At 42.1% G+C, this 142,399-nt stretch overlaps 1 protein-coding gene across 5 annotated transcripts; it reads right to left on the reverse strand.

Moving 5' to 3' along the window:
- Positions 1 to 20,716: 20,716 nt before the first annotated feature.
- Positions 20,717 to 120,680, reverse strand: OLFM3 (olfactomedin 3). 5 transcript variants are annotated; one of them, XM_081120882.1, is made up of 8 exons: positions 120,258 to 120,343; positions 80,381 to 80,483; positions 42,640 to 43,018; positions 42,371 to 42,517; positions 36,485 to 36,640; positions 32,575 to 32,794; positions 24,764 to 24,870; positions 20,717 to 23,649 (listed from the first exon to the last, which is right to left on the reverse strand). In XM_081120882.1, the coding sequence occupies exons 5-8, from the start codon at positions 36,629 to 36,631 to the stop codon at positions 22,972 to 22,974; spliced, it is 1,152 nt and encodes a 383-aa protein (XP_080977008.1). In that variant the 5' UTR covers positions 36,632 to 36,640; positions 42,371 to 42,517; positions 42,640 to 43,018; positions 80,381 to 80,483; positions 120,258 to 120,343; the 3' UTR covers positions 20,717 to 22,971. The 5 variants fall into 5 exon arrangements, with proteins under 5 accessions (XP_080977008.1, XP_080977010.1, XP_080977009.1 ...); XM_081120884.1 differs by lacking the exon at positions 42,640 to 43,018 and having other exon boundaries at positions 120,258 to 120,345; XM_081120883.1 differs by lacking the exon at positions 80,381 to 80,483 and having other exon boundaries at positions 120,258 to 120,321.
- Positions 120,681 to 142,399: the final 21,719 nt, after the last annotated feature.

Here is a 142,399-nt window from a genome sequence, read left to right on the forward strand (position 1 = left end):
TTGGGACTTAGATTGGAAGGTCAAGGATTCTGTTTCCATGAGAGAGGATGTCTTGTTAAGACAGAACCAATTTCTGAGATGAAACTCCTTCGAAGTTTCCCCACCAGCTTGCCATTGCATCTCTCGTGATGGCTGCTCAACAATCTCTCTGCTTGGGTGTCTTGTACATGTTCACATTGCAAGGACATGCCTGGTTTCGATTCGTAGATTCGAGTGCAGTGGGCTATTCCCCGGCCTCTGGGGAGCCCCTGAGAAAGGCCTTCGGAACAGGGGCTTGTTTTCATGGTAGACACTGCTGAACTCAGCACCCAGTGCAGCGACTAGCTCAGAGGAGACAGCAGAATACTTTTCGGTGAGTGACCGAATGCATGAAGCAAGCACCTTTCCAACCTTTCCCCCCAGTTTCTGGAATAGCCTCAACTCCAGGACTCCAGAAGCACGTTAAAGAATGGAAGAGTCAGAAGAAGTGATAAGAGGAAAGCGTCCAGTGGGCTGGACGTTCAGTGATACAAATTCGGGCACTGACTCTGCAATTTAATGTCCATGCCTGCAGTTGCACAAGACCTGCCTCAGTGTCACCTTTAATGTGGAAATAACAGGAATAAGAATAGTGGCCACAGCAAGGTTCACCCATTTGAAGGGCTTGCTGTGTGTGCCAGGCACCTTCTCAGTTCACCTTCAGAGTTCCTGTGAGATACAGCAGCATGGAGGGACCTGGAGAGGGTTATGCAGAGCGAAACGAGCCAGTCAGAGAAAGACAAGTATCACAAGATCTCACTTACATGTGAGATCTAATGAACAAAATAAACTGATGACCAAAATAGGTCCAGAGATGTGGGTGCATGGAACAGACCTACAGATCTCAGAGGGAAGGGGGGCGGGGCAGGAAGGGATGAACCAAAGACATTATAAGCGTATGTGCATTGCCCATGGACACAGACAATAGACAGGTGAAAACCTGGGGTGGGGTGGGGCTGGGGGGGGGGGAGGACATCTAGACTACTGTCAACAACAAATTTTTAAAAATTAAGAAAAAATAAAATAAAAACTGTAGCCTTTTTGTGTTCAGCAGTCTTTTAAGCAGGTTACATATGTTATTTCACAGTCTTACTTAGCAGCATTAGCAGGATCAGATGAAATATTCATGAGAAACTGTATAATGTCTGTCAGAATACAGGTGTCAGATAAAGAGTTCTGTAAAATCTAATTAAAAAGTACACTATGATACAACATGGAGATTGGTTATGCCAATTGATGGCCAGAATTGTACTGTCTGCTGCTTTTGATTTAAGTTTACAGAATTTGTTCTGAATTCTCTAAAGTTTCTTGGCCACGCCCGGCCGGGCATGGCTCAGTGGTGGAGCGTCAACCTAGGATCCAGGTGATCTGGGTTCATGTCTGGATTGTGGGCTCGATCAATGACTCTCTCATCATTGATGTTTCTGTCTCTCTCTCTCCCTCTCCTTTCCTCTCTCTAAAATCAATAAAGATATATTAAAAATAAAATAAAGTTTCTTGGCCGGGACTGTCTTTCTCTCATGCCCTCTTTTACAATAACCCACAGCTACTCGATCTCCTCTGCTGCTTCAGAATGCCACTGTTTTAAGTTAATTTTCTCTTGGACCTTGCAAATATTGAGAATTAGAATTTTACACTTAGATGTGACTTGAAATTTGATTAGTTTTTTGCACCTAGATTCCATATAAAAGCTAAAATTTCCCTTTTCTCTCTCTTCTGCGGCAGTGTTTTCCCTCCTCACCTACAGTTTTACTAAGACCTCTGAGGCTTCCAACTTTATGTAAGGATCTCATTTTGAACAGTCCACCTTTTGCAAGACCCAGAGTGTTTTTATTTCTACCGTAAATGGCCTGAAAACCAAAGACTGTTTTGCTGATGCCATCTTTAGCCATTTTGCTTTAGAGTAACGTATGTTCTTGTTTCTAGTTCCTCCTTTATTTTGCCCCTGGATTTTCTCCTATTTTCTTAAGAATTCAGCTACGTTTTTAAAATGACATTTGTTCTACTTCACAGGTTATTTCTAAATTTTTTGTGTGGAGAATTTTTAAAGGAGTCTGTTTTATCGTGTATCTAAAGTAGAGGATTTCCTATTTTCTTTAGTACAGTCTGTTTTATTAGGTAGCTTCTTCAGTTTTGTACCTTATCTTTGTTTTTGATCAGTAAAATAGAGTTGGTAAAATTATTTAGTCCTTATGATGTTTTCAGGGTCAAATGGTATAATCTAAGTAAAGTGCTTGGAATCGTCCCAGGTAGATCCTAAGTTGTGAGTAATTAGGTATGACCACTGTCTCTACTGTTACTGACCCTTAGAGATTGATTTCCAGGTATCCATTTATTACACTGACAATAATAGTTGATCATCAGTTGATAAATACTGATGATCATTACTGATAGCTTTTCTGTGCGATACTTTTCATGAGCTCTTCAATCAAGGCTGCCAGCTTTTCCTTGATAGTGTTGTGTGTGTGTGTTTTTTTTATTAGAGTTTGAAGTAATCCAAAACGTTATTTATTCCGAAGTCCAACTCATTTATAATAACATCAAACAGATTGCCATCCAGTTTTTTTCGTGACACATCCGGGGATGTGGAACTCAAGAAACATGTGTGGTCTGTAGTCACCTCTTTCCTGTGATCTGCCTTTGCCTTTCCTCCTGGTCTGGCTGATGTACCTGATGGGAGTGATACACACACTGATGGGATGAGCCGCAGGTGAGGAAGAGGGTGCATTTTTTAGTATCGGCCACTGGAGCGTGAGCCGTGGCTTGGTGGCTGGGAGAAGGGAGAAGAGCGCTTGGTGGACAAAATGCGGTGAGCTGGTTTGAGCCACTTGGTTTCTCTCATTTGTCTTCCCAGCAGCAGCTTGGAATAGTTCCTAGATCTGGCGAGACTGTGCCTCTGCAGCTCTTGGGCTTATAAAAGGTCCAAGAGTGTTCCTGTGGATTCATTTATGGCTCTTTTGTTTTTTTTAAGTCAGTGCTGTGGAGACTAGGGTTAAATATCCTCTGGGCTTATGCTTATATAGACACGGTGTGTTTCATTGACTCACCCATCCCCGGCTGGCCCTGTGAACAGGTGTAGTGTTACGCCCGACACATTTAGGCCCATTACAAAACCTGAGTTTTTTGCTCCTTGTTGTGTTTCCCTTACAGTGACATTTTCACTGCCTTGTTTGAGAGAACTGGAAGGAGGAATACAGATTCTGTTTCATTTCCATGTGTCTGGCGTAGTTGGAAAAAACCTCATAAGATAATCAGGGAGATTGTCTCTGTGAACAATGATGAGAAAAGCTATTCAAGCTAAATGCCTCTAAAGTGATGCTTCGAGAATGATGGTACTTGTCAGATACATTTCTGCTGAGAGTTGCTATAAGGGAAGAGAGGAGGCCTGCCAGCACCTTAGAAGCCCCAAAGAGGTAGGGGTGCGGAACTTCAGTCCTCTCTCCCCTCCAGAGGGTGGATGGAAAGTCCATAAGGAGCCTCACCTTCCCTGGTTGCCTTTGAAATGGGTATTTTCATCTGAACCCTGATGCTCACTCTCACTGCCCGCCCTGCCTTTGGACAGCACCTGAGATGAGGTGGTCCCTTTCCTCCATTTTCAGCTCATGGAGAGAACCTAAGTTTTTCATATCAGCCCTTCAGACCTATTTCCTGGTATGATTTTCCCTAGTTTTTTAAGGACCAGCAGCACTATTGGGTGGTGTTGAAAAGTATGTATATTTTTTGACAAGTTGCAACCATTTTCTTCTTGAAAAGTCACATTTGTGTTGTGACCTTTTTGAGGTCATGGGCTGTGCCGGTTTTTGTAACTTTAGAGTTCAGCCTAATAATCAATACATATCATCGTGTATTCATTGTGAGGGAAGCTTTACTGAAAAGACGTAGCTCTCATGACCTGTGATTATAAAAACATTGCCTAGACAAGCATGAGTACTGCTTCCTTCCTTCTCAGATGAGCTCTAGTCGGCAGCTCACTGACAAGATTCAGATTCACATCAGATGCCAGAATCCCAGGTGCTTTCTGAGATGAGCATTTCTCAAATCCCAGTATAGATGTGCTTTTGAAATGCAAAGGTGCAGGTGCATCAAGGGAAAGATGAGTCCTGGGGAGGGACCTCTGTATGAGAGACTTGTCTCCTCCCACCCAAGGCCGCGGTCCTCCCTTCGCCTAGAGGATTCTGTTCTGTTGGTCAGAGACCCGAAGCCCTGCTTACAGTCCTGGCTCCTCTGGGCACTGGCTGTACTCTGTGTAGAATTTTCTTTTGAGGCTCAGTTTTATCATTCGCATGTGAGGATGAGAAGGTCCGCTGTGGTTATACCATGTAGATATGGTGAAGCCGATTCTGACAGCTGAGTAGTATAAACAATGGGTGATTCCCCTCATAAGGTGAAACGGCTGAAAATCATAAATAACTGTGCCCGGAGTTTCCCTGTTAACCTGTTTAAGGTCTGTCTGGAGGCAAGACTCCCACTTGGTTTGTTGCTGTGCTGTGTGACTAGCACACAGTGGGGGCACAATGACAGGTTGGTAACTGTGAACACGTGCAGTTTCTCCGTGAATCACTGAGAGCACTGGAATTCTACCTGGGATGATGCAGGCCTTCCTACATGGATGAATGAAGACTCCCTCGTTCATGTCTCCTAAATAGGCTGGCTGTGTTTCTGTTTTTTTATTATGTCACCCATGATACCTCATATATTTGTTGATTTGTATTATTTAATTCTAAAGAAAACAGTTTGAGCTGGTTGTTGTTATGATGTTTGCAAATGAGGAGACCAGGTATGGCAGGGACCTCCCTGTCCTTTTCCTCCTTCCATCAGAATAGAATTCATGAGCCCAGGGCTGGGCTCCACCTCTGACCCTTCCACAGTGTGGCTGGTGGCTCCTTCTCTCCAGGGTCTCTTGTAAGAGAAGCCTTGTGGCTGGAACTCTGCAGAGAATGGGCGTGCCTCTTGCATCCCGGCAAACAGAAAATAACCTTCCAAATGTCTGAGCCATTGCCCTTCGTGGTCCAGCTTTTCAGCAGTTTACTGTATAACCAAAGGAGACGCAGAAGTGTGAGTTACTCCCCAAGGCCACAAGGTGGCAACCAGTCTCGAGGCCACTTGGCTCCAAGACCATCCATCTCCAAGGCCCTGTCTGCCTTGGGCATAATTTGGAAATGTCTCTTTAATTGTGCACCTGTTTAACTCGGGTCACCTGTCCTACTTGTTGCATGGATTTTTCTCCCTGTTGTCCTTTTCAGGTGTTAGCTTGTTTCAATTATTCATTCAGTCATTCCTTCCACTGACTTTTCATGAATGGCTATAAACGTTCGGAGGTGCCACAGAGACTAGTTAAATGAAGCCCCTGCTCCCCAGGAGGGCACAGCCCGCTGGTGGCCAGGAGGCGAGGTAAGGGCTGTTAAATGGATAAGAGAACACAGTTTAAAATGTGTCGCATGTAGCAGGAACGTGAACTCGGGGTTTAAATGCTACAAGGAGGAAGTGCCTGTCACACTCCTGATAATACCAGCTGATGATTAATTAGCCCGTATCTTGCCTGATTTACTCCCGCCTTGCCATTCCGTGAGGTCGGAGCACTCTGACATCTCCGTCTGGAGCAGAGCTGACCTCAGCTCGACAGAGGAGCCTCTGATGAGGCCCTAGCCTTCTGTCTCCTGTAACAGCCTCCTGCACGGAGCTGTGCAGTCTCCTAATGAGAACCAAACGGTGTCACCAGGCAGGTAGCTTGGTTTCATTGTCGCCCATTTTTTCAGCTTCGCACTGCTAATTCTTCCAGTTTGCCAAGGAGAATCACTGCCAACTGGTCAGACAACTGGGCCAATGAAGCTGGTTGCTCAGAAACGATTTGTTTAAACCACAAGTTGGTTCAAAAAAGACTTCAGGGGAAATAACAGTTCCAAGGGACATGTGTGGACATGGACAGTTTTAAAAATAGCTCTGAATTCTTGGGTTCATCTGCCCTGAAAATTCACAAGATAAAACACCTTCAGGGGTTGATGAGTTACCTTATTGTTTAAAGGCCGCCATCTTTTCTCCGATTCCACCGGTCTTCCGTGCCATCGACTATTAGGCCCACACACCTTCACAGGATACTTTCCATTTCATGATGGCATCAGCATTATCCAGAGAGCATTAGTTCAGGCAAGCCATGTTGCAACACACTTGTTTTCTTTTATCGACATAAGATTTAAAATTATTTTTATATCATTAAAAAAATAGAAGCAAGCGTTTTGTATCAGTTGCCTGTGGTACAGTTCCCAGGTTCCCGTTGTTGTCACAGGAGAGCATGTCAGTTTTGAACCCAGAGACTTCTTTGCATGTCCTACTTGAAGGTAACTCCAGGTACAAATACAGACATGCTTTTTGATGCTTCAGGCTGCAGTGAGGCTGTAGAGCCTTCTGAGGATAATGGCTCATGGACCAGCTCTTACTTCATGGTCTGACCTGATAGCAGACCATGGACTAAACCGCATATGCAGACACACTGTTAAAATTATTTTCTCTAGAAAGAGACATTTTAGAGTAAGGTCTTCAATACCACCGTAGACTCATTTGTGACTAACTTTTTGAGACTCAACAAATTATTATTATTTTTGGAGCAGAATAAACCAAAGGGCATGGGTCACTTACCTTGTATTACTTAAATACAATACCTTCGTCTTATCTACCTGTTTACGCAGAGGTTCTCTGTGTCCTATATGTCTGTATAGAGTTAGAGATGACTTAGAGAAAACAGAATTTAATGGTGTTAAACGACAATTTCATTAAGAAGCTTGAAGTCAGACCAAGAGATCTGATGGGAATCCTTTCCGAGAGATATATTTAATTGGGACTTGAACATGTTTTAAAAGCTAAGATGAATAATTCTCCTAGGAAAAATGCGTCTAATAAATAAAATTGCTAATTGAACTGTAATGCTGACCTTTAAAATAACACACATGATTAAATGCCCATCGTCAGATGAGCCTTCCCGTCTAGATGTGAGGCTTTTAAGTGTTTCTTTCCTCTCTGCTTATTGACTTTGGTTAATGTAGTCTGAGGATTTACACTTGATGTAGTCAGGAAAGTAGAAAATAATTAACCACTACTTAGGTTATTGTCAAGAATGATGAAGTAAGAGATCCTCAGGTCTGCATGGACTGCTGGCCTCACAGCATTTTAAATCTGTGGGGTCTCCTCAGTAATACCTGCAGTGCAGCAACTTCGAGAATGAGTCTTTTGTCCACTTTGTGGAAGGGACACATGATGTCTTGAACATTTAACCTACTAGGAATAAATTTCAATAAAAGTAGGATTTGATTGACAGGTGCCAGCTAAGCACTCGAGAGATACCAGTGACTGAACCTGAAGTTGTGAATGGTTGGTAGGATGCTATAAGTTTGGGAAACCAGCTTTTGGAGAAAGAGGGTCTCATTACTCCCTTGTGGGAATCGAGCTGACAAATGATGTTTGTAAGGATGTGCTGTATACCAGGGAGGTGCATGGAGCAGATAGAATTTTCATAAGAACCCCACGAAGTGGCAATAATCAGTTTTTAAATATGATAGCTGTAGAAGCCTTGGCTTGCCGGGCGAGGTTAAAGAACTTCCCCCAAAGTCACAGTGCTGGGAATCAAATACAGGTCTGTGTAGCTCCAGATGAACACTCACTTCAAGGTTGTTTGGCATATTTCACTTAGCATAATAATCTCCACGTCCAGGGGGTAGAGGGGCTGGATGAAAGAAGGTGAAGGGATTAGCCAAGAAACATATATGCATAACCCATGGACACAGCAGTGTGGTGATGGCCAGAGGGAAGGGGGGTGGGGTAGGGTAGGTGGAGGTGGGCAAAAGGGGGGAAATGGGGACGGAAAGAGACTTTACTTGGAGTGATGGGCGCATGATGCTGTGTGCAGATGATGTTTTGTTGAGTTGTATGCTTGAAACCTGGATGGTTTTGCAAACCACTGTCACCCCAATAAATTCAGTTAAAAAATTGTTTGGCAAACTGGGCAGTAAATTTTAATGGATGAAGAACAGAGTTGTCACTTGAACAAGAAACATGGGAACTAAACAAATACTCTGAGATACTTTGAGGCTCAAATAGAGTGAGGGCTAGTTTGTGAAGAGCCAAAGACACACATTTCACGTTCTCAGTGATGCCCCATTTTAAAAATGCAAATAAAATTGGAATGACTGCTTTTGTTTTCTACTTAATGTTCTAAGAGGAGACATAGAGTCAAGGATCAAGTCAGATATGAATCAGCATCTGATTGTTTTGTATATTTTGCCTGGATAAAGTCCTTTAAGTCCTTTCCTACTCATTGCATGACTGAGCATTTCTTCTTTTTATATAATTAAAGTAGGATTCACTGTGGGGTCCATTCAACTGCCACCTTCAGCTGTAAATGAAGAAGTCATTCAAGTGGTAATGGGGGGATTTCGATGCTGAATCATTTCTCATTTTGTAAAGCCCATCAAAATGACCCATAAAGCAAGTCGTACCCTATTTCAAGTGGGTTCTGCAGCAAAATTATTTATAATACAGTGACAGGTGGTGTTCAGTTCAGACTGATCCCACACATGTCCTGAGAACTGGTTGGGTGTGATAGTATTTCACATGACACTTTCTGATGGCTTGGACAGCAGAAGGCTTTGTCACAAATCTGTATTTGTTTGCTCTGATGCTTACTGTTTTTTCTTTTTTAAAAAATATGTTCAGAGCTTCTTTCTTGTACCTACTATTTAAAAAAAATGTTTTTATTGAGTTTAGAGAGAAAGGAAGGGAGAGGGAGAGAGATAGAAATATCAGTGATGAGAGTGAGTCATTGATCGGTTGCCTCCTGCATTCCTCCTTCTGGGACTGAGCCTGAAAACTGGGCATGTGCCCTGACTGGGAATCAAACTGGTGACCTCTTGGTGCATGGGATGATGCCCAACCAACTGAGCCACACCGCTGGTCCCCATTCATTTTTAAATGAGAAAACTAAGACCTGCGAAGGAGGAATGAATTGCCTAGAGCAGCCAGGATACTCACTAAGTCACAAAAAGAGGTCACTGGTTCTGCATCACTCATGCCTGGTTGCCCAAACATCACGGAAAAATCCGACCTACCTGAGTGTGGAAGGACACCTTCAGTAGGCTGGCAGTGCACTTTTCTGTATGTCAACATATGCAAATATATGGTAATTTAAATGGGATATTTGGCAGGCCTCAGGGAACCCCATTTAGCTGCTACTAAGGAAGCTATCTCCAAAGAATACAAACTAGAATAAACTTGTTCCAAAGCCTGATTAATTTTTTGTGGTCTTCATAGAGCTGCCTGCTCATTTATTCAACTTCCTGAGCTGGGTCTCCTCTGTGATAGTCTCTTCATTTCTGCAGAGATCACAGGGCAAACATGCTTAGACTCATCCCATTTTCTCATGTATCAGCCACCACTGCTCACTCAGGCCAGAGGTCCCCGATGTGGAGGCCCATGCTGGAGCTCCTCTCAATCCAAAACGTTTTGTGTTTGGCCATAGATCTGAGTTCAGCGGTCTTTAACTCAGAATGAGTTCTGGGAATGAAAGCAGGGTGTCGACTTTGGAAACAGACTTATTCTAGAGTAGGAGACGAAGAGCGGGAGCAATTTTCTTGCAGCCTCTGTGCAGTGAAAACGCCTTGAAGATACAAAAGGCAAACTCAACGATTTGGTTGTTTGAATGTGAACATAAGTCAGTGCAGCATGAGGGAGAAATTCTTATAGATGGAGAAGTAAGCACGGCTCTGGTAAAGATGTCGATGATGGTGATTAATGATTATAGGGGGGTGATTCTGTGACAGATACAGTTCTGAGTGCTGCAATATGCATTAAATAATTTATATTGTTAACCAAAAAATAAAAAGCCGAAATGAGAGGCAGTGAGTGTTTATTTAGGATTAAGAAGAATTGCAGTTGTGGAAACAGATTCAGACAGAAACCCAGTAGTGTACCAGTACAAGGTGAGGGCAAGGAGTTTTCCTGAGGAAAGGAAGGGAATGATTACGTGGAGAAAAGAAAGTTCTGTTGGTGCTAACAAGCTGAGTTACTCTTTGGCTGTACATGCTGGTTACTGATTCTGTCTCTAGAAAGAGTCAGTAATCATCAGTCATGGGCTCAGGATGTCTGCTTTCCCGTTAGCTTTGCAAAGAGTTGTTCGTAAAACACTTTGCAAAATGTTGGTTTTGTTAATGGAGGGGAGAGGTCCTCATCTCCCCCCAGTTGCTGCTGGGGTGCAATTCTTGGGGTACCCCTGGAATAAGAATTTACGGAGGCGCCCCCCATGGGAGGATGAGATACAGTAGATGGAATTTTACCCCTGGGTTTCCAAAGTCCCATTTCCTTCAGTCCTTTCATAGCAGAAGTGTAGCTGGGGCTTCAGTAGAGCTCAAATCAGAGCCAGTGTCCAGAGTTTCCTTTCCATGTTGGAGCCGGTCCAGTCCAGCATCAGGCCAGCTTAGCTTGTGTGTTCCCGCTGCAGTCCATCAGTCCATTAGCACACGTGGGGCTCTCATAGCCATGGGCCATAGGGGCAAGTGCAAGGAGGCCGGAGCGAAAGAGCCCCACAAGTCAAGAGTCAAGCACAGCAAGAGCCCAAGAGCAACAAGAGCCAGAACCCCTTTGTTTAGGGGAATCCCAAATTTTCACAGGCTTACAGGGACCACACCCATCTGGTTACCATTTCTGTCCCCAGGTTTGATTGACAGCAACCTTCCCTAGCCCCTGCAGCTTTACTGGGCATGCCTCTGTCTTCCCTCTGTTCTCTGTTGGGCTTCTTCCCCCAGTGCTTTGCAGACACTAGGCTGGTGGTTCCCTGGGGAGTGCAGAGTTGCAGCTTCCCGGTGAAGCTGCCCAGATGACATGCCTATAATGTCTGGCCATCCCCCTCTGCTCCTTTCCTATTATTAATAACGAGCTAATTACAATGGTATCTGTTGGGCCCAGTCCAGGTCCAAAGATTGCTTTGCCCCATCCAGAGGTTCAAGGCACAGGTGTCCATGCCAGTGTTTCACATTTTGTTCTGCACAAAGCCCCCAGTGCTCCCCACTAAGTAGAGAATATTTTCCACAGTTCTGAGCATGTAGCTCAATACTCCCTCTCATACATTTAGTACTTTTATTTCCTCCTGCACACACCATATGCCCTCGTCATTTGGACCACTTGCTATTTTTATAAAGCTTTTTATTGTCTCCTCTGGGCCAGACACTGCTTTGGTGCTGTGAATGCAAAACCAGGAACTACCTTTACTTTGGAGGAGCTTACTGTCTAGCTGGGGAGCAGCTCTCAGCCAGTTCTAGGTCCCTTGAGCTCAACGGGAAGGAATGGAGGCAGATTAGGCCTGTGTTGTACCCTCAAAGGGTTAGCTAGTTCGTCAGAATAACTGAATGTGTTGCGTGTTCTGATCCTCCATCTAAATCTTAGATTCTGCTTATTATTTGAATCTCTCCAAGGTACCATTACATAAAAGAAACCATGTTAGAAAAATACTGGCTTTTATTAGTTTATCCATATTTGGGGAAAAGGCGGAATAAGCACAGGAGGAGAAGCTGTCCTAAGTGCAGGTGGAAGCCAGGATTGAGTCCTTGCATGAACTAGGGGAGGATCATCAGAGTAAAAATATAGTTGTAAAAACAGGACATTGAAAAGGGTCAAGAGGAGGAGAACAGAGGAAAGACCCTCAGGAAAGTGTTCTGAGTGGACTGGACATTATAGAAGACAGATGGCTTGTGGTTATAGAGGAAATGAGTGAGCACTGGTTGGGATGAGCCTGGCAGCCGCTCGGGGAGTGAGTGTCCAGACTCTCAGCATGTCCTTTGGTTCCTGAGTGATCCATGGAAGGATCAGTAGGCTCTGTTTATATCAGTGTTCCTATAGGAAACACTTGCACTCTTAAACTTTCTTATTTTTATATTGTGAAGACATGATGCTCCACAGTTAGAGTATATTTTTAAGGAAATGAACCCCACTGGACCTATTAAATCATTTAAAAATTTGGGTTGATGATCCAAAGCCAGCTGTCTTTGGGGATGTACAAGATCTTGAAACGGTCTACGGAAAACACAGAAGAAGTGGCAGGGTATTCTAGAGCTCCACTCTGGCTCCCTTTTCAAGGGTTACTATCCCAGTAAGTTCTTTGCACCAATTTTCAGTTACAAATATTTTTTAGTAAAAGGAAGTTCTTACTCCATTCTTTTTTTTAAAGATTTTTATTTTATTTTATTATTTTATTTTTTTTTTAGAGAGAGAGGAAGGGAGAGAAACATTGACATGAGAATGGAACATCGATGGGCTGCCTCCTGCATGCCCCACCCCAGGCATGTGCCCTGACCGGGAATCAAACCCGCAACCTTTCAGTGCATGGGAGGAACCACACCAGCCAGGGCTCCCACTCTATTCTTAAAGAGCATCAGAACTCTAATATCGTTTTTACTTACCAAGCACAGAGAACATGCAGGTTTCCAATAAGACCAGGTCTCTACCCAGAACATCTTTGCAGTATGATTTTGGAGCTGATGGCTGAGTGTATCTCTCTCCTTTATTCCCTCAATTTTGATCCGAGTAAATTGAAATTTAGCTCATAGGCAACAGTGTTTTTAATAACTGTGTTGCCTTTGTACTTCAGAATTTTGGAAGGAGGAGTTTAATGAATGTGCTTGGCTTTTAGTGATGAAAAGTTGGATTTGGAACTGTAAATAGCTGAGGAAAAAAGAGACAGTGTCACCCTATTTGCTACTTGGAATTCCAGAGATTCTTTTGTGACTACTTAGTAGGCCCAATGAAAGTTTACTCTTTAGAGAACATTAGTGTAGCAGTTTCTAGCTTGGGGATTTGAGGGTGCTCTAAGGTTTTTTAAAGAGTTGCGAAACTGATGTAACATTGTTCAGGCATAAAAGTCAAGACTAGTGGGTAGCTGATGTTTTTGCTTAACTCAAAATGATTCACTTTCTCTGTGTGAACAGCACCCGGATTTTTTAGGGGGTCGCCTCTTCCTTATGATGACTTCGTTTCGTTCATGAGAGTCTGACTCCACTTTGGGTTGTGGATGGACCGTTACACCATTGTATCCTCAGGCTCCAGCAACTGGCTCAGGGTTAGTCATGTGACTTAACCACACCCAGGAAGACTTTTCTGGACCTACTAAAAAGGGAAATTTTTCTCCCCACCGGTAGGGTTGGCAGTTAGGACCATGTAAACTTGAATCTCCCGAGGCCATCATGAAATCTGAGAAGGCCTTTGAAATATAAAGCAGATCCAAGAGATGGAGAGAGACCAAAGCTTGTACATGTGTGTGGAATCCTGGATTCAGCCACATCTGAACCACTGACCATGGACTTTTTTTTTTTTTAGTTCCATGTGCCAGTAAATTCTCTTTTTAGCTTAAACTATCTTGAGTTAGGTTTAGACATGTGCAGCGGAGGGCATTCAGACCAATGTACCAAGAAAGGCCATTTAGAAAGACAAACAGCTACCATTTTTATCACTGTCATTTAATTTTCAAAAAGAATGTTTTCACAAAAAGATAGGACAAATAAGAGGCAGTCCTTTAAAGTAGAAATAATTTACTTTTATAGAATTATTGCAGGTAATGTTCCCATTTCTTCTCCTGCAAGTGAAAGATCTTATCTCGGGGTGCCCAGGATGGCTGGCCCAGCAGGGTGGTAACGGAGCAGAGACTCGAGAGTGACCCAGCAGGGTGGTAACGGAGCAGAGACTTGAGAGTGAGTCGTGCTCACTTCTGCGAGTAAGTACTATAGGTGATCAGGGAGTCGCTCCAGTTGTGCATCTGTGGCCCCTTGTTTTTTACCAGAACAAAAGATTCCCGTACAGCCTACCCCATCAGCTAGTTTACAGAATCATGTGCCAGAGTTTCATTCCGTCATAATGCACATTTATTCCTTGCCTGTGATGATGACTTGAGAAGTCTTAATTTAATACCTGGTCACTTTGGCAGACTCAGTAGTGTCTCTATTGACGCACAATCTTCCAAGACGAAAACATTTGTAGCCATCACTACAATACACAGTTCCGATGTCTCACTAACATTTTGGGTGCATTTTTATGCCAATGTTATAAAATGCACCTCCATTGTGTGTGTTTGAGTTGAATGAAATAAAGTGATTTTTTTCCCCCAAGAATGCTCCCATTGTGTGAAGAAATGAACATCTGTTTTACGGGCTAATTATGTGATGTGTAGAAGCTTTTTGTTGTTGCTCATGGCTGTGTTTTGAAGGTTTGGTCAACGAGCCGTGGCATAAACACTGTTACAGTGGGATTTGGGTGCCTGAATAAATCAGGTTCTTTTCTGTACTCTCAGCAGATTTTCTTTTTCTTTTCTTTTTCTTTTTTTAAAAAAGAGGGAGACTGGTTTTTAAAATGAGTTTTATAACCAGAATAAAGCAGCTGACTTTCAGTGATTTCAGCCGGCAAGGAGTCTGATGCAGTGGCATTCAGTGGGGTTTTTTGTTTGTCTTTTAACCAGGAGACTATGCTCTTTGGTTTTATTTTCAAAGTTCTGGGCAGGAGACTGAGTTTCTGCGGATTTGGGACCACAGGGTGGACATGCAGGTGCGTGCCTGTGAACGGGAACCTGCATCACTGTGGAGGATTCACATCGTATCCCCTCCCATTTGGCAGGAGAAGGTGGAGGAACAGGGAGGCGGAGACAGCAGTGGCTCAGGCTGCTCTGCAGGCAGGGAGCCCCCTCCTCTCCCTTTACCCTGCTTGCTGTCAGCTTGCCGGTCACAGGAGTGTTTCCTGTCGCAGGGAACAGGGGTAATGGGCCATTTTGTACAATTTATAGGAACAAAGTGAAAGCAGCAATTTCTCCTTCAGAGAGCTCCTGACATGTCACCTGCAGTGAGGCTGGGTTTTGGCAGCAACGAGGGCACGGACTTGACCATATAAACAGTTCGATCGACACACTGCAGCCCTGTTTTTTGGGAGGGTTGCAGTGTCGGGGGGTGTCACGACTGAGTCCTTTCTTCAGACTGTAGCTGTCAATCAGCTGGGCGCTGTTTCACTGACATGTTTTCCCGAGTTGAGCTGAAGGTCTTCCACAGCTGTGGCTCTTCAGGTAACATGGGTTTAGCTGCTTCTAGGCTCCATGATAAACAGTGTGGTCACCAAGCACAGGGACTCTGGGGCCAGACTGTCCTGAGTTCGGATCCTACCAGTCACTCGTTAGCCCCCGACTCTTTTCCCCCAACTCTTGAAATGTTATATTTTGAAAGGGCTTATAGGCCTCTTGGTTAAAAAGTAAGAAAACAGTGGTAAGAAACTACCTTTGACAAAGACGGGCTGATTGTATGTAGTAATTTAATAAGAGGGTGGACTTTTTTGCCCTCGAAAATGTCTAAATATCCATCCCCCCGATAATGACTGCTTCCTGGTGTTTTTTAACTTCCTTTGCTCAATATACTTCTTAAGTCACTTGCTGCATGCACTGTGACTAACGCAAACAGAGTGGCATCAGACCCAGTTCATTAAGGGGAGATTAGATGACGATGCTGCAGAATTCCCCATGAAACTTTGATGCACAAATTCATTCCTTAATTAAAAACAAACAGCCTTGCTTTCTGGGATTAGGCCACCTAATTATGTAAAAAAGAGAGAGAGGACATGTTGACAAAGAGTGTTTGAAAATACCACTCTTCTTGGAAGAAAACACCACCAGCATTTGCCCCAAATGAATGCCATCCCAGAACGTGGGGTGCGAGAATGCACATCAGAAACATTTCTGAATAATATGTGCTTCACTTTCCCCCAGCTTTTGGGGAAACGAAGTCATCAGTGGTCCAACTACAGGCAGGAGGCAGGAGGGTGAGGCTTTGGGAGAATGTGCAGATGCTGAGAGATTATTGATCCGGACTGCAGAGAGCAGTTTGCTCCAGGTCTCAGATTTATTCTGACTTCCTACTAGCAACTCCCCGTGTCACCACAGGCAAGTGTGTTAATCTTTCTGCGACTTCATTTCTGCCTTTGTCCAATGGAAATAATCACAGCTACTTCGTGGGAGTATCTGAGGGTTTAATTAAATTAGTGCTTTGAGCTTCTCGGATGAACGTTTCTGTAGAAATGCAGAGTGCAGCAATTGAGGTCATTTTTCCTTCACCCGTGTGCACCATGATGACTGAGACACATTTGTTTTAATTGGAAAATTGACTAATTTCCTTCCTCGTGGCATGCAGTACCTGGGACAGTAGGCCAAACCTCTTTATTATAAATTGGATCATAGTCTAACACTTTATTTAACAACAAAAAATCTGATCTGTGGCAAAAATTTAATTGTTTCCGGAATCATTCAGTGTGTAAAAATTGTAACACCTTCAGATAGTAGCACTGGAACCTGATTCAGAAATGGGGCATCTCCTGTAGCCCATCTGCAGGGTTGGTTCAGTTCTCCAGGTCTTTTTCTGGTGAATTGGTTACTTTTTTGCCTTTTTTTCTGGGGGGGAGGGTGCTGTTGAAGTAAGAAGGATGGCAACTTTCTGAAGAGAAACACATTTTGTGTGTACACTTTTTTTTTTTTTTAAATCTTTATTGATTTCAGAGAGAGGGAGGGAGAGGGGGAGAGAGAGGAACATCAATGATGAGCGAGTCATTGACCGGCTGCCTCCTGCACGCCCTCTCCTGGGGACTGAGCCCACAACTCTGGCGTGCGCCCTGACTGGGAATCCAACGTTGACCTCCTGGATCCTGGGTTGACGCTCAGCTGCTGAGCCACGCTGGCTGGGCGAAGATGCTCCTGTGTGACCCCGTGAGCCAGTTGCTTAGGTTGAGGTCACGCAGAGAGGGGGTCAGAATCTGTGCTGCCGTCATACAGAGCCCCGAGCCATAGCCTTCCTCACTCAGCCTGTCCCGTGCCCTCACCGTGTCACTCACACAGTGACTGCTTTCTGGCCGGAGCGGTGGGTGCAGGCGCGGTTCTGCAGGATGTTTTGAGCAGCCTCGGAAGGCAAGTTACTTACGACTGCAACAGATGTTTCTGGTTTTTAGGGAAATGCTAACTTGATGTTGTGAGTCTCTGTCTCTTTCAGGGAAAAATAGGGAACTTCCAATTGCCTGCTGGCCAGAAGAACAGAAGGGCTAGACAGCCTGCTATCATAAAGAGTGGAAAAACACTAACACTCCGACAGGGAAAGAAGTAATGAGGACATTTCAGTTCTTGTTAGAAAGCAGGTTTTTCTCTCAGTACTTTATTATTTGGTTATGGCTCCGCAGATGTGTTTAAAGGGAGAGAGAAAAAATTTAACCCTAAATCCCCCAATACTGGCCTCTGTGCCCTTGTTAAAAGAAAAGCTGACCACAGAAGGGCAAGTAGACGCTATTGATTAATCTTGCCTACTGTTGCTAGTCGAGCACGACTATTAGTAGTAGTAATAGTCAGAGTAGTTATAGGAAGTCTTACAGTAGCATTCTCTTTGACTCTTACCTCTTGACAGGTAAAAGAAAAAAAGGTTTTTGGTTTGTGTTATTACAGACTCGAGAATCAGCATTTCTCTTAATTACTGTGTTTAAACAAATGACTATTTAATCCTATTATGAATATAAATGTAAAACTAAAGCAAATTAAAGGTAAGTGAGGAAATAAAGGACTAAGTAACATCGGAGGTTGAAATATACAGTTGGGAGTTCTGACTGAGGGAATTGTTGATTTCTTAACAATTGATTGCTCCATTCACTCATTCCCTCATTCAGCAGTTATTTATCGGGAAACTGCTGTATGTCAGGCCCTAATTCAGGCAGGGCGGGCGAAGACATGAGGGAGACAACCAGGATCCCTGCTAGGACAGGGCTTGGCAGTGTATGAAAGTAGAGAAACTGAGCGGATTCCAGGACACGAAGTTGAATTTTGCAGCCAAGTCCGATAAGAAGCATTTGACAAAGGGGTCAGTGTCTGCTTACTGCTCTCAACAAATTCACAGCACAGCTAGTCAGGTACCGGGGACCACGGAGTACACGGTAGTCCCTGGGCCTGCCTTTAATTAATCTGTGTCCACAGCAGCTAGCGAGTGTGTTTAATAGGCCGCGTGGTATTTCGTAGATACACTGTAAATATTTGCCAAAGGAAGGAACAGATCTTTTGCGCACCCCAAGCTTTCTGTGATCTTGCTGAAAGCTTTATTCCACCATCTCATGTTGCCTGGTTTCCTTCCTCCCTCCCTTCCTTCATTCCACATTCTGATTCGAACCGGCCTTCCTTGTTTCGGTGGAACTGAGATTCTAGGTTTTCAGGCAGCTTTCAGGGAACATGAGATGCTTTAAAATTGACCTCAGGAAAGCGAAAGACCTGGGGAGGTGAAGGGCCTCGAGGAGGAATTTCATTGTAGTCCGAACCTATTTCTACTAACAAATGCTCCAGTTTCCTTTGGGGATTCACTGAAGGGGAGGGGTCCCCTCTATTTCTCGGTACCACTAGAAATTGTATATTTCCTCTGGGGTAACTCACTTGATGGGAGCTGATGTGGTGAAATACTGGGTTCATTTGATGAGGTTTTAGCATCATTAGTTAGCTTCTGACAGAGGTTGGTCTAAGGAAACAGCTCCCACACGCTTGGAAATTAATTAATTGGACTGTAGGGTCCTGGGCAAGGTCTTAGGTCCCTTTTATCCACATGTGGACTAGTCTTTTCCTGAAACCATTTCTCCCAAAGCACTCTGTCCTCGGGCAGAGTCTAGCTCCTCACGCTCCCTTACAGGTGTCTCTGGCTCCCGTCCTTCCTCTCTTCTTAACGTGGATGTCCCTCGTGGAGTTACTTGGACAGAGTGGGCTTTACTTTGGACCAAGGAGCATAAATAAAGTTTTGGATAGCAAGAGAGGAAAGAGGACATTCGGAATGTAGGTACAAACTTAGAGGAAGAGGGACTGTGTTGTGTGCGAGAGAAGGAAGGGGACCTTGTGGCTGGACCAGGGAAGTCTGTTGGGTAATAAAGGAAAACAAAGCTGCAAATTCAGGTGGGCTCCGTTAGGGCAGCTGGAATCCATGTAACGGGAACAAGCTCTGTTTTCACCAGCCGAGTGTGTCACGTGCCCGTGCCTTATCTAGAACCCGGTGGGAGAGGGTAAAGGGGGGATAAATGGTGATGGAAGGAGACTTGCCCTGGGGTGGTGAATGCACAGTGTAGTGCGCAGATGATGTGCTATAGAGAGTGAGTTCTTAAAAGGAGTGTAGAGAGGAAAGGACCATGGATTTTGAACTGAGTAATGTGAGCGGGATATCCCTGGTGAGGTGTAGCAAGTTTCAGTCGAGTAACAGAGCACACTGAAGTGTTTGTCTTAGTTGGAGCTGACTGAGCGAACTTCCATTTCTCTCTCCTCTCCCCGTGGCGCCTCCCCCTTTATTCTGAGCTACACAGGCCTCTGAGTCCCCGAGCGTGCATGTCCTTTATTGATCTTCTAGAATCCAGATTAGGAGAAGGTAGAGCCGGAAGAAGCCTCGGGACCACCTAGCTAAGTGGTTTGTATACTTAAGCACACAAAATACACAACAAAAAGTGTTTTCTGACAATGAAAGCATAAAACACAGAAGCACTGTAGAAAGTAGATAAAGGGTTGTTCTTGTTGGAGGTGGTGAGCACAGTCGGTGGCCTGGTCCCACCTCCGTGGAGTTCCTCTGTCTCTTTGTGGCCGACTCTGAGGGGTCCCTAGAGTGACCCCAAGCTCTAACAGGAACCTTTGATAACTACTCATCCAGCCAGTGTTTCCACCTACAGAAACTGAGAAACAGGCTCAAAGACAGGCAGTTAGACCTAATTTTAGACACAATACGCTGCCTTCGGAAGAGTTGTTTGTACTACATGAAGTATGATCCTCACTAATGCTCCTTAGATGACGTTACAAGATGCATTTACCTAGAATCACTGACAGGTGGACGGACATCGGGTTGCTTATGGCTGCACCCCTTGCAAACCCAGGATGAGGAAGGAGGGGGGACACGCGAGACGCCAGGCACACATGCTCCTGGGACCAAACCCTGTCTAATCCACCAAAGAAGAGCATGTACCTAAGCGAAGTCTTCACTTACAGGGGTCAAAAGGCAAAATAAGGGACCAGGCATTGGGTGGGCAAAAATTTAGATGCTTTTTCCTTTTAAAAATGGGTGTTAAGGAGAAAAATACTGCAAGTAACGATGGTCACCTTTTTGAGGTACTTGCCCCTGAAGGAAAATGGACTGGGCACGGGAGGACAGGTCATCCCAGGGTGCAAGTGAAGCCTGCTTTAGAATTACGAAGCATAAATAGGGATTTAATGGAAGAGAGCAGGAGGTCAGTCTTGAATGCAAATGCTGAAGGAAGGTACAGACCCCACCCTTTAGTTGGATTTGGGAAGTGGGGAGCTTGCTTGGTCGGGGAGGGCTCTACAAAGCCATAGCTGGTGGAAGTCAACCTTGGCCAAAGCAAAAGGTGGAACTGATTATAGAGGAGAGGAACCAGGGGTCAGTGAACGAAGAAGGCCTGGGTGGGGTGGAGGGGACCCATGGGGGGAAGGGGACATCTACGGAGAGAGAACTCATGGACGTGTACAGCAGTGTGGTGATTGTGGGGTGGGGGTGGGGAGTGGTGGGGTGGAAGAGGGCACAGAGGGGATACATGGTGATTGGAAAAATAAAATAATTAAAAAAAAGACTTTGCAAGCTTGGATTTCTTGACTCGTTGAATCATGTGGATGATTTAAAAATACTCATTATTTCCCTCATAAAATTTATTTTATTTGAGATTTAAAAATAAAACAGTGATTAGAGTAAGTTCTGATTTATTTCAGGCACAAAACTGATAATTTATTAAGAAAAATGCTTTTGAACTGTAAATGTTTAATGCAGATCACATTTTCGACCTCAGTCACAGCATCTGTGCCACCCTCTGCCCCCCCCCCCCGGGTGGCACACACACGAATGGGAGATGGTGGCAAAACCCCACACGGCGGACAAGAGAGTGCTCTATAAGCTGCACTCTCACAGAGCTGTGGCAGTCCAGGCTGTGAATGTACGTGACACCATAGTACACCATTTAAAAAATAATGAAGATCCAGCTGTGCATTAGAGGCCCTCTACTTAAAAATGCATCCATTTCTGTAGGTGACTTTCTTTTCTTCATACGAACTCTTGATACACAAAGTATTGGCTGATTACTTTTGTGGCATGTGTATAGTGACAAGTGAATCCCCTGGACCTTTTAATGCTCAAAAGCAGAGGAGAACTTAGATAAATGTTTTCAAAGAGAAGAAAGAACATTGCAGAAGGACCTGGGAGATAGAGAGAGAGAGAGAAAGACAGACACATCTTTGCTAAACTTGGACACTTTCAAGATTGGGTTCTTTAACCCTACATTTTTGATAATGAGCTATTTGAGAATGATGTCTTACTGGTGACAATGGAAATGAATTACTCTTAAGCATTAGCATTTCCTTACACAATGCTTCATCTGAATGGTTACATCCTTACTTTACAAAGGAAATTACAATAGGATGTATGTGTGAAACTAAACATTTACAACCATTTAAGTTATATCTTATTTATTCTATACTTTTTAAATTACAAAAACCAACCCATACTAGTTTCTGTAAAACTGTGTTAAGTATTTTTAATACATGGAAAGTCCATCCAAACTCAGTGAGGTGTTTGCTATATATTGATTATATGTTTTTGGAGTTATTAACATAAAATACTATTAAAGCTGTCTTTTTTGGTTACATTGTTTCCGCACATACAGTGAACTGGTGTAACCAGGGGCTGCTTTCCAAATGGACTTCCATTTAAGTGACACAGACAACTCCCCAGTCTTCCCAGCATTCCTTTTTATACAAGTCTTGCCAATAATTCTCCCGAGTTTACAATGTAAATCTAGATGATATTACAGACATTTTTTAAAGAGTTTTTTATATGTGCTTCATGTACTTTTTGAGGGCTGACACGGGGGTTACATTATTGCAAGTTGTGTGTGAAGTATAAGTTAAATCACTGATATATTTAATTACAAAGAACAAAATTTGTTTGGTCGTATCAAACGAGCAGAGTCCACTCAGATCCAAGTTTTGTGACTAAGGGTTGCTTTCAGTAGTGTGAACAGAGCAGCTCATCCCTACTGAGTCTGTGGAGCATTCCGTGTCAGTGGTCCAGGAAACGGGGTGAAATAAAGACTCGGTGGAAGGGGCCTGGTCTGATTTTCTTTTTAATTTACATACGATGTAAAGGGGTAAGCCGAGGAGATACTTCCTTCTTGACCACACTTGACAAGGGGCCCATGATGATTACTGAGACTGAACTTCAGTGTGTTTTATAAAAAAATATCACTTACTCTCACAGAAGTGAAGAGATAGAATTGCACAATGGTGGTTACAATGGTAGAAAGACACATCGCCAGTAAAACGCTAGCAAGAGATTTAAAAATGGCTGCACAGCACCGGGTCGGAGGACTGAGGAGCAGCGAATGACTCTGGTCCTTCTCCGTGGAAATAAAACCCTCGCCTCTTCATTAGAAATGAATGGCGAGAAAGTGCTTTTTCTTTTTTTCTTTCTTTTTTTTTTCCTGATTCCTACCAGAATGTTTCCTGATGTGGAGCTACAGTCAAAAGTGGCAGAGTTTAAAAAAACCCCGACATTCGTGCATATAAGTGACCATTTGTCTCTGACTCTATCTAGTACAAGGCAGACCATCAATCTTTTGCAGAAGTATGACTTTGCCACTCAAGCTCTTTTTAGTGCTTTTCACGACAGGGACACGATAGGCCTTGTAAATTTAGGATTTCAGATGTGTCTCCCACAGGTTTAATATTTAGACAGGCTCCGCTGCTTTTTTTGTGTGTGTGGTTTTTTTTTGAAACACCAACATTATAACAGAATGCTTTGGAGAAATGGTGGAACATTCTAATAAAGAAAAAACAAAACAAAAGGGGTCCTATCGAGTTGATCGCCAATGACGCCATTTAGATCAGTGAAAAGAAATGATATCTGCTTATGTATCATCTTCGGTCTTGATGATGTGGAAGAGGGTGACATTGAACAGGACCTGGTGACCGTTGTTCCAGGCATAAAGAGCTCTATCCCTGGCGTTGTAGTCGAGCATAGATATGTGGAAGTACTGGTTGTGGAAGGGGATGTCTGTGTACTCGTAGGTGGAGGTCTTGGTGGAGTAGGAGTAGTATACCTTGGCTCCGGTTAGGTGGGAGTTGGTGACATAGAGCGTCCCGCAGATCATGAAGGACTCCCCGGCGCTCCTCTTGGGGTAGCCGGTGTTCCAGCTCTTCACTACCTCCAGCGTGTCCTGGTTCAGCTGGCTGATGACGATGTTGCCCGCGTTCTGGTTGGTGGCATACACGGCCCACAGGCCGATCTCGTCGGCCATGAGATCGATATCTGAGAACCCCCCCCAGGTGTAGGGGTAGACGTTCTGGAAGCCCGCGTACTCCAGGCTGCGCTGGGCCAGCACGCGGCCCAGGTCAAAGCTGTACTTGATGACGATGTTGCTCTGGTACTTGTTAAAGTAGAGGGAGCCATTATAGACCACGTGGTTGGTGCCAGCCCACTTGAAGGGGAGGTTGTATGTCCTCGACTCAGCCCCGCTGACAAAGTCTGCGATCGACTTGTACTCACGGACGATTTTGTTGTTAGTGTAACTGTCCATGTACCAGACCTGGGGAGATGGGAAAAAAATAAAATAAATGGAGTAAGTGAATTCTGTACTTTTCTGAGGATTCCAAAATAAAGACAGTGAGGGTCAACATGTATTGGAAGCACTGCTCTCAGGCTCTGGAGACCACAGTATCTATGACTGATGGTACAGCAGGCCTTTGCAGAAATGGTGGCATGGTCTGTGTGGAAAGGAGACAACTGAGTTGACTGCCTTGAAGTTGATTCACTTTTTGTCTTTTTTTTTTATCATTCAGTGCCTATGTACTGAGTGACCCAGACACGCGTTGGTACAAATCACATCACTTTGTTTAGGTGCCTGGTCAACCAGTTCAATCAGTAACTGCAAAAATACTATCATCAGCAAATTTATTTATTCTGTAACTTGCTGTGAAAAAATATGTAAGTTATAACTTAACACCATTTGACATATTTCCCCTTTATGAATAACACAGAACCTCCTGGTAACTAACCCTTACTCACTGGACCAGCTTAAAGGTATAACTACCTTTGAATGCAACCATTTTACTAACCTAGCTGCTAATCTCATTGGGATGTAAGTAACCCTTGAGAATTTGGATGTCTGGTGAGTTCTGCAGTAGAACATAAACAGAGCTATGGTAAGTTTCCAGCATAGTGATTTACATAATACAGGTGTTGCCAATTTATGAAAATACCTGCTCCCCCCCCACCCCCCCCAAGCTTCAGTGCTGTTTTCTCTAAAATTACCTCTAGATGCCAGGAATATTTCAGCTTGTTTTGTGAATTGGTTAGCTCTTGAGCTTTTTACTTATTTAGTACTTTTTTTTCATATTAAGGAACAGATTTTAGTAGAACTAGATAGAGAATTTTATATTCTTGTAGTTGGCCCTTTAAAGTGTAAAACTAGACTAAAACAAATAAAAATTAGACTCACTGTATTGGTGAATTCAGAATGGAACATTTGACATAAGTTGCTGTATATCTATAACTATGTTAATATTATCAAACTAAAAATATTTGCAGTGATGTAAAAGTTTTCAAGTTCAAACTATCCTCAAAGGAAATGAATAGTCCAGTAGACAAAAGACATAAATAAAACACACTTCTAAGCAAAGGTGTTGGTGGGAGCAACATACTCTGTTGTTTTTTTCGGATGCGAGAGGGTCGGTCATCCAGGCACCAAACCGGGTTCCCGATGTCTTGACTGTAACTGGGCCCGTGATCTTCATCAGTTTGCCGCATGCTGAAAGTAGAGAAACATAGACACGCCAGGTGACCATGGGCAATGCTTATTTGAACAAAGCAACAAAAGATACGCAGAATCTCAGAGGCCAGTGTAAGTTTGTCCTGGGACTAGATCAATATCATGTCCCGTAGAGGAAACATAAACATAATGAAATGTTTGTCCCCACGAAACTTCATGCCCAGACGAAATGACGAAATGGGCACATGACCAGGAAGAAATTACGGTGACTTCAGGTGGTCTTTATGCTGACAGTGAATAGAGATTTTGCCCTTTTTGGTGTTGGACTTAACATTTCAGATGGTGAAGCTGTATGATTAAACCTCAGAGTGAGGGTTTGAACCTGCCTTTCAGCAAAACTGGCCCCTTTGCTATCGATACATCTCCTGTATGAAGAATGAAGCATGGTTTGGGCAAAGCTGGAAGACACACAGCTCCTATTTTCCCTCATGTGGGTGCACATTTCAGATGTTGGTTCGTTTTCTGGGTTTAAATGGTCTTCTGGATTCATTTCATATAGACATAACTTGAACGGGAGTTGAGTTGCAGGGGTTAGTTAACATCTGCTTAAGAATTATCTTTGGCGGTTATCTTTGCCATGAGTCTCACGTAATCAACATTTCCAAAAAGTGACAACACATGGTGTAGTGTGGGTGTCCTGACTTCCGTGGTGTTTGGATGGAACCCAGTGTTATGTCCATATGGCAGAGTGGAGCTGTCAAGCCTCGGACTGTTTAGACCAGGAATTGAGACAGAAATTATCCCAGAGGTTGGTTAAAAGCTTCTGACACCTAAACTGAAAATGACTGCTTTCTTCTTGTAGCAATGGGCATTTTCTCTGAAATAGATTAGTGGGTGAAACCAGTTACTACTTAAATATAAAGTGATTTATTCATTGAACAATCACTTGCTGAGAAGCTTTCATGTACCAGGACTATGCTAGGTGCTGGGTGATATAGGAACAGGGAGGCAAAATAGGTGTATGTACTGTAGCTTCTCAATAGACGGTTGCTTATGCCCATCCTTAACCTCCCTCCCTCCCTCCTTCCCTCCCTCCCTCCCTGCCTTCTCCTTTCTGACTCAGCTGGCAGGGAAGTTAGGTGAAGAAGGTGTTTCAGAGAAGAAAAGGGTGTTGCATTGAGCGCAGCGAGTACCGGTGGGTGGTTAAAGAATTCGGAAGGCCAGCCCTGAGTCCTGTGATACTGAAGAGCATCTCTTTTCCCCTGAGACAGCCTCCTTGGATAACTTGAATTTTATTTCATTGTAAGCCGCCTTTACCCTGCTCATCTACAGAACATGCACATAAACTGTCAAACACGGAAAGAACAAGCAAGTTCCACGGATCTTGCATGTTCCGTTACCTAGAAAAAATAAACGTGAGGGTCAAGAGAGGACACGTTTAATGCACTTACATTTCTTACTAGGTCTCGCTGATCTGGTCCTTCATATGTATCTGAATGGCGCTTCTCTGTGTGAAGGAAGCTTAGCTCTATAATCTAGTGAATCAGTAAAATTGGCAAAATTTAACCGTTGTGCTGATCTCATTGTTTAAGAAAAGACTGTTTGCCTTTAGGGATAATCTAACAGAGGGAGAAACTGATGACGTAAAGGAGAAATTAAATAAGTAACTCCACAGTTTCCCAGGAAATTTCCCAGGAAGTATTTCCCTGTGGAGTGCATTCGGTCCAGATTAGAATGCTCAGGTGGGTGTTGGGAGGGCTGGTTTCGAGTCTAAGCCACCACATTAACTCATCATACAATATTGGATTGTGCAGTGATTCTCGGGGGTGGTTTCCTCATCTATTAAGACGGACAGTCTGAAGCTTGACATCTTGTTAATCTAAGAGAACATTGAATGGATAGGGGATCAACAAACTTTTATGTGCTGATGGGAAGAAGGTGGTATTTGTGGTTGTAGTTACACACACATGCACCACACACACCACATACACACACACCACACACACACACCAAGATCTCCGTCATTATTACCACCCACTCTTACTCTCAGGAAGCAGAAAACAGAAAGGCCTCTCGCTGCTGATTTCATCCCCAAAAGAAGTTTCTCGTACAAATAGTTACTGAATTTCAAAGCTAAAATTCATCTCGTCAAATGAAATTAGTAAAATTAAGGTTGTGGGAATTTATAAAAGCTGGCTGTTTTTGTAGTTATGATTTTGTGGATCTCTGTTACATAAACACTGTTATTCTCAGGTTCTGCTGCAATGCAGAAATTGTAAACATAAAGTCATTTCTGTGTCTTAGTGCCCCCACACTAGCTTTCTTTCCAAGAAATAATTATCCTTCTCACTTCACTCTCACTTTCCATGAGGACAAATGGAGCCAGACAGGAAGGATAATTTTCCCAAACGCCTGGGAGACAAATGTTCCCGCAGAAGTGGATGGCAGAGGAAGAGGCAGAGAGATTGGCCTCATTGGTTTCCTCCTGCTCTGCTCCGCTCCGCTCGGCAGCGAGACACGCGAACATGTTAGCATTTTATAATATATGCGTGTGTCTGGTTCTATATATTCAGAAAATATACTGAATAGGTAGCTGAAGTACGTGACCATGTTGTTTTCCTGATGCCTTCCAGACGTTGGACTTTGTAACATCAGTCAGAACCCATGGTTACCCATCCATAGCTCAGGAAGAGGTGTCATTTGGAATTCAGCAGGAAGGTCAGTTGTTTGAATCAACAAAGCATAAAAAACTCCCGTCTTCTCTTTTGTTTATTTCTTTAATAGATCATTGTACTTTGTAAGGTCCTGGGCTAACAGCTTCTGAATTTGAATCCTAGGCTATGCCTGTATAAGTAAATTAAATGGAATAGTGAATATTTTTATGACAGTGTCATTTCTTTTTACTTATGGCCATTGGAGAATCCATGTAGCAAGAAGTAGATATGATCTGATATTTAAAGTCTGTCTATTGAAGGTACTTAAAATAAGTTTACCTCCACCCTACATTTGATAGTAAAAGCTGTTTCTACTATTTAACCTTTTATTTTCATGTCTAATCCTACCCACTGGAGTGCCAAGGGAAGGGTGGCGAGAAGGGTAACATAATAGTTGCCATACTGGACAGGGCACTAGAATGAGTTTTCAGTGGGTGTGTGGCAAATGGGACCAAGAATAATGTGTGTCCAAATACATCTGTTTTCCACAATTAACACAACTTTACCCCCGTTTTATTTTAAAAACTGCCTCAACTTTTTCTGGGATCAAGTTTATACCATGAACATATTTTTAAGGCAAACCCTATTTAGTATCCAAACTGAATGGAGCAGAATTGTACTATGAAATCCCAAATAATTTGGTGATTTATGCTTGCCTCTGAAAACACAGGCTTTGTATCATTAAGAGGCTTGTAATTTAGTGGTAATCTAGGAAAATGTAGGGTATAAAGAAAGATCAACTATAAATAAATTTATAGTGAAATATGCCATAACCCCAAAATGTGCTGAAATGACTAGGCTTCCAGGGTGAGTGGGCACTGGAGAAACCGCATTCTGCTTTGCACTCTAGAATTTCAGGGAGAGTAGAACTGTCTTTGATAAACAGCTCATTTGCAGATCATTTTTAATTTTATTTTTAATTAAATGTATTGGGGTGGCATTGGCTAGTAAGATTATATAGGTTTTAAGCGTACAGTCCTACGACACCTGATCTGTATAGTGCATTGTGTGCTCACCACCCAAAGTCAGGTACTCTGAATTTAATTTGCAGGGGGTTGTTAGTTTTCCCTACTACATTTGCAAGTTAAATCTTACTTCGCTCCGCTCCAGGTGCACAGTCTGACTTTTCTGTTAATCTGGTTTTCACTGAGATTTTCGGTGTTTCTTGCGTCACGTGCTAAGGAGGGCCAGGTATCAGGTGTTGTGGAATGAAGTACTGTAGCACCGGCCCTGCCGAAAGCGCGGATAGCAACAAAAGCAAAGCCACGGAAAGGAGAAAAGAGGCGCTCCTTTTGTTATCTTCATCTCCCCCAATTTTTGGTTTTGTAAAAAATATAGAATTTTTATATTTGACATACACTGATTTATTTCTTGAAAGCAATATAAAGCTTTTTTAATTTAAAAATAGTACTTGAGACTATAGAGTCTCAAAGACTCTGTAGACATAGATTTTCACCTGTTATGTTTTGGATGTTTTATGACAATCTACAGAGATTTAGCTGGAGCCAGACACAGGTGATCCCTGACCTCTCAGAGCAAGGACAGTGTACTCATAATGGGGTACAGATTTTAAAAGAAAGCAAATTCTCATTTTCAGTTTTCAGGAGACCACGCAAGGGTATGTCCCTCCATGTTAGAGAGCAATCAGAGAAGGTCTGTAGAAAAGTTGGTCTCTGGTCTGTAACATGAAAACCCGTTAGAGTTTGGGTGGGTGAGATGGGGAGGAAGAGTGTCCATGAAGGAGGTGAGGGAGTTCCACGTCCAGGAGGTGACTAAAGAGTCTACACCTTGGAGGAACTGGGAGATGAGAGTGGCTGGAGCGAGAGGGAGTGTGTGGTGAGAAGTTGAGAGAAAAGGGCCGGAGAGTCAGGCAGAATCCACATCACCAAGACAAACCATGCAAACCTGCATGGATTGAATTTTAAAGGAAAATCACTTCAGTGCGGGTGAAATATGGTTAGGTTTGCATTTGGAATGATTAGTCTAAATACCCAGCGTGTGTGTGTGTGTGTGTGTGTGTGGGTGAGGTGACTTCAGGTAAGGGGAGTGCTCGGGAGGCCCTCCCAGCTGAGAGATGGTGAGGGATGCTGTGGATTCGGGCGGTGGAGGTGAGGATCCAAATGTACTCTGGCTTCTTTCTACAGCAGCTGGGTTCTGTTTACTGAATTAAACGTGTTGAGGTGTCCAGGGAGTTTCTCTGTTACTGTTTGTACCCAGGAAAAGACTTTGTGTGTGGGAAACACGTCTCTGTCTTTGAACGCAGAAGGACCTGGGTTTAGAGTTGTTGCCTCCAACACGCCCCTCTGGCAAATGAGTTTAAGCTGAGCAATCTGTCTCCAATCAATTGCATAATAAGGCCTAACCCAGCATTCTCAGTGCGATTAAAACGACCACATGGAAAAGAGCTGGCATGGTGCCTGCGAAGCAGCAGGCTGTCAACACTGCTACACTTCTCTGTTATGCGCTTGCTGTCCCCACCAACATGCTAACCCCTGACAGTGGAGGGACCCTGTCTGCTGCTCCACATGTCTCCCCAGTACATGGCCAAGTGCCAGCACACGCAGGGACTCATGAAATGTTTGTTGAATGTGCAAACAGAACTATTGCCACATAGACATTTTGTTTCCCCCTTTGAAACTAATTTGGCATGACCATGGTAAAGTCAACAATCCAAGTGTCATCACTTGGGACCTTGAGGGTTTTTTTTTTTTTAATTTTTGTTTTTTTTAATTTTTAGTGATTTTAGAGAGAGAGGAAGGAAGAGAGAGAGAGAAATAGAAACATTGGTTTGTTCTTCCACGTATTTGTCCATTCATTGGCTGGTTCTTGTATGTGTCCTGACCGGAGACTGAACCTGCAACCTTGGTGTATTGGGGCGATGCTCTAACCAACTGAACTACCCGGCCAAGACAGGACCTTGAGTTTTGAATGCTACTGATAACTCCTGTTCAACCTGAAGCCTCCAAACACTGTGTTAATAGAAAGACCACTGTGACCTTCACGAGGTGGCACCAAACCATTGCCCTGAGACAGAACTAACAAGAGGCAGGGGGTGGAGGACTGGAAGGCTGGCAGCCTGATTATAATCAGCATTAAATATCTATCGGTGATCTCAGGGGGTTGCTAGAGCTTTAACTGTGCTTTCTCAGTTAAATTCTCACATGCATGTAATTATAGTTTGCATGCCTGGGAATATGGTATGATTTAATTAAGCACAGGGGACTTTGTTCTATTTGGTCTCTCCTAGGAGAAAATTAAGCATTTAGGAAAGAGCATTAACTGTACTTCATTCAGGCCAGTAGGGTGCATTGCTAATGAAGCATTTTTTTTTTTTTTTAAATTTCTATTTTCCCCCAAACGTTAATTCTCTAGTAGAAATAAGCTGAGTGGTGCTCTTGCTCTCATTGTCTCCATAACTCGTGATTCCTTCAGCTCCTTCTTTACTATGTGGGAGTCACCAAGACCTCTAAGGCGAGGAGTCTCCTTTGTTTTTTTAGTTATCTTAAAATTCAAGTGGTATCCACTGTGACATTTTCCCTAAAAGCTAATCCACCAAAAAGGTGAGTGGAAATGCATTCATCACAGTTGCAAAGAAAATTTTATTTTCTCTCCTCAATTCATGTCTGCTGTCTACTGATTGGTTGTGAGTGTAGAGAGGCTTTTGTGGAGACTGATGAGGTGCCATTGATGAGTGAGCCTTGCTCCTGGGACTATATTGTTGAAGCCGTGATTGTCCAGCATCCCACGTCAGATCTGAGCAGCACAGAGACTGGGTTTTAGACCCTCTGATACGCCTTCCCCCACATTTCCTGCTAATGGACCTTGTCGTGTTGATTAACATCGCTTCTCTGAGTCCATGTGTTCTGATGTTTTGATATTTGAGCACTTACCTATGAGATAATACTAGGTGTGGGGTTAAAAGGGTTCAGAGATACGATCTGGTTTAATCTGTACCAGTTCCCAGGGAATGTAAATACTAAGTAAGATGTTAATCAGACTATAACAGCGCCACACTCAAAATTATGTTTGTGGCCCTGGCCAGTGTGGCCAAGTGGTTGGAGCATTGGCCCATGCACCGAAGGGCTGTGGGTTCAATTCCCAGTCAAGGGGATGTGCCTGGGTTGCAGGTTTGATCCCCAGTCCTGGTCAGGGTGTGTGCGGGAGGCAACTAATTGATGTGTTTCTCTCAGATTGATATTTCTCTCTCTCTCTCTCTCTCTCCCTTCCTTCCACTGTCCCTAAAAATCAATGGAAAAAATATCTTCAGGTGAGAATTAAGAACAAGGTATATGTTTGTGTTTTCATATGTACATATGAAATGTATATTATGTATATATCCCTTATCAGACACAGCCTTTCAAATTTGAATAACACTTTTCTTATGGGAAAATCTGAAGATTCATTTTTCAGGGACCCCTTACTTCATGGTAGTAAGGCTACCTGTCTTTACCTGGACACTTTCTCTGCATTGTAAGGGACCCAGCATGTGATGTGGGTTTGGCTCCTTACACAGCAGTGCATAGATACCTACTTGGGTAGGGGCCTCCTTTTGATTTGTCAAGTGGACCAGAGCGGCTGTTGGCAGCTCCTCATAGGAGGGGAGTTGCTCTGGTTTGCTTGAAACATTGCTGGTTCATATTTTGCCCCAGGGCAACTTCCTTTCCCACCGTCTCTGACTTTCTCCACCGCCAGAAATGCCTCCCCTCCCCCCTGGCCGAGCAATGATTAACCATCACAAGCTCTCTGTAGTAAAACTCATGCCTGTTAGTGAAGCCAATAGAATTGGCTGTGTTTGTCAGACTGCTTATTTCAGATGTAACAGGGTGATCTGAAAATTGGGCAGCTGTTAGTCACATACCACTCAGTCCCCAGGTGCGCTCAGGCCGTCAGGAACACTCACTCCATACTTAGGAAGTTGGCCCTGACTTCCCCAGAATGAGGCATTTATGACCACTTGCAAAATGTAAAAATGCAGTTTTCATGGAAATGACTTAAAAACACAATTAGACAAATGCTGTGTTCTACTCACTGAGCTTTTTCATGCAGTCGCGGAGTCTGGTCTCCAGGCTGAGCACCCTCTGGTGCAGCTCCTCATAGTCGTAGGCACCAATCTCTTCCTGGATCCCAGTGAGCACCGCGGACAGGTTCCGGATCTCCTCCTTGAACTGGGTGATGAGCCGGGCGTCCGTCTTGTACTGTTCCAGGACAGGGATCAGGGGCAGGAGCTCGTCCATCTTCTCTTTGAGCTCCTGCGAAAAGCAGCCACGGGCTCCTGAGTGTCATTGACACATGTCAACCAGCTCTGCTCTCTGTCGTCTGACACTTACAGGAGGTTATTAAAATGGATTCAAAATCCCGTGTTGATTTTTGGTTGGAATGAGGAATTTTGTGAAAATGTAAGTGGCCCCATGGTCATTAGTAGCAAATCCATGTATCTTTTCAATGCAAGAACCTCTACTTAAATGGTCACATGCTTTTCCAGGAAGCAGATTGATCCTTAACCATAATTACAGATGCTTCCTAGGGTAGCAATTACGGGTGATTTATTATCTCACTTTCTGGTAGCATTTCATAAAGTCAACAGTGCATTCTTTACTTAGGAAATAGAAGCAGGGTCCATGTTCTAATGATGAATTACTAGAGATAGGTAAGATACCCCCCCCCCCGTGCCTGTTTAGTTAAGTCTAATCTCTCATTTACTGAGTTTTCATGCTATAGGGGCCCTTTCCGGGAATCGGGGGTCTGGGAACAGCTTTTCCCTAATGGGATTTTCCAGTTATGCCCTTCCACCCCTCTGCCCTTCCATTACGCCCAGGTGTCCCTCATTGTTTCTAATATCCATCCTAGCAGAGCATCCTCAGGAAGGTGGGCTCAGCAACTACGATCAATCATGCAGTGTTCCCTAAGCGCAGAGAAAGGGATATCGCTGTTTAATGTTTTGAATTATTACCTCCCCCCGACTTCATTTGCCTTAGCCCAGATCCTTTAGGGCTCCTTACGTAAGGCAAGGCTGCTTGCCCACGTGGTGAATTAACTCTTTCAGGGACCGAGATGCTCATAGTTACGTGATATAGAGAGCTGCCCAGTTGCATAGTTATTTGAAACTGATGTGTTGATTTTTGTCTAGGGAACAAGAAGTGCATGTTGTCAGGACAGTGGCCCTCCCACCTAGCATCCTGGGATGGAGCCACACCTGGGACACAGGTACACCTACAGCTTCACTTTCATGTTCTAGACATGTCACCTCCTCTTCTTGACCTTTAACTTGGTGGTTGTGGTCGCCAGTGAAAATATTTCCAGAGTTTGATTCAGTTGTGAGATTACTGCAGATGATCTCCATGGTGGAAAGAGCTGTCACTGTCATAGTCATTGAAGAATAACCCGTTGGTGGCTGTTAGAAACCATGCTGCACACCAGCTAATTTAAGGAGCTGAAAATTGCATCTTAAAGTACATCAAGAAGATGTCATTACTATAAATGCATTAAACTAGCAGGAACTCCCATTGCTGCCCTGATCTATGGGCTTATGCTTCTTATGGGGCGATTTCTACTTGCTCTGTAAGCTCAGAATTCTTTGGATTGGCCTGTGTGTCCGTGTTGAGTGGGAGGGGACAGAGTCTTAGTAATGAGAAAGATTTATAAATATTACAGTCAAAAGGCAGAACTGCAGAGTTTCACTCGTTCTGGTGGCTCATTTGAAATAAACTTATTAGGTTGAACACCTTGTGACGTCCCTAAAGGAAGGCACAATTGCTTCATCAGGATCTTAAGAAGGAGAGGTAGTTCTGTTGGTAACATTTGCTGCATATTATATATAGCAACCATTACACTGAAGAGCTTTCCATTCTGCTATGGGAATGTTGAAAAGAGAACAACGCAATGTCACAATTTTGGTGACAGTTTTTTCCCCCGAACTAAACAACAACAAAAAAGGTGTTTATATTTTTGGGTCTTTTAAAAAAATTTATAATTTGGCTACTGAGAAAGTCAATTTGGAAATTCTGTACACTTGTCAGAGAGCAGTGGAAAGTGCAACCAGTATGTGTGTTGGGTATTTAGAAGGTTAAAGCAGAATAGTGCATGCCTGGTTCACTCATTCCTTCTAGAATTGCACTTTCTGCTACATTGCTCTTACAGTGAAGGTTGTACTCAAATATCTTGCCCAACTGTGAGCTCTTCATGTGAGATGATAGTCTTATAACTAGAACAACTTTCATCTTACAAGATGCAGAGGAGAAAACCTACTTGGTGGTTTTTAAAATGCATTTATATTTACTTTTATTTTAATTGAATTTATTGGGGTGACATTGGGAGGCATTAGTCCAAAATGTTTAAAAATATGTATATATATCTTTATTGATTTTAGAAAGAGGAAGGGAAAGGGAGGGAGAGGGATAGAAACATCAATGATGAGAGAGTTATCAGTGATCAGCAGCCTCCTGCACGCCCCCCTCCCCGGGGGTCGAGCCCGCAACCTGGGCATGTGCCCTGACCAGGAATCGAACCTAGATCTCCTGGATCATAGGCCAACGCTCAACCACTGAGCCATGCTGGCCGGGCACAAAATGGTTTTCTTGAATATTCCCTTCTAACTCTTCCCCCGATTTTCTCTAAAGAAAATTAAACAAAATTCCTCTTCTCTTTGTGCTGTTAAGTAATGTTTATGCCTCTATTTACTCTCAGTTTTACCTGCCCCTTGTTACTCTCTTTCACAGAACAGAGATTATTTATTGCATCCCCAGCAGAGGGCGCAACACTGCCTCTCACACAACACCTGCTCAATCAACGCTGGTTAAAGTGCATTGATTGGCTCCCCATGCGTTCCCTATACACCCTCTACTCTTCCAGGCCATCATTCTCTTATTTCCAGTCATCTTCCAATTTTGGTGTCTTCTTGACTTTGCTCTAATTTGTTCTAATTCCTCAACTTCCTGGCCTGGCTGACATCTTCCTTCAGCTTAAACCTCATGATTTGTTCTCCTGTCAGTACCCTCAGCTTTCTTGCCATGTTGTCCTTTTGGGTAAAATTTTAGAAGCGGCTCAGTGCAGGACTGTTTTCTGTACCCCTCTGCCTGGGCTCCTGAGCACCACCAAAGAGAATTCCACAGCCACAAGGATCTCTGCTGTGGTAAACTGTGCAGTGCAGAGAGCCTTGCGTGACCCTGATCAGCATCCTGCCCTCAGTTATGTGTGGAAAGCACTTCTGAGGCTTGACCGAGCACCTGCCTTCAGACCCTCTTATCCCCGTCTTCAGTGGCTCTCACTCACTTCCTAACTGGCAGGGGAAATTGAGGCTGTGATGTTTAAAAAACCACAGCATGTTTTATAAATGACGTGATGTGGCTTTGCAAGGTGGACTATTTCTTTTGAATAGAGGTTTGGATGGCATTATCCCAGTCACGTTTTATTTTAATCTATGACACTGTCATACATAGTTAATAAAAGTCCACATAGCACCATTTCTCCATTTTCAGTGTTTCTAAATAATGTCCCATAAACAACTTCAAGTCTAAAGAAGACTTCATTTGTGTCATGGTGAAGCAACCCCCTTTCTATGGCTGTTAATAGTGGGATGAGTTCCTCTTTTAATAGTTTATATTCTAAATATTTTTCATACTAGCATGGGATAAAGTCATCAGAAAAACTTCGATCCATTGAATTATTAATTTTCCTTGAGATTTCCCCTCGTCATTGATATTGAAGAGCCTATAAATCTATGCAGAAATTCCACTTAGCTCTAGGAGGACAAGACTCTTTCTATAGCGAGTCTCCTGTGCATTCCCACAAGCTAATGGTCAGTTTCAGGGGGACATCCCTGTGAGCCTTAAACACTGCACATAGGGGCCAACGCACAGTTATTTCTAGCCAAGCGCCACGCTGGCTGCTCATCCTACTCAGTGTCTCATCTGGGTGGACAAGATTGCAGGAGCCAAACCTACCTGAAAATGCTTGGTCATTAGTGTCTTCCGATCATCTTCAATCTGCCGAAACTTGGCCTTCAGCCCTTTCATTTGGGTTTCCATTTTTAGAACATATTGGAAATCTCTCTGCGTCCTCAAGTTTAAGACCTCAATAGACTGGGACATATTCTGAACCTGTTAAAACAAGAACATTGGCTGTAAATTACCGTCTGTTTACAGGTCTGTACAATCACTCCTGAAGTAGCACAAATGACATCAACATAGAGAACTAGAAGTACCAAGTCTGTAATTGTGTTTCCACATGACATATTTTTAGAAGGACAGTTCTCCATATTGAACAGTCAAAGAATTCAGCAAGAGAAAATTTTACCTAGGCAGGAAATAATGGAACGGACATCCTAGTGTTAGAAATGACTGAATATAAATGAGAATTTAACATGTCAGAAAAATATGTTTTAGAAAATAGAATTTTTATTCCAGGGCTTTGTAAGATTATCAGTGCCCCATTTTGTTAAAATAAGTTGTTTCTATAAATACCCACTCTGACTTTGTCAAGATCTAGGTATGCTTAGAGGTTGTGGATGGTCTGAGGTGCCTAACAGACCAGAAAACATTCACCGTGGTGCAGTTACTTCCAGCTGCACTGGACATACTCCCAGAGGTGAGGCCGGATGGACCCGGACACATGGGGTAGTCCTGGGACACCTGCTGAAACCCCTCCTAACTGCAGAGCCTACTGTTGCAGAGACCTGGAAGGTGGCAGCTGTATCAGGAGTTTGGTAGGTTGGCAGTCAACCCACATTAAGCTAATGGCACCATCCCAGGTTCGTTGAACCCCAGGCTCTTTAGAAGGAGGAAACAGATGACCTAGAAAGCATGTAGAAATGAGGAAAACTTGCTCCAATTGTGGCAGCAAAATTCCAAAAACAGAATGCAGGCCTCTGATAGGAAAACTGTGAAGGGAATTGAATGCAATATGCATACACGGTTTTAGAGGACAAGAGAGAGCTCCGTGGCTCTGGTACTCAAAGTATTGTCTACGGAGCAGCAACTTGGGCATCCTGGAGCTTGTCCAAAACACAGATTCTTGTCTGAAAATCAGAATCTGTGTTTTTTTTCAAGAACCCCAAGTGATCCCTTTGTCTATGAAATTTTGAGAATCAGTGCTTAACACAGAGGGATTTCCGTGAGAAAAGCAAGTAAGAAAAGCCACTGTAAAGAATTGATATGATTTGATTTTTAAATTCTAAATCCAATTCTCTCTCTCATGCACACAGAGGCACATGTAGGTAAATGAAAATGGAGCATATGAACAAAAAATCATGGCGGAAGGTCGGGACGTTTAGAAGACTACATGTAGGTTGTTAACACTGGGTTTCCATTTGGGGGTGAGGTGTGGGGGAGAAGTACTGAATATTGTAATAGAAAGAGGTCCTGGTACATGTAATAGGTATAAATACATCTGCAAAGAATTTTTTTTTTATAAACAAAAATATGAAATCATGGACACCAAAAAAAAAAGTGGGATTTCAGGTGACTTTTACTTTGTTTGATACATTTTTATGTTATGCCATTGATTTTTTTTTATAAACATGCATTTTTACGTTATGAGTAAAATATTATTTTCATTGCAAACATTGTGAGTTTCAAATAAGGAAGGGGTGATCTGTTCAGACAAATCTTTGTCATCAGGTGATGTCACAATGCTTAGGGGACCAGCCAGCCATAAAGAGCTCCTTGATAATGTGCCTCGGATTTGGCACTTTAGGAAAGGCAGGGATTTCTCCTGCATGGTCTGCTGCAGTTCCCCTACTTTTCTTGCTGGGGAAGGTCACATTTTCCTGTCTCTCCTTCTGCTGTCTTGATCTATAGTTCTGGCCCTTATGAACCTTACCTTGTCAGGACATATTCATGACAGTCCGGCTTATATTACAACTAATTGTGTGATGTGTGTGTTGGGTGGGAACAGAGCAGTGACTGCCCTCCTGTGAGTTTCATGAGGTTAGACGCTGTGTCTCATTCATATCTGTTATTTCCAAGGCCTTGCGTAGAACTGGACACAGAATAATTGCTCAGTGAATATCTTATTGTGTAAAATCATCTTAGGCTTCCGATGGCAGTAAAAATGTGTAATTAGTATTTTAATATTTGAAGGAAAGTTTCCTCCTCCTTTTAATGGTTAGGCTGTAGCGTTACGTGACTCCCAAATATTTATTAATTTACTGTCGTGCCTACATTCAGAAAGCTTCCTTTAAAAACCGTCTTTCGTGCAGTCCAAAATCACCCAGGCAACATCCAAAGCATCATAACTGCATCTCGGATAAATGTAATGCTTTCAGAATACTTCTCAGCTTCATTAGGGTTAAGCACGAATGAAGAAAAGACATTTATGTTAAAGAAACCGCACATGTGAATACGGCAATTGTCTGTGAAGACGCCCATCATTGGCATGGTGGGTGCTCTCCCAGGAATTCCGTGTACTGGGGTGGAGGCTGTACACTTAGAAAATGATGGGCAAGTGAGACAGTTTGGATGAAGTGAAAACAGCTGCCTCTTATTTCGCCTCGTGACTTACCCCCCGAGCTCATTTGCAGCTTTGTCCATGCTGTGGGGAAATGCCCGGAGAGAATTTTTGCTGAGTCATGGTTCTGACTTTCCGTCTTGCAGAATCGTATATAATTACAAGAGCCACATTTGGGCAATGGCTAGAGATAGAGCTGTCTAATTGGAAAGGACTTGGCTCCAGGCTGCCTTTTGTTTTTCCTGCTGGCTGTCCCCAGGACTGTCTAGTTTCCCGCTGGTTATGGGGACCCATGGAGAGTCTGTTTCCTGATGACACCGGAGACTGGATTCCACGCGCAGGAAAACAAGCCATCTGCCATGGTTTCCCCTTTAGCCTGCTTATCTCTGACGTCCTTCCTCCGATGCTAGCTTTCCATACCTGTCCCTATGCCCACAGCCTCTCCCTGTAGCTCAGTGAGCCCATGGTCCCTCTTCATTGATGATATTCTTGAGCTCTCTGTCCTGGTTCTTTGTATAAATAAAAAGTCTGAGGGAACAAACTTCAATGCAAATAAACTTAGATTTCACTTTCCTTCATAATTAGTGTGTAAGCTACTTGGAAAAAAAGTCCAACAGTTTGATATGTTTAGTTGGCCTCAGTTAATACCGATAAACAGAGATTTCTTTACCGTAGGTCTTTACAGAGCCTTTAAACTACGTGGTAGAAATCTTCAAGAGGGAAGTATCATGTACAGAGTTTCTTAAAGTTATTCCACCAGTGAGGACATGGCTGGCATCCTCTTCCAGAAACTACACCTTAGGAATGATTGAGCCGGACAGTGTGGGGCAGGTTTGGCTGCACAGAGAAGCTCCATAGCCAACAGACTTTGTTAAGTGAACAGTTTGAGTCTGGGCACACTAAGATCTGAGACACTGTGAAATCAGTGGCCATTTTTCCAGTATTCAGTGATATAAACACTATTCAGACTGCTGGGCAGAGCATTGCTTAATGAAGTGTGGGTACCACCAGAGGCATCCTGGGTACTCCTTCCAGGGTATTGAGAAAATGCAAAACGGACGTGGTGCAGCTCCACTGTCTACCGTGAGCGACATTGGTAGGTGGTTTAACCTCAAAAACACCAGTTTCCTCTTATGAGAACTGAGAAAGCCAACGACCTCTACTATGAGGATGAATGGAGCAGAATAAAAAATAATAGGTGGGAACGGTTGTTATTAATATTGTTCTATTCACAGTGTTCTCTTATTATATGACTAACGCTTGCTAAATGGTGACACAGAGGGCATGTTCCTGTGTGCCATCTGGTCCCTTGGACCCATGTGGGCCCACAGGGGAGCCAGCAAGGTGGGCACTGACTCAGTCTGAATATGGACTGCGTGTGTCAGATTTCTGTTCTCTGGGTCAGTGCCAAGGGTCAGTCCTGTCGTTCCCTTCACGCCACCCACACAGCACACACAGCTTCCTGTTCCTGTCGGCATCACGTTACCAGATGGAAAATTGGATCAGTTTCACCTGGGTGACCTTCATTTTGTTAACATTTTTGTTGTTGTCATTTAGGTATTGATGCATTTTTAAAGGTGTGATTTTTTCGCAGCATTTCTTTAAAACATGAAACAAGCTGCATGTTGGACAGAGGGTCCTGTCCAGTCCAGTCCAGTGATCGTTTCCAGACCACCTGCTCTGTTGCCTGCTCCCCTCACTGACCCTTCATGAGTTAATTCCTGGTTTATCATAGCTCTGGAATAGGTCTTACTTTGATCCTGTAGGGGGTATAGCATCTGCTTCCTGACCTTCAGACGTTATTTGAATTCTTCCAACTGATTTTTGAAGAACTGTCTGAGTCTGTGTGGGGGTGCGAATATGCAGTGCTATCCTGGAAAACAGTAACACAAGCAAGGGTATGGTGCCTGAGGAAACGTTTCTCACCACACTTATGGAGGAATAAAACTGCATAGAAAAGAAGATTGGAGCAGAAAATCAGTAAGACATTTTCATAGAAGAGCAAAACTGGATTGGAAGAGTAAATCTTTTATCAATATAATTAATTTCCCTAGTAACCAAGCAGCATCAAACTGTATATTGGACATTTTTTTTTCATAGAAATAAAGAAAATCAAGGTGGAAGACAATACCCAAGACTAAGCACAGTTCATGTGTCTTGATTCTTGACAGGTGAGAAGCATATTAACTCGCATTGTTAGTTTGAATGAAAGGGCATTTGCTCTTGTCTGGAGGACAGATATCGAAGGAGCAGGGACCATGGGATCTTATTATAGAGAGAGAACCCATATGTGACGATAGCTCTGAGACAGGGAGGAAAAACAGGCTAATCTTTGTTTAAAACATGAAAAAAAAAAAAAAGCCTTCTTAATCTGTAGGGTATCAGTAGACTTCCAAACAGTGTACACAGAGGAACTGATTTTCACATAGGCGGTGGAAGAGCCAGGCTTGGAACTGAATGAACTAGGAATGTGTGTACTCATAGAGGCCATGCTGTCATTTCTCCCGCTTCTCTGAATTTTCTGTGAAGTTTTCATTTGATCCCTAATTGTGTGGATGGTCACAGGAAGGACATGACACAGTGGGCACTGTTGAGTGTGACTTCTTCTACAAGCTCCTGCTACCTGACTATCATCCCTGACGGGCTTTAAAGCCCTGCCCTGCTGTCATCCTTCCGTCAGCCTGGCCATGCCAGCTGCCCTACTGTGCTCAGAGCCCAGCACAGGAGAAGTCTGACTGAAAGTGATCGAAAGAGCCAGTTGCTGTTTTTCTGTTTGTTTTTTTTCCTCCCCATACTAAACGGAAATAACCTTTCACGGGCTGACTTTTATCTGCAGAAGGGAAGAAATCAAGGGCATTCAGCATTTGATTGTTAGGGATCCGGCTTAAGTAAATTACACGGAGAGAATGCTATTGAGTGAAATCGAAGGGCTTAATGTTCTGAGGCCTGACTTAGAGATGATGACAAATGCTGGGAATTGTTCATTATCCATCCGGAGAGCTCACATAGCGCATGCGGTTACTTCCACGTCCTCACGAGGTTGGTAATGGGATCCAAAAGCATGGTGAGCTCAGAGAACCTGCTGCGATGCTCAATTTCTGGCAGTGGAATGCGACTTTCTACTTTTTATTTTTAAGGAGACACCCACTGGATATTAAGATATATGATAGAGAGCCAGTCTTAAGAAGACAAGTTTGGAAAAAATAAAGTCTTGTAAGCAATGGAGCAGGAAGCGCAGGGTGCTCCTTTCCAGGAAGGGGGAGTGTTTATTTGAGAAGGGGCAGAAATCAGGAGGACCTTGGTCCCCATTCCCTGCCTCCCCCATTTCCTTCTCAAGGAACGGTAGATTTCAGTGCAGCTATGCAGGAAACCAGGGCACCCACCTTCTCTAGCAGCTGACGAAGCTGCCTGCTCTTGGCATCCCGGGAACACAGGTTCTGCTCCGGAGCCACCACCGTGCAGATGCACCGCCCGTCAGGGTCCTGTGCTGAGCTGTACACCTGCCATCCTTCCTTGGGGCTGATTTGAGTCTGAGGAAGCAGGCAGAAACACACCAAACACAGACCCGTTACAGGAGGGAGAGGAGGCAGGTTGGTAGCATTTTAAGCAAAGCATCTTTTTTACAATTAAAGTTTGTGTTTTTATTGCTTACAGTTAAAAAGAAGGCGGGAGGACAGTTTGCATGGTTTGCATGGACGGCGCAGGTTCATTCAGTTATACCTCCCTCATCGGTGCTCAGTGGGAGACTCTTTCTGTTCTTTAGGCTTCTTGTTATTAGCTATTCATCAACCCTGCACCTCTCCCTAATGCTTTTTGGACATATTAATGCAACTTTAGAAGCATCTGGTAACCACTTAGACACATAGGACCCGTCTTTCTCCATGAGATCCATTAGCTTGTCTTTCTCAACTGTAAATGGTAATTAGTCACATGTTCTGATTATTCTTCACGTGTGATGGTCTGAAGCAAAGCTGTATCCCAGGGAGCTGCCCGTGTATTGAAGAGCCAATTAATAAAGCTGGAAAGGCATCCTGTGAGAACATGGGATAGAAATCATGAGGTCCGCGTTGCTTTGCAGAGCATGCAGAGCCCCGAGGAGTTACTTGGGCCCAGCCTGTCTGCCAAACTGAACTTCCTACATTCCGTGCAGTTGCCACCCCACCTCCCTGGGGACCTTCGTGAAGTGGCCCCTTTCCACTGCCCTGCCTCCTACTATGTTGCTAGTTTTGCATCTGAATGTGTTTTTCCCGTGGAAACAGGCAAATCAGTGGCCATCTTCTAGGAAGCCCTGGGTCACAGCTGTACCTGGGGCCTGATGTTCCTCAGTTCTCCTTTATGGTGTCCAGGGATTCAGCAGGTAGGGAGGCATGTCTCTCATGATCAGAAGAGGAAGATGAGTTAGGTTAGAAAAGAAGGTGTGTAATGAATCAGGCTGGAGGGCTTGGCCGAGGAAGGCTGAGAGGGGCTGGGGGTGGGGTCACTGAGGTGGGGCCGGGATAGGAGGTGAATGGAGGCCAGTGGAGCATTGTCTTGCAAAATGCCTAGAGTCACTGGGCTGCTCTGTTTACCTGTAGACTTTGGAAGCAGGTTCTTAAAAGGACCAAACCAGGCTGACTTCTCTCCCTATGGCCTTGCCGTAGTCTGGGATCTTCTGTCTCTGGAATTCTCAGGGTGGCTATTGCCTCCTCTTTTTTGCTGTCCCAGGTCCTTGCTCATCACATACCATCAACCAACAAGGTTCTTTTCCTTTTCAAGGGCATTAGCAATAGTCACTGGGGTAGTGACCGGCACTCCCAACAGTCGTCCTGAGCACATACTGAGGAAGCTATAAACTGTAAACTCAAGTAACTCCTAACGATGTCACAGTCCTTGTCACTGATCTGTAATGAAAAGCAAATGACGCACACCCATCTCTCTAGCCTCCTTTCGCTGAGTCCTGTTTCGGATGGTTCACAGACACTGCGGTGCCTCTCCTCTTTCTGGGCCCTGGATTCAGTATCATTTCTGTCCTTTCACCCCTTCCTCGGACAATTTATACCCGAATATCCAGTTGGGATAGAAAGATGTATTCAGGATGACATGTCCTTAGAGCCAGATGGGATCTTAAAGATTATTCTTTTTGTATTAAAGGGAGAAAAAATGCAAAGAGATCATTTCCAGAGTGGAGATGGCAACATCTCAGCAGAATGGTCTCAACGAGATGACGAAAGGCTGACGCTCAGTAACAGCATGGGGTTAATACATTTAGACATAGGTTCTGCGGGTGCAGGGAGTCTTCCAGCATTGGACACAAAGCTCAGAAATGTCAGAAAATTAGAGCTTGTCACTAGAATAAATTTAGCTTTCGGATAAAGGAGCAGGGCCAAGCCCATGATAACATGAAAATACCTTAACAGCAGTGTGAACAGCGCTTGTTAAACCTGGAAGCATTAATCGGGATGCTCCCCTGCCCAGTGTTTGGCTAACTGATGAGGAGCTTACGGTGACAAAGCAGGTGTCAGCTGCTGCTTGGATTGAGAAATGGGCGGGGGGGAAGGTTTAATAGGCTTTGATGTTCACTTGGCATTTCCCCCTAACATGTCAGCGTTGTCAAAGTAAAGATTTGAGCCTCGTTTGTACTTCCAGTTGTCTTCCGGGAAGAACCATTGAAAAGAGCCATGAACGACTGTCTATATAACAGTTAGTTTGAATGATCTCAACTAAAGTGACCTCCCTGGCAAGAAAAAGGTAACTGGAGAGAGAGGAAAGCTAATATAAGAGAGGAGTGCCCGACAGCCCTGCAGGCTTTCATGAGCATCTGTTTCAGGTTAGGGACGAATCAGGGAGGTTTTACGAGTCTCCAGTGACTTTCTTTAGGGCATCCACACTAGCGTTAAAATGAGGATGCAAATAATACCAACTAAGACCTCCTGTGCGAGAAAATATGTGGATGTTTTTGGGCACCAATGAGAAAGGACTTGTTTCCATTTTTAACTTGTAAGAGCGAGTATTCAGGTGTCAATAAAAGTTGTGTAAAGTAATAGCAGACATTCCCGGAGCTCTAGCCATTGCTTGGCCTTTGACAAGTGTTATTGCCTTTGAATGTCACAGAAACCACGTGGGCTAGGGGATGTTCTTCCACCCATTTTATAGATGAGGAAACTGAGACTTGGAAACAGTAAGGAGCTTGCTCCAAGGTTACTGGGGGTAATCAGCAGAGCTGGGATGGGTGTTGGCACAGTCTGATTCCAGAGACCGGAAGTTCAACAGGCACAGGGCACCACTAGTTACTTGAAATTGCCTTCTCTGTGTCCTGAACAATTCTGAGGCCCTGTACTTGGACTTGGAGGGTGTGTCTAGTTCATTACCATCGAGAACACTACTAATCACAGTGATTACTGTTGCAGCCCCTTTGAACCTTTTGTGTTAATTAGAACTAAGTGAAGTATTTAGCAGTTTTTAATATTATAAAACTCATGAAATATTTAAGAGTGCTCTAAATAGAAGAATGAAATGATAATTTTAGCAGCTGTATTTCAAGTCTGCATTCTTCGTTTATAATTTAAGTGCAAAGCTGTGCTTTATAAATATAAAACTACTGTGTGAGAGTTATCCCCAAACATCAGGGCTCTGTACTAGAAAATTTCGAAGGACCCTCAAGACTCAGGTAAAAGTAAAAATTAATATCTTGCATTTCAGGAGGTTTTTCTGTTTAGAAAATTTATTGTACTAGCCTCGTTTCTTTTGAACCAACTACCCTTAGAAATAGACTAGAAATAGTATCTTATTTTACTGATCAGGAAACCGAAATTCAAAAATCTTGAGCAATTTTTTTCCAATTCACCCATTTGGTAAATGCTACATATGGGACTTATACCATTTTTTTTCCAACTTTGAGCCCAGAGCTCATTACAATCATTCCCTGCAGGTAAATGCAGGTAGATGGTCTGTGTCTATTTGTCAGTAGCCAAAGCATACTGTGCCCTAGAGGAGATGCCCCCAGGAGGGCATTTTCCAAACAGCATGGAAACAAGTGGCCATTGGCAACCCAGAGGAGAAGTTAGAAGTGAGTTCTTGGTGACACAAGTGGCTATTTCTGTGGAAGGCATTGCAGTCATTTATCAGTGCCCAGGCAAAGGGACAGAAACCTGATTCTTTGAAGGGAACATAGTGAACAGGCGGAACATTGCTGGTCTTATGTTTTATGCTGGGTTTCTGGTGTGTTTTTTAAAGTAAAGACAGGCACAAAGGAATAAGCTCCCTAGCTGCTGAGGGCGTACAAGGTGGGGGGAGTAACGAGAAAAGAATCCATTGACTAAAACCTGTCCGATGTGGAGCGGAGATTTCTGAGTGATGAAAACAAACCCCTTATAATTTTTCCGCCCGAGGACAGGTTTGGCTCAGGGATGACATGTGGTTTAGCATGCTGATGGCTCTCATTGTGGAGGGGGAGAGAGGTGAAGAGAGGAATTAAAGAGACATCGACAGACCACGCTCATGGAGCTCCTTTCTGGAGGGCGTGTTAATAAAGATGGCACTGCACAGTGTTTCCCTTCCTCTCTCTCTCTTTCTCTTTCCTTTGAATCCTTACCCAAGGATATTTTTTCCATTGCTTTTCAGAGAGAGTGGAAGGGGAGAGAGAGAGGGAGAGAGAGAAACATCAGTGTGAGACACACACCAACTGGTTGCCTCCCACACGGACCCTGACGGAGCCAGGGATGGAGCCTGCAACCTAGTACGTGCCCTTAGCTGGGACAGGACCTGGGGCCCTTTAGGTCACGGGCCAGCGCTCCAACCACTGAACCACACCAGCCAGGGCTGCTGCTGCTTTCCTGTGAGACTAGTTGGAAGTGAAACACAAAATGTATGTTCCTCACTTAAGGGAAACTTTAGGCTCCAACAACAAACAGCAACAAAAACCAAAAACTCAAAGACATCATCAAATCATCAAATTGAGGTCAGTTGGTCTCTGCTTGCAGTCTGGAGTTGGGAAGGACTTGGGCGTCACACCTGGTCCTTTGTCCACTCAGTGACACTGTCCTGTGTGTGCTCCTGTGTTCTGCTTGAGCCCGCATGGTAAGAATGTCACTGCTTCCCAGGCAGCCTGTCCCATTGGTGGAAAAGCTGGGCTGACTCTGAGCTGCTCTCTGTCCTTTCCCCCTCTGGTCCTACTTCTCTCGTAAGTACTTAAACAGGAATCAACCCGCCCCCTTACTCCGGTCTCTGTTTTTCTCTGAAAAGGCAATTATCACACTCTCTGTGGCTCTCAAGATGCGCCGTTATGTTCTCTCATCCATCTCTCAACCCTTAATTGGTTGAATGGCTCCTTCACAAAATGGACCTTGTCTGAGGACTCGGGGAAGGAAAACAGTCCTTACAAACGGAGACGTCCAGTTAGCTCAGCCACATTTCCTACTACAGTAAGCTCTTGAGAGCTCTAGGGTTTCTGGGGCCCTGTCTTGACTGGGGCAAGGGGTTGAATGTGTGGGGAGGTAGCAGAGGGCGGAGGCCCAGTAAATGCCTCCTCCCATCATTTATTATTTGTGTGAACTGGTTTACATATTGGATTTCCCCTTCAAGTTTCATGCAATGAATATTTATTCAGATGTTTATGTAAGATCTGGAAAAAATAGGAGGGCATTGTGGCCAAAAAGTGTGAAAATTCCTGGCTTAGATGGTCCCTAACAGCCTTGCAACATGAACACTTTATGATCTTAATCTAGGAAGTACAGATTCACTCATTTCTCACCATGGGAATTCTAAAGTATGAGCAATTATATTGAAGAATTAAGGTGGGGACATGGCATCCTCGACATTGTTGTTCAGTAAGGTACGGCCCTTCTGAAACGTGCAAAAGAGAGAGAAAAAAAGATTTTGCAACCTGATTTCTCCAACCATTCCAGTAAGTCCCATAGTGCAAACTTTCCTCAACTTTCTGGTATATTCTTTTCACCCAAAGGAATATTTGGTTGTGTCAGCACATTCACAAACCATAGCAAGGGCTATTTTTCAACCAACAGATTGCCAAACAGAAAGTAAAAGACATAAATTTACTTTAAAATTACAAGAGAGCAAGAAGTCCTAAAAGAACCATGCATCATTTTGGAAATTCTATTCCTCACCATCAACAACAGGAAATGACCAAACCAATGGCTATGGACACACAAAATATCGATTTCAGAAGCAAGCTGCCAAGTTTGAAAAAGAGCTCAGTCCTGAATTTCTTCGTTTAGACTCACTTCCTGAAAGCATTCCTTCAATAGCTCAATTGTTGAAAACCATCAGGTACTTGAACATTGAGAAAATTTGGCTCATTGAATATTAAATATTGTGAGTTTCTTTGTTTTGTAATTATTTATTGGTGACATAGAATTCTTTGTAACTACAGTCTCTTTTACATCCCTCCAGCCACACACATCATGCAGGTGAGGGGGACTCAACACCAGAGGCCCTGAGGTTTCCTAAGTGAGTCACGGGAGGTGGAGGCAAAACCTAAAAGCAGACGAGAGTGCGCCTCCCACGTGCTCTGCTGGCGTCCTAAGCGCTGGGCGCATCTGGCTAATTTCACCTGACTCTGCTCAGTTACTTGCACATTGGTTGATAGATTATTATTAGTAACCACAAACAAGTCTTGAAAAAGAGAGGGTTACTTTTCCTTTCAGTACCTGACTTTTTCTGATTTCACTGAGGTGGTCCAGTGGTAAAAATAGGTAAGATAAAAAGGTAAAGCCCTCCAAGTGCTAATTGTTTTTGTGCATTTTATTTGATAGCAGGGCATTTTTTAAATTTTTTTTATTCAGAAGGTTTGAGAGTATTGCTAACTAAACCATACTTCAAGCTCTCAGAAGAGACTTGGCTATAATTTGGGTAGGGTTAAGAAGCCATTCATTTCAGGTGAAGGAAAGCTACAGGAGTTCCACTTGTAATAGGGAGAGTCCTTATAAAAAATTAAAAAGTGCAGACAGAGGATTTTTATCATGCAAGTTATCTGTTCTTGGTGTTTCTTAGCCGCTTAAGGTCTTTTTGGCAGACTTTAAATTGCTCAGGCTTATTACTCATTTATGTTTAAAAGTGGTTGGTTTCTGACAATGCATTGCAGAGTTGCAGGAATTCAGTTCCAAGGAGGAACCTGCTATAGCATGTCCAGATTAGAAAGAACATACCCTGTCGGAAAAATTAATGGGATTTTACAGACATTAAAAGAAGACTTAAAATAATAAGAAACTAAACAAATTAAGAATTCTTCCCAATATCAGGTTAATAGAGTTAAGTTCAAGCTTTTTATGCTTAAGAATTTAATGAGTTCAGAATTCCTTTCACAGGTAATTCCTTGGGAAGTCTATCTATTTTTTTGGTGTCATTTTCAAGTGTTCATTAAAAAAAAAAAAGGCAAAATCTACCACACAGAGAAGCAAAAAAATCTCAGCCTTTGCAATTTACAGAATTAAGCCCCCTGGTTTACTGTGCTCACTTCCCGAGATGGCCAAACCCACCCAGTGACTTACTAGGGTGTCTGGCGTCCACAGCCTCGTGGTGTTCAGCTCCACCAGGGAGGGGAGCGTTTGGGACATCCAGTTAGAGATCATGGCCAAGGTGCTCAGCACAGCGCCAAGCTGCAGCGGTGGCGGCCTCATGGCTGAGGCGCTAATGAGTTTTCACAGTGACCGATGGAGATCCTGGTGTGGTGCTGGTGGCTGGAGGGAGGCGGGGCTGCAGCAGCTACAGCTCCACAGGCAAGAGATCAACTTCCCAGCTCTCAGCACCGGGAAAAGCTCCAGAACCTCTCTCCCCACCCTCAGGCTTCCGGGAAGGGAAGAAGTGCCCTCCGGCCCTGCCTTGCCCTGCCCTGCCCTGCCCTGCCCTCCCCTCTCCTCCTCTCCCTTCCCTTCCCAGGCACTTGGGTGGTTCTTCCAGGAATGTTCCCGGTGGGGCTGGGTTAGTAATTGTCTGAGCAGAAGTTGGAGGGAGGGGGAGCCCGAGCATTTCCTGCCCCACTCCAGGCGCAGTGAGCATCCAGAGTCCATTCCCTCTGGGGTTTCCTGGGGTGCAGTCAGCCGATCCTTACCCTTCATGAAAAATACACCTTTACATGGAGGTCGACAGGCCCATTCGAATCCACGCCTAATACCTACACATTTCTCTGGGCATATCCAGAGCAGAGGAACAAAACTATGCAAAGAATTTCCAAGATATGAGAGAGAGTTTTGTTTTAAACAGTAACCTAAAATTAGCTGTGTTGCCTCTAAAAAAAAAAAAAAAAGAAGAAGAAAGAATAGTCAAAGATGAATAGCTACTGCCTGGGACAGTACCCTGGGCACCTTAGGTGAAGAGACAGGACAGACAGCCTTGGAGGAGAGCTCCGATTGTGGAAATTTCACCGGTTTCAGAAGATGCCCAGGCACCAGCAAGCTCAGGTAACTCTGCTTTCTCCTTGGGAGGCAGGGCAGCCAGATCCAGAAGTCTCCAGAGCAAGCATGTGACTTACTGAAACTGCACAGAATTGGAACCAGGGTCTGAGGTCTAGTCCTTGCTCTCCTGTAGTTAGTTGTGTGACTGGCCAGTGACTTAAATGTCCTTGGCTTCAGGTTTTTCTTTTTCTACAATATATGGGGGTTAGACTCCCAGCTCTCCAAGGTTCCCCTCAGCTTTAAAATTCAGAGATCTGTTTGTTAGGGTTTTGTTGGCAAATGAGTATATTGAACTGGGTAACTTTGTTACTTGGTTTACAGACGTGACAGAGCGACACCCAAACCTCAGCTACCGAATGGAATAAATCAGGGGCCATCGTCTTGTGTAATATATATAGTTTAAAATAAAAATAGAGATCTGAGACATAAAGGGGAGTATGGCTGGATGAAAAGGAAATGAAAAGGAACCTGTTAGAGAAAGAAGGAAATATTGTTTTGATTCCTTAAAAGAATCCTGAAATTGTTTGTAATTGTAACTTTTAGCCAATTACAATGAGTATAATTACCATCTGCTATGTAATTTTCTTCAATGGTTTTGGCAGGAGAAATTAGGAAGGTGCTCTAATGAAGTAGAAAGAGAGACGTGTTTATAGAGGTGTATGTGCCCTTTATTCTCAGCGGCAGCTGTAAATGGGGTGATTGCTGAGACACTCCTTGGATCTTCCTTCCTACCCCTAGGACCCAGGCTATGTTTTGCCCTTTAATATACATCCAAAGGGTTTCAGTTGACTCTAATTTATTTAGCCAAGTTCCCAGAAAACCACCAGTTACTTCTTTTTGTCTTTCAAAGATCATATCATACGAGAGACCTATAAGGATAAATGCACAGTAGTTTACATGCTAAAGTCGGCATTAGATAAGAGCATTCGTAGAAAGGACTGTGAAATTTTACATTAATATTACAGAGTGGCAGCAACAAAAAACGAAGTGGATTTACAAATCTAATTGTTAGCAACACACCTGTAACTCGATACGACTTTAATAAAGGAGGGGAGTGTCTTTTCAAGATCCTAATTCCCCAAATTGAAAACTAATACACATGCAATTACTGGGTAATTTAAGCTGCAACATGGCAGATGGTAATTATACTTATTAATGAAACCGTCAGTTGACAAAATGATAGTCTCTTTAGAAGAATATGTCCTTTAATGGCAGGAGAAACCAGGCCCTTAATTGCAAATCCAAAAGAAAGGAAGAAATAAAAACCCAGCATCAATGGATCGCCTCTTTCCATTTGCCAGAGATGCAAATAACCGCACGAGAGGCTGAGAGAGAACACTAGTGAAGGTTTACGATTTGCTGATGCTTATGAACATCATAAAAGCTATAATGTGTTGTTTTTAGAGCAGGTTGAAACGGCACATGTGGAAATAGAAAAGCTTTCATTCTAATGATTATTAGTTGTGGGGATAAACACAACTACCATTTGTAAAGACCTAAATAGTTCCTGACGCTCTCAGACTCTACAGAGAAATGATCATCACAATTTCCATCTTGGAAGTTGAGCTCTAGTTTGCAGACGGGGAGGTGATTACTCTGGGTAGAAGTAGCAGCCTGCATTCAGGGCAAGCAACCCAGTGGTTAGAGAAGTTCTGCAGGGATAGTACGAATGGTGATGGAGTCAACGTTAAGAGATTAGGCTGGAAATATTCACAGTGACCAGCTCCCAGGCTTCAGGGTCACCCAGAGATGTCTGGACATTACCTTGTAAGGAATCCAAGAATTTTAAGCAGAGTGGTGAAGTCATTTGTGTTCTGTCTCAAATGATTTATTTCTTTGGCTTTTTTATGAAGCCAGCCCGCCAGGTGGGGATGGCAGGAGCAGCAAAACATATCAGAGACCGGGGGTGGGGGATCACATAGGGACCTAGTCTCATAGTTCAGGTGAGATGTGATGAGGTCCTGGAATGCAGAACTGTCAGGGGAGTTTAGAAGGATGGATTCCACAAAGACTTCAGGTAGAATTGACAGCACTCAGTGATTGAATAGGTGTGAGAAGTGAGAGAGAGGCAGTTCCCTGGGGGGAATTTTCAGGCTCAGGGTTTGGATGGTGAATGGTGTTCATCAGGATAAGAGATACAAGTGGAAGCATGACTTTGGGGAAAAGGGAGAGTGTATTGTTACACTGCACGTGAGTTGCCTATAGTAGAGTCCCTAGATGGTAATGTACCCACATATGAAGTTCAGAAAAGAGTAAATTTCACTAGACCACACAACCCCAAGGCCCTAGTAAAAATAACGTGTCCTATGTAGTAGATGACAGAAATGCTTAAATTGGGGACAGTCTTAAAACTGCCTACCAATGACTTTATTTAGACTTTAATTCAAGGTAATCTCACCCGGCTGGGCGTGGCTCAGCGGTTGAGCATCAACCTAGGATCCAGGCGATCAGGGTTCGATTCCCAGTCGGGGCACATGCCCGGGTTGTGGGCTTGATCAATGACTCTCTCATCATTGATGTTTCTGTCTCTCTCTCCTTTCCTCTCTCTGAAATCAATAAAGATATATTTAAAAAAAAATTCAAGGTAATCTCTAGGTTTAGTTACCTATACATAATTACCTATACACTTCTGTTTAAAAATAACAAAAACGACTTCTAATACTAATGAATAGTGAAAATATTAGTAATTCTAGTAATTTCACAGAAAGTGTGACCTGGCTATATATCTGTATACCTATATGTCTATATTTATACCTATCTGTCACCTATATCTCTAACCTCAATGTGGATCAATAACTATAAATCCTACAAAGGGCGTTACTGCTGATGGAATACTGAAAGGTATTGACTAATATATTTATTCATTAGATTTCTTATGGAAACCTGCCTTCCTATTATCCAGAGAGTGTTTAATGATAAACCTATATAATAATTAATAAGCAAATAAATAATGACCAAAATAGACTTATAGGTGATCTTATGTAATATTGGCAAGTTCTGTCATTGGAATTTTATTTTTTTCCCTTGTTTAGAGCACAAAAGTTTAATATTGCTTTAATAATCAATGCTCTTTCTGGTTTGGGGCTGTTTGTTGGTGAGTGTGGGTTTCTGGGGAACTCAGCTTAGGCAGATACGAAAAAGTCAGATACATGGAAGGACCCAATGGCCACATAAAATACAGTAGAAAAACCCAAAAGTTTGACCTTGGGCAAAGCGAGAAAAGGAGACTGTGATTACTTGTTAAACAATAGAAAATTAAAGAAGAATAGTCTACATGTATTTTATTGTAGTTTAAAACATTTCAACTTTGTGGATGGTTTGAGGAAGAGTGGAAAATGGCATATTGGATGCAGTTGTAGAGACCAGCTGAAGAAATTATCAATGGAGGAGGGTGGCATTTGGGTAGAGTAATGGCAAATGGATTGTGGTTGGCTCAGAGAACAGTTGAACCAAACTGACGTGTAGGAAAAGCAAAGCAGACTAGACTCTTGGTAGTAAGTTAAGTAGGAAAAGTGGGAAGAGTGTTACGAAAAGTAAGGCAGGAGACAAGAGTGCTGGAGTTGAAACCGCCCTGGGGAAACTGTTTGCCCTGGGTGGAGGTGTGCTATGGGGGTGATCAGGGAAATAGGCAGCCCCATTTGTGACTCTCCATTTTCTCATCTGTAATAAAATAAGTGACAAACGTACCTATATGAAAGATTCTCAGAAAGACTGAATGAGAATATATCTGAAGTGGTGTGACTGGGGCAGGGCCAGAAACCATAGACCAGCCTAAGGAGCACTGGGCCCTGAAAGGCTGGGACGTTTTGTGTCTTCGCTTGGGGTGGGGGACTTGAGCCTGGGCTCCATGCTGACTTCCCACCCCGTCACGGTGGATGAAGGGAATAATACAGCTTTGCCGAGGGACACAGTCACTGGGTTTCTGGAGCAAATAGTCCAACTCAGAGAAAAAGAACTAATGGTCTTGCTTCCTCCTTCACCAAAAAAGTCAGAGCAGTGACGCGAGAACATCCACAAGGTCCCACTACCACGTGTACTCGCCCAGCTCACCTGCATCCACGCACTCTACCTTTTCTCCCATTGCCACTGGTAGTCGTCTGTGTCTAGGAAGGCCGGTCCCTCCCCTGTGCACGCGCTAGGTCCCTTTCAGACATTGTGCGTGAGGGCTGCCTGCAAAGCTTGCTAAGACCCAGGCTCCCAGGTCCCACCCTGAGAACCTGACACTGGCTCTAGCATTGGGCCAGATAACTTGCATCTATGACAGTCTCCCAGCTGAAGCTCATGCTGCCCTTCGAGTAGACTGCCCTCGGTCACGTCCATCTTGCCTCAAAGACAACTCTCTAATTCTCTTTCCTTTCTGACGACAAACCTTTCTTTTTTAAATGGATCATTCCCAGCTGTGTACAAATACTACTCTCTCTATCCCTTATCTGAAATACAGGAAAATAAGCAACGCCTTCTTGATAGCGCTTTCTCTCCATTTGTTCCTTTACAGAGTTTGTCTGTACTCACCATCTCAGGTTTTCTCTTCCTAATCAATTTCTTGTCAACACTTTTCTACTCCACCAATAGACCCTGCTTTTATCAAGGCTGCCAGCAACCCACATTGCTAAATTTAGCAGTCAATTCTCAGTCTTCAACTTGCTTGACCTATGAGCACTACTCATCAGACTCTTCCGTTCTCCTCGAATAATTTCTTTGCTTGGCTCCGAGGACACCATATTCGCTGAGTCTTCTCTGACTTTCTGACCCATCTTTCTCGGTCCCCTTTGTTGATTTTTCCTCATCTATATGCTAATGGCTCCCAAATTCATTTCTTCCTCTCAGACCTGTTCTTTCAATTCAGACCTGTACATCCAATTATCTACTTGACATCCCCACTTGGATGTTTAATAGACATCTTAAATCGAGCACATTAAAAAATGGGCACCTAGTGTGCCTTCCCCATCTCCAGCAAACAACACAAAATCCCAAAGAAATAAACAAAAAAACCCCACATAGACATGCAGTCATTCCTACATAGTCTTCCCCATTTCAGTCCGTGGTTTCGTTGTGTTACTGGGGGAAACCCTGGTTGGGTTCGGGCTGCCTGTTGCTGTGTCCAACTCAGTGGAGGCAGGGTTGAGTCATGTAAGGTGTTTATTGAGAAGGCCAGCCAACAAAGAAAACAGGGAGCATACAAGCATCCAAAACCTGCCTCACAGCATGACTCAAGGGATGGGATTATAAAGGGGAATGGGGTAAGTTGAGGCTGGGAACAGAATGCAGCTACGTGAGCCCTGAAGGTCCGCAGACGTCAGCTATTGTTCGGTGCAGGACAAGACAGTATCTGAGTCTTGTGGTCAGCACGTGTCTCTGACTGTTTCATGCCTCTAGATTTATGACTTTATTTTTCTTATCGCCCTGTGGGTTTGTATCCAACCATAGACCACTCTGCTGAATTCAAAGGGAACACCAACAGTCTGGAAAGGACAAACTTATAACAATGTATCATACATCATACTATGAAATATGTACAACTAGTTTTATAATCAAACTGTAAATCATAATATTCAGGCTATTGCACCCCATCAGTTGGTCAGGACAAAAGGTTAGATTTCAACCTTAACTTTTCCTTTTTTAAAAAAAAAAATTACATCATGGTGGAGGGATTGAGCAAAACAGGAAAAAAAAAAAGAGAAAAAACTCAGGTGCTGATTGCTGGGGTGGGGGGTAGTAGAGGGGGTCAAGGGGGGATAAATGGTGATGGGTGGAAACTTGACTTTGGGTGGTGAGCACACAGTTCAGTGTACAGATGATGTGTTGAACTTGCACCTGAAACCTGAATAATTTTGTTAACCCAATACATTCTATAAAAAGGGAAATAAAATTTAACATCTCATTGATTCCATCAGCAGTTCTTCTAGTCTCTACTTTCAAAATATATCCAGCATTTAACCATTTTTCCCACCCCCACTGCCACCTGCTGCTCCAAGTCACCATCGTCTCTCATCTGGTTTATCACAGGAACCACCAGTTACCTTGTGACACTTTGGGCTATTTTTAGCCCCCATACCCTCTGATCAGAGTGGTTCTATTAAAATGTAAGTCAGATCATGTTATTTCTTGGCTTAAAACTCTTCAACAGATCTCCACCTCACTCATGGAAAGAGTCAAAATATTTAGCATGGACTGGGAGGTTCTACAGGGCCCCGCCCGCATCCTGGTATCTCTGTGATCTCATTTCTTGCTACTCTTGTCATCTGGTTACTTCATACTGTCCCTGCTGGGTTCCTTTTTTCCTCCTAACCTGCTACAAGTTACCATTCTGTGTATGTCAGTTACTCATCTTGTTTCCTGTTTCCTCCACCAGAAAGAGCTGCATGAAGGCAGGGACCTTGCCTGGCTGGTTCCCTGGGTGCCCAATACCTAGGAGAGGGCCGGGCACATAGTAGGTTCTCGATAAATGCTTGTTAAATTAACAACTAAATGAGCATGTTGCTGTTTTGATCATGACCTGCCCTCAGTTTAAAAAGGAGACCATTCTCTGCCCTGGCTGGTGTGGCTCAGTGGTTAGAGCGTCAGCCTGAGGATGGAAGAGTCCCGGGTTCGATTGCGGCCAAGGGCACGAACCTCGGCTGCAGGCTCGATCCCCGCCCCCGGTTGGGGCGTGGGCAGGAGGCAGCCAGTCAGTGTGTCTCTCGCATCGATGTTGCTCCCTCCCTCCCCCCTTCCACTCTCTGAAAAGCAGTGGAAAAATACCTGTGGGTGAGGGTTAAAAGAAATAAAATAAAAGGAGACCATTCTCCGTGTGAAATTAGAACACAGCCCTATTGTTTGCAAAACAAGCTAGTGTAATATATTGCACTTTGCGTGTGCCCGATGGAGGTGTGTGAGTAGAGGACAGTGTAAGAGAGTGAAACGTTATGCGTATGGCTGAGGATGCTCTTCCTGCCATGCTTCAGAGTGAGAGCGCAGCACGTTGGTCTAAGCCCCGCAGTACTGATAAGCCCCAGGTCACTAAAACCTCAAATGAACGTGGAAGTAATCTTCCCTTCCTCTCGCCTTTGGCTACTGAAGTTTGTCTCTAACAACGGAGGGAAGGCGGGAGAGACCTCAGGCTACGGGAAGGATGAGTTTAGATAAAACAATTTGGAGCAGATAAGAGATCTGAGGGTCCAATCAGCAGACGCCCCTTCGTTTGGCCCTTGGCAATTAATTAGGGACCACAGACAGCTCCTGGAACTCGTGCTTCGCTGATCTTGCCTTGGGGTTTGGGGGCGTCTTCAAGCGTTCACTAATTAAAGAATGAGTTTAGAGGGAGGAACATTCTCCGAGTTCTTTGGAGGAAGGATTTCTGTCTTCTTATCTCTGCCTTCATCTGCGAGGCCCGGGGGATCTCCGTTGGCAGCTGCTGCTGCTGCTTCAAAGGAGGTAAAATGGCTGTGTGGGAGGAATATATTCAGGCGAACTCACTTTTTCCTTCCCCTGACTTTAGTCCAGACTGGAGAAGTGGGAAGATCGACATTGAGGGCTCGGCCAGAGGAAGGGAGGCCGCAGAGCAGTAGGACAGCGGCCCTCAGACCACGAGGCAAAAGACTTAGAGTTTGTGTCAGCTTAGTGGCTGCCTTACTCCAGGCTCTTCCACTGGGAAATGAAGGTATTAAACCAAGTCTCCTCTGTAGTCCCTTACATTCTGTAGTGTCACCAGGAGGAGCTCACCTATGTCCTCACGGTCCCACAGACACTTCCCCACTCTGCTCTGACACACTGCTAGCCATGCGACCTCCCAGTGCCTTGGGTTCAAGTGTGGAAATTGGGGCAAATAAGAGAACCCGGTTCCTCAGGCATTTGTGAGGATGGAATAAGTGTCTACAGGTAAAGCACTTGCCCCAGGGCCTGGCAAACAAGCTTTCCATCACTGTTAAGCATTACTCCAGGGCAGCAGAGGCTTCTGTGTCTCCTCATCTTCGTGGCAGAAGGATAGAGACAGACATTGTTAGTGATGAAGAAGAGAAGGCCATCACGCTTGGGGGCGAATTACTAATATAAGGGCTTATCTTACAGTTTTAAACGTGCAGCGTAGTCTTGATTCTAATATGGTTGGCGCCCAGGGATCGACTGCTCACAGCATCCCAGGGAGAGTCTAGGCTACGCCCAGCCCCAGGAGCTGCTACTGAAGCCTGTCCTCCCAGCACTGTTCTAGGAACTTCCCCTGTATGAACTCTTTTAATTTTCACGCAAACCCTAGGAGGTGGTATTGGTACTACAACTGATTTATAGACGAGGAACTGAGGCTTGGCGAGGTTAAATCAGCTGGATGAGGTCACAGAGCTGACCGATGGCATGGCCAGCGTCAGAACCCAGAGTCACATCCTCGGAAAATCTCCTTATGCCCATGCACGCGCACACACCACACAGAGACAGGAACAGTATGATCATGCACAGATTAACTTCAAATGTTGTCTTTCTGAGACGGTTGGAGTTACTTGGGGGGAGCATTACGGTTTAGTTATTGGTATGCTTTCCGCAAATAGATACTTAAATCTGGCTGAGCACAGAAATTAAAAGTACCCTGACTTCAGTTCCTGAGTTTGTCTTTGGTTGTCATGGGGAGACCCCGAGTCTCAGGTAAGAGCTCAGCACCTATTTCACTTCCATCGGAATCTGCATGTTTTTCTAATTTGCCCACCTCGCTAGGGCAGGCCAGAGTGTTAAGCTACTGCTGAAAGCCTTTCTGAAAGAAATTGTTCAGGAAGAGACATCTCAGAGCAGCCGGGAAATTGCCCGGTGATCGGGAAGGGGACTGTTTCCATGGCAGCGTGAAAGAACACAATTGGCTCTTCAAACGGGCAATTTTCTGACAAGTTGTTGTACATTGTTTCCTGAAGCTCATCTTCCTCATGAAATTTGAAATGTATGTTTAGCAGGAACCAAAATCCTGGTGGTAGCAAATAGCCCCAAACATCGAAGGGTGGAGAAAGATGATATCTGGAGCTTGCTTTTTGAACAAATTTACAGAAACAGTGAAGCTCTGCAGAGTTAATTTTGTGTCGTCACTTAGCTGTGTTGTCAGCGTGTCCCTCGCCAGTGTGTGCAGTCAAGGTGACTTTATGATTTGAATGTTGAAAGATCTGGACTCGAGGCAGACCAGGCATGCTCATGCTCTGCCATTGGAAGGGCTGTGAGAATTACACAGTTTTATAAAAGGGAGTCAGAAATACAGTTAAGGCCGGGTCATTAAAACAGCCACCACACAGACGGAGCTGCGCAAAGCTCATCACCTCATTCCCTCGTCTTTTCAGTTTCAGTGCAGTGAAGGACTGTCAACCATGTAAGAATGGCTTTGGGAGAACATAGTAACGACACCTGAAGGAAGCCCAGTGACATGTAGAGCTAGGAGCTTGACAGTGGATGAGTAAATGAAGAAGTCGTGACAAAGGTTGCTAGTGTTACTGACATTAAATAGATGATTTTTGGGGGGGGTTAATATCTTTTGTTTTCCCCACATTTTCCAGCTTAAGTATATGTGATATTTTGTTGTTAGAAAAACATAAATAGAAGTGTTATTACCCTCTCATTGCCCTTTGAAGGCATCGATCTGTTAAACATTTATTAAGTTCACTCGTTGGGCCAGAAACTGTAGTGTGCTGAGAAATGCAAGGTTAACATGATACAGCTTCGTCTTTTGGGTAATTTATCAGTCTGGGAATATAATGGGATAGAAACAACTGTGTCCACTCAAGCGGAGGGTTCTCGCCTTACAGCCATGCAGTGGGGGGCACAAGAAGGTGGGGTTCGTGCCATCGGTGAAATGGTCACGAGGAACTTAATTGGGAAAGAGCTGGAGCTAGTTTTAGAAGTTTAGCTCTTAATTCTTTTAATTTCCAACTTGCTCAGGGCAATGGACAGTGTAATTTTCTATGGGTCCTAAACTGAGATAAAATCCAGGTTGTAAGGAATTTGGCTCAATGTGGCCGATAGTCGAGATTTATGTTTTTCAGCCCCTTCCTGGGTCAATGTGCATCTCCTGTCCCAGCGTTTTTCGTTTTGCCCTCTCTTTCGATTAATAAAATCAAATTATGGCATCCATCTAAACCGTAATATAGGGCTACTGAGTGTAAAGAGACTGTGAAGAGGAAATGAACATTTTAAAAACAGCCTTTTCCTTGGGAAGGAAGGGAGCCAAGTAGGAATATCAGAGAGCTTGAAGGGCCCTACGTTGACCGAGAAAATCTTACTCAAAAATCACATGGGCGTGTCAACAGGAGCAGTGTGAATTCTGATATTTATCTGTAATCTGAGTTGTAAGGCATATGCCAAAAAATTAATTCCAGCAGAGAGGCTTCTTGTCAGGTTTCTGCAGAAAAGTGTACAAACACATTATAACAGGAGGCGGCCGAGATACTGCCCCTATTGAAGGTGGATTGTCTTTGCAGTGCATTCTCTCCCTCTCCCCCTCCCCTCCCCCTCCCTCCTTCCCTCCCCTCCTCCACCTCTTTCACTTCCAGCAAACTTGGTTGAGCCTTCCTCGGAGCCACACTGAAGTGGGGTCTGAGCACAGTTTGCAAGGGTTCCCAGGTGATCTGATGTATTGCCTGTCAGCACGACTGCAGTTCAGGCAGGGAGAATCCTCACAGTGCGCCCGTCATGTCTTACGGTTCTCTCTCCACTCATCCAGCGCTGCTTAAAGCAAAGCCAAACAAAGAGAAGTCCCCTTCCTAAGCACCCACGCTTGCATGCTCAGACGATAATTTACTGCTGGCTGCAGTCCGTGAGGGTTTCCAGAAGGTATACTGGATTTAAAGTGGGGGACGGCTCGTAACTGCTGTTCGTGAAGGTGGTCCTTCATTCCTGTGGACCTCGTTAATAGCCTTTCTTCCAAGACTGATTTGTAAACATGTCAGTGATAAAAAACAAGTTTCCTCTCATACATTTTGCCTTTCGATAATATGTTAGTCAATATTTTCCTACAAAAAATTATGTTTAGAATTATTTGAGGAGCAAGTTTTGTCTCCTGGTGAATCATTTATGCATCTAGCGGGATCTATTGATCACCCTCTCTATGCTGGACACTAAATGCAGGTGATCAAAGGTGAATAAAATTCCCTCTCAAGATCTCATTCTGGTGGGACACAGACAGGGACGAGGGAGAAATACGTCAGGGAATGTAAGTAGGAAGGTTGACTCGCTGTGTCTCAGCAGCTGCAGGCATTGAGGTGCATTCATTTGATTTGGCTGTGCCCTCACCTCCCAGGGAGGGGGCAGTTAGGAGCCCTCTGGAGTTCTGGGTGCTGTCTGAAGTTGCCCCTGTTAGTCCCAGTGAAGGCTCTGGGGATCCCCAAAGCCCCATGGACACCCTGGGTCTACAGAAGGTGCATGTGGAAGGGAAAGCATGAAAAGTTGCTGATTGGCAGTTGAATAAAAACAAAATGACCCCTGCGAAAGAGGTTGGGAGGGCTGGATACCTGGGTGATAGTCCCAATTCTTCATTTCAGGTAGCAGCAAGGCATACCTCAGTTTCCCTTTCAGCCTCAGCATTATCTGACTGTGTGCTCACTGTTAAGAGCATGGGTTTTTGTTGTTGTTTTTATTGATTTCAGAGAGAGGAAGGGAGAGGAGAGAGAGAGAAACATCAATGTTGAGAGAGAGTCATCTATTGGCTGCCTCCTGGACGCTCTGTACTGGAAATAGAGCCCCAAACCCAATTTTATTGTGCAGCCAAATTCCAGACACATGTAGGTACCAAATGAGTGTGAGGCATCATCAGTGTATAGGGTGCCCCCCAAAATGTACACACACTTTAACAGCTGATAACTCGCTTAATTTTTGCTCCTTTTCAGGTTTAATTGGTTTGAAATAATGGGTGAAGCCAGACTAAGCTTTGAACAAAGAAAATTTATCCTAAAGGGCCACTAGACATTTTTATGGGGATACATAAAAGATAAAGTTTGCAGTACAAAACCACAACAGTTGACGAAGTGAGGGCGCACAGATACCTCACAAAATGATTCCTGATGTTGGCGATTCCACTGCTTCGCGTTAACAGCAGGGCCTGGACCAGAACGGTCATCAGTTTGAAAACAGGTGTTGACCAAAAAAATTATTCATGTCTGTGGATTCTTTTAAATGTTGAAAATGAACTGTGTGTTAATAAACAGTGACGTTATAATCACTCAAGGTGTGTGTACATTTTGGGGGACACCCTGTATCTGTTTTTCCCAGAAGCTAGGAGAGAAGGGTTAGGACATCAGAGACCATGGCTGTAGGTCCCCTGGTCCAGATCCCACTCAGCAGTGATGTGCCCTCGGCAGCATCCCCGAAACGTTGACTTTTCAGCTTGAATCATCCAAATCCTCTGCAAAAGGGGCTTCCACACTGGACATTTCCAACCGTGAGCGAGTCCTCGTGGCCACTGCTACTCCGTTTGCTGTGTTTGCTCTGTCTCTGAGGCTCCAGCTGAGAGGCATACTTGTCTCTGTTACATAATGGCCCTTTAAAATGTCAAGCTCCCTAAACCCGTGTTTTTCCAGGAAGAATATGCTGAGGCTTGGTGCCTGCTCCCCTTACAGCATGCGCTCAGAGCTTCCACCTTCTTGGACCTTCTCACCTGGACACGCTCTCGTGGGCCTGTGTCACCCTGCAGGGAACAGAGTGGACTTCTCTGAACTGCTCCAGATTGGTCTGCTTGCTCTAGACCCGGAAAAAGTAGAAAGCTGACCCGTAAAAGTAACGATACTTTTTCCTTTGTGGGATTAGTGAAAGTTACTGCAGTTTAAGTAAATGATCCTCCTCTCTCTGGTGCTCACATCGTGGACTTTGCATGGCTCCTGGTTCATTCTCTCTTCCCTGCTCTAGTTCCGGGCACTATGGAGCTCTCCCCACCAGGCTGCTTTTTCAGCAGTGTCTCTGGTTGGAGCCTCCCTGTCCAGTCCTTAAGAAGAAGTTGATTGAGAAAGTCTCTGTCCTGGGAGCACATTTTGATCCTGTGGACCTTTCGAAGTCATTGTTACTTTCCAGCAGGGCTGTCTGTGCCCTTTCAACTTTGTATGTGCAAAAGCAGTCTGCGTGTTAGCACAAGCCCAAAGTGGATTCCAGTTGACACTGCAGACCCCTGAGCCTGTGGCTCTTCTATTATAATGATTTTTATATTCTGGTAGATTCTCCAAGTATGTGATATTATCCTACAGGTGGGAGGGTGTCAGCATGGAAGGTAAAGGCATGTTAATTCTTCAGCTCAGCGCCAGGTCATGCCGGGAGGGTCTGGTGCAGTGCACCACAGGACAGCGTCCTACCCTACAACCATTAGCGTTTATCCCAGCCTGTTAGCAGCCCATGGAGTCCCGCCCTGGCAGCTCCTGGTGCCTCTGGCTGTGGAGCCATTAGTCCAGGGATGAGACTGTGCACAGTGACTTAGACTTGGCAAGTTCAAGGTCAAACACAAGACTCTGAAACATTCCACTCTATCAGATTTGCTTTTAAAAAGAAAATGAAGAGTTTGTAGTAAAGTCTTTAGGAATTCACACTACATTCCTAGTTGGCTCAGTATTGATTTGGTCAGAATCTTTCTCAAAGAGAGAGTTAGTGCAGCAATTTGCCGTTCTAGGTAACAGAGTTGTTTCTGTTTCCAGATGCTCACAAAAGAAAAAATGCAATCGTATTTCATCAGCCGAAGAAATCTAGCAATACATAGAACACCAATTTGTTTATAAAAAATATATAGCCAGGTGAAATAAAATGTCCCCAATTCTCAGAAAATTGTTTTACCAGCCAAATGTGCTTAAGGAAACACTATTAATATGTTTGGTAAATATAAATGAACATGATAAAGTTGTTTCTACTTAAAAAGTGTAATTGGTGTTTTGGGAGTAGAAGCTCAGTGCTTTTCTGTCCTAGTCAATAGAATCACTGATTTGGATTAAAATGTATTTTTGTGTTGGCATTAAATTGAATAAACCTTCTTTAATGATATTCTGTTTCTACTTTACCAAAATTAAATACTTTCAGTGTCATTGTTCACATACTGTAATTTGCACATTTAATCAATAAATAACAAAAATTGAAAACACGTAATAACCACAATCTAAATCTTTAGCTTGTGGTGATTAGTACCTTAATTTGGACGCTTGGCTTCATAAAATCACAGGCAGTTTATTAAATGTCACAGCATATTAGGAATGCAATCTACATTTTGAAATCTGGTTAATGATAATTTTTAAAACAGCGGTAAAAGAATGAGGTGAATTGCAGAACATTTAATAGCTCTTAATGTAAATAAGTCAGCTTATGCAAATAAACATTCATCTACTCACATTAATGTTTTCGGATACACATTCTGCATAAAACATTTCTGCAAGTTAGGTGATCATCGAAATGCAATATGTAATGATCACTTACCATTTAGTCAAATATTTGAAGTTTTTAAAATAATAAACATAACTCAGTAACGAAATATAGCTTCATTAATTTTAACTCATGTGTGTTTGTGTGTGCGCTCAATTTAAAATATTTATTTAGCTTTACTGTGTGTTCAGCCTTAGAGAAAACAAGCAAGATTATTACATTTTGATGATGTTAGAAGGTGATACCATTCTTTAAACTCAAGCAGTAGGTTCTTTGCTGATGATAAGGATTATTATACAATAACTGACCAGCTAAAATGCTTGTTGTAGTGTCTGAAACATATCACCATTAAATGACATTAGCTGTTACCAGTACTAATGTTCCCATCCTATTTTGGGACAAATATTCCCAATGAATAATAGCCTGTAGTCAGTGCATGATTGTGACATTCCACTTGGTCAGTTCCAAGCAATTGCTCTGCCTTCCCCAAGGAATGTGGCTATTTTATCTCTTTGCACCCAGACATTTAAAGATCCCCGAGATGTCAGTAGCTCCAGGGATGTTCCTTGTTGTCTTAAAAGTTCTCTTTTACAACTTACCAAGAACACTGTGCTCGTCTTTGCCCCTCACAGTCATTCCTGCCACAGGGCTTCGGCCGCAGCACCCAGCAGTGACCTCATTTCCCCATTGCTGTCACTGAGGGCAGTGAAGGTGAAATCACCCACGCTGGATGAGCCACCAGCAACACAGTGGCCTCGTCCTAACAGCCTGGGACTCCCAATTTTTCACATGTGGTCCCTGCCTCACTTTTCGTCTGCTTGTTCCATCCTGTCCTCACGCATGTTACAAGGCTTCCCCAGGCACTAAGTTTCTCATTCCTCTGTACCCTTAGAAACTATTTCCTTTTTCTAGAATAGAATGCTAGGAGACTCCTTACCCATCAAAATCAACTCCCAGTTTGTTTCCTCTCTGAAGGTTTTCTCAACTCCTGCCCTCCACAAACTTAGGGGAGAGCAGGGTGCCTTTTCTTTGGTAGAAAAGATCAGAATTACCTAGGGAGTTTTTTTTTTTTTAAAGTATTTATATGCTGGGGGCTTCTCCCAAATGCTGTGGGGATGAGCATAAGAATGTGTGATATAAAACATTCTCAGATACTTGTAATTAAGCCCCCATGACTCCCTCTTCCTGTTGCATCATAAAGAAACATGGTTTTTGATGTTTATGCCCCTTATGTGACTTGATTAGGGTGCAGGCATATTGTTTTATAATTGCCTATTTCTAGATTCACCACCTCCCCCCAAATTTTTTGAGGTCTTTTCACTTTTTTAATTCCAAGAAAGTATAGTGCTACACACCCGGTGGAAATGAGTAAGTATGCTGTTGTTCTGACACATTGATAAATACAGTTTAGGATCATATTGTTTGTTTCGTTGTCATTTGATTGGATACCTCAAACAGAATAAAGAAACACATCTTAAGTTTTTTAGAGAGCATTTTAAGCATTGAGTGCATCTGCTTTGTTTCATGAGAAGGCCCCAGGCCACAGTCTACTTTTACTGTATACAGAATTATAATAAGGTCAGCTCTTGGTGTCCTAGCTCACAGTAAATTGAATAAAAATTGGAATAGATTTGATTCAGATCTCCTGTAGAAAGATGTACTGTTGGCCACAAGACTTGATAGTCTAATAGGTCATCAATAGGCACAAACCCTAAAATAACACCCTACAGTAGCTGAAAAATTTGGTGTGTTTTAATTCAATAGTAAGCATTTTTATAGATGTGTCACTCAGGAATGATAAAAACAAAACATGCATATTTATAATAATTCTAAGTTGCATTCAAATATTAATTTTTAATACATCGAAAATAAAACATTCATAACTATGCATGGACACACGTTAAATATCAATTGAAATATGTTGAAAATAGCATTTACATTACAATGTTAAAAAAAAAAAAGACCATGACACATTTGAGCAGCACACAGAGAAATGTGGTGGATGTGTGTGTATAAGGTAATGTGGTAAATGTCATGGTAGAAGAATGAATCACTCCTGTGGGACCACAGAGAGAGCCATTCACCTGTAGTCTCAGAGCTATGAAATGCATTAGAGAGAGGTGATAATTTAGCTGGGGATTAAAGAGTGGGTGGATTCCTGGGTAGAAATATATTCAAAAGATGTCAGTAATGGGAAACTGTATGTGTGTGAGGTTGGACATGTATAAGGGGACACTGTACTTTCTGCTCAGTTTTTTGGTAAACCTAAAACTGCACTAAAAAATAGTCTATTTAAGAATTTGAAATCCATAGTCTAGGACACAGGAAGAGTTAAATAAACAGATATATTTTATATCTGTTTATTTACAAGAAGTGACCATTTATACTCTCTGTACTGAATTTTATAAAACAGTATCTCAAATACTGTTTTCTTCCGTCATCAGACCATTTGCCTCCCCTTTTGAAGCTTAACAAGACCCCCCCAAAATTGTTTGCCTGGAAGGGATTTGGAAAGTATACTCAATTCTTATACCCAACTTCTGGTAATCTAGTGAAAATGTTCAATCTAGAAAGAACTACCAGGAAAAGCTTGAACCCCATCATTTAAGTGAGTGGCACAAACTGGATTTTAGTTGGATGGCAAAGTGATTTAACTTAGCTTGAAAAGCAATTTGCACAAAAACAAGGGAACTATTTACATAAACGACTGGTTTCCCTGTGCTAAAGAGAATTTATCAGACTTCTCTGGCAAATTTATTTACTGTATTTCAGATTAAAGGATTTCAGAAGCAACACAAGGAGGTTGTAAATATTTAAAGATGGTGCCTGAGATCAGCAATTCCTACGGTTCTCTCTGCAGTTAAAATTTATTTTTCCGTTATACTTAGAATGAAGATTGGGGTTGCTCATAAATATTCATTTCATGAATATCTTCCCACAAGTCTCTTCCTACAGCGGAACCACCTGCTCTGCTGTGCCAAAGAAGAGATGGGTGGGCCTGGCCTCAGTTCTGCACCAGAATGCCCAGAGATCATTCCAATAAGTCTAGTCCCCACCTGACACCATATGCAGTTATTACAGTATTATTGACTATATTCCCTGTGCTGTGCTTAACATCCTCATGACTACTCTGTAACTACCAATTTGAACTTCTAAATCTCCTCACTTTTTTCACCCATCCCCCCAACCCCCCTCCTCTCAGGAATCACGTTTTTAAAATGCCGAAATATTTACATTGCGTACCAAACTATTTGATGTCCCAACCTTTTTCTGCACTCAGGAATTGCTCATCTTCCATTTGGCTGGTTGCCTTTCTGTTTTGTTGTTGGCTTTTTTGCTGTGCAGAAGCTTTTTAGTTTGATATAGTCCCATTCATTTATTTTTGCCTTTACTTCCTTTGCCTTTGGAGTCAAATTCATAAAATGTTCTCTACAACCAAGGTCCATACATTTAGTACCTATGTTTTCTTCTATGTAATTTATTGTTTCAAACCTTATATTTAGGTCTTTGATCCATTTTGAATTAATTTTTGTACATGGAAACAAACTGTATATAGAAAACCCTAAAGACTCCACCAAAAAAGTATTAGAAACAATAAATAAATACAGTAAGGTTGCAGGATACAAAATTAATGTACAGAAATCCACTGCTTTTCTGTATACTAACAATGAAATTTCTTTTATAATTGCAACCGAAGAATAAAATACCCAGGAATAAACTTAACAAAGGATGTGAAGGACTTGCATGCTGAAAACTGGAAAGAATTATTAAAAGAGATTGAAAAAGGCACAGTGAAATGGAAAGATTCTGTATTCATGGGTTGGAAGAATCAGCATAGTTAAAATGGCCATATTACCCAAAGCAATAGATTTAATGCATCCCCATCAAAATTCCAATGTCATTTTTTACAGAAAGTAAAAAAAGTCATCTGATTTGTATGGAACCACAGAAGACCCCGAATAGCTAAAGCAGTCCCTAGAAGAAGAAAGCAAAGCCTGAGGTATCACACTACGTGACTTCAAATTATACTACAGAGCTACAATAATCAAAATAGCACGATATCGGCAGAAAAACAGACACAGACCAATGGAACAGAATTGAGAGCCCAGAAATAAAACCACATGTACATGGGCAAATCATTTTTTATAAAGGAGCCAAAAACACACAATGGAGAAAAGACAGTCTCTTCAATAAATGGTGCTGGGAAAATTGGAAAGTCACATGCAAAAGAATAAGATCTTTTCTATTTTAAAGAGAAATAGAGCTAATAGCGCAATAATAAGTGATTATTTCAGTATTTGCCTCCCTGTCATACTTGAATTAATTTTTTAGAATTCATTTTAAGTCTGTGTCCCAGTCCAGTGAATATAACAATAATAATACAAATTGTAACTAAATTTCAATAACTTAAGCTCTTTTTTTCCTTACCATGTAACTTCAAGCATCTTGAATACACATCATGTGCACTAAAAGGCTGGTTGCCTGCTGTGAGCTTGTCTTTAGCATATTTGGACATATTTTCCCCAGGTGGAGATGCAAATGCTTTTTATGATGTAGAAGCATGTGAGAGATTTCTTTTACTCAGCTCTCAGGATACAGAGGACATGACCCATGGTATTGAGTTGTTTACCTTTCCCAGAAAGAATAAATATGAATACTGATGATGTAAGCCCTCACCTTCATGTGAGCTGGGGGTGGAGTGGCTGCATGAGATGGATGCGCTCAGGGTCTTAACCTGTTTATCTGGAGCCTTTCGTGGGAGTCAGTCTGCCCCTGCACACGCCGCTGACCTTTATTGCCAACCTCAATTAATGGGATTTATTTCTTCTACAGTTTTACCAGGGCCTTGGACTGAATTGCTCTATTTGCTTGCTTGTTTGCAATCCATTGTCTTGTCTCTGGTGGATTCTGCTGCAACCCCAAACCTCTAGTTCAGTTGCTGAAGATAAATTATGCAGATCAGTCCATGTGGACCAAATGACTCCATTCAAGCTAGGAGTTCTGACCTTAGACTTGCTTGAAAAACCTCAAAGAGATTACTGTTATTTTTTCTCATGTTAAAGTAGACCTAAATTCCATTTTTCAAGCATCATATTACTAACACCGTATACTCATGGGAGCTTAAATTAATCTTTCCTGCCATTGAAACCTCTATTCCTATTGGGCCCAGTCCTGGACCTTAGACCCACATCAACACACCTGCAGTGCTGAACTGTTTGGCAGGGTCTCTGGAGCAGGGGTTATGAACTGTATGGTTTTACTATGACCAGGTTGTTGTTTAATGTAACACACATCCAAGGAAAAAAAAGCCTAAACTAGAAAAATAGAGTTATGAGTGGGGGAAGGTGTAGAGACATGAGAAATATGTGGTGATTTGTAGACATTATGGATATTTCATTGTGGGGGCAACTGGGCAGAAGGACATTAAATACAACTCCTCGATCTCAACTGGGACACTAGCAATACTTTAACAGAAATGGGAAAATCATTGGAAAGAATGAGTTTGGCTGTGTCTGAGTTAATTGTTGGTGCTACAGATAAGCTAAAGTGGGAAAGTACAATATTGCAATTCAAATGCTGAGCTGGGAATTGAGAAGTGAGGCCAGAATTCGGGATTCAGACTCAGGAATCATCTTTATGGAGAGGAGAGTCAGACTTTTTAGAACGATCGAAATCAATGGGTAGAGGGCAGAGAAAGCTAAGAACAGAACACATCTTCCACAAGAGCGCTTATTGTTGGAAGGTTGAAAGAGGAAGTGGAGCCAGTGGTACTGGACACGCCTGAGACGTGTTTGGGAAGACCAGGTGGGGGACGGTGCCCCTACAGCCTGCAAGCCAAGTTGGGGGAGGTTTCAGGAAAGACACATGCCTGGTGGTTGGGAGGTGGGCAGCAGTCTGGAGAGAATCATTTCAATGTAATATTCAGTAGATTGATTCAATAGAACAGGTCCACATCACATCCCGATTACAAAGCATACACTTGAGGAGTGAATGGATTCCCAGAAAGTGGAGGCATCAAGATATGCCCCATTTCCATAATTTTGGCAGCAAGGTAGGGGGACAGATGGTGTGGAAACTTGAAATAGAGGCATCACAAAGAGGAAAGGAGGAAATTGAGCATGTTTGCTACCCAAAGAGGAAGGAACTGTGTAGCAAAGAGGAAAAGATTGAAGATGGAAACGGAACTAGGAAATTTAAAATAGACAGAGGTCAAGAGTAAAGGAGAGGTTAAAGGAGAGATTGTTGCAAGAAAGAATGCCTCAGTCGTGAGCCATACAAGGAGAGAAGTGGAAATGCCAGAAAGAATTCATATGTGAAGGAACCCCTCCCGTTGTTGGGTCCTGATTGCAGTAATAAATTAAAAAAAAAGTCTATTATTTTTTTAGGGGCTGCTATTTGCCAGGAACTGTGCTTAATGGTTTACACGCACTCATTTCATCTTTCCAACAGCTCAGTGCAGTGTGTGCTGTAAACACTCTCATTTTAAATGTAGGAAACAATCTTTAGAGAACATGACGTGTTCCAGGCTCTCAGTGAGAAGTAGGTCTGTGAGTCAAACCTAAGACTCTCTGGGTACTGAGCCCATGCCCTTGATCTCCAGGCGAGGTGGGTGGGTTGGGAATGGGAGGGTAAAAGGGATTTCGCAGCAGCCCCGGTGATACACGCAGACTGCCCAGCTCTGTATAGTATTTAGTCTGGTATTTGTGACATCTTCCAGTGGAATTTGGCAGCCTTAGGACAGAGATGACAGTAGAGAATTTCAGGAATTCCCAGACAAACATTACAAACAGACAAAGGAGACAAAGACTGTGAAGTGAGTGTTGACGTCTGTTTGAAGCAGCTGACAGTGAATTCCCATTGGGGGGAAAGACAAGAGGAGAAGCCCAATGAGAGTCGCTAATTGGAAGCTCAGGGAATTATTAGGAGCTTGGACTTCACAAGGACAGGGGCAGAGTTAATAGGTAGGAGAGAGGGAAAAACTGGGTTCAGTCTCGTTCCTTCAAAAGTATCTAAGTGCCCAGTATGTGGCACTGTGAAAGGCCCTGGATATTCAGAGGTTGCCTAGACCTTGTTCTGCCTGGGAGATGAGGTTCAAGGTGCCCGAAACCGAATAGAGATGGGGTCACTGCAGCCTCGGAGCTGAGGAGCATGAGACCAGGGATAGGCTGGGACCGTGGTCTAGAAAGGCTGGGCACTACATAGTTCCTTACTTTTGCTCTTTTAAACTTGATGATTAGGGGTGCTTACAACTCCTGTTAAAATCCATGAATTTGCTCATGTCCTATCAAAGTAAAACAATTCTTGAAACTGTTCTGGGAACTTAGAGTTTTGTATATTTTGATACATGCCCTTCTTAAGAGGATTTGATATCCGAAGAATTCTTTGAGACAAAGTATTATATTATTTTTAATTGAAGAAAAAGTTTTTTCACAATAATAATTATTAGAATAATAATTCTTAAGTCATAATGAATTGTTTCTAATTATTATTTTGAAGTGATTCTCTGATTACAATAAAGAAATATGATTGTTTTATTTATTGATGTGCTGCTGGATGTATCTACTTTTTAATCCACATGTTGGATTTAAATTCCTTTGTTATTCAGAGGGCTCCAGATACAATGACAAGACATCTCCTCAATTTTTAAAAAATCATACTTTCCCAAGCTTCCCCCCTTCTGTACCAGCTATTATTTCCTAGAGAGTACAGGTAATTGTGGAGTATTTTTACTGTTCACTCAGGCACCATCGTAGGTTGCCAAGTAATTCTTTATGGGATATACTCCACCACACTCACTTGCTTGAGGAAACCATTAGGATCATCAACAAATAATGGAAAAAGTTAAAAAAGAAACCCTCTTGAGTGGCGGAAGGCAGGAGAGGATGTGCTTGGGGCAAATTGGAACAGAGCTTCAAAATGAATCGTGCCACTCGAGGAAAAAACCTTGACTTCACAAGTCAGGAACCCGTCACAAGTTATCTGTGACGCTGAGCAGATGGGGGAGAAAGGGACCTTCCTGTCTCCGCTTCTGAAGGTACAGCTGCTGGCTGCTCATCTAGACTGAAGCATTGTGCTCAGTTCCATGGGAAGAGCCGATGGGACTGAGTTTGCCAAGTTCTACCTTTTAAGTAAGGTGGGATATATTGCTTTTTCTTTAACACGTGGGGGAAGCTAGGTCTGCACTAGCCCTCGAGTGCAAGGTTGATACATGCATGAAAACAGCATCACATCGAGCCCTGGGCAGCAGAAATGCCTGAAGCTCGTGGCCAGCGGCACAATTCAACTATGACAGACGACTCTCCCTGAGAGATTTCTTCTTGGAAGGTGAAAATTGATGGCCAACAAATCAAGGCAAGTAACTTGCTCTCTGTGACTGAAAATAACTCACCGTTTTGGAAATTGGCCATCCAGAAACAATGAAACTGCTGACTCAGTCCTTCCCATCCCTGCTCACCTCTGCCCTCCCCCCAGCACCCACCACGTCTCAAATAACTCACTGTCGCCATGTGGTGGACACAAAACTCCTGTCAGTGGACACAAGAGAATGTGTAAGATGAGGAGGGCCAAGGAAGTGTTTGTTAAACATTCTTGTGCTACAGCCTTTCCAAAGATTTCCTAAAGATGGTTTTGGTCGTGAGGTTACAGCAGCGTGGGATTTGATGGTGCGCGTGAGTCAGAAGCCCTTGGCATATTTCGGGGAGTTTATCTTTCACTGGTAAGCCTTCAGTCATCGACATTCTTCCACTCTGCACCCTACATCTCCTTATTGCAACACTTGCGTGCAACCCTGGAGGAAAACGCCGCCTCCAGTTTTTAAACAGTGGGAGGAATCTGAAGACCATCAAGCGTTCACAGGACTGCAGCTGACTCCAGCTGGACTTCCTGGAACATCAAAATCTCATTAACAGCAGCCACTGAATGAGAATATCACTTAAGATACACTCAGCGATGGACTCCTGCCAAATGTAGTTTAACCCAGACTGGGTATGGGAAATTCTTAGCTCCCACCCGTGTTCTGTTGCCCAAAGAGTTACTTTACTTTAGATCTGTTGACTTCTTGGGGGAAGCCTGCAGTTTGCTCTGGAAGGGTTGCCCTGCAGATTTAAGGAAGTTGTAAAGCTAGTTTCTCAGTGGAGAGTGTCTGTCCCGCTAACAGCTAGTTTCCAGGGAGGAAATCCAGCCTCTGAAACCAGCACTGATGACCACAAGGAGGCAGCATAAAAACTGTGACCACGGGCTGTCAGAATTGTGATGGACCATTAATGCCTGATGTTGGAGCTGCAGTCGGTGTCTTCCAGGCTGAGCTGCAGGCAGCAGCCGGGATCCATGAGGACACTCAGCCATTACCAACGTTACCTTCAAGGTTTAATGAATAATTCAGAACTAGAAATAACCCAACTCTGACTTGAGCAGAGGACTCCAATTCTCAGCAGTGCAGCCAGATGATTGATTCTGATCATATTAACTTTGTATGGGCTTCTTTTGCCTTAACTATCTAGTTAAATCAATAGTGATCAGTGAGGATCAAGGGAAGACTCACTGCCACATCTCTTCCATTTGTGAGTAGTGTGGGAGTAGGCTGGATTCAGGTCGCCTTCTCCTGAGCCGGGCGAGGAGAGCTGTCCTTCCTCCTATAAACTGGAGGTTGGCTGGTAAATCTTTCCTCAGAAACCAGGGTCTAGACTCTCTAGGAGAAAATATTCTTATAGCCACAGTTTCTCTTAACACTTTTGGTGTTCAACACACTTATAAAAAATATCTGATTTCTTATATCATTGCTAAACTATTGGTTGAAACAAACACACATTTACCAATGACATGGGCAAAGTTTAATTCAGAGCCTAGAAATAGAAAATGCAAATGTCTGAATACAGATGGTTGGTTTCGATATTTCCAACTGTGCACTGCCTGGTTTAATGTTCTCATATTTTATCTCATGTGCTTTATGTTACCAAGGAGATCATTTCAGAGGTCATTTATCTTAGTACCCTTATTATATGTGTAAGAAAACCGAGGCCCAGTGAAGTGAAATAGGTGTGTTTTTTTTCTCCTGTGATGAACAAGATTATGAATGGAAAGCTGGGTTTAGGACGAAGGGTCCTTTGATTCTAGCCTAATAATCTTTCCATGATGATAAGTGATTCCTGCCACATTTACAGCAAGTCAGTAAAGTTATGGAAAAAACTCACTTTCTAGGTCCCACAAAACTATAGCAAGAATAAATCTCTTATCCTAAGCAAGGACAGCTTACAGGTGGAGATTATGCAGCACTCTTGACAAAAGGCAGGCTTTTGACATAAGAAATAAATATCTACTTCAGTCCTTTGGCCATCTGACAGCTAGACTCATCTGACTTCCAATGATCTTCACCACCATCAGGGACCAGACTTTGAATATTATATATATATACACACACACACACACACACACACACACACACACACACACACACACATACACATACATACACATACATATACACACACACCATGTATATACACACACACCATATATATACATGAGTTTAGAATGTGAAGATACATCTGCATGCACATGCCTATAAATATTGTTTTTAAACTAAACTAGTACAGGTCTTTGGGGTACTCATTCATTATTTTTCTCACATTTCATTTTTTCAAATTTTAAGCTCCTCATTTTGAAATAGAAATGTTCAGTGGTGTAAGCATTTTCTGTGACAAAAAGGATTAAGAATGGAGCTAAAAGATTAATGTGCCTGACATGTGAACTAGATACAATTATAATATGAATTGAAGTTTTTAGTTTTTTGTTTTTTTTAAATTTTGCCATGGGATCCAGATAAAAGCGTGAGCCGATTGAGGTATTTAGACAATCACTTAGATATAGTGAAAGGGGGAATATCAAAGGGATTTTAAGGTTTTCATCTCTACAAAGAATATTGTTAAAATATACCTGTTCACATACACACATACCAATCACACGTTAATTGTTAGATTCATGTATTAGGAATAGTTCTGTATACAGAATGCAAAACTGTCACAATATCAGTGCACCCTCTGCCCAGGTAGTATGATGCACACAGTGGGATGCTGGCTTCAGAATTTTCCTGACTCCGAGAACAGCTTGACCTTACTTGATCTTACTCGTGCAGACTACCGAGAAAAATAACCCAGGGCGCTGTGACTTTGAGAGTTTTTTTCTGTGGTTTTAATTAGCAGAATTGCAAAAGGGACCCGGCCTACCCAGCAGGGCAAGCAAAGGGAGGTCTCCAGATGGGTTCCAAACAACACACTTATAAATATTCATTTCAAAGGGCTTTTTTTTTTTTTTAACATCACGTGCCATTGACATTACTGCATGTCAGTGCTTTTTTGGGACTTGTACCTTTGTCTCTAAGTCTAAATTCGAATGAAAAGGGGCACAGGCCCCTTGATCAGTCTGGAGCACATCGCAGTTATCCATGTGGACCTCAGAAGGTTCTTTTTGCAAAAGGAGGACCTCTAGAAATGAGAGAGTAAGTGGTAAGTGCCCAGAGTTCTTGAGTAGCTTTGCACCTTCTGTTGGAAGAGGGAAATACAGACAGAAAAGCTGGCTGGCCTGTGTGGTGGTTACTGGGGTGGCACTGCAAACGTAGATGTATGTTGGACACCTGCGCAGGCGGTTTTGGTTGACGCAGTGAGACGTGACAGGACCATAGTCTAGAATGGAGGGGGTTGTAGTGAGTTGAATGGTGGCTCCCCAAAAGACAGGTCCATGTCCTAAACCCTGGAACCTGTTAACACTACCTTATTTGGAAAAGGGATCTTTGTAAATGTAGTTAAGTGACGGATGGGTCTTAGATGAGATCATCCAGGTTTATCTGGGTGGACCCTAAGTCCAATGACAAGTGTCCTGATAAAAGACACACAGAAGGACACAGACACACAGAGGAGAGGAGGCCAGTGACCTTGGAAGCAGAGACTGGAGTGACTACACAGCCCCAAGCCAAGCACTGCCTGGAGCCATTAGGAGCAGGAATTTCCCCTCGAGGCCTCAGAGGGGAATGTAAAAATACATTCTGAACAGACTATAGCAGCGATTTTCTACCTTTTTCATCTCATGGCACATAAACTAATTACTAAAATGTGGCACACCAAAAAATACGTTTTTTGCCAGTCTGACAAAAAATAGGTATAATTTTGATTGATTTACAAAAAATATATAATAATAGTAATTACCTACCCTCTTGCTTCAAAGTGACTTTTAAAAAAATCAGGTGCCTATACTTGTATAAGGATTTCTGGTACCAAGAATTAACCAATCAAATGCAACCTTAATATGCAACATGACCAGTAAGATGTAGCTCTGTTGTATGACTGTATATTTATGGCTCAAGACAGGGCATTCACACTGGATGGCTATGGTTGTGTTGGCTGTTGTCATTTTTTTATTGGACAATCTAAGGGCAAAGAGGTTGGTGCCCCTGACTAAATAGGTATTGCATGTTTTAAGAATTTTGCGGCACACTGGTGCGCCATGGCACACCTGTTGAAAATCGCTGGACTATAGTATAAGTTCAGCCTTCCGTCCTCAAAAATTTATCAACAACATGAACTGTAAAACGCACACAGAAACTAGACTAAATTCATGGCCGTTTCAATCCCTTTCCAGGCTTTCCTCTCTGGTTAATATTTTACATGTCTTTTTATGTTTTTTCTTGCCAGTGTTTCTTAGATCATGGAGTCCCGAGGGCTGGGGACCTTGTTTAAATAATTCTCTTTGTACAAGCCCTGAAATAGCACAATGCAGAATTAGCACTTTAAAATTCTCTTTGTTGAGGGAGTGAAATTATGCCTAAATCCCGGATAGAAATCACCACTGCTTCCAAATCACATAACTGCTCTATTTAATGCTCCTGAAATGGAGCGATTAGTGAAAACTAAGATTTGGTGATACCTTTGGGGAACTCATAATCCCAGAGAGCAGTTTTTTCTTAGTCACCACCACCAGAAAGGACATTGACTCTATGGAATTACTGGCATCGTTGTGTTATAATATTTGGAAGGAAAACAGTGCAATGGCATAACACCTCTTAATGGTAATATTTTATGGATCTCATTATTTCATGTGTCGCTGCCCTGTGAGTAGAGGCATTATAAATCCAGTCAGTGATTTACTCAGGAGCTCAGCAGGTATCCTTGAACAGAATGGAAGCAAATACCTGCCAGGGCAAAGGAACAATCTCCTGCAACTTAAAATAAGTAAGGTTATATTTGGCGAATGGCAGTAGAAGATAGGGGGAAGGGGTGGTAGGATATTAGAATGGGATTTTTGATATAAACAGAAAATTAATTTTAGAAACCAGACTAGTCAATACCAGAATACCACATCTGAAATCTGGAACTGTGAGTGAAGGCCCCAGGGCAAGTTCAGGTGAGTGACCGGACCTGTGTGGATGGGTTGCTTGCCCTTTGTAGGAAGAAAAGGGACTGACTTGAAGGGCTCTGATGACCTGTCTACTTACTTCACTATAATACAGTGGAAGGAAAGGAAGTGAAATTGCTATGTTCTGGGTTTTTACTTTTACACGTGTTCCCCAGTTTAAACTCACAGCAGTCCTCCAAGGCTGTAAAGGGGGCGCCAAATACTAATTGGGCACTTGCTGCAGAGACGGTGATGAGCTATGCAGACACCGTTATATTCTGAAGAGCTAATGCGATAAAGAAATGTAATTGCCTAGTTCTTAGAGAGGAGGCAACACAGCCTGTCAGATTAAGGGGCCAGCACAGAACCACTAATCTGTGACTTGCCGACAGAGGATTTAACTCTGGTGTAGAGGTTTATTGAGTCCACACACTCCCCTAAAATTGTAAGATTTCAAATTGCTTCCTTGAACTCTCTCCCATATTTTGACTTTCTACCCTTGCTTAACGAGGTTAATTTCAAAAGATGTTCTATTTAAAAGTTCAAGTGTATTGTTATTTCATATTGAATATGCAAGTGATTAATATTAAAAATATCACAAGTAGTAAAGCTTTGGCAACGAGGCGTGATAGGAGGGAGAGGGATGATCAAACCCCTCTTTGTTCCGCCCGACGTCCTCTTGGCCCATGTACTTTAATTCTTACTCTGGTGATGGGCTGGGCAGGTATAACCTGACTTTTCCCAGCTGCGTCACCTGACTTTTATGGTTTCTCTACTTTGGGGCTACTCTGCTCCTAACGTTTGGAATGTGTATGGGGACCCACCCAGACATTTGCGCTCACATATGAGCAAGTTCAAACCAGCGGGGGACCTGAGCCATGGGATAGTCCTCCTCTCTCCATCCCTTGTGGAAGCTGCTGAGGGGCTTCAGGAAGTTGAAGTCCCAGTCACCGTCCGTTTGACCTAACGACAATCCTACGAAGTAAGATGAGGGCACTGAAGATTAGAGATGCAAAGCAACATGCCCAAAGTCAGAGTTTCTTAACGGAGTCCCTGGGATTGGAACCCATTACTATCCGATTTCACAGTAATCATTCATTCACTGAAGCAACGCAGTAGGGCTGCATCGTTTGGCTAAAGGGATTTGGCCAGAGGTCACAATGCCCTGGGGACACCTACAGTGAGAGAACTGTGCAGCTGCGGTATGTCAAATCTTGTATCTTCCAAGTTGGTGTAATTTGAAGAAAATCCAGGTGCTACTTTCTAGCTGCTGTCTCTCATCTGCCACCATCCATGGTAATAGATACTTCCTCCATTCGATCTTCAAGATCCATTAAAATGCAAGTACCTTTTGGAAAGTCATTGCAAATGAAACTCTAAAAGGAGCTAGTTGTCAGCTACCTGAGAGCAATAGCTTTGAGACAGTGGAATCCTTGAGAGAGTGGCCAGGACATCAAAACACAGGGAAAGGACTGAAACTAAAAGACAGTAAAAAGTGGGTGGAGGGATTGAGCAAAAAAGAAGAGAGAGAATTCATGGACATGACAACAGCGTGGTGATTGTGGGAGTGGAGGGGTGGGTGGAGGTGGAAGAGGGCACAGAGGGGATAAGTGGTGATGCCAAAAAATTAAATTTTAAAAAATGACATTAAGAAGCTACAAAGTCAAATTTTAGTTTCATTTATTTTCTTTAAGGTCTGTCCAATTTCAAAGCAAAGATTCTACCCAGAGTGCTACCTTCTCCCTCCTACCAGGTTATAATGCCAATCTGAAGATTAATTACTAGGAAGCCTTCTCATTTGAACAGCCTTGGAAGTGTTTGAGCAAAGCAGTTTCTAAACCAGCGCTCTGAGTGTAGCTCTCTAATTTCAGTTAGAATATAAAGAAATAATTACATAGCTGGCGTCCTCATAATTGCGCCATCTTCCCAGCCACAGAAGGCTACAGATTATGTAGCTGCAGCAATTGATTTTCCACATCAGACACTTTAATTGAAAGGTTAAGAGGAAGCTGGATCAGCAAAGTCTGAGGTTACTAATCCTGCATTAAATAATTTGGGACTTCAACGCCCCCTCCATGGACAAGTGGCCAAGAATTTTATAAGAACAATTTCACTTCTTGGAAAAGGAGCATTACTGTTACCAATCAACGGAAGAGGTCTACAGCCTGACCAAGTAAACGATGTGAGCCTTGTATAATATTAGCTTTTGAACAGATATTCTGGCATTATTGCTTTTGCTGATGTACAAATGCCCTACCTGCGGCCACTTAGCAACCGCCATTGTTTTTCATTGACACTGACCTTGACATCTGGGGTACCCAGGTGCAGACGATGATGGCAGAACAATCATGTAGTAGCTATTGGCATCCAGAAGTTAGAAGCTCAATCCTTAATCCTAAAAATCCTACAGAAAATAATATCAGTACCCACTAGTCAGCTGTTAAAAATACTCATACCCCAAGGCCATTAAGCAGCAGTAGAAACAATAATTTCCATACGCATTAGGATTGGAGATCCTCTGAAAATTTACCACCAGATAAAGTGATTTAAATGCTTCACGAGAAGAAATGAGTTGGATAAATAAATATAAAATGAAAGGAACTAGGAAAGGTCAACGATGACTAAGTCTAGACACTGCTCAGAGGTCTCATTGTGAAACTCCAGATATATTTCCTGTATGTTGAGATAGTTAATGTTATACTTGAGGCACAACACTGAAAGGCAAGCATGTAAAACTAAATATTTACAGTGAAACCCTCATAAAAAATTCAAATTATTTTTGGTCAATATTTCCTGAGTATGCTGTATATTACCTATACCATTTCCTTTTCAGAAAAAAACAGGATATGCATACATAGTAAAATAAATTACTTATTACACGTCGTGGTAAACGGACACCTAATAGCTCTAAGCCATTCTGCAGGTCTACCCACCAAGGCACCGTCATGGAGACATTCTTGATGCCTTGTCCAGGTTGGGTTTTCCGTCTCTCGCTCCCAGACCATGCTCCCATACTCGGTTTCTTAGGATCTGCCACATTGTTTTCGAAGTTGTCTTTTTAATGCCAGTCTCCTGCCACACACTAGGCACATAATTGAGAGTAATGACCATGTTCTATGCTGTATCAGTTTTGCTTGTTGGGTGGCAGTGTCTGACATCCCATACTAATTATTAAATTGGGCAGAGTCACTCATTCAGGGTTTAACCCGAGCAGTTCTCCATTCCTTAATACTATTTTGATAGAATGAGGTTAGCTTATAGCTTTGGGGCGATATTCCAGTGACCTGTGCCACCACAGGTATCACTTCCAATAATGCTAGGGTGCCAGAAGTTGCTCAGGGGTGAGAATGTGCTGAGGCAGGGATCAAGGGACAGGATTTAATACTGCGTAGGTAGCTACAGGGTGGAAGTCTGTGTGGGGCTCCTTCTGACCTTTAATTTGTTGTGGTAGTCAAAACAACAAAAGAGTTTTCGAAGGATCTGAAGCCAAAGCATTGGAACTGTAAACATGTATACTCATGGAGTCCAGATATAAAAACCACTTGACAGAAAGAAGAGATTGGGAGATTTCCTTGCAGAACAGTAATTTAAATGGTTGGCAGTTTGGCTAATGTGTGTATGATTCATCACTGTATAACCGATGAGGACACTTCTTTTTTATCTTATTGTATTGCTCACTTGGTCTACTAAAGTATATATATTTCAAGTAAGGCCAGTAAGCATTAACAATGTTAAGAGCTCCAAATATCATACACACAGCAACATTATATAAACTAGGTCCATAGTAGGTGGCAGTCTGTGTGCATTCTCTGTGCACAGCACATGTTCTTGATGAAGTGGTAGAACTGTCAGATACAGAGTAAAAAGTTGCTTAAAGTTAACTTGATTTTTAAGTGGGATGAAATGTAAGTGAATGTTAGCATTTTATGTACAATTGGGCCAGTGTAGTATCAGGATACAGAAAATACTTGTGGTTTTTTTTGTGTCCTTCATTTAAACACCTGGGATCATTATTTTTTAAAAAATGATGTCTAGTTTAGCTTTTTAAGTTTTGTTTTGGATACTTTTTACACTGCAATTCTCTTAGGATTTGAACAGTCCAAAAGAAAGCATCTTTAGAAGAGATGCTAATACTAACAACGTGGGTTGTTGCCCTGATGTGAATGGTGAGGCATGTCGTCGAGACAGTGAAGCCCTTTATCTCCAAGTTTATGCTCGTTCTTAAAGCTTGATTCTCTGTTCTTGAAGAACTCAAGGGTAATGAGCATAATCATCTGGCAGAGCTAAAAATACAGTAGCCCTCTTCTCTCAGAAATAGCTCCGAACTCCTCCAAGAAACAAGTTGGCAGGTACTTAGAACATAGATGGTAAGGTAACGATTGTCTCTGCCAGGCAGAGTGGCTTCGCCTCTGGTGGCTGGAGACGCCAGGAGGTGAGGGAGCCCGGCCTTGGCAGCCTCTCAGGAGTCTGTTTCCACAGACTTGCCAATTCATAGGGGACTTTCCTGAAAATACATCATTGTAATGTCCTCAGTAAAACAACCCATTGTTGTGGATTGATGTCAGATTTATCCGTGCTATTGAAATTACTATGAGTATTAGCACAGCTGTTAATAACACACTTTTGTAGTTTCCTAAGGGCTTTCATCTGTTTTCCCTCATTTGATTCTTTCCGTTACTGTGAGAGGCACAAAGGACTGGTTATTATCTCCTCACTGTGTGTGGGAAACTGGGTTGTAAAGACTGAAATGACTTAGGTAGGTACACCTAAGGGGAGCTGTGGTCCATAGATCAGACTACTACTAATTGAAAAAGTGATGGAAATATTTATTAAACATTTGTTCTGGGCAGTCACTGTCACCCCCTGGTAATAATTGCTGGATGTTCAATGTTAACTCTGTTTTGGACACTTTGACATACTTTGTCTTTAAGCTCAAGCAGATATGAAAGGCAAATACCACCATCCTCTCCCAAGTAAATATGCAGAGGCCCAGAGAGGCGCCATCATGGTTTTTAAATTGAGGTCCGTCTGAGCCCCAAGTTCCAGCGCCTCCCTCTGCGGTATTATCTCACTTAACTCTCTGTCTCTCTGGTGTAGGTGGAGTGTACCTCTCTAGAGCAAGAGGTACTAAAATTCTTGTAGTGAAAGCCCCACCCACCCCAGAAGCGGGTTGTTTCCTGGGATGTCTTCCCCTCAGAGATATCTAATGTGCCTATGGACAAGGAAACCGTCTTGTAAATCAAACCCCGTGAAAATGGGAAGTGTGATGGAAGTGAAATGAAAACAGTAGCCAATATATTTAGAGCTTATGATTTGGGAGCTGCCGTTCCAAGTAGGTGACACTCAAAAACTCACCTAGTCCTCGCAGAAACCCTGTAAAGTATTTGCTGTATTTCCTCCCAACTAACATGAGAAAACCGCAGCTCTGAAAGTAGCTGGCCCAAACTAGTAAAGTTATAAAGCCTGAGTATCTTCCAGGCAGGCTGACTGCAGGGCCCCAAGGCTTAACCATGGACCCCAGAGGATTCTGTCCGGCATTTTCTGGGTGCCAGGCAGTCTGATGCAGCATACAGTGCCCTTTATTTCTTTGGCATATTTCTGTAGAATGACCGACTTTAACCTGATTGCCCCCCATGAATGCTAATTTTAAAATTTACACAAGGATATACTCCTTCCAGTGTGACTATCATTTGTGTTTGAATATTTCCTCCTGAATATAATATAAGGAGGTTTGGTGGAATTTATACATATTTTAGGATTCTCCTGTGGCCATGTCCTTTTAAATCTGTGCATTTATAATCTCAATCTAATTAACGATTTTTAACTTGTATTTTTGCACTAAATTTGGCAGGGGACTTTCTGCATTTCTGAATTCTGAGCAACCTGGCAGTAGGATGTCTGAAATGTATTCTCGGCCTCATTTTATGAGCGGAGTAATTAAAGATGGCTAAAGTCTGTTTAAAGTTTGTGTAATTAGTGATGCCCGGGGGAGAAGTTCTATTTCAATTTGACAGACAAAACATGTACATTTTTGAGTTATTAATAAAAAAGAAGGGAAAACTGAGTCAGTCATCAAAGAGATCTCAGGCTGTGGAGTCCTTACATAATTATCTGGATGTCTTTACCTGTACTTCTCTTGATAGTTTCTTTGATTTCTAGTTCAGTTTATGTGCCTATGTACAGCACCTAGACAGCTGTAGTTGTCGTGGTCTCCCTTCCAGCAAAGGCGGGGACTGTGTTACCTAGCTGTTAGACACGAAACTTTTCTCTCTCCACATTTTCATACATATTTTTTAAAAAAATCTACAAATTCCTTCCTTTCTCTTCTCCACTTAAAGATAAAACTAATAATACAAATTTTGAAAAATACTGGTTGAGTTTAATTTATTGAGAATCAAAATTTCCCACTTGGTACCTTTAATAGTAACTACTACCTGTGAGTCTAGAGTATTGTCCCCAAGTGCAGTAAACAAATGTCTGGAAATGAAAATTATTTCCATGACCTAAGAAACATATGGGAGGTAAAACATAATATTGGACAAGATATTTTTATTGCACACATATTTAATCTGGAGAGTCAACCAGCTTTGTTAAAGTTACACATAATGGACAGGAATCTTATTAGTTTTGCATCGATTATCAAAACCTTTAAAAGTGAACTCTTCGTACAGTGATGGATGCCAACTACCTCATTGACTTTTCAGCCAAAGTTCACTCAGAACCAAAGAGGAATTCACAGTTCTCCCAGATTTTCGTTCAGTTCAGCCTAACACTTGATTTAGCCCATGGCAGATGCTTAGTAAATATTTGGCAAGTATATTTAATCACATTCTTTAGGGCCATAACTCTGACCCAAGTGTTAAGGATGCAGAGAAGTGAGGGAGATGGTCATCAAGGAAATGGCGGAGCCTGGATTTGAACCTGAGTGACTATCATAGTCGAGGGTCCCAAATATACTATACTCTTGCTCATAATAAATAGCTCAATATTTAAAGCTTTAGGTTAGTTTGAGTGAACCACACCATAAAAATACTGGAATTTTCTAGCTACTGGTGTAAGCCAGTTAAACCACATATTCAACCACATTAAACAACTCCGTCATAAACCTTCTCTCTATGGCGATAAGATGAAACTAAAGTAGAGATGATCTCTGATCTATATCTAAAAGGGGAGTCTGTATCACAGAAAAAAATCCTATCTATAGTATCTGGTCTTAAATCTCTTATTTTTGACGGTGTGAACCAGTTCCTGAAATCGTTTCTATTCAGGTTGTCATATACAGGGTGGGGCAAAAGTAGGGTTAGAATTGTGAGTACTTCAAACAGAGAATTTATTCTTGTATTATTACTGACTAATTATTGTATTTCATCTGAGTCTTTGATCACTCGGTGATACACGGCAGCCTGGTGGAGCAGGGAGAGCTCTGTATTAAGATAGAAGTCTCCAGAACAGGTCTCAGTTTTGCAATAAAATCACCTGGTCACTTTGGACAGGACATTATCAACTGGGCCTAAAGCCTCCAATTTCAGGTCGATTCTCAGATTTAAGTGAGGTAAAATAGGTAAAGCACCTAGGAGAGGAACTGACACATCAGAGGCCCCCGTCTCCCGCCAGTCACTTCCCTGAGTTTCTTCACTTAACTATCTTAGGCTTAGCTGCGACCATCTCTGAGTCTTCTTGCGTCTTCGCGTCTGTCCAGGTGGGTTTTAAAGCTAGCTGTTTTCATCATAGACATTTACCCCTCAAATATATGGTAGAACCTAAAAAGTAAAAACTGAGCAAAGTTTCCTAACTTTAGACTAAAAGGAAATTCGCTTGCTTTATTGCATTTTTAAAGGAAGTCCCTTACCTCCAGCATCGCCTTCTGAAAAATGACGACAGCATCAACCAGAGTCTTGGGAACAGGCTGTGATCCCATCCGCCTGTTGCTAGGTGGAGGCCACCCTGTTCCTTGGGGTTGAAAAGCATCTGAGAGGCACACTTAGCTTGAAATCTTTTAAAATTATGTAGCCTTCTTTCCAAGGAAAGAAGGCTGTCATTTTTTTACATATAACCACTTTCTTTTTTGATGAAAAGAGATAGAAAGACCGAAAATGACAGTCCTCTCCGACCGAATACTGTAAAAGCCTGGAGCAGAATCATGAGAAATGAAGTAATAACTGCCCGAAATGGCTTGATGTAAAATGGCTTTTTTTTTTTTCTAAAACGATTTTGATTTGTCTTTCCATTTTCTTTGAATGAAACAGAGGAACTACTCTAGAATTTTTTTTTAAATATTTTTTTGGAAAATAATCCATTCAAACAGTTCTTGGCAAGATGGAGGAAGATTTATCTCATCTCTGAAGATTATCTTTAAGAAACCCTGTCTGATCAAGCTGGTCCCTCTTTTAAGATTTGGGGACTAATGGCCATCTGGCAAGAGCATGACGAGGGCAGAGCTGGCAGCTCTATACAGTTTCCTTTCATGACTCTACAAAGACAGTTTCACGTTTTTAAAGCCTACAGTCTTATTCCCAACCCCCCTTGTTTTAAATAAGTTAATTCAGAGCCTGCCAACTGTATTAAAAGAAAATATATTGAATAGCTACTGTGACTTAGTCTTTATGCTAAATATTAAAGACTGTACAATATAACACTATTTTTTAAAAAGTAGTGACATATGAATATATATAGAGAGAAATTAGACATCTCAGTAGAAAAACACATTCCAGGCTCTGGAGGGTGGTGATGTTGCAGAGAATAGAATGGCATTTTCATTCTACTCTCTCTCTCGGATTTTATAGGAGAATGTAAGCGTCTTCTGCAGTCTGGAAAAGGTGTTGTTAAACTGTTACTCATAGGCCCCCTGCAGTCGAGAGCAAGAGATGAAGGAGAAGGTGTCACCCCCCCAAAGGCAGGTGTGTTTCTCTCCTGCTCATGATTGTGCCTCCTGGCACCTGCCTCACAGAAGCCACTAATAACTAGTTCTCAAGCCAATAAATAAAAACATTAAAGGGAGCCGCCCCAACTAGTGTGGAGGCTGCCTTAGGGACCACGGAGAGTCTTCGCTCAGGGCAGCCTGTGCATCGGCAGACCCAGATCTCACACTGGGGCCACTGCCATGGGAGTCAACACATTCGAATGCTCCCAGCATGAGCCCTCAGTGGGGAGGACACGCGCACGCATGCTCCTTACGTGTGTGGGAGGGTCTGTGTGTGGGATGAGAGGTTTGCTGTGGGTGTCTCCACATGCATGGAGCTTGGCAGGGTCGGGGGAATGAGAGGACCTGAGCCCGACTCCTCACCCGCTGTGGCCTCCTTTCCTGGGAGGATCTTTCACTGGCACATCTACCCAGTAGCACTGCACAGGATGCCTATCTCCTTTGGCTTAAATTCATAAGCACTTTTCCACGTTCTGATGGAGAGTGCGGGAGAGAATCCACTGGGGTTTAGAATTTCAGTCATTCCTGGTGTTTTCATCAGGTAGAGGGGTCATAACGGGTAACTGTTCAGCTGTATCTACAGCTATAGAGGCTGCAGCTAGTCCCATGTTCTGCAGACCTTGTCTATGCGTGTCACTTATATTTGTTTTCTAATTTAGTTCTTCTGAAATCCCCCTAAACGTGGGTATTTTTGCAAAGCTCAGGCTCAAAGGTATTAAATTTACCCATAGGAGGCCCATGGGAGGTGCCTGAGCTGAGGTTTGAATTCCCGTAGGTCTAGATCCAAACATACTACCTTTGTTGATGTTTTGTTTTACATTTTAACTCCAATCCACTCTCAAGCCGCCCCTTCTCTGTAAGCATCATGCACAGCCTGAGATATCCCGATGGGAGTTACAGTGCAACCCTGAAATGCCAGGCCTTGGATGGCACTCAGACCTGTCACAGGCTCCCTGGCTATGATACATGGGCCCGAACTCATTAGTGATGGATTCTGAGGAGCAGCAACTGCGCAGGTGAAACTTCTTAACCAAGCAGATACTCCATCATCCTGGCACTGCGAAATGTCATCAGCACTCCCAGTGTGATCCTCTTTTCCTTTCTTTGCTACATCTGGGTGAGCAGAATTGGGGAGCGTTTGAGTCAGCCCAGCCCTTCCAAAAGCAGAGTCCAAATGTAGAGGCTTCTAGGGAAAGCGATCCATTGCATTGCACTGTTTTCTTGGATCCCAGTGATTTGATGCCAAAAGTACTAGTCTTGTTTATATGAACGCAGAAGAGGAGGTGGGCTCAGCTCTTGGAGGTCTCCCTTTGGTTTCCGCCTCTGCACTCTGGTGGCCCCTCCTCTGTCTCTACCCTGAGGGCTCCAGGGGTTTGGCCCTTTGCCAGCAGTCAGCTCCTGGGACAGCCTCATGAAAGTGAATGGATCTCCAGTGCGGGTCATTCCAGTGAATTAAAAATAACGTAGGAAACAATTTAGGGCTCTGTGAAATCAATTTTTTTTTAAAAAAAAATCTTCACCCAAGGATACATTTTTCATTGATTTTTAGAGAGGGAAGTGGGGGGAGAGAGAGAGAGAAACATCGATGTGAGAGAGACACATCGATTGGTTGCCTGCCACACGTACCCTGACCAGCCCAGGCAGAGATTGAGCCTGCAACCCAAGTACATGCCCTTGGCTGGGAATCAAACCTGAGACCCTCCAGTGCTTCAGACTTGTGCTCTACTACTGAGCCACACCAGCCAGGGCTGTGAAATCAGATTTAAACTGCTATATACAGGGGCCATGATAATACAGTTCAAACTTTCTGCCCCACGAAAGAAATCAAGTTTGTTTGAATTTCATCTGGAAATCCCTAAATTATCAGAAAGTTGGAGCGAATGGAATTTTTTGCATGTCTTTTGAAAAATAATCCCAACCAGGCTTTCTTGCTTGGTTTGCTCTAACTGCCCTGAGATGTAGGTCAAGGTTGCTTACACTTGAGAAGGTACATGCAGAAAAGACCTTCAGCAGACGGCAAATCTATGAGAAATTATTTCATAGTCTTGAATCATTCCTCAAAAATTATGAGACCAAATGGAACATACCAATTATAGAGGGAAAAGGTGATATTTGTGCAGAAATGACATAAAATTTTATGAGGGATGTAAGAGAATGGAGGGGGCCTTCAATTTGCTGTAAAATAATAACCCTATTTCTGAAAGTGATTAAATCCTTTCCTTTGTCATAGAGCCACTGTTAAACCAACCCAGAGGTACTGCAGGGATGTCTTTGGGAAGCCGAATCTCTCAGTTCCACAAATATTTATTAAATGAGGCATTAGGAACTCAAATACAAAGATCAGCAGTGCGAGGTTTTGTGCTTAAGGAATTGTGCATTGAGTTCAGGGACAAGGCAAGCACTGGCACCACGCAGGGCAGGGAAAGAGAGTCACCGTGGCCCTGGGTAAGCATAAATGCTCTGTGAGCTTCCGAGTGCAGACCACACGGTGCTGACGTGCTGATGTCTGCAGAGCCTGGAGAGGTTCAGGTCCTGGCTTTCCCACCCACTCATTCCTCATCCCAGGCAACTTATTTAGCCTTTTGTGGACTCAGCTTTGTGGTCTGTGAAATGGGAGTAACAGGCTGTATGTCACAGGTGTTTTGCACAAGACTTTTCTAATTTATTCATGCAGAGTTGCGTACTGAGTGTTCATTGTTTGCCTGGTGGTGTAGGTGTGCAGTGCAGGGTGTGGGTGGGGGGAGGAAGCATGGTAGGTGTTCTGATGGAAGATACGGTCAATCCCACAGAAGGGAGACCCAGAAACCCTTCCTGGAGGAGGCTGCCATTATCACCCGTATCTATAGGTGAGCAAAATGAGAGCTGGGGACTGGTGAACAGTTGTCCCAAGGGTGTGCAGTTAGTAAGTGGCTGACCTAGGAGCCAGGACGTAGCATTTTCACAGGGAGCAATGAATTCTGTGTAGCTTAGAAAGGGATAACCAAAGTAATGGGATTCATGGGAAGCATGTAGATTGATGGGAATGTGCGTCGCAGGATCTCAGAGGATTTCAGGCACAGAACATTTTGTTTGTAATTACTTTTTATAATCAATGGTGAATCTTATATTGCTACCATGCACAGTAGGCTTCTGACTAGTAAGTATGTAAGAGGTCTTCCTGTTTCAAGGAGTTTTTGTCTTGTCTCCAAACCATATTAGGAAACTAAAATCAGCTGTCTCTGTATTTCAGTAGTAAGCTCTTCAAGGCTTTTTGCCAGACTCATATTTTTATCCCATTCTGAGGCATTGGGCTCTTACAAAGATACATAAGGCCACCCCCAAAGCTTTATTTTCTTTCTCTGTTGCTTAGGACCTTTCTACAAATCAGCACTCCCAAGGGGGAGAAATCTACCTCTCTGTACCTTCCTCCATCTCTCCCCTTTCCCATCGCTCTCTCAGTCTTGAAGACTGTCGCAGGGAGCACCTCCCTCCTCCTCTCCCTCCTCTGGCTTCCGTGGGAACGATCAGAGGCTGCTCATGCTTGCCAGAGCCCACAGGTGTGTTGACCTGTGCCCCTAATATAGCTCATTAATAACATCTCCTAATAATAACTGGCGATCTGCCGGGGTTACCCGAGGTCATCCTGTCTCAGGAAGGCAGGCTCAGGGAACTTTCTGTGGCTCTGTGGGCAGCCAGATAAACAGATTCCGAATACTTAAGGCAATTTATCTTCACCAGAAAGCACCAGGGCAGCCTGTCACCTGGGGACAAGCTCATCTTCTCGTTCTCACATGGTCAGCTGAGGGCAACTGATGTAATGAGACGGTGGCTTTTCACAGGGCACGGATGTATCAGAGCGCTTGGGGCATTGCAAGGAAAAATTTGTACTGCATGGATTATTTTACATATGGGAAAGGTGGAGAGAGTTATTTTTTTCTGCTATGAAGCTTTCAAAAAGAAAAATTGATTTTTAGTTTTTCTTTTGTGGAAATCCTGTGTTCTCCATGTTGACTAGTTGCAGTGGTTTCCTGCCATGAGAACCTGCTGGAATCCTGTAAAAAAATGGGTGGATGGATGGGCATCTCCCCATTTTCTATTATATACATATTTTAGCAGCTGCTTATTACTGCAACGGATTGTTTGACCATTTCTGCTCACCTTCCTCCCTGTAATGAAAGGTTTGGGTTGTTTTTATATAATAATAATAATATTAGTGATAAGTAATGCTTATTGAGTGCCCACTATATGCAGACACTTTAATGTAACACTCAGAACAAAGCTGTGCTACAGGTGCTCTTACTCCCCCAGTTAGTTACCCACGAGGTAAATGAGGAGCAGAGGCTAAGGTCTTACCCCATGTTATCCAGCTGGTAGGACTAGATGAGCTTAGTACACCCTCTTTATAATTCCATATACTCATTGTCACACACCTATTTTCACTTTTGTTACTTTGCTCTATTTTCTGAATTTCCTGATGGCCTGCTTGGTGGCTCAGCTGTTACCTGGCTGCTGAGTGGTGACTTAAGTGTTGCTGGTCCCGTCAAAGTCATCAGCTGTGTACAGCAGAGCACAGGCTGCTTTTCCTGAAAGGGAGAGGAGCCGTGGCCCACTTATGTTAGAGGTCACTGGGGCCCCTGCTGGGTTTTCCCATTTACTGCTCCTTATATTGCTCTGTGGAATATATCAGAGGAAACTTTTATTAGGCTCATACTCCCAGTGTGTTACGGCTGCCTCTCTCCAGGTGTTTGTAACAGATTCCCTGAGGCTGGAGAGAATTAGAGTGTCTCTATCAAGTACTCCCTCAAATCACCCTCCCATGCTGAGAATTACCACCTTGGCAGGGAAAAATCCCAGATGCCTCGTCTCTCCCTACCCCCGGTAAACTCCCCACCACCCCGGAGTCCTTGCTGAGAGACTGGTACTAGAGAGAGGGTGGTTTTCTCTGTCCTTGTTCAGTTACATAGTCCTAATTTTAATACTTCTTATAAATTATAAAGCCAGTGTAGCCCTCATTTTGTAAAGTCCCTCCAATCCTTTATAAACAACCCCAGATATTCATTGGAGAGTGAGCAGTTCCAGACTGGCCCAAACAGTACTATAGCCAGATAAAGAGAAAGAACCGCTTACATACTAAATCTCCCTCTCTTTGCACTTTGGAAAAGTCTGTGTCTTGACTTTTAAAAAAGTTTCATATGCCTGTCTATCAATCATTTTTATGCAAGAACAAGTCTCAGTTAAGAGGGAGGAAAATGCAAGTGTGTTCAGTGGCACATGTTCCTTGACATTTCCCCAATACCTGTAAGTGCCCAGATGTGCCTGTGCCTACGTCTACGTCTTTGTCTTTGTCTCTGTCTCTGTAACTATAGCCATAACCATGCCTATATCCAGTCTCTTTTATATCTACCTAGCTGTCCAAGTCTAGGAAACTGGCAGTCAAAAGTGGTGGTCACAATACAGTGTGTGTGTCCTGAATCTGTGCCAGTGGACACATTTGTACCCTGGGGAACAACAGGCTGTAGGTAAAACTCAAAGAGTTGACTCACTAAATTCTGCAAGGAGCCCTTGGTGGGACCACTGTATCAGAAGGAAGTGCTGTTTCCCATTTCATGGCACAGAAAGCGGTGAAGGCGAGGTGAGGGTGCCTGATATTTCTAGGCCGTTAGAGCTTTCGGAGTAGAAGACCCGAGCTCTACCCCCTTACCCTTAAACATATACCAATAAAACTAGCATTTGAAACACTTCATAATTGCCATACTCATGTTCACCATTTCACTTATTATTCACAGTCACCCTCTCAAGAAATCATTTTAGTCCCAATTTTGTAGATGAGGAAAATCAGAGTCAAGGGGGAGATGAAGTCACACCTTGGATCACAGTGATTTTGAATTTAAGTATTTGGTTTCCAATCACAAATGCCTCACTACGAGTAGGGGCCTAGGCCCACAGTGCATCTCAATCATCATAAGGTAATAGAATATTTGGGAAGCTAAAGAAAATAGTAAACCCTCTCCCCAGAAAACTACACAGATGTGCACATACACAAATTGGAATGTCTTTTCTGAAACATTTTCAGGGATACCCCTACATATCTAAAAACCCCAGAATAACAAATGCAGACTAAGGGTTAGTGATACACTGAGGGCCATTTTGGTTCGCTTTAGTAAGAGGAGAGTGAGTGCGAAAAGGTAGAACAAAATAACAAAACAGGTCTAAACCCTTCCCCAGCTGTATGCTCTCTCCCACACCTGGATTAAAATCCAGATGTGTACTTTTGCAAAGCAATTCTCAGATCTCGAGTGCCAGGGAGATATTACAGAGTGTTTCCTCCTAGTGCAATTTCTGTGTTCTCACAGCGGCGAGGCTTTCTCTCTAGTTCCTCTTCCCTCCATGTATCCCCATGACACAGCTTTCATCGTTTCTCTCTTCCTATGGCCTCAGTCCACACGATCGCTATATGGCACCGTCCTTTACAATTCTACTGTTTTATGGACCTGCTCCGTTTTTTCCAATTATGACTAGACAATTGCTTGTCATAATTGGTAGCCACAGGGCGAACCATCCTTTGATGAGTTTGGTAGACTATGAGGACTGAAATGATTCTCCTCCTGCCGCTAATGAATAAATTACTGGAGCGTGATCTTTGACTAATAGCACTGCATTAGAAGAGCCACAGTTCCACTGTGCTTTGTTCTTAGAAAAACAGGGAAAGAAAAAATCAAGAGCGACCTCTAGCCTCTTAGCAATTAGACCATAGTTTCCTCTCAGGCTCTTAGCAGTGACGGCTGCAAACAGCTGTTTACAACTTTGATTCTTACATAGCACCTTTGGATGAATGTGACCCATGGACATCTGAACTCAGAAACATAGGACTGGCAGACCCCTCAGCTTTCTGTCCCATGTTCCCTAACAGGACACTGGATCGCCTGCTGGTCTATAGATGCGTCAACTCAGCTATGCTAGAGTCCCTAGTGTTTCAATCAGACAAGAATCTAAGTGTTGCCATGAAGATATTTTGTAGATGTGATTAGAATTATTCATAATCATTGACGTTACGTCAGGGAGGTTATTCCAGATAATCTGGGTGGGTCTGAATCAGTTATTGTGGAAGAACGTCCCTAAATGCAGAGCTGAGGCTCCCCTGAGAGAACCTCCACCTGTGGCGGCTGCCCCGCCCGTGCTAGGAGGGTCAGTTTCCCTTCCTGACAGCCAGGCCTACGGCTTTCAGACCTGCTCTGTGCCTGTGTAAGACAATTCTTTGCAGTCAGTCTCTTCCATGCCTCCTATTGCTTCTGCTCTCTCCAGTTGAATATTGACTGAAACTGGACCATCCTTACAAATGTCACCTGAAGTTGAGCAATGGCTTCAGGTAACATCTTAGTCCTCAGGAAATACATAAACCCAACGTAGGGAGTGACCTCAAGTTAGAGGGGAACACCATTCCTTTGTAGTTTTTAGAACATTGAAAGGGTTTGGATCTGAAAGCTGCTATTGTAGATATTCCGCCTCTAGTCTCACTTAATTTGCAAAGATATTATTATCAGTATTAGTTATACTACTTTCTCAAGAATAAGTATAAAAATGTATAACTGTATCTATATCTGTATATCTACATATCATCTACTGTAGATCCGTATGTACATCTAACACGCCTCAGCATGTGTTTGCCTAGGGACATCCACAGGCTAACCGCTGGTGAATGGGTGGAGTTAATAACCGCACGTCACATTAAATGCATCTGCATTAGCTTATGATCAAGATGAAAGGTTTGCTGGGAATTGAACCTAGTCCACACCCATATTTGTTGTTCTTAGTTACTGGAGTTTCGATTTCTGACTTATACCAGCCAGTCAGTTTCATATCATTATTCTGGGCATCCAGCTGTCATCCAAAGAAAAGGGAAGGGAGGGGTGGGTAGGAAGAAGAGGGTGGGAGAGGACGTGATTCCTTCCTCAGGTAAGCGTACCTGATGGAGTGGGCCTCCGGGGGATGCCTGGACTGGAGGGAACACATATGTTTCTCTGAAAATCCCAGAGGCAAAGGGACATAACTTCCGTAACAGAAGAAAGTTGGTGATGCTAGGATGTCATTTGGTGCCGTACTTTTAAACAAACTATCAAGAAAGTTAGTAAATAAATAATAAAATTTCCTCCTGAGATCACTTGATTCATTCCACCTGTATTTTTAAAGTAGCTATAATTCGAAAGGCAAAATTGTGAAGATTGTAAGCGCCAATCCTGTCCCCAATTAATTCTGTATTCTTAGTTATAATCTTGGCTCTACTTTCCAAGTCGTTTAAAAACCAGAACCTTCCTCACACTTTGACTACTATCCCTCCCTCTAGACAAGTCTGTATTAACACACCTTTGTATTTTTTTTACCCCTACATACTTCATACTTTTATTCTCTGCGAAGGAGAAGGAGCCATCTTTTTAGAATAAAAGTTAAGATGAAGTCATTCCTGTGTGAAAAGCTTCGGATGGCTGTGGTTTTGCTGAGAATTCAGTCTAAATGCTGCTTACTATATTTGAGACCCTTTGGGATCTTGTCCCAGTGACTTCCCTAACATCATCCCTGATCACTCTCCAGCCTCTCCCAGCATGCTGGTGTTTTTGGTGTTCTTGACCACTCCAGTAAGACTCACCACCAGGCCCCTTTATTTTGTTTTATTTTATTTGTTTGTCTTGGAACATGCACTCTCTTGCTTCCGTTTTATTTTTGCTCAAATGTCATTTTTACAGAGAGACTCAGCATGACCTCAGTGTATAAAATCCAGACCAGCAGAACCCTTTACCCTCTATCTTTACGCAGTTGGATTGCTCAGGGTACCACCCCCTAGTGCTATTGATAATATTTAATTGTAATTCTTTTTAACTGCCTACCTCTATTTACTAGAGTGTCCCCTATAAGAACAAGGGCTTTGTCTGGGCTGTTCATTGCTCTGTCCCTCAGAACAGGGGGACCAAGCTCAGAAAAGGAACTCAATGGATATTCATTGACTGAGCAAATAAATGAATTCCAAATCTGCCACCTACGGAGACTTGGTCAAGTTACATAAAAGCTCCATGCTCCAGTTTCTCTCTTTCCCAAACAAGAAGATGGAACATCTAATTTGCAGGTTCTGTGTTAGGTTAAATGACTGCTTGTGACGTGGGGAAAGTTAGGCATAGAGTACGTCTTGATAAATGGGTTACATTGCTATGACAGTGTGGTCAGGGAAATATGTGGATTAGCATAGCTTTCTAGTACCTTCTGTCTCCCATTCTAAGCTCCTTAGAATGATAAAGGGAATGACCACCACAGACATATATTTTGTGAGACCAAGTGAGACAGATGAGTAAGCCTTGAATTCGTAACTGAATGCTCTGTGAGGATTTCACTGAAGTTTGTTTATCCATGTGGCAAGATAGATACAGAGGAAATGGAGGCATTAATCTACATTTCTGGCAACATATTATTGTAAATGAAACACAATATCTTCTCTCCTATCTCCGTAGTCCAGGTGTGTGGGGGCCTCATAATAAACTAGAGGCTGACTTAATTAATCATTCATGATTAGTTCAAGCTAATCATCGCAGTGATCAGACGTCGGCAGGGGTTCCTGCAATGGAAGGAGGCGATCCGCTCCTCAGAATGCCTGGGAACCCTGGCGGGTCTTGGCTTCTCCCCAACCCCAATGCTTTTCCTCTGCAGACATTTATCTTGGACACGCCAAGAGGAAAGGTCAGCCAGATTCAAGACTACAAAGGTGCCATTTCTTCAGCAAACATATTCTGTTCTTGACAGATGCTGAAATATTCTGCATCTCTAAAGTGTTCATTCAGAATTGTAAATTACAGGACCTTTCAGATAAGGCATATTTGGAGCTTAAGTCAGCAAAACCATTCAAACTCCACCTTCTCTGTCCCAGATAGCAAAAGGATTGTCTTTGCTGAGCAGGTATCTACGTTTTATGGGGACTGTCATTTGCATTTTTCAGTTCTTTCAGAAGAAGGCAGACTGTAAATCGAGAGGCATTGATTGGGACTGTTTCTTTGAGACTAAAATATGTAGCTATTTAAATTTTTTCAAATGGCCTACAGTTTCAAATGCCCAACATTTAGCTCATAGTTACCTGCTTTTTAAAAAACTTTCTCCCTGGATCTCTTGGTTTTGAATCATTATGTACACAGTCCCCTGGCTGTGCCATTTACCACCACCATCAGCTTACCTGGTGAGACACATTTGCTTTCACGACGTAGCTCAATGAGGGCTGCCTCTGCTCCCTCCCTTTCTCTTACTGAGCTGACCTTTTACGTATCTTAGCTAATTTGTAGACTCCCTGACTTATTCCAGCTTTCTTCTTTTACTGCTTGACACAGTTCTGTATTGGGGCCCAATAACCTATTAGAAAGCAACACAAACATGTTTGAGAGTAGATGGTAAATATAATGACTATCAAATTCAGTGCTGACTCAGGAGCAGGTATTGAGCTTCTTTTTTTTTTTTAAATATATCTTTATTGATTTCAGAGAGGAAAGGAGATGGAGAGAGGGAGACAGAAACATCAATGACGAGAGAGTCATTGATCGAGCCCACAACCTGGGCATGTGCCCTGACCAGGAATCGAACCCCAATCGCCTGGATCCTAGGTCGACGCTCAACCGCTGAGCCACGCCCGGCCGGGCGGTATTGAGCTTCTGAGTGGAATGAAACTAACAAGGAGTGTAGGGGAGCTTTCGAGTCACAAACACACAGGGCAGACCCTTCTTTCCCCAAAAACATGCAGTCTGAAGATACTGAAAACACCAGGCAGTGAAATACATGTGGGGGGGACGATCCAGGCACTAAACAGTTAGTGTTCCTTCCACTGGCTCTCAGTTCATTCATTTGTTCACATTCAGGTTAGGTCTGCAGAGTCAGTAATGAGAGCTTCCCAAGCTATTTTTAGAACAATGCCTCGGATGGAAATCTTAAGGACGCTGGGCCCCACAGGAAGCTGGCTGCTCTCCTAATCTCTCTCATGGTCAAGAGCTAAGAAGCCCAGTGCGATAGCCACTAGTCTAGTGGAGGCTGTTCACGCTGGAGACCTGTCTACTGGAAACGGAGAGGGTCTCCTCTAGGTGAAAGGCCTCAGCTAAATCGAGAGGTGCTTTACGTGTAAAATGCCCACCAGTGTCCCAAACTTCATGTTAGAAAAGACTGAAACCCACCCGAAACCTGTATGACCCTATTAACCAATGTCACTCCAATAAATTTAACAAAAAAAGAATGAAAAAATTTCTCAGTAGTCCTTTTTATTACTGACACGTGGAAATAATAGCGTTTTGGACCAGTTGGGTTAAATAAAATATATTTAAATGAATGAATTTTACCCGTTTGCTCTAACTTTTGAATGTGGCTGCTAGAGCATCTCTGATCACATCCGTGGCTCACATTATCTGTCTACTGAACCTTAGTCTCTCGAACCAGGGTTGGGGCGAGCAAACTGGCTCCAGGGCCAAAGTCAGAACATCACCTGGTGGTTATAAATCGTTTCTTACTGAAACACAGCCTGTTTATCTGTTTACACACCCGTTCACGCCTGCTTTCTTGATACAATGGCAAAGTTGACTGGTTGCAACAGGTACCCTACAGCCTGCAGAGCCTAAAATCCGTATTTACCCTCTGGCTCTTTACAGAATACTCTAGATGGTTGGTTGCTCTTTCATGATATCCTGCTTCTCCCCATGTGTCCCTGCTGCCTGCACTTGCTATGAATGAGTCAAACCCCTTTGTAATCTGTACCCTAAACTCTAGAAGAAAACAGCCATTTGGTTTATCCCATTTCTGTTGAACCTGCGAGTTAGAGCATCTTTGGCCTTTTCATCCAACCTATAGATGAGATTTTCAGTTCAGCCCAATGCTTGGCTAACCCAGGCCAAAAGCTCAGCCTGATCTCTTTAACCTTCACAGACATCTGTGAGCAGGCAGAACAGGATGCTGGGCCCAGCAGGCCCTGCGACCCGTGTGTCCACATTTAGCCTGTACTAGTTCCTGGGTGAAAAAGACAAGTCAGAGACTGACAAATATAGAGGCACAGAGCAGGAAACAACCTGCTCAGACGCTGCTCCTGGGTCCTGGAGGAGAGAGAAGGGATCAGCTCAACAGTAAGAAGCTGGCAAAGTTGTTCAGCCCTCTGGCTTCTTCCTTCCTCTAATTTTCATGAATTACAGTGTTAATATTTATTTTAAATGGGGTTTATTCCTCGGATACATTTATATTTGAGTATAAGTTGTAAAGTATATATTCTAATAGAAATTTAAAATGACCTTCCCATTACCCATTTAAAATTATTTTAATGATGCCACCATTTCTTTTATCATTAAGAACTGACCAGATTGCCTACCCATTTAAATAGAATTTTGGCCAAAAAGCAAATTGCTTTTCTATCTTATGTTATAAAATGAAATGAATTAACTTGTCCACTTTCAGTGTAGAAAGCCTTGCTTTAAATTTAGATGTAGGAATCTGTTATTTCTCCTACCTATAATTTTTGTTTTAGAAATGAGTAAATGTGCAGAATTTGACAGTAGTTAGATGGGTATAGATGAGCACTGGAAATCAGTGAATTCCATTCCACTTCTAGAGACATGAAATACTGTTTATTTCTTGCAAAGAACAGGCATCCTGAAATGTTTTCATTTAGGCTTAAAACATCCCTCACTAATTTTATAGCTTTCTGAAGATGCGATCTTACATTGAGTGTCAAGTATGACTTTTGTCTAAAAGCAACAACTCTACTTCAGACATTTCAAAGTAGGCGTGTCACCTAACAGGAAGATAAACTAAACAGAAGGGAAATAACAGCGTGTCTGATGTTTAGCAGTAGACAGTAATGGGCACCTCAAGGAGGAAGCCCGCCCTCTTTGATTTCGCCCTCAAGAAGTGGTGACCTGGATTAGTTGAAATATAAAATGTTTTATGGGCACTGTGCTATAGCAGTGACATTGTCAGGTATCTCAGACAGCTGAGTGTAACTGTTTTCAAGGTCATTTAATGGGAGTTGCCCTTTGCCAGTCATGTTTTGAATTAGACCACACGGTATTGTGGGGACCTGTGGCCTCACTGTATACCAGACTCAGCTTGAATGCCAGAAGTGGGGAGACGTGAGGGAGGCAGAGCCTGCTTCATTCTGAGGCTGTTGGCGTTCACCAAATATTATATAAAGGAAGTTCTCCATATGGCTCATTTTGACATGCTAACGTTCTAAAATTCCAAGATGGAAATCTTAGCTTCTCAGAAAAATGTTCAGTTGTTTTTCTGCCATGGTACCTAGATCTCCACTGTGGATTCAAAGGAAAAAAGAAGCAGGGGATTCAAGCACCCCTAGGTTTGCTGACACTCATGATACCACCTCAGCTATTCTGGAATTGGGAAATGGAGATGAACCCAGTTTATAAAAATAATCTCTCATCCAGAACACCATCACCCTGGGCTATTTCTCACTCAAGTTATGACACTATATCTCTCATTCCTTATACAAGTAAGATCCTGTTTGTCACACCTACTTGACATCTGTTTTTTATTTAACCGGCCTCCGTTGCTTTTTGGACATTATTAAATTTAGGTACTTTAGACACATTGACGAGGAGATGTCAGGTAGCTGTTGTAAATCATGGCTTAGAGCTCAGAGTAGTCCGTAAGTATGACACCCTAATTAGTTAGCTAGCTAATTAAAAACTGCACTATGGTGTTTGAATTGATTTATTGAAAAGTGGTTTATGTTGATAATTTATGAGACCTTACCTTTGTTGAGGGTACAAAGATGAGAGCTAGAACAATTCCATCGTTTTAGGCGCTCATAATCTATTCAGAGAGGCATATACATATATGCAAAATATGTAGGTGGTTACTTAGCCATATCGTGTCATATTGGAGGTACAAACCAAATGCCATGAAGCCATAGAAAAGGAAGCACATAATTCTGTTGAGTAGATGAGTCTGCAGTATAAGGATTAGAAAATGGAACAGAAATTATGAAATTCTAGCTGGGTCTTGATAGAACAGTGTCATTCTCAGCTGAGTGAGCAAGATGGGTACTTTCTCAGAGGCATTAGCTCATGATGCACCTGAGCACTAGCCAGTGGTCCCTTTGGGAGGAATATGGACAGGTGGGCGATGCTTCTTCTGCCTCTCTAGTTGCTGGAAAGAGGAACCTTTGGAAGCGCTCCTCATCAGTTTTCCCCCTTCTGATCATCTTCCGTTTTGCAGTTCAACCAGTTCTCTCATCATAATAAGATGAGGTTGATAAACTTCTAGACTCAGTTATTTCCTTTCATTGCCTGCACATACATCTTCGCAAGGATCTTGTGGCTTCAGGCAGTCTGGTTGTGTCCAATACAGAAGGCCCAGGTAGTGCTTTGGAAGGCATGTCTTCAGAGCACGTGGTTTTCAGTAGGCAATCTGTGCCCTCCTGGTCATGTAAAACATGGAGGTGTGCATCCAGAGGGTGGCGCCAGAACTAACTACCCCCTGAGAAGCTGTTGTCTCGGGCCGGATGGAGCCTGATCCAGCTGTTGTTTCTGGCTTGATGCAGCTTGATCCAGCTGTTGGTTTAGACCTGAGTTTCTGCTCCAAGTGCAGTAGTAAGTAAAGCCTTCCACTTGGTGTTTTGATTGCTGAAAAGCAGAAGGTGTCTGAAGAGCACTTAGACTGATGCTCATCTAAAGTGCTTCATCAGAGCTCCAGAGACAGTGAAGATCAGAGGCAGGTAGATTAAGGAACACCGAAGGGACAGTATGAAACCCACACAGCCAACTGAATGCAAACAAAAATCATCTTTGCCTTTGCAGGAAACCACACAGAGGAACTCAAAGGTTAAAAATGTAAAAATCCACCCCGATCTGTTAGAGCACAACGTAAACATCGAATTGTTCCGAATTTTATTGCCAACTATGACTGAGATTAAGACACAGAACTCACTATGGCCCTGAAGGATGGCTATAGAAGTTAAAGAGCAGTTACTACTTAAGTCACATGGACTCTCTCTTTCCTCCCTTTCAAATGTAAGAAAATTATCAAGGCTAGACACTGTGGGAATGAGTCTCTCTGGGAAGAAGCTGGATAGTGAAGGAGTGGAAGGATAACACTGTGGGTTCTTAAAAGGCCAGAAGCTATTAAAATGGACAACTCACCAGTTCTGAGCATCATACATCAAGGGGTGGTAAGGAGGTGGGCATGGAAATTGGAGAAACTTTAGAGACTTTCTTCTTAACTGTGCTTAATTCAGGAAATGTCCCAGGGGAGAGGAAGGATGGTAACATAATGCCTGCATTTAACGACCACCAGATCAAATGCGAGTGCCCAGCAGGAAGGGAAACAGCGACAGTGGAATTATGCAGTGATTGATGTGGCTACGTGAATGAACTTTAGAGGTGCTATAACATTCAGGAGATGGCCTTGGTGGCTGAATAGTGTAGATGACCCGTTCTGCCTCGAATTTTTGCACCTGCAGTAGTAGCCAACCTGGTTTCCCTGAAACGTGGAAGTTTTTAAAAGCATGATAGGGAGAAAAACAGATACTATGCTCTATTTAATACTGGCCATTTGAATTACATGTTAATTTTATGTACTGATTTTATTAGCTTGGAATTTTTTATTGAATTTCACATTAAAAAATCATTACAGTTTTAGTGCGGTGATACACTCTTCCGTTTATGCAGCCCATCATAATGGATTAAATGTGTCACAGTAGGTCTTTACCGCACCGTGAAGTAGTTGGCTTGCCTGAAGTCATTGGTCCCATTTTCCTCAGAGAAGATGGGCTCAGATGGGTCTAATGGTTTCCCAACTCAGACAATTTATTAGTGTTAATGTCAAAATGATTCTACTAATTCAGAGTCCTCTTTACAAAACTACATTATAGATTTTGTGGTCAGAAGAGCATAAGGATGAGATGCATCTTAAGTTTTCTTCAGGACGTAAGCTTTTTATCTTCATGAGTTTAGAACGTGGCCATATTTGCTCCCTCTGAGCAGACAATGAAGATTGGATTTGGAGAAGACATAGGAAGATTCCTGGCTAAAAAGTATGAGCGTGAGAGTGGATTCTTGAGTCTGGCGCCTTAGACCACTTGGCCATCCTGACACCCAGAGAGTGGATTTTTGAAGAAAAGTGATTTTTTTTAATCTTGAACAGAGCATGCGTTGTCTTTTAATTAACTTGAGAATGCAATTCTGGGTAAGATAGTTATGTTTTCTACCCATATGATAGTCCCAGCCATGTACTTCTTTTTAAAAGAGATTTAAAAAAAAAAAAATCTTTATTGATCTCAGAGAGAGCGAGGGAGAGGGAGAGAGAGAGAGACAGAAACATCAGTGATGAGAGAGTCATTGATCGGCTTCCTCCTGCACCCCCCCCGACTGGGGATCGAGCCCGCAACCCGGGCATGTGCCCTGACTGGGAATTGAACCCTGATTGCCTGGATCCTCGGTCGATGCTCAACCGCTGAGCCATGCGTGGCCGGGCGCAGCCATGTACTTCTAAATTCCCAATGCATTCTTCCTTCTCTCCCCTTTGCTTTCTGCTTTTACTTTTTAAAGCTCTGTTGAATTTGAAGGCACAATGGTGGGGAGAGACTGGCACCAATGGGATGCATTGCTTATCATGAGTTATACTAATGGACAAGCTGGCAGTACAACTCCAGACTCTCTCTGCTGAAGTCTCCTTGTGCTGCAGGCCACCCTATTGGGCAGGACCTGCCTGAAGTTCTCATGATGCATGTCTTTGCCATAGCACACAGCGCTTGGAAATTTTCATGAATTCTTTTCCCCGACAAGCTCCTAGGAGTACAGGAAAATGTCCTGATCACTCTCCTTGGTCTGCTTCCAAAGCAGGTGGTTAGCTTTGCTCTTATCCCCTAGGTTCTTTTCAGGTAGGAGGCCAAGGTCAGTCACTGCACCTGGGTCTGATGCCAGTTTTCTGTGTCTAACTGCAGAAAATCTATCTCAGCACTCTGTGGGTGGTCCTTTTGAAGCCCCCTTTACCAGGACTCCTGTTAGAAGGTTGCATCACATGTGTCTGGAGAGGGAGTCAAGAGTCTCAGAAGAGCCCAGCTGGTGTGGCGCAGTGGTTGAGCATCAACCTATGATTTGAGAGTTCATGATTCGAATCCCAGTCAGGGCACATGCCTGGGTTATGGGCTTGATCCCCAGTAGGGGCATGCAGGGGGCAGCTGATCAATGATGACTCTCTCATCATTGATGCTGCTATCTCTCTCTCCTTCTTTCTTCCTTTCTCTGAAATCAATAGAAACACATTTTTTTAAAAGAATGAGTCTCAGAAGAAATCTCTCCATCAGATTGGGGGTTTGTTGTCACTGTTTTTCCATTTTCTCTCTCAGACACTCTTACATTCTTGAGCTTAATAGTAAGGAGTCTGGGAGATGTAAGCAGGCTTTTTTCCACCCCTTTTCATCAGTTCTTTTATATTCTTTTTATATCCTTGATTTGATGAGGGGACCAAGAGATGGGAAAAGACTTTATTTCATTCCTTCTGTAAATTCTTCTTATGAGGTTGGAAGTCTACCTTGTCACCTGTCTTACCAGTTTCTTAGTTCAAACGGGAAGGAAAGAGATTCAGTGTATATCCTTTTGACTCAACATAGCAATTATTAAATACGTTATAAATATTGATTTACAGAGTTTATTCCACCTAAGATAACCATGTCCTAGAGGGCACAGGGGTCTTCCTACTCTGTTTATATTACCAATAGCCAGCACAGTGCCTGAGATGTGCGGATATTCAAAAATGATAGTAAAAACAAAATTTATGCCCACATGGCATGGTTTTCACTTCCACTGATATGTCTGATCATTGATTGTTGATGACCAAACACTGAGCAATGCTTTATAGAAGGAATGGCTAAATTAGTCTTGAAGCAGGTCGTGGGTGGTATTGTTGATGGCGGTAAATGTATGTAGAAGCAGGTTCGGGAGGAGCATAGTGTGCATTTCAGGCTAAGAGAGCAGCAAGCACCAAAACATAGGAGTGTGACCCTTGGGTATTGCTGGAGTGTGGGGCAGAGGGAGAGAGATGAGGGGGAGATCAGATAACAGCCTTGGGGTTTATATGCCACTTTGAAGAGTTTGCAGATTCAGTTGGCAGTTTCAAGTAAGGAACTGTCATGAGAGACTCATTTTCCAAAGGAGGAGGTCAAGGGAAACCAAGAGAGGGCCCACTGCCTTGGAGCTAGTAACTGAAGCAACCGCTACTACAAGCCCAAAGGGAGAGGGGGAGTTAGCAGGTGCCTGAGCTGGAGAGACACACACCTGTGGGAGAGGTTCGCCACTATAAGCCAAGACCTAGGGTAGAGGCAGAGTCACGGCAACAGATCTGTCGGCTTTGCTTTCCTCCTGCCTTCTGATGTCGTACCAGTACCTCCCATTGACAAAACCCAACCAGAAGCCAGTTACCAGCCGCCTCCTCCCAAACACATTGCAGGAGGAGATGTACTGTGGACCTGGAGGTAGGTGCACATTAAAAACAGGTGCTTCCCTGGTTGGGTGGCTCAGTGAGTGGGAGTGTTGCCCCATTTACAAAAGCGTTGCAGGTTCAATTCCTGGTCAGGGTACATACTTAGGTTGTGGGTTCGATCCCAGGTCAGGGAGCATATGGGAGGAACCAGTGCTTCTCTCTCACCTTGATGTTTCTCTCTCTTTAAAATTCAGTAAAGCATATCCTCAGGTGAGGATTAAAAACAAAACAAAAAACCAGGTGCCTCTACAGCATATGAGGATTTGGGTTATAGCAGAGTGTGGATTACTCTAAATAAATACGTCGTGTTCTTTGAACTAATGAGGAAGTAGAGTAAATTGAAGCTATCAGCACTATCTTAGCTCTTCCACAGAATGAGCTGTTTATGGGTTTTGGTGTGATACCCGGTGAGTCTACGTTCTACATAATAGACACAGGACATCTGGGCTCGTGTGTGTCTGCCAGATGGTGCGGGATGCTCAGAGATCTGGATGGCCAATTTTACACAATAACCGCTCCTAATAGGACTTTTACACTGAAACCTCTGACACGCTTTTACCAGGAGTTGTGCTGCCAAGTCAGGTTGTAATAAATGCGCCTGATTTAATAGCTAATTCTCTAGAAATATCGCTTTTTTTTTTTTCTTCCCTTCAAAATCTTTGCCCTGTTCAGCAGATCATATTTTAATTCTACAACCTTCATCCTTCTTGACCATTTTTCTGCCCCAGAGTGGTAGCTCCTATCATCCTGGATGTATATATATATATGACTGTACATTCGCTCAGGAGATCCTAAGATACTTTTTGCCACAAATAACAGGAGCTGTTTCCTGAGTACTGAGGAAATTTCAGTGACTACCCCTGCATGTCCCTGAGCTCCTTCGATGGCCTACAGGCAACTGTTACTCCCCATGAAAGGGCTGCCGTCTAGGCAACTTTCTCAGCTATTCGATGAATAATATTTTCACGTTGCTGTCTACGATTTTTTTCTGATTGTCACCCCTTCTCACTTCTGTGACTCCCAGAGGTTCTACCCCACTAACAGAGAACTTAGTGCCTGGAACATGATAGGTGCTCAAAATATGTGTGACAACAGTAGCAATTATTGCCCAGATATTTTCACTCACTACTGGGTCTTTTCCTGATGCTCCTTGGCCGATGACTAGCATTTTACTCACGAGTGGTTTGTGAGATAAATTAGTGCGTGACCACATGAGTTAAGTGGATAAGCGAGTCTTCTAGGGTTTTGAGTATCCCCATACAAGCTATGTTGTTTAACATCAGCCTGCCCTTAGCTATTTCTTAGAGCTGTAACTAGCCTGTCCATACTGGGCATCATCCCCCCTCTTTCATGTTGGCATTGCAGAGGAAGCGCCTCAAGGGTTTGGACACCTCTGGGGAACCCGTGTCCCCTCCCTTTCTGCAGTGTTGTGCGTGGCAACAGTGGCTCCTCTCTCCTAACCTCATCTTTATGCCGCCGTGGAGACGTAAATATCCTCTTATCCAGGTGATCAGGACCTATGATGTGCTGTCAGTTTAATACTGTGCTTCTGTTGTTTTTTGATGCAAGGTGCTGCTTTACTCTAACCCTTACAGGGCCGTCTAATGCTACAAAAGCCCCCTACCTCCTCAGGCCTGTGCTCTGTACCAGTTTCTTGACAGACGGTTTGCAGATGCTACATTGGTTTGCTACCTTCTCATCTACTCTTTGATTCGGTCCATGCCCACGGCTAGAGTCTGAGCCCCACGAAGGTGGGTCTGCCGTCCGTGCTCCTGATGCACGTGCGCTGGGAAGGGCAAGGTGCAGGGTGCACAGGGAATGAGCAGCAGCTCTGTGGGTGCCCCAGGGTCCCTCATCCTCTCATTCATGGAAGGGCACCTTCCACAATAGAACTTCACGTGATTGTTGTTGAGTATGTGGTTGATGCCACTGTGGATGGCGTCAGAAGAGCTCTTGCTCAGACACCCTGTCCTTGGACCTTGGCTCTAGTGAGTTGATTATGACTTTGACCTAACAGACGGGAAGCCAATGTGAGGTTATCAACAGGTGCTCCATGGAGGGATGTGCTTTACAGAGAAAAGTCAAGCAGGTAGCTCTCCCTGCTCAACAGGAAGCAGATCATTTCAGTGATCTAAATGGATCCATATCCAGGTGTCTCCCAGGCAGACAGTTGCTATTGGGGGCCAAGGGTGTAGATATTGTTGGGTGACATTTAGATGACTATTTAAAGTGACACAGCACACCTCCACTGTCCCGTGGCTGCAAAGGAGTGACCACACACATGGTTTTAGTCTTTAGAATGAATTTGAGCTTAATATCTATCCCCTGATGCTTTCACCTTTATGGAACCTCAAGCAATATCCTCTGGATATTAAAGAATTAATAGTAAAAGAGTTTTTAAAGTTTTTCTGTTTTTGAAATGTTATTTTTGCTATAGATGGAGGAATTCACAAAGTATCTGAAATAATTTGCTTTTTTGGGTGGCTTTCTGACCTACAGCCAGTCTTTTTCCCCCCAAAATATCAAGGTATTCTTGAGGATAAAATAGCTCATTTCAGCCAGCAAACTGTCATTTGGAACTGCAAGTGACCACTGGCACAGGAAATGCAAACCACTTCTTATTGTTTGCAAAATAACAAGTAACACAAAGATTTGATAAGAGATTGCCGATTACACAGAGATGGAAGTTATCAAAAAGAGGCGGAGAGTTGAAGACAGCAGAGTGTAGCTCGCTGCACAGTGAGTACTGTCTTCAGGTAACAATGCCTCGGACACAAGAAGCAGCACCGTGCACAAGTGCAGACAAGGGGCAGGAAGAGCAGCAAAAGGTCACTGTAGGAAGGAGCGTGCTGGAGGAATGAGAAGCGAGCTTTAAGGATTTGCCACAAGTTCACAAGAGCATAGTTGCAGTTTAATGAACATTGCTTAATTCCAATGGGCCATTTTAAGGTCTTTGAAAAATTAATAAGGAGAAGACAGAAAAGAACATAAGATTGAGAGAGAGGTCCCCCAAACACTATTATGCGATCAAGTCGACGTGCAGTTAGTGATTTGTGTTTAGCTTTTTCGCTAGCCTTTTAAAATAAACTTACCTAACATAGAGTTGGATAGCTGCACATGACTTGTTTCGTGGTTAAATCCCACGAGAGGAACTCTGACCTGGTGTTATTTGCAGGAGAGTTACATGCACCCAGGTGCACTGTGCAGGCCATCTGGTCACTGGACGGATGCCCAGGGCTGGGCATACCTACTGGTTCTGAGCTGCACCCACGCCCTTTCCATCTTGTCAAAAGCACCCGTGGAGAGAGCTTACATAATTGGTAAGCAAAAAAGAGGCAGTCACACACAGACAGAAATACTAATACCAACAATAGATCAGCTATTGGGCTATCGTTGGTATTAGTGTGCGTATTGATTGTCCCTGTCTTACTGTGTTCCCTATACTCCCAGAAAATATTATCTCATGTGCCTCCCACAACAATCTTATGTTTCATTTCATCCTGAATTTATATATAAGTAAGCCGAGGCTTGTAGACATTAACTGTTGCAGCGAAAATCCCTAGCTCCTGGACAGTCTGATTCAACATATTGGTACATTTCAACAGCCTTCCCTGAATTATTTGCTCTCAACAATGCTTTCAATAAAAATTGTGTGACAGTAAACTAGAAATTTTACTTTCTGGAAATCTCAATGGTAGTTATACAAACTATGTGTATTAACAATTGTTCTAGGGCTAGAATTCACACCTTTTACCAAAATGGAAGAGTCCAAAGGATTTGTAATGAAATAATATGCGTTTGGGAGTTTCAGTCAAGAGGGTTTCCTCATTCTCAATATTTTCCATGTAACAGTTGAGGAAAGTTCTCAAATGACCCACTGATTTTATTCTATTCTGGCATCTTTGATGAATTGTAAGTTCTTGTCAATACCCTATCTTGCTAAAGAGCTGGACCACAAGTCAACTGAAATTTAGATCTGCCTGTATTTCTCTTTTCCTTGAACACTTGCTATGATTCTGGGTAAATACCAAATGGGGCATGATTACAGAAAGCATAGAGAATTGGAACACATTAAAATCCCAGCATCTGGGAGACTTGAACTGACCATGTGCTTAGCAAGGACCTGTTGAATTGAAAAACATCTCTGAATTGGAAGGGACTTTAGGGGTGGTCTGTTAGTCCAGTTCTATTCTACTTGATGCATAAGAATTTTCAACACCAACCCGTCATGTTCAAGGGACGAGAGGTGACCTGTGAGGGAGTAAAGACAGAGCATATGGAAGAGCCTCCTCCCATCTTATTTGTTCACGCTCATGGTAAAACACTGGTTTTCTTCTTATTTAGAAAAATGGTTGTGCTCTCGATTGACTCCCACAGACATAGCCTTTCTGTCTGCAAGGGTCATTGTTGCCTTTTTCTTTCCTGGTTCCCTAAATATAAACACTTTCACGTCACCATTCAAGAGATAGTTAAAGAAACCCAAACGCTTCATAAAGGTGGTGTGAGGAGCAGGTAGAGTTCCAAAAGGAATGTATCTCTACTCTTTTCGTAAGTCACCCTGAGAAGGAGGTAAAATTGGAAAAGATAAGCCGAATGAGTGACGTCAGGTTACAGAATTAGCAGGTTAGTTAAGAAGTAGGATGTATATCACACACAATGTATTTTCAACACTAATTTAATGAAAAAATAAGCTGCTGTTTATTTAACACTGACTAAATGCCAGGCAGGGAACTTGGTACTTCAAAATGTTCTTTTATTTAAACGTCACACAGACCATGAGGGAGGTACTATTTTCTCCATTATATGACCAAGAACTGTGATTTCAGATAGAAGTAACATGCAAGTGATTTATTACCATTTCGATCGAGAAAAAAATATTTATTGCAAACTTTTGTCACTTGGACCATATACGAATTGGGACAGAGGCCAAAGATGACATCGTCTTTGCATAAAAGCCAAGAAGGAAGGAAAGGAGCAAGCAAGGAGGGAAGCGAGCTTGCTTAGTGTAAACTGAATTTTCATGGGAAATTTAAATCACCCACGTTCCTTTAATAGACAGGGTAATTTCAAAGTCTTCCCATCCATTTTCACAACGAGTTCTAACGATCTCTATTAGGCCTCACATCTCAAATAAATGTGTAGGATGAACTTAGCTTATTACAGGGTTTGGAAATAAGCTGCGTTTAAAAATGTTTCGTAACTTGTGCTGTTCACTTCTATAATGAACATAATTAGTTTCGATGGCCGAGGTTTACTCTGGTAGCTTCCAGATGAAACCTCCCCTCTTTCTCTTTCTCTCTTTCTCTCTCTCTCTCTGTCTGTCTCTCTGTCTCTCTCTCTGTCTCTCTCTCTCACACACACACACACACACACACACACACACACACACACGTGTGCATACACAGGCATGCACTTTAATGTTCCTATTTCCAGGTTCTTAGTTCGGTGCTGATGTGACAGCACCTCACACATTCCTGTCACTCTAATTATAATGTCACCCCAGAGTGAGGGAAATGAGAGGAGGAATGTGAGTCACATGGAGCTTTTTTTTTTTCTTGCTTTAGTCACAGAAAATGAAACTTAACATTTTTCTTCTTTGACGTCTGTCAGATGATTAGGAAGACCTTAAGTCATGTACAAAGCGCTTTAGAGATTCCTGTGCTCTTTTCCGCCCCTGTGACTTCACTCGGGCTGTTGCCTCTAATAGAATACCGTCTTCCCTTCCCAGTCAGGCTGACCTTCCTTTAAGTGCCACTGCCCGCAGGAAATGTTCTTGCATGCCCGTTGGCTGGGGATGTCCCTCGCCTATCCCCTTCTTGTCTCCTAGACAAGCCTCTGCTATTGGGCATGGCATGCTGCTCTACAATTACTAGTATACCTGGCTGAGTCTTCCAGTAGAGAGTACTAAGGGCTTTTAAAAAAGTATTTTATCTCCAACTCCTACAATAGCACCAGGCATGAGCATTGGTTGAAAATTTCTTATAACATGAAGGTTAATGGACTCCTCTATCACATGCAATAATTACAGTCATTGAGAATCATCCATTTTTGGACTAATTATTTTCTTCACATTGCAAAAAATTAAGAACAAATCTCAGTTATTTAAAATTAAATAAGTAAACTCAACACAACATTTTTTTCTCTCTCTGCTGTGCACGAAAGGGGGTGGCTCCTGCTCATATTTTATGGAATGTCACTGAGCCATCGTCGTGCTTGACGGCGCCTTTATTGTGTATCATGCACTGGCTCTCTACACAGAATTGCTCTCATCTGAAGACATGCCAGTGCCTTTGGTGGATCAAATTTGACTGATGAAAAAGAAGGGGCCCTCATTGTCATTTTACTGAATCAGAGCAGCCAATTTATTTGGATTTTCACTGTAGATTACAAATCCAATGTAAAACTTTGACATTAGATGCTTTAAAAGGGCAATACTGGCCAAGAAATGAAATGACAACCATTTGGTTCTTAGGTTGAGGGTGAGAGTCTCTACGTAGACTTTACCTAATAAAAACAACAAAAAGACTCATTGTGTATCTTATAAATGTCAACTAGGGAACCCAATGACCGATCCTGTAATTCAATTAGAATCATGTGTAATCTAATTAGTCTTCTTTAATAAGCAATTTTTCATTTCCATTTTACCTATCTTTATAATTTTTAGACCTCACTGTAATTTCCACATCTGGTCTCTTAAATGTTAATATCCACAGGCATAGATGATGCTATTATTTGGCTGACTTGCATTTTGTGTTTGCATGTTAATTATGATCATCTAGACCAACAATTTTTACCTGGTGTGCGGCAGCAGGCACACTGGCGTGCGCAAGGATTTTTAAAACATGCCATGGGACTGGACAGTTGAAGAGCTGATGCTAAGTCCCAGCTTCTCTCCTAATTTCATACTCTGCCAACAACACTGAACTTTCCAGGTTCCTCATTATTATGTAATTTGCTCTGATTTGGTATGGTTTCTGTCTTTATTTTCACTTTACATGTTAAGTTAATACTAATTAGGTTGAGTCCCTTGAGCAGCATCTTTTCCAAAGCATCGATTACATACAAATGGACAGGATGCAGTCATGTTTCTGTTGCCTCTCCCTGTGCAGAACTGAGATGCAAGTAATGGAAGGAAAAGGAACTTATTGACACTTTTATGCCTTTTCTTTCCATCTAGTTCTTCTTACTAAGAAACATTCAGAAGATTTACTGAACTAAACTAGAGACCTTGTTTCAAAAGTGAATGCCAAGGGCTAGTCATAGCAGGGTAACCAGGTCTCAGATGAATGGATACAGTCATTGTGTATGTGGTGTTGGTGGGAGAATAAACTTCACTTGAGATGCTTAAATACTCATTCCCACACGTGTGCCCCATCTCTGAAATCTTCCATCCATCCCCGATGTGTAAACAAACACATATCTCCCCTCAACCCTCATTTCTCGCTTAACTCTATTTGAATGTGTTCACCTATTTGGACATGGACTCTTTTCTGGCTTTGACTGACGGGTGTCATGATGCTTTGCAGCCAGTGAGAGACACTCTGAGTAAGTTCATTCTGTCCCCTTGATTCCTGACTCTCAAATATCTCATGCCCGGTTCTGAGTCATTGCATGACTATAGCTGCCCCTTTGCGAGGAGCTTCTAACTCTCCATACATTTCCTCCTGCGTATCCCCAGAGTAGATGGCAGTCAAACCATAGTCCTTTTACTCTCTGACTTGGTCTAGCACTCAACTTGTCAAGAGGAGAATATGTCTGCAGCATGATATAAATAATAAATGATAAGTCCAATAAAACGTCTCCGATGGGTCCCGAGCCACACAGTATTGGGTCTGTTCAGTACTGCAGTGAAATGCATTAAAGACGTAGTCATCACGCCACTAAGTACACGTAGGTGTGAAAACACGCGTCGTCGGTGCTCATTCAAATCAACAGGTCCCCAAGCAGCCATAGATATAGGTCATTCCCTGAAGTGATGGTGTCTCTTTAATGCAACATTTCACCAGTGACACTTTGGTGCCAGTGACTCGACATTTCCAACATGGATGCTCTGAGGCATTCCTGACACCTGGGATTGTTCCTGCTAGTAACACTGTTAAATCATCATGGGATAATTCGTCTTAGTCACCTTCAACTTAGTTTGAAAATAAAAAAGAATTGTCTGTTCAATTTATACCCTCTCTTTGGGGTTATCTCAATAGCTGCTTGCTTGGGCTGTTGAAATAATTTTATTGCTGACTTTTCTTTTTAGAGCATTTTAAAATACAAAGTTAATTATGAAAATTTTGAATGTCTGATTATATTTAGAAGTACTGATTCAGGTAAATCTAACTCCACTATCCCTGTGTTTGATTTTAATCGTTGGATGTCATTCTGTAAGGTGGTATTGAGCTCATATAGTAGTGTAGTACAAATATAGAACCAATATTACTTTTCCTATGTTAATAGTATAAGAATGTATAGTAAGAAAATAATTTCAGCAGAAAATTTGACATTCTTAAAAAATAACCCAGTCCCTAAAAATAGATAAATACAGACAATATTTTAATTTTTCAAATAAGGCAAGACATGGCATCAAATAAAGGTTGTCAAAACAATAAGTAAGCATTAATAAAATATTCAGACTTATAAAGCTATGCAAATAAAATGGGCACATACATGCAGCAAGAAATAAGAGGGCATACTAACTTTGCCACTGAGTGTCATTAAACACAGCAAATAATTCACTAGAGTATCAAGGTCCTAGCATCCCAGAGTTACCAGTGTAAACAACACTAAAGATGGTGAGGTAGGACAGGATATTAATCAAAAGTTTATAAAGATATAATCTTGCAGCATTCTTCAAGATAAATGGCCTGATATAAGTATTTGAAGCCCTTGAAACCAACCAAAATTCTTAAAATCAGTCTTGCTTTCCTTCCCTGGTTATTGTCTGACGGTAGCAGGGACCAAAAAAACACAGATTATAGTCAGGCATCATTTAATGCAGGATTTTAAGTTCTGGGTTTTTTTTTAGGTGTTCCTTTACTTACTTATTTTTTTTTCCATCTAGTCACCTGTCCATTCAACATTACTTGTTAAGCACCTTCCCTGAGTAGACACTGTGCTAGTTGCCAGGTAGAAAAGAGTAAGATGATGGTCAAGACAAGAGCCTGCCCTCAGCTCAATTCAACCTGTGTGCATTAAACACCTGTTCTGTGTCAGACGCAGAGCCAGTGGCTGCAGATGCAAAGACAAGTGGAACACGGTTCTCTTCTTAGATTAGGTCTTAGCTTATCAGGGATGTGAGGAGTGCCAGGGAAGGATGTATGGAAGAAGTGACATTTGAGTTGCATCTTAAAATGTAGGTAAGATTCTGACATATGGAGAAGAGGGAAAGTGCTTTCCAGGGAGAGGCAAGAGCACGAAAATGCAGCATCTGTGCTCCTCTTTCCGAACCTATTTTTATGCTTCCAAGAGCTTGCTATGAGGATGACAGAAGGCATAGCTTTGCGATATATGCTTCATAACACTTTATTTTTAAAGCACAAGACATAAATGTTCCTCGAAAATTCTATTTTTAATGGTTTCAACAACATTTTTGAATATTTTTATTTGCAAATTATTGGCATTAGTGATAAAGATGGTCTTAAGCTGTCCCTATATCTTGGACACCCCCCCCCAAATTGTAGTGAGTAACAAAAATAAGGTAAACCCCACTATAGTATGGCAAGTATGTCTGAAGTAATACATTTTTAAATATTAGTTGTTCATAGGTAAGGGCTGTCCTAGATATTACATAGTTCTGATCTATTTTTTACCCTTCATATTATCTACATGGGTTGTACTCAGAAATGAATTATTGCATAAGTCACACAGGTGGACATGCTTTTTGTTTTTTTATTATTTTATTTTATTGAATTTATTGGGGTGGAAAGGGTGACCTAGATCTCTGAGGTCTCTTCTGTAAGGGCACTAATTCCATTCATGAGGGATCCATCCTCAGGACCTAATCACCCCAAAGGCCTCATATCTTAATACCATGACCTTGGACATAAGGTTAACATATGAATAGTGGGGGAGTGGGAGGGTGCAACCTGCAGACCACAGCACAGAGTCAGTCATTCTAAAGTTTAACGAAGAAGTTTTAAGAACAGGTAGTCCCCTCATTCTACAGGGGAGGGCACGGAGATCACTTCTTCCCCAAAATCGTTCGTAGATACATCGTCTCCATGGCAAAGTAGGGATGAGAAATGAGGGACCCTGAACCCTGCCCCCTGTTTCTCTTGTCCTGCAGTCCTTCTCAAAAGAGCATCAGTCAGTTGTCACAATAGTCTGTTTTGTTTTGTTTTTTTAAAGAGAATACAGGGAGTAACAATTTAAAAAAAAATAAGGGAAAACTGTACAATTTTAACCTTTTCAAGTTGCCAAGAGAAAGAGTGAGAAGGAATATTTACTTTCTGCAAAGTAAAGATGTAATAGGATCGAGGGTGGGATAAGATGGGTAGAAAAGTCATTTTCTCTTTCAAAAACATGGGTGGGCTGCATTGAACTTTCCACTTCCTACCATGTCAGGGTCCCTGGTGTGTAACTCCAGGACCTTGCCACACACCACTGAGCCATATTTGCTGTTCTACTCTGAGTTGTTCCTGTTGCATAGAGAATCTCTCACACACAGTGAATACAGGAGAAAATAGATCATTTAAGGTGTATTTTAAAGCAGATTGATACTGATCTCAGTTTGTTTCTCTTGCTGTTTTTGCTTTTTATGAATTTCATTTAAAAATTGTAAGAACTTTAACCAGATTTATGTACAAAAGCCACCTCTAGCCAGTTGAGGTCTTTGATGATTTTCTTTCCCAGCACTAAAACACAAAGGCACTTAGACATGGAGTATTACGTTAAGAAGCCTTTAGCAGTATAATCATTGCAGTTCTCTTAGTTCCCATTATGTTTCTGTGACTTTCAAGCAACTATCTTGTGTGAGGCAAGTTCTAAGTGGCTGGGTTCCTTTGGGCAGAAAGGACAGTCTGCTGTGGAAGATTATTGCTGAGTCATGGTTACGTTCAGGTCTGTAGCGTGAGCAAGGACCACGGTGCTAAGCTCTTTAATGTATTTCTAGGCAAGGAGATAATGGATGCTTTCTCAACCTAAGCACGCTAGGGCATTTGCAGTACATGGATCACCACGTATGACCGCCTTACAGCTCACAGTCACTGCCATGTGTGACGGTGGCCATGTGACCTCTTTTTAACTGTTACTCAAGTGTCGGACTTGGCTGTAAATGTTCTCTTCGAAACCTGCCAGCCTCGCTTTAGCCTCCTTTCTTCTGAATTCAGCAGAGTGGAGAAATGCATGGTTCTGATTTGCAGCGATTCCTGTTTTATTGTGTTCAAATGCTGGGCTGCTGAAAATCTTGTAAAAGAGGTTCACTCTCCTACTATCAAGGTCATTACTCCACTCATTTTCTTCTGTTTAAAAGTACAGAGATGCCATCTAGCAGCCGCCCTCAGGAATTTCCTACACAGAAACTGTTCTTTCTCTCTAAAAACCAAGCAATAATTGAATTCTGACAAGCTTTCAGTTTCTTAAAAAAAAATGTATTAAATGGATGATGATTTGGCATGTTGCCTATTCTTCAGACACTCCATTCCAAATGAAATTAATTAATATCCCTTAAAACAGGCAAAGTGATAGACCCATGAGTTCTAAATGGAACTGGAAACTCGTTAATAAGTTTTTAATTAAGAAAACATAATTCTCATAATTTTCCTGAGAGGAAAATCGACAGTCTGTCTACATAAAAATACAAATAATTAGTTAGTGGTGAATTGCCTTCCTTTGCCGAAAGAAAATACTGATCTTGCCAATTTCCTGATGTAGTAAGTGAGAGGAAGAAAAGTTATAAGTACATGCTGAAAGGAAGTTCATCTTATCACTTAGAAGTTTGGGCATTTTTTTTTTTTTTTTACAATTTAAAGATAAAATCAAGTTTCAAGTAACTTATCTTACCATAAGATGGCGATACTTAAGCACTTTATAAAATGTCATATGAGATCAATGTCATATAAGTTTCAAGCTCAGGAAAAATGATCATAAACATAAATATTACATAGTGTTTTCCCCTATGAAGTACAATTGGTACTGTTGTTAGAAAGCCTTTTTGTCTTTGGGTAAATTAATATACAATATGCACTTGCTAAGATTTAGATTTCCAATATTTGGTGTATGAGGCAGTCCTATACCTGAAAAAAATAATCGATTCTATTTTAAGGGCTCTCCTGTTTTGCCAATGTATCCATGTGTGATTATACATATGCTTACTGTAAACATAAAGTGTAATAACATAGAATAATACTTAAATAAATGTATTCAAATATGATTACGGAATCTGTCAGTCCTAATATATTAGTATTAGCAAACCAGCTGTTTACAATTACTGTACATCCAAGTGTCATCGCCTAATTATTACTTACTTGTCCCCAAACTGTGGTCTTGTGTGGTATTACTGGATTTTTAATTTCAATCTCATTAAACATAATTTGTGTTATGGGTGCTAATTTATTAACCCTTAAGTAGTTGGTCCAATAATAAATAAAATTTGAGAAAATTCCTAGTTTATAACCTGATAGTTCATCTGAGAAGTGAATGGTGCCATCTTTGATTGGGGGGGGGGGGGTGATAGAGTTTGGCGATCAACAATAGTTTGATAAAACATACAAAAGTAGCCTTTATTCATTTTTTAAGCAATCTTTTTTTATCCTGGTCCAAACACTTTTTACAACGTTAATATCACTTGCTGGGAACATTTTAATATTCCCTATGGGTCATATGTGGTAGGGAGTGAATGACCGTCTTCTCTTCTCTGCACACTGTGTGGCAGCACCTAGAAACTGAGAAAGGACAGTCGGAAAAGTCAGTGTGTGTGTGTTTCCTCCCTGAATTTCTCACTCAGCTGTACCAACCGGCCACCGTTAAATCTAAGAAAAGTTTTCTATTGTCAAATACCCAGAAGTAAGCTTATCATTACTAGAAAAGATCATATTGACTAAAAATGGTTATTTGGAGGCTTTACTTCAATATTTTTAACAGAAGCTCTTGTCTGATTATATGTATTTAATTTGGGGGGAAATGGAGGGCAAGAAGTAAAGATATTTATGCACTAAAGATATCAGAGAAATCACACATGAATTTATTTTTAAAGAATGACAAAACTCACTTTAATTCAAGTGATATTTTTTCTGTAGGAGCTCAGAGATTAGGTTCTGTTTTTAAAAATGTTTACCAACAATATTTGAAATGAGGTACATCATGGAATGTGCTTAAAAGTTCCAACCGACATGATATAGTGGCAGTGGCAGTGGGATGTGCCACTGTAGTGAGATAGATCCAGCGTCAAGAAGAAAAACAAGATTTAGAAAATGTAAAAATAACATCAACACCTTTTACCCAGATGCAGAATGCTTGCAGGCTGCTCCTTAGTGTGGAAAACATCCCACTAAGATGGAATTCACACTGAAGATTTCAGTGACAATATCAGCACAACTGTAGCTTCCAAACAAAATGATCTTATTCTCATCAGGTCTCTCTAAATATGGAAGTACACAGAAATAATTGAGTCTGTGCCGTGATTCTAGGTTCTCACTATAGACTACATTAGGCCTAGAAATATTGTCAGCCACGGTATTAGATTATGCTCGGCTAGATCTTACTTAGTTCTATTCAATTATGAGAAGAAACTTAATTTTTCTCCCCCACAGAGATGATGTATAGCTTTAAATAAATAACTTCACAATGTCCCCAAACTCAGCTTTAAATTATTTTGTAACGTGGCATCATTGGTCCTGTTGTGTCAAATTGCTCTTGGCCAGTTCAGTAAGTGGCATGATTTTAAAAAATTGTAACCCTTACTCTTTTTACCAGTTGCCTTATCTCTTATTCCAGATTATTAAGATTTTTCTTACAATGCTGATGCTCTCAAATTATCTCACTTTACCATCATCACTTTTCTCATAACCGCTGGAAACATTTCTTACCATTTCCCTGCCTTTTTATGAAAAGAGCTCAGCGCCCACTTGCATCACCAGAGCTGGCTAATTTTCAGAGTTCACCAGCTAGGAGACACCCCGTCCTTCCCCTGCCCCCCAGTTGGACCTGGTCCTCACTTCCTGCCTCTTATCGCCGGTCATCAGAACTTCCTCAGTGCGCCCTAATTTCCTTAATGAGAAGAACGAAGCGAGTGAACACAAGCGCCTTTCTCCGGCGCCTCGCGCCCTGGGCGCGGGCACGGCTCTGCCTCTGCCTCTGCCCTGTGTCACAAGCAGCATCGCCAATGGTTTTGGACACAAACCGCAGCCGCACGTCTGCCATGGGAGTATTCCTGGCCAGGATCCGCTGGGGAAAAGCCCCCAAACCTTTGCCTGCTCTCAACAAAGAAACGGCTCACCGCCTCCTAAGCCGTGTTTACAAATTGCATTGTTTCCGCAGCGAACTCCTTCGCGTTTACCCGGCGACTTCTCAGGAGCAGGCTAGGCGCCTGGACGCAGAATGAGCCCGGTTCCCCCGGGAGCCGCATTGCCCGCTGCTCGTGCCCCTCATCTCCACTCCAGTCCCCCCCAACACAACATCCCTTCCCGGACTCTACCTCGGGGAGCTGTCATCCCTCCAGGCGGTGGGAAAACGCCAGGCATCCCCAGATAGCCAGGACGGCTGCCTCTCGTGCCATTTGGGGTTGGGGATCGATTTGCATTTTTGATCGGTTTCCTATTGCACATTTATTTCACACAGGAGTTAAAATATCGCTCGTACCTTGGAAGGGTCTAGTCCAGCCAGCAGAGACAGCAGCAGCAGATTGAGCAGGTTGGACGTCGCCCGCATTCTGATCCGGGTTTGTGCCCCTCTCACTCTCCCGCGGAGCCACTCCAGTGTCACTGCAGAGCCCTGCCCCTCCAGCTGCACTTTCCGCCTGCCAGTCAGAGCGGAGCGGAGACCCAGGCGGTGGCAGCAGCGGCGGCCGCCCTGGGGGGCATCATTCCGCAGGCATCTGGGCTCGGCTCGCCGGTGGGCTGCGCGGGCGCCCTCGCGGTGCTGGGGCGCCTCCAACCCGCGCCCGGGGCCGCCCTCCCTCCCCCGCCGCTGTCTGTCGGCCAGGCCACCGCAAAAGTTTTGACCCGAGAGAAAGCTGAAGCGAGTGAGCGCGAGAGAGGTGTGGAGACCTGGACAACGGATATGACATCACTACATCTCCTGGGGGCTGGGGGGGCTATTTTGCGGGGAGTTTGTTAACCCAACAAGGATCGACTCTCCAGCTCCCGTTCAGCCTTTGCTGGCAACTTGAGCTGCAGAGAAGTCAAGAGTCAGCTAGATACAGGGTTATGAAACAAACAGCGCCTGGAACCTTCTGCTGTCATTGCCAGAAGACTCGAGATCATACTTATTGCTTTAAACGAAGTTTGCTGTGCAGACTATCGACATGTATTTTCTGTCCAAGGCACAAAGCCTGTAGCTGTTATACATGCAGATATGCACTGTCATTTATGAATAGCCCATTGAAACAATCTATTTGGTTAGTATCAGTGTGCATTTATTTACCTAGGGCTTTTGAGCATCTGAAAATACTATGCATAAGTAAGTGAAGAGGCTTTCTTTTTTCCCCTTTATAAATGGGATATTCCATTAGTGACTCCCCACAGCTGAAATCTCTCCCCCTCACACACAGCAATACTCAGAAATATAATTTCCCTGTCAATTTAACTCCTGTTTGTGCCTGAGGAAGAATTCAGTGATGGATGGACAGTGGGATGGGAAAAGTGATTATCCCAAGCTTCCAAATACTTTTGTTTCTTCGAGCTCAAGAAAAGAGGCAGAATAGCTGCCTCCTAAGAGCAAAGAAACACTAAATGACTAACTCTTACACCCTGCATCATTTAACTATTTTCAGGCAGCTTAATTTCTTTGAAGCTGAAAAACATAAGTATTTTATAAGATTAGAAGGTAGGGGAGGAGTCAGCAACCACCCTGAAACCTCCCTTGCCTATAGTTAGTCCTTTAATACATTTTGAGTTATGTCTTCTGTTGATTTTTCTAGAAGTGATATTTCCTAAGGACTCAAATATGTGAGCTAGAGCTATAAACATTGCTTCCATATTAAAAAGATGATATATTGTTTGAGATATCAGACACGTACTGTATATAAAAACCTCTACCAATGTCTTACTGAACACTTCACATTTTTAAGACACGAAATCTCAATTAGGATTCAAATACTTTTCAGAGTTATAATTGCCAAGGATTTGCATCATACTGCATCTATTTTATCCTGATATTATATGTGTGAATTAATAAGAGGGCAAATTACATGAAACTTTTCCAGAAAAATGTGATAGATGATCATCCTTAGGTACTGAAGTATGGTAATTATGTTGCAAATGAAAACAGATGATCTTAGAAGACTTGACACATACTTGCCCTAACAGAAGCTTTGTCATTTGTAGAGAACACTCAAGTTTCTTAATAAACGAGAGACTCCTTTGCACATGCCACCGAAAAACAAAAGCTGTAACAAAACAACACAAAGTCACCAATACTTGAACACTTCCTCTATCGCTCTTAAAAAATAAAATTGTTGTTTTTCTGAAACATAATTCTGACAGTGTTTGTATTTAGTCATTTGTTTTGTAACACAGCTTTCTCATGTCTGCATACAGTCAACTTGATGATGTTGTGGGCCACAGCATATCTTATCTGTACATAGCCATTTACACAAAATTTCTCCTCAGAAGAGAGTCCATGAAGCTCTTTGTAACTTGTGTCCTATGTGAGCTATTCCAAAGAGTTCCATTATAGAAAGGAAATGGTGTATCTGCTTTTGTTTACACAGTCACCTCAGGTAGGTCACTGTAACTTAAACTGGTGACTGGAACTTAGAACAAAATTTTTAAAAAGTGATGCATAGCATAGATTTAGAAATATTGCATTTTTCCATACATGCATGAGAAAATATTTGATATTTATGTATCTAATTAAAGTTAACATTCTACACCTACAATGGGTACACAATTGCTTTGAAATGTATAAAGTACTGCATAAATTCTAGCCAGTACTATCTACAGAGGCATGAGTAAAAATAAGCCTATATGAGATGGTATACCTATACAAAAACCCCTAGAACAAAGAATGAAACTTTTAAAACATTTATGCCCAGTATTACAAAAATTCTTAATTATATAATGAATTATATTGTAGTTGACTGTTCTCTGTGTGTGTTCATCTTATTTTGATAAAAGACTTTATGGCATACTTCTCTATACATGTTACACTGTGCCAACATAGGGATGTTCCTTCATGTTAAAAAATGCTGTTACTTATTTTGATTTTCATTGATCATTTAACACTGATGGACTTAGTTATTTTAGGAAAATAAAAAAAGGTGATCCAGCAGGTTGTATAAATCCTTGAGTAAATTATCACCTTTTGTTATATAACTGAGCATAGTCTTTGATTTGTTTTCTAATGTCCTTGACCTGTCCTAGTTGTGCCACACTTCCCCCCCCCCCAGTTCTCCCTTGAAGTGATTTTTCTTTCTTGCTTGCTTTTAAGACATGCCCATCGAGATCCCCACCTCTCCCCAACTGCCCTGTCTAACATAACACCCCAATCATTCTGTTTGTTTATTATTTTAATCAGGTTGGTTATTTACTGTCTGTCTCCTCTATTAGAATATGTTCTCCGCCAGGGAGGCCTTTGTCTGCTGCTGCTTGGCTGTAATCTAATCACCCGGAGTGGTGCTGGCACCTGGCAGCCACCTGATCAATAATGATGTAATGAATGAACGAATGAGTGAATTTGCAACCCTGATTCTGCCGTGCATGATATTTATATACCCAAGGTTTGCTAGATGTCACTCAATTTCTCACAGGCGCCTCAAACTCGATATTTCAAATCAATATTTTTTCCTCAGTCATATTTGTACACAATTTTTTTCTCTCCATTGCAAAGCAGGAGGCGTGAAAGTCACACTTGATCCCCTCAACTTTATCCCTGCATTCAACTCATAGGCAATTCTGTTGAATTTTTCTCTATAATATCTCTAAATCCATCCACGTCTCATGTGTACCTAGATCACAGCCTCCTTTTGCATCATCTGAATTATATAATAGCTTTCCCCCCCCCCTGGCCTGACCACTGGTGGTTCTTTTACTTCTGCTTTCAACCTTTGATTTAAAGACTAATTTGGCCGCCTGGAAGGAGTGGCCCACTGGCTAAGCGTGTCTCATGTACCAGGAGGTCCCAAGTTTGATTCCTGCTCAAGGCACATGCCAGGGCTTTGGGCTCGATCCCCAGTAGAGGACGTGTGGGAGGCAGCCCATCAATGTTTCTCTCTCTCTCTCCTCCCTTCCTCTCTCTGAAATCAATAGAAACATAAAAACAAACAAACAAACAAAAACATCTAAAGACTAATTTGGCCATGTTGCTTCTTAGATTGAAGGCCTTCGGTGCCTCCTAGTCTTCTACATGATCAGGTGTGGAATCCTCCAAATGGCTTATCTGGGGCCCTGAATATCACCTCTTGCCTTCCTCTTCCATCTCATTTTTAACCATTGTCCCCCAATAATCTGAATCCAGTAAAATTTTAGTGCTCATCGTTCCCTTAACACCATTCTCCTTTCATGACCAGCTTTGCTTTTGCTTGAACAATTTTTACTCTGCCTTTAAGTTTCATTTAAAATGTCATCTTATCTAGAAGGCCTTTCCTGGGCCCCCCATAGCCTCTCTCAAGATTTCTCTTCTCAGCATTTTTCGTGACACCTGTGCACATTATATCCTTGTATATTCACTGCATTGGATTATTAGGATCCACTTATATGTCATTTTTACTTGATTGTAAAACTCTTGAGGATGTTTAGGTTTTCAGTTGTTGCATAGCTAACCCTTCCAGCGTGTGGTGGTTTAAAACAAAAATATAACCTTAACTCTCGTGGTTCTGTGATAATTTTCACTGGCAGCTTTGCAAACAGCAGTCTCAGTCAGATGGAGATGAGGGCCATCTCACACCTACACCTGGCTGGATGTCCACGTGGCTGCAGTTGCTTCCGGCTAACAGCTAGTGGCTCGGGTGACGTGGTTGACCAGATCCCCTCCATGACATCTCTCTGTGTGGCTTGTGTTCCCTGCAGCAGAGCTGCTGAGATCCGAGGGAGCAGCCCAAGAGCTGGCATTGTAAACGACCTAGGCAGGAGAGGCAAGCACCCTCCACTGGACAGGTAAAGAAAAAGATACAGGAGCTCAAAACAGCGAGTTACCCAAAACCTCAAGTCTATTTGGATTTGGTATTTTTTTTTCTTTTGTGTGTGCATGTTGACAGTGGGAAATACTGATAGACGTCCAGTTCAAGACAGCAGACTGGGTGTCTGTGTTTATTGCTTCTCCCTCTAGTGATCCTCTTAACTATACAGAATATGAATTGTTAAGGATGCTGTATAAAGTCCGGGGAGCAGAAATGTCCAAGGAAATGAGGTTTGAGTAAAATTATGCAGGGTATGGGTTGGGGGAAGGAGTGTTGATGATGGAAAACAGAGGAGAGAAAACCACAACCTTGGAGAGAGGGAACCAGGAGCGTTCCCATGTTGACTGAGGGAGTTGTGCCTGTCAGAGCTCCAGCAGAGGGTGGAGACAAGGGGATTAATTAAAGATCTGGGTAGAGGATGCCCTGTTTCCCATTCCTCACACATATCCCGGGCCTGCAGAGCAAAACAGCCCGATGGTTACCCGCAGGAAAAAACAAACAAAAGTGATTGTTGTCTTAAACCTCTAAGAAGCATCTTGGGAGGAGGAGGGAAGTTAGCGTGAGCTTTCTTCATAAAGGCGGGCAGGTCAATTGAAGCCGCCTCCGTTTAGCCCATCACCCCCCATCCCCACACCCCAGAACACAGCCACCCACATCCTCACCCCAGGGGCGGTTACACAGAATGCCCAGGGTTCCTAGTTCCTTATTATTTTTCAAAATGATTTTATTTTCATGGAATACTTAATGTGTGCAAAATAATAAATGCAGTGCAGATAATTAAGGCACAGCAAATACTATCAGAAGCTAAAACACATGTCGTTACATCACTGTCTGTGCGTTTTATCACTCACATCCTGCCCTCTCTACCCCCGGGGTAATCACAGTTCTGAATTTTGTCTCATTATATTTTGGTTTTTCACAGTTGTTTTGCTACTTTCATAGTAAAACAAATGTATCAGGAATTTTTCTTTATGCAAATGTAATAATTCCTTTAATTTGAATTATAGCCTTCCATCTCATGAGTATCTTGTCAAGTGGGTGTTTACCTATGATCGACATGTGTGTCTTTTGCAGTTTTCGTTCTTACAATATTGCTGATCAATGCTTTTTCCCATATCTCCTGGAGTGTTTGTGCAAGTGCGAGATATGTGAAATTACTGGCTTGTGTGAAATGAGGCTGTTTTGTCTTGAACAGTTTTCTCATTTAAAACCGTGCAGCTAACATTCTGTTCTGGAGTAGAGTTGCACTAAACGTAGAATCCAAAAAAGAGGAGAAGATAATGGAAATAAATTATGAAATAATATTTGTGGGAAATGATTTCCACAAGTGTAACCAGCCATGGCTCTTTATTGAGGACCACTCAGTGCCATTCACCACACCAAGAGCCTTATGGGTGTCATCTCATGTAGTCAGTGGAGCAAGATGGTGTATGGCACTTATATTACACATGTAGAAACAGATGCAGAACTGTCTGTGACTAACACTAGACGACATGGGTAGCAAGTGGCACAGGAGATTCATGTCTAATTTTAAAAAATTTTAAGTATTTTGATATTCAAACTCCCATGACAGAAGTCATCATTTACAAAATTACAAACTAGACCTGACTTTCAAGAGCTCATACATCTTGGAATTGCATTAGGTATGAGATAAATGGATTTCGTTGTATACATTTTTTGAGAGGTAGCATCAGTGATGCCATGAGCTGTTATAAAGGCCTAATAGTTAAACTCCCAAAGGCTCACAAGAGAGAGAAATCAATAGTCTTGTCCAGTATGCCTTTTCTTTCATTTAAATAATTTATATGTTCTCTTTATTTTATGTGCAACATTTTATAACTTAAGGCATCTGATTTCAAGCAGATTTGATTTTTTTCTTCTTAAAAGAAGTCATTTCAATCCCAAGCAAATCGTGTTTTGCTCAACATCCATGTTATGTGTGGCAGACCTGCGGTTGTTCTATTACTGTTGCTTATTTACACCTCCCTAAGTCAGGGATCGAAGCTTGCTCGTCCCTACTTACTTATTTCTCTATTGGTCTTCAGATGACCTTCATAGAAGTTGTCTTCTTTTACTAAAAATGGCAAAACATGAAATGTGCTTGTTTTTTTAAAATATATTTTTTATTGATTTCAGAGAGAGGAATGGAGAGGGAGAGAGAGAGAGACAGAAACATCAATGATGAGATAGCCACTGATCGGCTGCCTCCTGCACGCCCCGCAACAGGGATCGAGCCCCAAATCCCAGCATGTGCCCTGACCGGGTACCAAACTTTAATCTTCTGGATCCTAGGTCGATGCTCAACTGCTGAGCCATGCAGGCTGGGCTAGAGATGTGTTTGTATTTTTAATTTTCTGATTCTCTCTCCTGATAGTTCATTCTCTAGTACGTCAGCTCATCATTGTGTTCACTTGATTAAACAGGTATATTTTACATTTTTACTTATTTAAAATCCAAGCTAAATATAACTATGTCTGTACACCAAGCCAATGATGGAAATTAGTTTTTTAAAAAAATCTATCTACGTTGGTTAGTAGAGTCAAACTAGGTAATTCAATAAACCCTAGAATGGGATTATTTTTTGTAACATACAACACTCACAAATTTTAGTTTGTATTGATCCTCAATAAAATTACCATTCTCTTTTTGAAAAGTAATATATTTAAGAAGTACATTTAAGATACTAAGTACCATAAAAATACAGAAAGTTTCTGTCTTTAAGAGTTGACTTTTATTTTCATTTTTGAAAATAGCAGTCATTATATTTAGAGATGTTATGGTTTAGAATGATTTAACTAAGCTAAACAGTAAATACTTCATTAAAGTTTCTTGAGTTGAATGTCTGTAATGGAAATTATTCAGCCATAAAGAAGAATGGCATTTTGCCACTTGTGGTAACCTAGGTGGGCCTCGAGAGTATCGTGCCGAGTGAAATAAGTCAGACAGAGAACAACAGGCCTGGTACGGTCTCTCTTACACGTGGAATAAGAGAGCAGCCAAACAGAAAGCCAAGCTCGTAAATACGGAGAGCGGACTGGCAGTTGACAGAGACAAGGGGTTGCTGGGGTAAGACGAGGGTGAAGGGGATCAAAAGGTGAAAAGAAAAATGATGAAAACAAAAATTTAAAAAGCCCCAAGCAATCAAAGCAGATGTCCCCCAATCTGTGCACCGAAAGTTCTTGCTTTTATTTTGCATACCCTTAAGAAGTTTTGTGTGCTGGTTTCCTGACCCCTCTGAGCGGTGGCCAGCTGCCCTGGTTGCTCTTGTCTGCTTGAGGGTGGGCTGTGCCACTCAGCACATCCACGCCTCAGCCCGCGCGCCGAGTGCGGCCCTTTGTGGTGGTCCCGTTCTGCACCGAAAGTGTTCCTGTACACAAGGCCCTTCCCTCTGGGGTGGTGCTCGAGGCTTTGAAAGGGACAGAGAGTTGTGGCTGGGATTGGACTGGTTATGAGGCTGTAACCTAGAGAATTTAAACCAGAAGGGAAAATTCTCATAAATTGTGAACTAGATACAAGGAGCACGGTCAGCGCCCGCCTTGCATTTGCTCTGCTTGTTGTTCATTTTGGCAGACTCAGGCGTGTTGCCTCTAAAAGACTTAAAACCTCAAAACCTCAAAAACCATATGACCAAACTCTTAATTCCTTATGACAGTGAGTGGAAAAATGAAATTTATGCCAAGTATTCTTTCTTCCCTTCAGTAGGTCAGGCTCCTCCTTTCTTTTCATTTTTTTCCTTGAAACATAACCAGGGTCCAAAATAAAACCCAGGCTCCTCCTTTCTTTTCATTTTTTTCCTTGAAACATAACCAGGGTCCAAAATAAAACCCAGGCTCCTCCTTTCTTTTCTTTTTTTTTCTTGAGACATAACCATGGTCCAAAGTAAAACCCGGCAGTACTTAAAAGAATGCAACATCGAGTGCCCAACAGTGTTAAACTTGCACCATCTGACAACCAAAGAAAACATTACCAGCTATGGAAGAATGGGACCCACACCTGGAATTAAAGTCAGTCAGTAGAAACGGGCGCAGAAATGAGTGAGACAGTGGACGGGAGAGTTGAAACACTTGTGGAGATGTCCCATCTGCTCTAGAGTGTGAAGGACCACATAACTACAACGAGGAAGGGAGAAATATTTTTAAAAAGGCAAATATAATTTCTGGAGATAAACAAATGCAATACTTTTAAAAATACACTGGATAAAGCAGATTAGATGGGCAGAAAAAAAAAGATTAGTGGATTTGAAGACATTATTCAAAATCAAGCACAGAGATGAAAAAGACTGAAAAAATTGGACCTAAGTGACTTGTGGATTGAAAGTAGATGGAGAAAAGCACCATGACAGGCGCTGGGCTTCTCCCAAATGCCGGTTCTGGGCCGAGCCCCTCACACGTGTTATCTCAGGTACCACTGGGAGGCAGGTGCTGCATTTGTCCCGATATGTATGTGAGGAAGTATAAAATCCCCAAACCAACAACTCTAAGCACATGTTTAATTATAAAATAAAGCCTTTATTTGTAAATCACTTGAACATTTTCAAAGATTTATGTTCATGCTATCAATTCAAAGCCTAGTGTCTCTTTTAAAGCTCAAAATAGAACCGGATGTTAAGCTGGGTAATTGTTATTAACTACAAGACACTGTGTGTATTTAAGCTCATATCATTAGTAGAAACAAGCACATAAATTAAGTTTCCTAACCCTTTCTTATTTACTGCTCCATTTCTATGGATCCTGCCACTGTCACAAGTAAAAAAAAAAAAAAAAAAAAGTTTTTCCTAAGATCAGGAAAGCCTCACAAAGGAAGTCGTACAAGAACCAGGTTTTCAAACACAAATCGTAGTCGCACAAGCAAGAGAAGGTGCATAGGGTCCTGTAGGCAGAGAGAAGGCTTGAGAGGCGCAAGGAAGAGAGCCCTCCAGACCCATTTCGGAGCCAGGAGGTGAAGTGCAGCAGCGCCGATCTTGAAATGGGGAGCTAACCCTTCTTCATAGTGATGGTCAGGTGCGTTTCAGGGGGACCGAGAGCAATGGGTGTGGGATCACAGGATCCTTCCCTGTTTTTTCACGTGAGGTATAGAAGTCTGATGCTCTTTTGAATGGTACTAAAGAGTTAGAGAACCTTTGAGAAAGCCATTTGGAGAAAGACAGGTTTGGCCTTTGATTAATTAAATCTATGAATGAACACACACACACACACACACAACTATGCCACAAAACAGGAATTCATGCAACTACGTGTCCTTCAATCAACATGTCGAAAATGGAAATGACAATATACAGATCATATTTTTAGAATTGTATACCTGAAACCTATATAATTTTACTAACCAGTGTTACCTCAATAAATTCAAAAAAATAAACAAACAGTCAATTAGTCACTCATTGATTTGTTGACATGTCATTCAGATAACCTGACATTGCCATGAAAACCACTGACATTGTGGGTCTTGTTTTGGCTACAGCCTTTTCTCGCACAGTCAAGCACAGCCAAATTGCGGAAGAAAGGGGGTAATTGGCTGGTTAGACCGTCTCTGTTCCTTATACTTCATGCTGATACTTCCCAACCAGAATCACAAGGCTACTTTGCCTTTTTTTTCTAAAGTTAAGCAAATTATTCACTAAATCATACAGAAAGAGTGTATTTTAATCATTTCGATGCATGCTGATTTACTGTTCTTTGTGGTGCTTTATTTACATAATAGAAATCCAGTATTTTAACAGAGACTGTCTGAGAGATTACAAAACAGTGAAAAAGGTCTAGCTGGCACATCAGGTGAAAGCACTTGTAGAAACTTTGGGAGCAGAAATCATTTTGCAGTGAAGCGTTTCAGAATTGCATCCTGATGGCCATTTAAAAGCTGGTTCACAGATAGGTTTTCTGATGATTACAAACCTTGGGCCCTGGTTTCTTTCAGCATATTCCAAATGGCGACACCTCTACTACAGAAAACAATTTGTGTCCTGCCACCAGTTCACTAATTAAATGTCAGTCCTTCCTCAAGATCTCATGTCTGATCAACAAAGACCTCAATAAATTATAGTGGCAAGTGCTCGTCATACTGAGCGTCTGCTGTCCTAGAACTGTAACTGACTAGCTTCGAGCCAAACATGCCACTTCCGCTAAAAAGCCAAGTGACGTGAGCCTTCTACAAAAACTACATAGGATAGCTGTCTGAGAACAGTGATCTGCAGATGCGCATTTTAATGAAAACAGTACTGGTTTATTATTCATATGTAATTGAATGTTGTCCTATCATCATTTTGGGGGGGGAAATGTGGATTATTTGCCAAGATTCCCTTCCTTTAAAATATGATTTGTCCTCTGACCTTGGACATAGAGATACCTTTAAACTTTGCACATAAGAATGTTATGGCAAGAAATAAAGTTTAGTGAGTTATTGACTTTTAACTCTTTTCTACACTTATGTACATTTTAGGCTCAATTTTATTAAAAGTGCCCATTTTATTATAGGCAAGAAAATAAATATGTAAAATTTTTCAGATGCCTGAATTGTTGGAAGGCATTTTGGAGTAATGAATTTTTATGGAACGCTTAGAATGTACATTGCATGGACAGGTATTTTACCTGGAGAAATTTCTGGATGACTCAAATAAAATGATGATGTTGAAAGAGGCTTATTTTTGTATCAAACCACAGACTTACTTGTATTTCCTTGAATTTCTTACAATCTAAAAATATTCTCTTTGAACATATAGAAACTTTGTAGGCACAATAGAAGCATACCGACCAGAGAAAAATAGGTTTTATCTTTTAAACATTATGATTAAAGTGTTACAAACAGTACCTGGGCCCATTATCCATTCTTGTGTGTGATAATTAACCTCTTGGAAAAGAGCATCTTTGCCTCCCAAGCTTCCTGTTATTAACATCTGAGAGTATACAGAAAATGCATTTCTATTTTGGTTAAAAGAAAGAGGGGCGAGGAACTCAGAAGCTGGGTCATACTGTGTTGATGTCAAGCAATGTCAGATGCCTGAATTAATATATATTCTATTTGGAAGCAATGTGAGTATAACAGTCCATAATAATAGGTCTCTCTACTTTTATATTTCATAGTTGATGTGGAGTTTGCTGCAGACCATAGTAATTCTGTAGAGAAGGCGTTGTGCTCTTAAATCATATAAAATTTTTATTGCTTGTCTTGACTAATATTTCTTCTGCTCTCACAACACTATCAGCTTAAAAACAAGAAAAGAGCTCCGCACATTCCTGCCATCATTGAAAGTGAACATGGTCTCCACTAAGGGCCATCGTCTTTCCTATTCCAGTAAAATTCCTTAGGTAACTGTAACTGGAGGAAATGAAATATGCAAAGAAAAATCATTAAAAAGAAGCCTCTTTCAGAACTGTAATTAAATAGATTGGCTGCGTGGAATAAATTAAGAGCAAAGACAATTAAAAGCAGGGTAGCACAGGGGGGACGCAGCAGAATACAAACGGGCAACCAAAACGATAAATATCTTTGACCATTCTATTAATAAACACAAATTTTTCCTATCGATTTGCCCTTGGAACATTTCAACACGATGGAGAGTTGCTAGGTTCCTGTGTCCCATTCTACCCAGAAGGAGATTGAGAATGACTGTTTTTAAGGACCACACCTATGCCAGTGTCCTCACTGTAGGCTGACTGCAGAGATGACAACACAGGAGCTCTGGGCCATTGTCAATGCCTCCTTTGGACTAGAAATTGGCTTACCTTTGCCATGGCAAGTTTCATTCTTTATTCTGTGCCCTTCTCGCATGGCTCACCTGTGCTAGGGATGGAGACAGGTGCAGGAAGCAATGTCTTAAAGACATTTCTCCACCAACATATTTTCTACAACCTCATTCAAGGCTTTTTTTGGTGTTTGTTTTTATATAAGAGCATTCTGTTTTACACTAATAGATTATTAATGTAAATCCAACATATTCCTCATGAAAATATAAGACCATTTTCCTCCTCATGGTGTGAACCTTAGAAGGGGTGGGGTACCTGTAGAGTTTCTAACCTCAATTGGTTGATGCTACAACTATAATCTATGACTTGGCATAGCCCTGAACCCCTTTCGTGTCATGCAATAAATCCTGACAATAGACAATAGTATTAATTTTATTAATTATTTTAGGAAGTTATTTCATTAAAACAGTTCAGCAATCATATGACAAGTGTTTGTTTTGCTTTCCAACAAAATTGTCAGCTTACATTGTGCTTTCTCACACTGTTATAAAGAGACATTTCTGGGTTATTGGATTTGGGAATTGATTTACAAGTCCATGCTGCCCTTTCCTTTCTATGTCATCAATTGATATATAACTTCATGTAACAGAGGTGTAACTATCTGTGGCAAGATTGCAAATGATATTCTATTGCATTATTTCTGTAAAAATGTCATAGAGTAGATCTGAAATCAGGTGAACAAGACACACCAAAATGTTCACAATTATGGAACCATTTTCAGCTTTAGTATTTGGGTGGATGGATAGATAGATTGATTTAGGTCATGTGGGCACATGTTTGGAGAAAGAATCTCCTCTAATTCCAATCAAATCAAGCCCTTTAATTGTATTTTTGGAGAACATTTGTTTATTTACACCATTACATGACTCACCATTTCTTATGACCCAGACAGTGTCATAAAATACCCAGTTCCACTGATCAAGGGCACCAATGGCCCTTAAAAATGTCCTTTAAAGGTATTGACTCTGAGCACCTGACATTGTGAAGATGGTTTTGTCTGTTTCTCCACAAAAACATATTCCTTATTGTATGAAATTTTATAATGTTTAGTTCAAAGGAAAATTATATCCCCATCTTTAAAGGAGTGCAGTATACCCTAGAGAGGTGTGATCGTGCCCTCAGACTATAGCTGGCCCACTTTTGGATGTATATTGAATGTATGCTTGTTGATTGAAAGGGTTCATTGATTATAGGAAGAAAGTCAACATGATTCCGGTTATTAGGTGTGTCAGAAGACTGTCAGGGACTCAAAGCAAAATCATTTGCAATGGCTATAAAAACTCATATTTCTATGATGAGTGAGTTAACACACAGCTGTGTTATTTATATGAAAGGCATGTCATCGCAAAATGTCTAGAGCCATTTGGGTATTTATGGTTTGTCTCTCTATTAAAGTTCTTTAGATTTTAAAATACTATGGAGATGACCTGAGGGGAGTCCTTCTTGCTCTCTTTAAAACATGCAGTAAATATTTATACAACCCACATAAGGATACCTAAGAGGAAAAGCTTGGGATGCTGCATTTTGGTGTCATTAGAGATCCCTTTCTCATTACTTTAATTTTCTTTTGTAAAAACATTCCCACCACCGCTAACGTAATTGGCCTTGCAGATTTATGAGCTATTTTTATGTGACTGTTGTCTTCAGAGACAAAGCACCTTGATCACTTGCCAGGTAACTCCTCCAGGCTCCTTTCAACGCCCTGTTAATCCAGCACATCCAGTTATTTCTAATTAAGCAATCATCTTACCATAAATCTCTTTTTATGAAACAAGAAACATTTCTGATATTTTCTAAATGGACAGACATGAGAAAGTATATAGGTAGGAGATATTGCAGTGACTACTTTTATCAATTAAAAAATATAGGAGGAGAGACAGGGCTAATCTCTTCATTTAGAAGCACAGCCTCCGGTTTCTAACAGGGTTCCACATGATGGGCCTCTCCTAATCACAGCAAAGGTCATTCCGCTGGGTTCAACCCAAGCAGAAACTTTTAAAAGAATTCTGATAGTGGTTCAGCTTCAGAGAGAAGGAATATGCTATATTCTCTAATTTTAATTGGTATATTATCACTCTCTGGTTAAAAAGCAAAACATTAAACCAAACCAGACAAACACACACAAAACTCTTGGCTTGATGATTTGTGATCAATAAGACAATTCTTGCCGAGATGAAATTACCACAGAAAAATTTTAGAGTAAGACAATAAGGTAAAGATTTGGGGTTCCTAAAGTGGAAGATTACCAGAGGGAAAGGGGGATGAGGGAGGTAGAAGAGGGTACAGGAGGATAAATGGTGATGGAAGGAGACGTGACTGGGGGTGGTGAACACACAGTACAATATACAAGTGAATTATAGATTATAGAATTATGGATTATAGAATTGTACACCTGAAACCTATGTAATTTCATTAACCAATGTCACCCCAATAAATTCAATTTTAAAAAGGTACATGAAAAAAATAAGTTCTGAATTTAAGAAGAAAATGGCAGTTGGGCTTTGTTCATTGTTTGGAGCACTTTCTGTTCTTTGAGAAAATGAAAGAGTAGTAACAGTATGGGAAATAAAAAATATGAAAACGCCATCCATTTGTCAACAAACGTTTTGCAACTGTCTTAGGCACTAAAAGAGTTATTGTAGAAGAATTAACCACATCTTGAAAATAAGACAAAAAAGGTGGGACTGTCTTGGGAAGTACTAAATTAATTCCTTTGTTACTATTGATCAGAAGTCCCATGTGTAGTGAATTTATCTGTTAACATGTAGATTTTTGTCCAGTAGAGATGCAGATAATTTCTGCCTAGTGTTATGGATAACTCCAAATAGTTATGGCCTGTTTTCCATTAAACAGCTTTATATGTAACCCAGCCATCTTATAACATTTCCTTTAATATTGCCTGTGAATACCTGGCCTGCTCAAATGCTCCGGACCGGTAACATTTTCTTGATTCCTTCATTAAACAACAAATCATATCAAACCTAAGAGACTATGAGGAAAATGAAAGATGGAAAAGTAAAAGCATTTTTGTTAGCAAATTGAGAATATTCTGAATAACTTTATTGATGTACCCACTATAATCTCATTAAGTATCATCTTCCAAATCAAGACTAATATCATATTGCTCATTTGACAAATAAATAAGGGAAAAAAACAGATTGAAACAAAAAGTTAAATGTTTAGTTCAAGAAATTTTAACTAAAATGCTACAAATTTTTTATATTTTTAGATCTTTTTCCCTGAAAGAGTGTTTATGTATGTTCTAAGAATTATTTCAATAAGCATTAATCTGTTTATAAAAGGAGACATCTCTGGGAAAAGAGCATACAGAATCCAAAACAATGGAAGGAAGTAACTCATTGTACTTAAGATTATTTGAACTTGGACTAAATCTCAATATATATGGTGGATTATCTTTCTGGTATATAGAATGATGGTGGTGTATTTTAATTTCACAGCAAGAATTTTAAACAAGTTTTATGATACATTGAAATTAATAAGTTTACAAATAATTATGGTTGATTTGTGATTTCTAACGTTATCAAATTTATTTAGCTTCAAATATCTTCTGTATTCTAAGGGGAAACATTTGGGGTGTAGAAAGCATGATTTATGCATAACCCATAGACACAGACAACAGTGAGGTGATGGCCATAGGGAAAGGCAGGGGGTGGAGGCAGGCAAAGGGAAGTGGGAAACAGGGACATTTGTAATAGTGTCAATAATAAAAATAAAGAAAAAAAGAAAACGTAATTTTCATAATGTTTTAAAATATCAGTCCAAAAAGACCACAAGTAAAATAATGTTTATAGTAACAAAAGATGCAAAAGTACTTTTGAAATAGCATTTTTTTTCAAGGAAAAGCCCAGAGAATTTAATTTTCTGAGCACACTTGATTATTCCAAAGGAGAGATTCTGTCACAACCTTCCTGCAAATGCCTCCACCCAAACTGAAAGTGAGGGAGGCCCTAATCATTGGAGCTTCACTTGACTGTTTCATTAAAATTCAGTTTTCACAAAGCAAAGCCATTAATAGGCCCGGGCTACTTTTTAAAATTTACTTAGAGGTGTATCTGGAATACAGCCACTGCAATTGTTGTTCTAACCACTTGTAACTTTCAATGAACCAGAAATTTGAAAACAACTTTAAATTAATATTTCCAGTCAAAGAGATGAAAAGATTAATTAGTTGTGGAAGAGCAGAAACTATTGAGGTTGAATCCCCCAAGTGAAAGGAATTGCCTTTCAGGAGCCTCATTACTTTTCCTCTAGTATATCTTTGGGGAAAGCTCTGTGTTCTTCAAAGTTCTGATCAAATGTGATTTCTTAAGGATTTCTCTGATTTCTTCCCCTCCAAGGTAGAAGGAAGAAATAGGTCATGGATATTCCTATAATGAAATGCTCTCAACAGTTACACATTAATAGACTGGGACCACATGAATGAATATGAGTGATTTATAAAATCATAAAGTGGGTCAAGTAAGGCAAGGTGCACATTTAATCATCACAAGAACCCTGACTATCCCCATTTTACACAGGAGACCATGGGGACTCAGAATAAGTGATTTTCCTAAGCTTATTCCAGCTTTTCAGTGGTGCGGTATTAAAACACAGATTAAAAACATATTTTTATTTACTTCTGGAGAATGTCTATTATAAAGGAAATGGGGAAGGATTTCTTTAAAAGTATAAAGGCACCACGGGATACATGAAAAGAAAACCAGAGATGTGAAAAGCTGTTCAGTTTTTCCTAAGAATCAGTGGTATGCATATCCCAGTAGTGAGACACATTCCCCAGTCCTCAGATTTGCAGAAAGTATTAAGTCTGATGACATCCAATGTTGGTATTTAAAGTCACGAGATGGAGTTATTCACCCAGCAAATGACTGCAGTCCTTGAAGGGAAAAAGTTCAAAGAAGGGACACCGACCGTAGAGTAAGAAAAACAGGAAAGTTGAGTATCTCAGAAGTCAAGTGAAGGATGTTTCCAACAGGAGGCAGTGATTATGATTAATTTATTCAGGTGATACTGAGAAGATGAATAATTGAATATTAGATTGGGTAATGTGGAGGTTGTTGGTGACATTGAGTACAGCAGAAAGGTGTAACGTCTGGATTGAAAGTAGAGAGTGCCTTTGGAAAAACTCTTGACGTTTCTCCCTCTCTGAGAATAGCCCTCCTAACCTCAGACATCTATAAAGGAAAAAGTCAGTCGGTTGCCTCTGATTCTAGCTTTATAGGTGTCTCTGTGGATTCTCAGGAGAAATTTTCTTCTGTTCTCTCCAACCCTGTCGTGCCACTGAGATGCCATCTCCATAGGGTCTTTCACTTTTTAAAGATATTATTTGTAGTCGTATTGGCAAAGGCGGGGCAGGGGGTGCCCCTCTCAGCAGTTATTTGGCGTCATTCTCATGGTTCTTGACCTCCTTACCCTAACAACCTCGTGAGCCCCTTGCACTCAGATTTACTGAATCCGAATTTGGATAATTTCTGGAATGACTGTTGCCTTTGTGGTGATTTTTTATGTGTATTTTAGGCTCTAGAATTCCCTGAATTTGTTCCCTCCTCAGTTTCATCCATTATGTTTTCTACACTCATGGAACTTATCTCAAAATGGAATTTCCCAGAACCATCCTTTCTTATTATTCTGTATGCCACTAATTTATTTTTATTTATTATCTTTTATGACATTTTGAGGAATTTGGTTAAAGGAGAGCAAAGACCAAAATTCTCCTTTAAAAATAGTTTTTAAAATAGGCATCATCTTTGTAAAATCTTGACATATGGAAACATGTACAGCACAATTATTTTAAGTGATGAATAGATTATACCTGAAGCTTTAATCCTAATCAAAAGCAATGCAAGGGAAGCAGATGAATTCACTCAAGCTGAAAAAATATGCTGAGTCATGCCAAACTGTAGGCTTTATTTAGGTTGTTATTGGGAGGTCAGTGGGCTCTGCATAGAATTACTGCATTGACTATGAGGAACAGTGCTATAAGATGCAATTCTGATTATACAAATTATAATGAACATTGATGATGAATACAGGGACGTTTTGGTTAGCTTTCTAATCAGGCCAATGTGAAGGCACATGTCCAAAAACTGTGCCCCAGAGGGTGAGACAAATGTTTGACGGCCCAGGATTATTTCAGATATTTTATAATGATGCCTGTTGTTTGTACGGTCAGTCAACAGGCGAAACAAAGACAAATTTGTTTTACTGTAAGTAAATACAAAATATGTAAAAGGGGGTTTAAAAACCATACTTGCTTAAAAATGAAATAGAAAAATAACTGATTTAAATGATGCATTGCATTACAGCGTTATATTCTCTCAACACTTTGCGATGTGTCCTATTGTATCCTCATTTTTATAAAGGGGAGGCTAAGGCAGAGAGCATTTAGGGAACTGGTCCCAAGTCACTCAGCTAACTGGTGGCAGAAATAAATTTGAGGCATGGACACCTGGCTTTGGAGTCTACGCTTTTCTTTCAGTGAATTTAAGATGATCCTTTAGATATTTTTTCTTTTCTATTCCTAAGCAACAGGATTCATCTTTAAAACAGATGATTAATGCTTAATTAAGTGAGAAAGAGTGGGAGAAAGCATAGTCCATCATGAGTAGTTTATACAGTCAAACGCAGATGAATCACGTCCCTGCATGAGGAGAGCTTTTCCATGTCACTGTGGAGCTACCGTCTTCCTCTCAGAGAAACTATAAAAAATCAGACAGTTGTTGCAAGACCGGAGACAAGTCAACACCTCTCCTCTTACAAAGGAGCAGCAACAAAAAAAACCATGAGCCAAGAGGGTGAGGTAAACCTTTGACCAAAATCTAGGCTGGTGACAGCACTTAGGCAACAACAGCATAGGTGAGGTGTTGCTACAAGTGCACCAAGGAAAATGACGCCAACCAGACAGAATACACTTAATGTCATTTATGTTGCATTTAATGCTGTCCGTAGGTGGATCAGAGGAGCACGCCACATCATCAGTTACATATCTTGAATTTTATAAATTATTTAACTAGAGATCTAGAAACTTCTTTTTTTAAAGTCCCAGAAAATTAGAACATAGGCTGCAGGCTGGTCCTGCTTTCAGATATTTCACAGCTAATTGTTACCCTGGCTGTAGCACACCCCCTGCAGGACCGCAGACCAGGGAAGAGGCGGAGCGTGACTCTCCCAGCGTCAGCTCTGCCCTGGTAGCTCCAGCTCGTTTCTGCTAATGAACAAAATCACACACCTAGCCGGTCATTGCATGTTTTTCATCCTTCCCAAAACATAAACAACTTTGGAAGTCTCTCTAGAATTTTTTTATCAGGTAGAGTTCCTTCCTTGTAGATATTCTTGTAGATATTCTATATATAATTAAGATGAAATGCTTAAAGAACACAGGAGATTATGTTCTTTGTGTTTCATTTCAGCCTCATTTTCATTTAAAAAATTTTAGTTTTTTTACATTTTGGTACATACAAAAAGTTTGTATTATGTACAGTATTTTGTACCATGTTTTTCTACTATAAGCACATATTTGTGCCTAAAAATCTTAGATGCCTTCTTTGTTTCAGTTCTTAGTTAATATACCAATGCTTAGTGGGTTGTTAAAGAAAGATCATTAAGGCAACAAAAAGAAAATTTGAATCAACTTAGCAGTCAGAGACCATGTCCTGCTGCTCCATATTTCAAGATTTACAGGAACACATATGTGCCTATGTGGGTATGCATATATTAAGAGGAATACATATATGTGTGTGTAATGTCATCAGCACACACACAGATCCAGGATGCTGTTCGTCATTGTTAAATATCATGGCTGACCCAACTGATGATCAAGATGACCAGCCAAACTGATAATGCAGAACAATTTTACCCCAAATTGATTTAATCACCAGATGGTTTCTGTTATTAATCCTGACAGTATTTTCTCAGAATTCTTTCACTGTCTAAGCACAAAATGTCAGGAAATGTGACTATAGAAACTAGACGGATTAAGTGGCACAGGTTATGCTAATCAGCTTTTCATTAGCCATCCAACAGGAATTTATTGGATGCCTACATTGGACCTGCACATGTGAAGTATCTCAAATAATTGAAGTATGTGATTAAGGACCAGTTGTAAATTTACTTAAATTGTATGGAAGATGCAACATTATTTCTTCAACAATGTCTACAGGAAGGTTGCTGATGTGCCAGGTACTGGACCGGCACTGGGTGTTTGTCCGTATCAGTGTGTCATGCATTTGAGAAACATCCGTCGCGCCTGCAGCACTGGGGACAACACTGGGCGTATCTCTGCAGCAGGTGAAGTTCATAAGGGAGCCTCAGCTGGATGCATGCGTCAGAGGGGAGTCTAGTTGCTAAACAACAACAATCAGACGGAAAGTCACGGGTAAATGAAACAGAAATCAGACAAATCTTTATATAACTGGATTTTTCTGGACTTATAACTTAGTGAAGAATCCCAGCTTCAGTAACATTTGTAGCCACCAAACCTCTTCCTTTCACTTATAGGAAAACCACATGGCCATCGGTTTGGTTGTTTACTGTGTTCCACTCCCTTTCTTCTTTGAATTAATATTTACAGGCACGAAAAGGAACAAAAGTAAGAATTATTGGGCAGCTGCTTTGTGCCAGGCATCGTGCTAGGCACTTTGTGTACGTTACCACATTATATTTTAATGCAATGTTACTGAACATCATTAAGAATAAAGACTTAAATTACTGATGGGTTTACAAGTAGCTATAAGACTCGGCCTCGACTATCAAGTGGCCTATAATATGGCTGGAATAGGAGAATATTGACATAAAGCCACAAATAATACAAATTAGTATCTGCAAAGTGCTAAGAGAATAGTAGTTAAGGAAACACCAACAATGATAAGAGTTTAAAGTTATAAATATTTATCGAATTCAGGGAAGGATTCAGGGATCCACTTAGTGTTTGCCTTAAGTGCTCCAATAAATTCTCGTTTTCCCCCCTGTCTCATATTCCCCCACATTTTCTGGAAATCCTTCTAAAAGATCTTCTCTTGAACAGAATGTTTTTCCTCTTTGGTCTTTACCACCCTTTCAAACCCATTCAGCTACCTTGCTTCCTAGGCCCAGTAGAAGTGACTCATAGAATGTAGAGATGACCTGTGATGAATCACCTGGTTCTCCCACTCTATAAAATGTCTAGAGTCCATAGTGTCTTATCCTGGATTTCCAGCTTGGCCATAGGACTTGCTTTGGCCCTTGTGATGCTAAGAGATTCGATGTGAGCAGAGGCTCGAAATGTGGTAGGGTGTTTGGGCTTAGCTCTGCGTTCCTGCCTTTTGCAGTGATGCTTGCCGGCCTCAGTTAGCCTCTGATCTTGTTATTATCTCCAATTCTAATGATCGCATTATTATCACATTTATATTTTTACTTGGTTTTAGTATCATTACACCCCAAGTTTCCTTTCACTCTGATTCCCCTGGTACCTACACCAATGATCGGCACGTGGTTGGTGCCCTGAGTGAAACAGGAAGGGAAGGAAGAGGTTAGGAGTAGAAAGAAGGGACATCAGAGTCTCCCTGTAGTTTCTTCCATGGTAGTTGTTTGCAGACATTTCACCTCCAGGTGCTCCTTACAGTGAAATTGCCAGTATCTTGGAAAGAAAATTTAATTCCTTTAAATAGAGTCTGCCATTCTGCTTAAGTGTAAAATGCCTACTATTTAGTAAAGTAAATTTTGCCTCTGACCAACAGACGATTGATGTAATGATGTTGACAATCCAAGGACAGGAAGGGAAATAATGGTTTTGTAGTGGAAGCAAATTTTCACTTTACCATCTTAGAATATTTTATTTTTATTTTTGATTTGGCCTGAGCATTAGATACAAAAACCACATCAACAGGAGAAAGGCATAGAAATTTAGTACAAGTTTTGAGTGACATAGGAGC

Source organism: Miniopterus schreibersii (genome assembly GCF_964146895.1).
Source record: "Miniopterus schreibersii genome assembly, chromosome: 19".
NCBI lineage: Eukaryota > Metazoa > Chordata > Mammalia > Chiroptera > Miniopteridae > Miniopterus > Miniopterus schreibersii.

Coding starts and splice junctions, on each gene's coding strand:
- OLFM3 (XM_081120880.1), bottom strand. CDS start 49,600: ATGAGGCCGCCACCGCTGCAGCTTGGCGCTGTGCTGAGCACCTTGGCC. Junction 42,518..49,471: donor TGTGGACGCCAGACACCCTA/GTAAGTCACTGG, acceptor CTGCTTCCTCAG/ACTCAAATCAGCCCCAAGGA. Junction 24,871..32,574: donor CGACTGCATGAAAAAGCTCA/GTGAGTAGAACA, acceptor CTCTACTTTCAG/CATGCGGCAAACTGATGAAG.